At 46.1% G+C, this 144,179-nt stretch overlaps 1 protein-coding gene across 1 annotated transcript; it reads right to left on the bottom strand.

Annotated features, from left to right (window-relative positions):
• Window positions 1-31,000: 31,000 nt before the first annotated feature.
• Window positions 31,001-97,721, bottom strand: MAPK4 (mitogen-activated protein kinase 4). The gene is made up of 5 exons (XM_063077492.1): window positions 97,176-97,721; window positions 47,368-47,512; window positions 39,438-39,599; window positions 34,560-34,770; window positions 31,001-31,700 (listed from the first exon to the last, which is right to left on the bottom strand). The coding sequence occupies exons 1-5, from the start codon at window positions 97,719-97,721 to the stop codon at window positions 31,001-31,003; spliced, it is 1,764 nt and encodes a 587-aa protein (XP_062933562.1).
• Window positions 97,722-144,179: the final 46,458 nt, after the last annotated feature.

The raw sequence follows: 144,179 nt of genomic DNA, 5'->3' as shown, positions 1-144,179 counted from the left end.
CAGGTAGTTTGTCTTGATGAAGGATTCCAGGGAACAGGAGTAAAACAGTAAAACTGGGTGCATAATTGAGTCGGTCATTGCTATGGGTAACCAAGGCTCCATCCTGCTGGGCACCTCTAAAGAACCATGTAGAATACACCTCAGATTTGTCTGCCCAAGGAAGGGTAAAGGAGAATATTTATCCACTGGCTTTTTCTCTCACTGGATTTCCCTATAGGGTAAAGGAGAGTATTTATCCACTGGATTTTTTCTCTCATTGGATTTCCCTACAAGATGTCAAATCCCTTACACTCTGGGTCTGTGTGTGTGAATGCAGAGTGGTTTCAAGGGGCCCTTTGCCATGGTGTCTGAGAAGCAAGACAAGGGGAAAAAGCAAGAGGAACTGAGGAAGAGAGATGCTGTCAGGCCTTACCTGTACAAAGCTGGTTGTTAGGCAGTACCTAGAACAAAGGTGTGCTGAGAGCCTGTGAGGTGGGACACAAGTGCCATATGTAAGTATCTGGGAGGACTGGCTGGTTAAATCACTTAGAGTATGGTGTTGATAACACCAAGGTCAAGGGTTCAGATCCCTGCACCAGCCAGCTGAAAATTAAAAAAAAAAAAAAAAACTATTTGGAGAATTTGGCTAATTAGAGTACTGAGCAATTCATTTAGATTTCCAGCTGGAAACTGCCAGAGAATCTTTGTCTGTAAATAGCATTGACACATTTAAAAGAATCTTGTCATCATATTTATAAACCTAATTTACTAGATTTGTAAGAATCATTTAAATACTTGGAAAAGTTGGTTAGTCAGACAACTAAATTACTTTAAAAGGGAAATCTGTTATGTTGAATTTAAATACAACAGTTAAAAGATTCAAAGGCATTTCAATAAGTTAAAAAAGTTTCCTTAAAATTATTGTGGAAATTTGCAAGATTTATAAATAGAATCTTATTTCTAAATTGAACTTAAAAACTTAGGGAAAACTAGGCCTTTGAATTTGTTTCTGCAATAATTGGAATATTAAGTTTAAATATGAAAGTAGCTCCTGAATATTCTTTTCTTTATAAAAAAGCCACCCCTAAAGAGTAAAAAATTCAGTATATCTTCCAATTGTGTGGAAGTCATCATTCTTTCCTACATGGTTCATCTGAAAAGCAGGTTCTTCAAAAGGAGGATAAATATAAGATAGCCATTTAATTTGCAGCTTAAATTTTGTATTAATTGGGGTTCTTCGGTTGCAAACAACAGAAATCAATTTTGGCCAAGCAAAAGGAGTGTACTGGAAGGATTCTGGGTAGCTCAAATAATCAACGAAAAGGCCAAGGTGCAATCTGCAACATGGACAGGAATCAAGTTGGCTCTAGGGGTCTAAACAGGATGTGTGCGTTCTGCACCAGGCAGGTTCTGTGGCAGGTATCAGAAGCTACTCTGGCTCTTGTCAGCAGAAAAGGATATAATACAGGGGGTTGGGTGCTTAATGAAATCCATGAAAAGTCTGGAAGAGCAGGCTGTAGACCATGACCAGAAGACTGACCCACCAAGGGCATGCCAACTTGGCCACTGCCAGGAAGTCTGAGGGTGAGGAAGCTGCTGTCCTACGAGCAGTCCTTCCTCCTCCGCTACCCTCACCTTTTACGGTACCTGAGCATCTCAGTTTCCCGCCGGTCTCTCCTGGTGCTAGAATGACAAGAACTTGAGCCACTTTCTCCTAACATGCATTGAGAGTCCTCCTTACCAGCTGGGGCCAGCCCAGCATCCTCAGCCTGGGCTTGGACTTTGTTCTGGTTGTTCTATTGCTGCATAACAGCTGCTCCAATGCCCCGTGGTGTAAAGCACTACCATGTTATTATGTCACAGAATCTGTGGGCCAGGAATTTGGACAGGTACAGTGGAAATGCCTTTTTCTGCACTGTGGCGTTGGGAAGACTTGAATAGCTGGGATTCACTAAAAGGCTTCTTTGCTCAGAAAGCTGGTGCCTGTCTGAAGGACGGGCTCAGCTGGGACTGTCACCAGAGCACGTACATGTGATCTCTCCAGGATGGTGGTCTTAGGGTAGTGGAACTTCTCACACAGAGGCTCATTTCTCCAACTGCGTGGGTCCTACTGAACAAAATGGAAACTGCCTGGTCTTTTACAACAGCCTTGGAAGTCACAAGCATCACGTCCCTTCTGCTGTGCTCTGTTGGTCAGAGCATTCACAAGTCTGTGCAGGTTCAAGGGGCGGGGACACAGACCCCATCTCTTCAGTGGAGGAGTATTAAGAATTTGCAGCCGTGGTTTAAAACCACCACCATCTTGTTCTACCAAGATCTTACACTCACTGGTTATGGTGCCCTGGTCCTCCATTTAACTCCACTGCTCCAATAGCTATAAATCAGAAATCAACCTGTAGCCCCGTAACTGGAGGTGCCTAGCCAGGGTGCCACTGCAGATGGCTTACAATGATGCTGATTCTCTCAGCCCTGGGGTTGGTGGGTGTGGGGAGCCTGGGTCAGCCAGAGGATCTGTGCTGGTCCCCTTTAGACAGAGTGACCCCATCATTCACGCTGATATGTGCCACACATTTATCACTTTCTAGGTGTACCATGAGGTGCAAAAAATTGGGCTGCACTGCACTAGACCACAGCTTCTTGCAGGCAGGCGTCTCATTTGCTTTCTTCTTCACTATGTCCCGAGGGGCCTGACACATAGCAGCTGCCCAACAAATAGCTGTTGAATGAATGAATGAATGAATGAATGAACGAATGAATGAATTTGTCCTAACACTCATGAGGTAAAACCAGCCATGTGGTTCCACCTGGCTTCGTCTGCTAAGGGAGGACCATTCATAGAGAATTACCAGGAGTGTCCTGACATGGTAGGGCTACTCTCCCTTGCCCCAAGTCCTTGGTTCCAGGGAGTGGGCTCCCTTTATCCCTTTATCCAAGGGCTCAGCTTTCTCTTCATCTCTTGGCATCCCACTTGCTAACTGGTGCCTCCTCAGGCTCTGACCAGCTGAGAGAGCCACAAAGTAGAATCACAGCAGCAGGAAAGGCACACCCGCCGTGTCCCACCACACCACAGGCCTCACCAGACCGCTTGACCATCTGGGCTGCCAACCTTGTGGTCTGGTCCCATAGCCCTCCCAGCCATGGACCTGCTAAGAGGTCATGGAGGGAGCGCCAAACCTCCCACCCTCAGAGTTCTCATCTGGAACTTTCCTGTCTCCCTCATGGGGCCGTGATGAGGTCCCAGGAGGATGCCTGCTCTGCAAGATCTAAAGTCCTCTTGACAGGGAGGAAGATGCGGTTGCCTTCCTTTGCTCTGGGGCTGTCACATTTATCTGTTTCCCCAGCCACTGGCCCAGTCCCTGGAGTATAGTAGACCCTCACTCCATATCTGTTCACAGAGGAAATGATTGAAGTGATTTTTAATTGTCCTGGGTTTGCGGGTCAGAACACAAAGGCATGGGAATTGTATGGTTCTGAATGATGGAAATTGTTTCAGACTGACACTCGCTGAATTGCCAATTGTCTCTCTGCCTCCAGATGTCCTCATTTCTTACTGTCCGTGTCAGCTGGAGCAACAAGGCCTGAGGATCAAATTCAAACCATGGCCACAACGGAGCGCAGACTTTATAAACTCAGCATCTCTTTCTCCTAAACTCAATCTGTTCCTGCTCATTTAGTTTCTTTCCTGATTCTGATGGAATTTGGCTCCATGTGCCAGCTCTGCAGGTCTTAGAGGTGAGAAGGGACACTTCTGGCCTAAATGTGCAGGGAGGAGCAGAGACCAAGCTGCTGGAGGAAGGGTTGGAGAGAGGGGTGACCGCACACTCTGCCCCGTACAGGCGCCTGTTCCCAAGGGTACGAAGCCTGCCTCTGTACCTTCCCCTTCCCAGAACCTCTACTTTCCCACTCGGTTGGAGCCTTCTGCTTGAGTCTGTCTGTTCTTGGCCAATCTGAAGGGCAGATCATAAATTTGGGAGCCAGTGGGGAGTGTGCTGTTAGAGACATGCATTAGGACAAATAGGTCATGGGGTAAGTATACAAAAAGCAAATTGAGAAACATTCTCATTCATAGGAAAACAAGCCCCTGGGTAGCTCGTGCCAGATGGTAAGGGGAAAGCATGATGTCATCGTTCCAGATGTGAGTCTCCACCTCTGTGGTGCCCCTCACTCCCTCTCCCTTCTCTGCTTTTCCTCTTCCACCACCCCTATTGCCTCCCTCCCGCTCCTCACTGTGCTAATCAGGGTAAGCACCCGTCCTTGCTCCCTCATTGCTATGGTTTGAATGTCCCCCCCAAACTCACATTGAAGCTTAATCCCCCATATGGCTGTGTTAGAGGTAGGGCCTTAAGGAGGTGATTGGATTGTAAGGGCTCTGCCCTCATGAGTGAATTAATCCATTCATGGACTAGTGGATGAATGGGTTGTCACAGGAGTGGAATGGTGGCTTTAGAAGACGGGGAAGGGAGCCTGAGCTAGCACATAAGCACACTCTCACCATCTCTGCATGTGATGTCCTGCACCGCCTCAGGACTCTGCAGAGTCCCTTCCAGGAAGAAGGCCCTCACCAGATGCACCCTCTCAACCTTGGACTTCCCAGTCTCCAAAACTGTAAGAAATGAATTCCTCCTCTTTACTATTTACCTAGTTTCAGGCATTCTGTTATAAGTGATAGAAAATGGATTAAGACACTATCACTCCTGGGCGCATCTTCTCTCCCCCAGGGCCCTTCTGATGGGACCTACGCCATTAGGGTTTCTCCCTTCTTTTAAGATGAACTCAGGTACAAAGGACTGATGAGGCTGAAATCTGTTGGTTCCCAAGGACACTACATTGGGCCCTTAGAAAGGTGACAAGCATCTCAAAGGGGAAAGGGTCTGTAACAGTGGAACCTCCTTCCCCACTCTGTGGGTCAGGAGGGTATTCTTTATGTTTGGGCCCATTTTGGAGTCCTCAAGTCAGATTCGATAGACCCTAAAGGCTGGCCAGTTCAGGATTCAGTGGGTAGAAAGAAGTATTAGGGGAGATGGGAAAGGAAAGGATGAGGTTAACTCAGCCTAGAAGCAAGTCTGGCCTGTGTTTCATGCCTGTGGGGACTGGTCACTTCCCCTTCCCGCCTGGGCCAGGTGGTCAGCCTACACGGGACAGGATGCTGCTCCTGCTGGTTCTTTTGTCTTTGCTTGGCAGAGTCAGATCTCATTATCCTCCCCTGCAGGCCTTTGCAGCTGCTGTAGGCTGCTTTCTCCTCAACTCTTGCCCGCTTCCTGCCTGCCCGTCCCCCACCTACCCTGACCTAATATTCCTCACACTTTCTGGTAACTTCATCACCAGGCATTTGATCTAATTTTGGGTCCACAGCTTCCCAGAAGTGGCAGATGGCAGGCATCAAAGTCCCCGAGTGAAGAACGGGCTTGGAACTTCACCCGTGCCAGACTGGCGATACTTGCAGCATAGGAGTAGCCATGGTGGGTAAGTTTCTGACTCCCCTCACCTGGCAATGAGCTCCTCTAAGGCAGGAGTGGGTCAGTGTTGTCTGCTGCTGCATCCTCAGCTCCAGGCGCTGTTCCTGGCCCACCGTGGACACTTCATCAGCAGCCGTGTTGTGTTAACTCATGCCCGGTCCTACCTGGGGCTCTTCTTGCCATAGAGACTTGCCCAAAGAAAACCTCTTGTGGGTGGCTGGAGCCAGGGGTATGCCAACCCTAGCTCCTCCTTTTTAAGTAACCCCTCACACTATGTGTGTATGTAGGACTTGGGGATATGTTGCACATCTGGACCCATCATCCCATCAGATCATCTCAGTCATGAGAGGCAGACAAGGCAGGGCTCAAACACAACAGGATGTATGTGGGCAGGTGAAGCTCTAAAAGATGAAAGGCCAGGAACTCCTGTCTCCTGGACTGGTAGTCTTCTTGCTGTTACACGCACATGCCCAAAACCTTTGTCTAAGTCCATTCAGGCTCCTACAACAAAATACCATACACTGCATGGCTTATAAACAACAGAAATTTATTTATTATAGCTCTGGAGGCTGGGAAGTCCAACACTGGGGCAGATTTGGTGTCTGGTGAGGGCCGCTTTCTGGCTCATAGGTGGTGACTTCTTGCTGTGTCCTCTCATGGTGGAAGGGGCCAGGGGTCTCTCTCTAGCCTCTTTTATACAGACTAATCCCATTCATGAGGACTCCACGCTCATGGCCTCGTCACCTCCCAAAGGCCTCAACTCCTATCATCGCTATATTGGGGGTTGAGATTTCAATATATGAATTTTGGGGGAAAACATTCAGATCATAGCAACCTTCACCACGTTTCTGCTTCCCCAAAGTCTACCCCATAAGGACAGGATCTATTCTCCTCTGTTCTGCCCCAACCAGTTTCTAACCTGGGTTCTTTATTCTAATCCTGCATCTCACAACCAGAAGACCAAGCCCTTGCTTCCCTTACCATGTCCATTCTGGTTTTCACAGGTGATGGCCGGGGCTCCTTTCAGTCTCTGCCTTGCATGCTGGACAGTCCCAGGGTTTCCATTTCTGCCCTCAGCTCCCTCTCAGCAGAGTAGAGGCCAGATTCTGGCCCCATCTGAGAACTGGCCCTCTCCTCTGCTCTCCCCGACTTCTTCCCTTTGACACTGTTTCAGTGGTGATTTTCCAGCACCCTTTTAGCTCCTTGAGGTATCCAAATATAATACACCTCCTTCCACCTTTTTGAAGTATTATCCCCTTTGCTCAGTGTGTTGGGGTTTGTATTTCAAAGCCCTAATAAAAATTGCCCAACTTTCCTTCACAGTTGACATTCCTTCCTCAACCCCCCATCCCCTCAAAGGCTGGTTAGGAAAAAAACAGCAAAGCTGAAGGGCTCTTGGTTGCTTTAACATCTGTCATTGTTTCTTCTGTTTCCCCTGTTCCCACCCCCTGTGTGAGGGAGCTGTGAGCCATGGGTGGGGGGTTATGAAAAGGTCCAGTGTGCTCCGGGCAAGTGACACACAGTCGGCACAGGGTGGTCTCAGCAGAAATCTACAGTGACTGCTCTCTGGGGCTGCTTCACCCCAGGGTGGGGGTCTTGCTGAACACTTTGGCATCTCTGTTGCATGTCACTATGCGGAGAGTGACAGCAGCAGCCTGATCCCAGTTGTCAGACCTGAGGTCTGCAGAGTGAGTCCTTTCCTGGCCCCCACCTTCCTGCAGGGACGCTCCCTTCACCTTCCCTGGCCTTCTGCAGATGGTTTCAGCTTAAAAGAGCACAATTTTCCTCTGTGCATTATCTCAGCCCCCAAAGTAGGCATGGTTAGCGTTCATCTTAGGTGGTTTACAGAGGTGAATTTATAAATAATGCAAAAACCCTTTCTGCTTTATAACCTTCACACACAGCACTCCATACTCAGTAACATTATTATTAGAGCATCTCTGACCCAGAAGTACAGCTATCAAAACTGAGGCCTCTGGCAAGTGAGGGTTTGTTGCCCAATCCCATTCTAATTGTTTTTAATTTGTCACTTTTTTGGTTCCCACTAAACCTCTAGTGCAGCAAATCATGTAAACAGTTAGAAACAAGCATCAGATTTTCCAGGTAAGGTCAAAGGCTGGTCCTGCATTAGTGGAGCAGGTGGCAGCTTTGCAGAGGGTGACATGATGACAGTAGACCGTCTCTGGCTTCCACTCTTTCTCATCATCCCTCTTGCCTTTGCTTTGAGAGCTGATGTCCAGAGTGAGACCATTTGCAGTGTGGATCAGGGGTCTGGGAGGTAGCACAGCCTGGCCCTTGGCAATGTGATGACCTTACCATGGGATTACCTCAGGGCATTTGAGGGGACAGCTAATCACCTAGTAAACAAATTCCCTGACATGGAATCCCTGCAGGGTCCTGTCCCCATGGTAACCCTCCTTGGTCCTTCATCTTGTTAGTAACCTGTTGCTCAGTCCCATGGTGGAAGCCTGGCATTCTTGGAAGAGTCACCAGCGTCTGGGCACTGGTCAGGATTTTCGGGTGGGCTGAGACCCGTTTGACAGACCCGCAACCCCCAAAGAGTCAATCGCTGGGGTCCCAGGCCATGAATACCTATGGTGGATCTGTCATCCTGCCAGTTTGTGCAAATGAAATATCCCCCTGGCTGGACTGATGTAGGTAAGAGAACAAGCGAGAGGAAGACACGGAGGTGATTGATTTCGGCCAGGGGCCTCCACAGAGAAAAGAGAAGGGGAAATAAAAATTATACAAAGAAACTTGGAGGTTTTCCCGGCAAGCAGCCAGAGGTGTTAACAGTCAGCTTCTCAGTGTGTGTGTGTGCATGTGCGTGTGTGCGTGCAGAGAGGGCCTGAGAACAGCTGGTGGGCTGTGGGATAATTACCCTCACAGCTAGGTCTGGTTAATAAAACTTTAACAGCAGCTTCACAGAGCCTAATCCTATAATCCTAGCAGGCTTCCCTGCCCCCCTTCCTCTTCTAAGTCAATAGACTTTCTTTCTATAAGAGAAAAGCCAATGAGTGACCTGTCTTTCACTTGCATGACGGGGCTCTTGTGTGAGCCCCAGGAGAGGGAGGCAGGTCTGGGCTTGCTTAGTGACCTGCTGGGGAGAGCCCTGCCAGGAATCTACTTGCCTGAGGGGACGGAGCCCCTCACTCCCCCTTTGTCTAAGAGAAGAGAGCCTTGAAGCTGCTGGAAGGGGCAGGAAAAGGTAAAATGGCTGTATTTACATAATTTATGAGGCTTTCTGGCAACCACAGAAAGGGGCTCTGTGGAGGGTTTCACCATTGCTTCCCTGCAGTTACTGCAGCTATGGAAGCTGCCATGTGGACATCAGACCCCAGTGGCCTTGACAGCAAACACAGCCTTTCAGCGCCTGAGGTGAAGAGGGAGGATACAGGATGACCAAGATGCACAGGTGAGGTGCCCCTTGGTGACTCTGGAATTACTGGAGAAGGAATATCAGGTGCTAAAAGATAAACTTTAGACAAAATAAACTGAGCAGAGACTATTTGAGCAAAGGATGATTCATGAACCAGGCAGCACTCAGAACCAAAAGAGGTTCAGAGAACTCCTCTTTAGCAGCTTGGGCTTTTATAGGCGGAAATGCAGAAGCAATGTAAAGCAGTTATTTGACTGGCTACAGCTAGGCGTTTGCCTTATTTGGATATGATCCAGTGGAAAGTTTCTAGTTAGAGGTTAGCAGGTAGTTTCAGATTGTTTAAGCTGAAGTTTCATTTTACTGTTTACACTGGGCTTTTGTTTGCTTATGTAGGAACCCAAGGCACTGAAGCTACCTCGGCCTAATGCACTCCTATTTAATTTTTTTTTTTTTTTTGACACAGGCTAGAGAAGAGCCACAGACAAGCTATCCATATGGCTCTTGACACTATAAGACTAGCTTAGCTCTCAGGCTACTAGGCCTGGGAAATGTGGCAATATAATTTTTAAAAGGAGAAATTATCAACTCAGGCTTCATCACCAAGGAAAGATCCTCTAAAGGGCTTCAGGTTAGTAAGGAGGCCAGCCCAGGGAGGGAATATCTGAACAAGTCAATGTTTGCAGTGTGGAAGAACTCACAGGCAAGCTAAGGGGCACGGTCATGGGCAGACTTCTCCTCCCACATCTGCACCTACCCCTTGTTGTCAGCCTCCTGCCAGGTTCTGCTTCAGGGTGGGGCTAGCTCCTGGCCTCAACTGGCTCTCAAGAAAGGGATTTCAGATTCTCTGTTCAGGGGAAAAAAATCTTTTTACAGAAGGCCTTTCCCCACCTCTCCCTGAGGAAATTGCCCCTTTATTCTCAGTCTAGTTCAACCTCTAGCTCCTGCACCAAGTGGTCAGCGATCCTTCTACCTGGTTTCCATCTCTCTTTCTTTGAAAAAAAGATTCTGCTGTGAAAAAAAGTGAGCCGAGACGCCGGGTACCATTCAAGCTTTATTAAAGGAAAAGAATCTGCTGGGCTGTGCCCAAAGTCTGGGCAGCCCAAGGCTGCCCTCAAAATGGAAGGCAGCACCAGGTGTGGGGGTGGTAGAGCTTATATAGGGCTCCAAGGGTTGGCTGATACCATCAAGGAGGGGCACTATGCTAATATGGAAACTCTGCGACCAGGGTGGAGAATTGCGCCCTTGTGAAGCAAAAGGGTTTCTGTTTAAGTCAGGAGGCTTCTCCTAAAGGGAAGGAGGGAGGGGTTTGGTGCTGGAGTGGAAGACGAGACCTGTGGCTATTTTGTGCTTATTGTGTGCACAATGGCCCCGGTCACGTCCAAGATCCATCAGGCTGCAGGCTAATGCTTTTCCTGCCCATCTCATCAAAACTGGCCTGATCTCTCTGTCCCTTTCTTTCCAGCCCTGCTCTGAATCTGGCTCATGCTAGTGAAACGTGTTGTTCCTTCTAGGTAACGTGGTTGCATGTGATCTCAAAGGAATGACCATGATAGGAAGACATTGACACCTGAAGTGTGGGTGAGGATTCTTCTCTGTGAAGCTTTGATCACTCCATTTGGGAGGGACATCTGCCATTCTCATGAGAGGTGTAGCCACCTCTCTGACCAAGTCCCATTAAATCTTTAAGGGATAAAATTTTATTTTCACAATCCTTCATATATGCAGATCTTTATAATTATAAGTTATCATAAAGGTGTCCCATCCCTTTTGACCTAATTTTTCATACCAAGAGATGAGCTCTCTGAGAGTGAAAAGCACCCACTCCCCACACACATTAAATCAGTGGATATCCTTGGCAGCAGGTCCTTCCACTTTCAGCATCAGACTGAAATTTCCTCTGCGTGCAGAAGGCAAACTGATCTCACTGTCAAGTCAAATAAATAAATCACAGCCTAGAGGGGACTCAAATGTAAAACGCAACGTCTGACACCACTGGAGATAAAACGAATTACCTGTGATCTGGTAAACAGGCCATCCTGAGCCTCCACACTGTTCTGGTGACTTCAGTGATTGATTTTGCTAAACTCAGATGAAGCAGAAGGATGTTCAGGTTAAGGCTTTGAGTGTAATGAAAGTGGTTGGACCAAGAGATGAGATGATAAAACCCTTTGCATGGGGAAGTGGAGAGAAGAGCCTTGATTCTTGGCTTCCCAGGGGCTTAAGTGTAGTTTTTCATATGGCCTATTCTGCTTCTTACCCTTCAGTTTGGAGACACTGTTGTATCTGTCTAATAAGCACCACTTTTTTTTTGTTTAGAGCACTTTAAGTGAGTTTGCAAACCATCTCTAAGACAAGAGGCCAAAATTTTTTGATTGATTTGGAAGAGATCTGCCCTACAAAAGCTACATGGGGCTTGGAGTTCAACTGTGAGAGCCACTCCTTTAGTATCCAGAAGACGAAGACTCTGCTGAAATGAAATATTATTGTGAAAGGATTAAGGCTGTAGTCAGCTGATAGCATTATACCATTGCACTGCCCGATAGCAGTAAAATAGCAGCAGGCCACATGGACAATTAAAAATTTTTGTATTAGCCCGCCACAGGAAGAAGAGACAGATGAAGCTAGTTTTAATATATGTTATTTAATACAAGATATCAAATATATTACCATTTCAACATGTAATCAATGTAAAAAATTATGAATGAGATATTTTACATTTGTGGGGGGTACTGTCTTTGAAATCTGGTATTATTTTACACTTATGGCTGGAGGGGATCAGAATATGCCACCTCAAAATATTCCACTTCAGCATAAGGATTATTTTGAGCTGAAGACAATTGAGAAACAGCAGATGCTAGGGGGACCCCACCCCCATTTGACTAAAAGCAGGCAGAGATAACTCTAGACTCTTATTAGCTCAGAGACAGTACCAAGAGTAATCTACTGAACAAGCCTTAATAAAATAACCCTTATCATCCATTAGTTTCCCCCCACGTATTTACTTTCCCACAGTTTGCCACCGCTAAACTTAAACTCCTTTTTCCTTTGTCTTGTCACTTCTCTAGAATTTTACTGTTCTTTGTCAAGATGCTGTATAAGCCCCATGTTCTAACTACCCCTTCTTTAAATTGCACATCTCATTTGGAATTAGCCACATTTCAAGTGCTCAGAAGCCACATGTGGCCAGTGGCTACTGGATTGGACAGTGCAGATCAGGAGCTTTCACCAACCAGGATTTCAAAAAGGTAGGGCAAGTAGATTTTGATGAGAAGAGAAGCAAGTACAGAAATGCCTCAGGCTCTTCATCTTGTATAGTTCTTAGTTCTAAGCCCTGGCTGCCCTAAATGGGGTTAGCTTAAGATGGGAACAGAGAGTGTGATTCTGTGGGCCTCTGGGCTGGGCTTGTGATACATCCTCATGTTCTCCTCTTTCACCAAAGCTGCTCAGACCCCCTCACCTTGAGGGACAAATAATATTAGAAATCATGAGAATGGGACTTGCAGATAGGAGTTTCTCTGGATACATGTCTAATGTCTCCTAGCAAATGCAAAGGTGAAAGACACTAGCAGATATGAAAGCCAAGGAGGAGGACTTGAGAAAGGAGGGATGAGATTGTTCTTGAGAGGGGCAAAGAGTCCAGTAAACATCTCAAAAAAAAAAAAAAAAAAAAAAATGGCTGGAGAGATGGATGGCTAGAGAACTCTAGGTTAAAGACAGTAAATAATGCAAGAAGGTTTCCCTGGGCGGCAAGAGGAGATGAGAGAGAGGCAACATATGGCTGTATAAGAGTCTACAAGAGCACAAACACTCACTGTGGTTTGAAACTTTTGCTCATGTGTTCCAGGAAAAGCCAGGTTCTTTGCAATAAATGGCATAACATTGGGCAGAAATATGCCCCTAGGGGCAGCCACATGGTCACAGGCATGTAACAAAGTTCACCAACTATAGGTGTTAGAAAACAGGACAGCAAGACTGCACCAAGGGGCTATCAAGCTGCACGGAACCTAGACTGCACAGGTGTCAGGAATGAAGCAGAACAAGACAGTGGAGGAATCATGGACCTTCAAATAAGCCTTATATTCACTGGGCTGCCTTCAGCTGCAAGTGAAAAAAAACTTGTAGCTGAAGACTGACCAGCTTAATCATGAGGATATTTATTGATTTCTTAACAAAAGTCTGAAAGTGAAGGGCCAGCCCATGGCTCACTTGGGAGAGTGTGGTTCTGATAACACCAAGGCCAAGGGTTCAGATCCCTATATAGGGATGGCTGGTTCGCTCACTTGGGGGAGCATGGTGCTGACAACACCAAGTCAAGTGTTAAGATCCCCTTACTGGTCATCTTTAAAAAAAATAAAAGTCAGAAAGTGGGCAGTTCCAGGGCTGCTCAGCAGCTTAATTATGTCACCCTGAACTTGGGCTCTTTCTGTCTCTCTCTTTTTCACTCCCTCAGTCTGTTTGGCTTTTTCATCTTTTGGCTTGTTGCCTCATGAGCTCAAGATGGCTGCTGCAGTTCCAGCATTGCATCCACATCTAAAAGCAGGGAGCAGAGGGTGAAAGGTTTTCTTCTCATGAAGCCTCTTTAATTTGAGTATTGAGAAGCGTTTCAGGAAGGATTTTTAAAAATATATCATTTCACTGGGTCTCATGGCTCCAGGAAGCTTGGGAAAGCAATTTTTTCAGGCTCTAGGGGGGAAGAGAAACAAGAGAAAAAGGTATTGGGATTGGCTTTTGGATAGCCACCACAGTGAGTACCTTAAGCCTCAAGATAAGGTATTATGTGGTAGAAGGAAGAGCACTGGATTATGAGCCAGAAGCCACCTGCTTGCTGTGTGACCCCGTACCTGTCACCTAGCCTCTCTGAGCCTGCAACATTACCTCTAGGATAAGGGGTTGGATTCACAAGAAGGTCTTTTTCTGCTCTAACACCCCTGATTTTATTACAACTCTGAGGCTGTCAATAGTGGTAGCGTAATTAATTTAATGAGATCCAGTTGGTAAAAACAGCTGTGACTCTTCTCCTTCCCATGGTCAGGGGACATTTGCTGGCTGGACAAACTCTCCTGTTCACAGATTCTGATGGAAACTTAATTACAGCCTTTCATCTTTGGTCTCTGGAATGTCTTTTCCCAGTGAGAGCATCAGGCCCAAGAAAGGTGTTAAAAAGTCCTTACACATGTGCTAAGCTGAAGGGACTTCTTTTGTCATTGACTGATCTCTGCTCTGGCCAGGTCGGATCAGCCCTAAGCACAACTATGATGAGATGACCTTGGCCCCCTGAGCCCCCAGTATATCTTCCCCTCCCACCTGGCATCATTACTCTCATTACATGGTTGGGTTCACCCAACTCTGATCTGGAAGGAGGTTTTTTCTAAATACTTCCTAGAGCCCTTGTTCTTGGTTCAAGCAAAAGCAAAGACTGACAAGCCTCTCTGTATCTTAAATCTAAATTCCCAGGAGAGAGAATATGATTGGCCCAGCAGGGTCAGCTATGCACGCTGGTCCAATTACTATGGTGAGGGTGGGGGTGGTGGTGAGGAAGGTCACCATAGTCCAAACCTAGATGCATGGGCCTCCCCTGTGGGACTGGGGAGGGGAGTGTAGTACACTTCTCGGGGAAGGGAGGGTGTGAACTGGGCAAATACTCCAAAGGGTGATGTTTTGTCATTGATTTTCTTTTTTACGGGGGAGCGAATTTTCCATATTGTTTGATGTAGAGTGTATTAATCAGTTTCTGTTGCTTATAACAGAATACTCGAAACTGGGTAATTTATAAAGAAATGAAATTTGTTTCTTACAGTTTTGGAGGCTGGAAAGCCCAAAGTCCATGGAACACATCTGGTGAGGGCCTTCTTGCGGGTGGTGACTCTATACAGCAAAGGATCCCATGGCCAGGGAATCCCATGGCCAGGGAATGGCATGAGCAAAAGTGAGAGAGCTACTTTCTCACTCACTCTCATTAAAAAGCCATCAGAACCACACCCACTTATGCATGAATGGATCAATGCATTCACAAGGGCACAGTCCTCATGATCCAATCACTTCTCAAAGGCTCCATCTTTCAAATACCATTTTTAGGTTTCCCACCCTCTTAACACCGTTACAATGGAGATCAAGTTTCCAATACATGAAATTTTGGGGGACACAATTGACCTATAGCATAGAATAATATAAAAACCTAAGAGAGCACATAACATTAAAAGTGTTATTCAGTTTGAATTCTGTATCCACCATTTATGATAAGTATAATATTGCTTATTTTAATCATTTATCAAACACTTATATAGCATTTTTCTACATACAAAACACTGTATTGGCCCAAGTGCTTTACCTATTTTAACTTATTCAATCCTCATAATGATGCTATGAGATAGATACATTCCCCATTTTGCAGATGAGGAAACTGAGGCATAGAAAGGTGAATTAACTTGCGTAAGGCCACACAGCTAGTAAGTGGTAGAGCTGGAATTCCAGCCCAGGCTGTCTGGGTCCCCTGTTCTAGCTCCAAACCCGTATGTTTTCTGACCTTGGGTAAGTTATTTAACTTCTCTGTGCCTCAGTTTCCTCATTTGTAAAGTGGGTATAATAGTACATATCTCCCCAGTTGTTGTGGGGATTAAAATGGGATTGCATAGGTAAAGCCCTGCTCCTCTGTATTAGTCAGCGTTCTCCAGAGAAACAGAATCAGTATGATGTGTGTATATATACATAAAGAGAAATTCATTTTAAGAAATTATGGAGGCTGGCAAGTCTGAAATCTGCAGTGGCTAGAGATCCAGGGAAGAGTCAATGTTGCAGTTTAAGTCAGAAAGCCTTCTGCAGGCAGGATTCCTTCTTGCTTGGGGGAGGTTGTTCTTTTGTTCCATTCAGGTCTTCAACTGATTAGAAGGAGCCCACCCACATGTTAGAGGGCAATCTGCTTTACTCATAGTCCACTGATTTAAATATTAATTTCATCCAAAAACACCCTTACAAAAAAAACATCCAGAATAACTTTTGACTAAATATCTGGGCACTGTGGTCCAGCCAAGGCAACACATAAAATCAACCATCACATCCTCTAGTCCTACCTATTGGGAGCCTATACGTGAGGAGTCTGACCTTTTCCTTCCTTTCTACCTCCCGAACCCCCAGAGAACCTGGCTCTGCATATCTTGTGACATCTGCCAAGGGTTGAAGCTGGGATGTGGGTCAGTCTGGCTGTTGACATCCTCATTTCTTAAACTTGCCTCTTCTTCATGGGCCATCCTTCAGGCAGCTGCACAGCCTGAGAACTCCGAGGTCCTCAGTTCTGTTTCAGTGCAGCTCTGGTGATTGCTTCCAAAGCCATCCATCATGTGTGTGGCACAAATGCCCCAGTGGTAATAACCACAAAATGAGCAGGGAGCTAGCTTGCAAATCTGTTGACAGGCTCAGCTTTCATAAGCAGACCATGATTTAATAAAAAAAGGAATCCCAAGTGTCAGATCTGCTCTGCCTCAGCATGCATGTTTTTACAATCATTATGTTTTAATAATGCTGCTTTTTCTTGAAAGTATGTAGGCAGATTGTGCCAAAGAGAATCTCTGTTATAAATAGCTGTGTTGCCTCAGCTTTGCTGTAATGTTCACCTAAGACAAACTCCCACGCAAATTCAGAATTGCAGGAAAAACAAATATATTCAATGTCATTGTGCAGTATAGGGTTAACTCAGTAGGCCCTGGTGGCTCAAGCCCTGCACAGAAATCAGTTTTATCTTTAGTGGTCTGGGGACCAAGTAGAAAAGGTCAGTTACATGGGCACTGCATGGCCACATGACTGAATTCCTGCCATAAAATTCCTGGGCTCCAAGGCTCAGTTGAGATTCCTTGGTTGTCAATACTTCACATGTGTTGTCCCACATTGTTGCTGGGAGAGCTAAGCACATCATCATTGTAGGGAAAATACAGGAAAATGGTCAGGGCCCCTCAGGTGTTCAGAATCTTGCTGAGCATTTGCTGTAAATATCCATGTGTACCCAGGTGTTTCTTGGTTACTGTCTAATGTAATTGCCTGTGGGCACCCAGGTGTCCTGGGTTATGGACTTAAGTGTAAGGGACTAACGACTGATACACAACACTTCTCTGGATGCTCCAGGAGGCCACTAGGACAGCTGCTTTTAGCTCTGAATAAAGCCTGTTAATTTTTTACCTATGGCTCCCAGGATCTTTTCCTATTACCTAGCTCATGGGCCTCCATGTGAAGGGTTTGTGACCCAGTCTGTAAACCAGGCCTAAGGTGTCTGTGAGCCCCAGCCCCAGCAATACAATTGGCATAGTTGGCAGCAGGATTCTGAGCACGTATGGGAGCAATAGCCCTTGGGAGAGGGAGGAAATGTGGCTATCCTTGAGTATGTGGTGCCTGGTGGTCACTTTCCTGCTGACCAGAGTCTGGTTACTGCTCACTACACTGCAAGCTGATCGAAATTTGCAGCAGAGAGCAGAGTTGTTGGAAGCACGGATTCTTGTCCTGGAGGATAAAGTGCAGCAACAGATCATCCCTGCTTCTCACACCATGGAGGATGACAAACTCAGTGGTGAGTTGGGGGAGACCACGTGTCTCCAGGCACAACATATTGTGCATCAGAAAATGAAGCATGAGCAGCCTATGGGACCAGGCAGACAACTGATGGACAATCCACAGGTGACCCAATTCACTACCTATGTGCCACATACCCAGGTCGAATTAGTTGACTTGGGGAGACAGTTCTGGCAGAAACAGGGGGAGCCCCTGGCTGCTTGGCTGTTGTGGTAATGGGACCTAGGGGTAGATAGTGTGATGTGCTCTGGTGAGGAGATGGAGAAGTTGGCCTCCATTACCACGCACCCATCCCTCAGGCAGAGGCTACAGAATAGCCCCACGCACCCATCCCTCAGGCAGAGGCTACAGAATAGCCACAGATATGCACAAGGGCCGGGTGATGACTTCTTAATGGACTGGGTGAATGCAGCTGCCTGAACCGTGTGTGCAAGCACCAGGGAACTGCCCAAAATAGTGAGTAAATGGCAAACATATGCCGAATTGGTTCAAATAATTCAGGAGCTGGGGTTGCGGCAGTCCATGTTTAATATGAACATCCATGGCCCAGATAATGAATATTTTACAGGCAGTATGAGAGACATAGTGCTACAAATGCCCCATCAACATCCTTTGGGTCACTCATGGCCATACTAGCCCCATACGTTGGTCATCCTGTATATGAAGTAATGACCACGATAGCCAGTCTGGGCAAAGTAGAGGACAGGAGACAAGCAAAAAGGGTCTGAAATGTGCCTAAGACCAAACCCCCAAATCCTTGGGATTTTATCTCAAGGAAACCAAGCAAGACTAGTTGTAAGCAGATGTGGCTTGACTTGCTTGCAGCAGGGGTTGATAGCAAGAAAATGGACCAGCAACCAAATGCGGTCCTGTTTACCTTGTGGCAGCAATTACACCCCGAACAGCATTTCACTAAATCTCCAGAAACAGGTGGTGAGGTACGCCCAGTGGCTTTAAAGGATTTTTTGGTTGCTCCTGTGGAGGCAGATGAACTGTTCCATTTTGATTAGGGAGCAGGTCAAGGTGCTTGTCTTTTGGGGGTGGGTGAGGACCAGAGGCCTCACATTGAACTGGTAATACATTGGTCAAGGACAAATGTGCACTGTGTATTGGCACTGGTGGATACAGTGTTGTGAGGCACCCTCCCACAAGAAATGCACTTACACACCACTTGTGCAGCAAAGGGCAGTTTATTCACTCCAGCTGGCCAGTGTCCATCTCCCAAGGAGCAACCAAGGAAAAGCAGCCTTGGGCCTTGGTCTTGTGGGGTTTTTAAAGGCAAAAACTACATCCCGTTGGCACACGGGTTTGTCCAGGTGCACAAAGCAAGCTGGGCAGCTAGGTCACAGAAGCCAAGAATGAGCTGTTAGAGCAATCAAGCATACAAGTTTTCATTGTGTATGTTCCCATGTGTATGGTTCCTGTTCCCATGTAATAGTTTACTGTATATGGTTCCTGTTTCTATGCAATGGCTTTTGTTTCTTTTTTTCTTTTTTTTTTTTAAAAATTTTATTTTGTCGATATACATTGTGGCTGATTATTGCTCCCCATCACCAAAACCTCCCTCCCTCCTCCCTCCCCCCTCCCCCCCAACAATGTCCTTTCTGTTTGCTTGTCGTATCAACTTTGGAATTTTGATGGGGATTGCATTGAATTTGTATATCACTTTGGGTAGTATGGACATTTTCACTATGTTGGTTCTTCCAATCCAAGAGCATGGGATATCTTTCCATCTTCTTGTATCCTCTCTAATTTCTCTCAGCAGTGGTTTGTAGTTCTCATTATAGAGATTTTTCACCTCCTTGGTTAACTCAATTCCTAAGTATTTTATTTTTTTGGTGGCTATTGTAAATGGGTAGGCTTTCTTGATTTCTCTTTCTGCATGTTCACTATTGGAGACAAGAAATGCTACTGATTTTTGTGTGTTGATTTTGTATCCTGCTACTGTGCTGAAATCATTTATCAACTCCAAGAGTTTTTTTGTAGAGGCTTTAGGCTGTTCGATATATAGGATCATGTCATCTGCAAACAGGGACAGTTTGACTTCATCTTTTCCAATCTGGATGCCCTTTATTTCCTTCTCTTCTCTGATTGCTCTGGCTAGTACTTCCAACACTATGTTGAATAGGAGTGGTGAGAGTGGGCATCCTTGTCTAGTTCCTGTTCTTAAACGAAAAGCTTTCAGCTTTTCCCCATTCAGGATGATATTGGCAGTGGGTTTGTCATATATGGCTTTAATTATGTTGAGATACTTTCCCTCTATACCTAACTTATAGAGGGTCTTTGTTATGAATGAGTGCTGAACTTTATCAAATGCTTTTTCAGCATCTATAGAGATGATCATATGGTCCTTGTGTTTGAGTTTATTAATATGGTGTATCACATTTATTGATTTGCATATGTTGAACCAACCTTGCATCCCTGGGATGAATCCCACTTGATCGTGGTGAATAATTTTACGTATGTGTTGCTGTATTCTGTTTGCTAGTATTTTAGTGAGGATATTTGCATCTATATTCATCAAGGATATCGGCCTGTAGTTTTCTTTTTTGGTTATATCTTTACCTGGTTTTGGTATCTGGATGATGTTTTCTTCATAGAATGAGTTTGGGAGATTTGCGTCTGTTTCAATCTTTTGGAATAGTTTGTAAAGAATCGGTGTCAATTCCTCTTTGAATGCTTGGTAAAATTCTGCTGTGAATCCATCTGTTATTAATTTGTAGTTTTAATCCATTGTGGTCTGAGAAGATACATGGGATAATTTCAATTTTTTTGAATTTATTGAGACTTGATTTGTGACCTAATATGTGATCGATCCTGGAGAATGATCCATGTGCTGATGAGAAGAATGAATATTCTGAGGTTGTTGAGTGGAATGTTCTGTAGATATCTGCCAATTCCAATTGGTCTAGAGTCTTGTTTAGATCTTATGTTTCTCTACTGATTCTTTGCCTAGATGATCTGTCTAATATTGACAGTGGGGTGTTCAGGTCCCCTGCTATTATGGTATTAGTGTCTATTTCCTTCTTAAGGTCTAATAGAGTTTGTTTTATAAATCTGGCTGCTCCAACATTGGGTGCATACATATTTATGATTGTTATGTCTTCTTGATGGATCAGTCCTTTTATCATTAAGTAGTGTCCCTCGTTGTCTCTTTTTATGGTTTTTAGTTTAAAGTCTATTTTGTCAGATATAAGAATAGCTACTCCAGCTCGTTTTTCTTTTCTGTTTGCATGGTAAATCTTTTTCCATCCTTTCACCCTTAGTCTGTGTGAATCTTTATGGGTGAGGTGGGTCTCTTGTAGGCAGCATATAGTTGGGTCCTTCTTTTTGATCCAGTCAGCCAGTCTGTGTCTTTTGATTGAGGAATTTAAGCCTTTTACGTTAAGAGTTGTTATTGAACGGTGTTGATTTATTCCTAGCATTTTATTGGTTGTTTGGTTGTCTTAGGTGTCTTTTGTTCCTTGCTTTCTGATTTACTGTTTGGTTTCTGTGTTTGTTGGTTCTTTAGGTTGTAGATAGTGTTTTTCTTTGCTTGTTTTCTCTTCATGAATGCCATTTTTATTATACTAGCGGGTTTAGATTTTTCTTGGGTTTTTATGGCAGTGGTAGTTATTTTTCAGGAACCAAACCCAGTACTCCCTTGAGGATTTCTTGTAAGGGTGGTCATGTGGTAGTGAACTCCCGCAGTTTTTGTTTGTCTGAGAAATATACTATTTGCCCTTCCTTTCGGAAGGATAGCCTTGCAGGGTAGAGTATTCTTGGCTGGCAATCTTTGTCTTTTAGTATTTTGAAAATATCATCCCATTCCTTTCTAGCTTTTAGGGTTTGTGATGAAAAGTCTGATGTTAGCCTGATTGGGGCTCCCTTATAGGGGATTTGACGCTTCTCTCTTGCAGCTTTTAAGATTCTATCTTTGTCTCTGAGTTTTGCCAATTTGACTATGACATGTCTTGGAGAAGGCATTTTTGGGTTGAATACGTTTGGAGATCGTTGAGCTTCCTGGATCTGAAGATCTGTGATTTTTCCTATACCTGGGAAGTTTTCTGCCACTATTTTGTTGAATATGTTTTCAATGGAATCTCCATTTTCCTCCCCTTCTGGAATACCCATGACTCGGATATTTGAGCGCTTAAGGTTGTCTGATATCTCTCTCAGATTTTCTTCAATGTCTTTGATTCTTTTTTCTTTTTTTTTGTCTGCTTGTGTTATTTCAAACAGCCCATCTTCAAGTTCAGAGGTTCTCTCTTCAACTTCGACAAGCCTGCTGGTTAAACTCTCCGTTGTGTTTTTTATTTCGCTGAATAACTTCTTCAGTTCAGCAAGTTCTGCTACATTTTTTTTCAGGACATTGATTTCCTTGTACATTTCCTCTTTCAGATCCTGTATACTTTTCCTCATTTCATCATGATGTCTAGCTGAGTTTTCTTTTATCTCATTCAGTTTCCTTAGAATTATCACTCGAAATTCCTTGTCAGTCATTTCAAGGGCTTCTTGTTCTATAGGATCTAGAGTTTGAGATTTATTAACTTTTGGTGGTGTACTTTCTTGATTTTTCTTATTTCTGGTATTTTTTTTTTGATGTTTATTCATTGTGGCAGGGGTTTTCACAGTCCACTGGTTTGAGACTATTAACTAACTAAGATGTTGCTGTGGTTGGCAATGGCTTTTGTTTCTATGAGAAGGTCAATGGTTTCTCATGCAGAAGGTGGGGCTAGTCTGCAGGTCAGACAGGGGGTAAAATGGAGTTACTTAGGTTAAGCAATTCTACAGAACCAGATAGCATACTTTATGAAGGTGTAGGGAGCTCTATTTCAACAGGTGCAGAATATAGCTTGATGTATGGCAATCCAGATGAGTTTCCAGGGGTCACTGTTCATGTAGATGACTATGAAAGACATATTATTGAAGTCAAAGCTATGTCATTGCCATTGAGCAGAGGACAATTGCCCCCTCATGTATATACTGTAGATATATCCCCAGTAGCTGAATACATCTTGGGTATGGATGTACTTTATGGTTTGCACCTGCAAATAACAGTTGGAGAGTTTCAGCTGTGAATACAAACAGCAAATCCTGTTATGTGTTATGGGGATATGCTAAACATGACCCGCAGGTGTTACCCAAGCCAAAACATGTAGTTAATGTGAAGCAGTATCACCTACCAGGAGGACGTGCAGAGATAGGTGCCACTATATTGGAGTTAGAGAAAGTTGTCATTATTCATCTGGCCCACAGTCTATTTAATGCTCCAGTATGGCCAGTGATAGCTCCCGATGGTACCTGGAGAATGACTGTGGATTACCTAGAATTAAACAAAGTAGTGCCTCCTTTGCATGCAGTTGTGCCTTCAGTTTATGACTTGATGGATCAGCTGACAGCTCAGCTGGGAACTTATCATTATGTTTTGGATCTTGCAAATGCTTTTTTCTCTATTCCAATCTCAGTTGATAGCCAAGATCAGTTTACCCTCACCTGGGAAGGGAGGGAGTGGACCTTTCAAGTATTGCCCCAAGGCTATCTGCTTAGCTCAACCATCTGTCATGGTTTAGAGGCTGGGGACCTAGCCAAGTGGACTAGGCCCAGTACAGTTGCAATGTTTTGTTTTATTGATGATGTGTGTGGAGTAAGCATAAAGCAAATGTACTTCATAGGGCCTGGTTTTCCAAAGCCTTGCAGTTTCAAATACTGACCTTGCAAAGAACAGGAAATTTTCCCCAGGCTATAGTCTCTGTTGTAAGATAAAGAATTGTAACACAGCAAGGTTGCTGGCTGAAAGACAGGTTACTGATTGACATGTAAAGATGCTGGGAAATTGCTGTAAGAAGAGAACGTTTGCTAAAATCAAACATTTGTTGCAAATTGCATTATGGAATATCACCTTGCCTGTCTTACTGAATGTTATCAGCTTCTATTATTAAACTTGTTTAACTATACTTAGCAAAAAGCCCACCTATGTTCTCTTCCTGTAACTTCCTGGTCTGGAGAATAAATGCAGGAAGAGAACCCCAATTCATGGTTAATTTCCCAAATAGAAGGAATGCCTCTATCTTGAGGGTTCTGGGAGATTAACCCCTTTTTGGGACTTCTCACTGCTCAGAAGAGATGGGCTTTGAGTAATCTTTGGCAGCTCCATCACCCAGGGGAAAAGGGGTGACAAATCCGTGGGAGGCAAAACAACAATGTGTTACTAACCTCTGATTCTCTTGCAGATTTAACCCAGGCAGCTCCAACATTGCTAAGTCATTTGGAACAATGTGGGTTGGCCATGAACACAGCCAAAGTGCAAGGACCTGGGCTGTCAGTCAAATTCTTGGGATTGGTCTGGTCAGGTAAGATGAGAGTCATCCCAGAAGCTATTATAGACAAGATACAGGCATACCCTCAATCCACAGCAGTAGCTCAGCTACAGACATATTTGGGACTTCTGGGGTATTAGAGAACTTTTTTACCCCATATGGCCCAAATGGCATGCCCACTGTTTGCACTAACAAAGGAGCTCCCTGGGATTGGACTGAGGAAGTAGAATGGGCTTACCAGGCTACAAAAAGGGAAATACAGCAAGTGCAGGCTTTACAAGTGGCTGATCCCACTAAGCCTTTTGAATTAGACATAAGTATCACCCAAGAGGGGTTAGGATGGGGTTTGTGGCAGAGACAAGACCGATTCCAAACATCTGTAGGATTCTGGTCTCAGCTCTGGAAGGGAGCTGAAGTATGCTATTCTCTAATAGAAAAACAGCTAGCAGCTGTGTATTCTGCCCTGATGGCCACTGAAGCTATCACAGGAACTTCCAAAGTCCTAGTGAGGACAACATACCCCATAGTAGGCTGGCTGCTCACGTGGGTAACCAACCCTATAACAGGCGTAGCTCAGATTCCCACTCTGTCTAAATAGGAAGCATATATAGAACAAAAAGCACTGTGTCAACAAGTCCTCTGTCCAAAGAGTTGCAAACTGTGCTAGGCCCAGTAGAGGTTGTGGAGGAAACTTTGACACAACCCTTACCCATGGAGGTGGAGGCTACACCTTTCCACGAGGGACAGGGACCTATCACAGAGCAAGCTTGGTATACAGATGGCTCTAGCATGGGACCTTCAGCATCATGGACAGCTGTTGCTGTCTAGCCCTTAACAGATACTATGTGGTATGAAAATGGCACAGGGCAAAGCAGTCAATGGGCTGAATTGAGAGCTGTTTGGATGGTGAGCCTGAGCCATTAACCATCCATACTGACAGCTGGGCTGTGTACAAAGGTTTAACCCTTTGGATCTCTACTTGGAAATATTAGTGGTGGATGGTAAGCCACCAACCCCTAGGGGGACAAGCCATGTGGCAAGAGTTATGGGAATTGGGGCATGAGAAAGAAGTAACCCTTTTCCATGTCACAAGACACTTTCCCTTAGCCAGTCCAGGGAAATGATGAAGCCAATGCCTTGGCTAAGGTAAGATGGCTGGAGAGAGCCCCAGCTGCTGATATAGCCCAGTGGTTACACCGATGAATGCAGCATGCTGGCAGCAAAGCCATGTGGATGGCAACTCATAGATGGGCACTGCCTGTAAAATGGGAAGATGTAGTGAACACCTGTCACATTTGTCCAGTATGTGCTCAAGAGAGTCCACACCCCCAGTGGGTGCTGCATACAGATGGGCAAATAACTTGAGGGAGGGTGCCCTTGACTTGATGGCAAGTGGGCTTTGTCAGACCACTGCCAAGGTCAGAGAATTCCAGACACATCTTCACAGCTGTTGATATGGCTACTGTTCTTCTGTTTGTATGGCCTTGTAAGACCCCAGACCAGATAAACACTGTGAAGGCACTGAATAGCCTTACAGCCATGTATGACCAGCCCGAAGTCACAGGGTGTGATAATGGAACCCACTTTACTGGACATGAGGTACAGAAGTGGGCTTCCCAGTTTTCTATTCAGTGGAAGTTACATATGCCATATCATCCCCAGGCAGTGGGAATGATTGAATGATACAATGGTCTTTTAAAAAAGGGACTAAGGGCCAGCCCATGGCTCACTTGGGAAAGTGTGGTTCTGATAACACCAAGGCCAAGGGTTCAGATCCCTATATAGGGATGGCTGGTTAGCTCACTTGGGAGAGTGTGGTGCTGACAACACCAAGTCAAGGGTTAAGATCCCCTTACTGGTCATGTTTAAAAAAAAGAAAACGGCAGGGGGCCTAAGGCTTTAAGGGACTAAGGATGCCCAACCCCCATCCCTGAAGGGGTGGACACGGCAGTTATGGCTGACAGTCAGGATTCTAAATGAGAGACCCTGCAAGGGTGGGCCATCTCCAGTGGAAGCTCTGTTGCATAGGGCCGCAGCACATATACAACTATCTGCAAGTCATTACTAACGATAAGATTTTGAAGCCAGGATATGGCGAGAATGGAAATATTCTTTTACCAGTCCCAAACCTGTTTGCAACAGGGACAGACAGTACAATGGGAATGGCCTTGGAGAATAGAAGCCCCCCATATATGCTGGATAGGCCTAATAGGGCCTTGGGGGAAAGGATTAGAAGAAGACTTGCAAGTTTCACCTTGGGTGACAAGTACCTGGTCTCTCTGAGTAAAGGTAACATGGCCTGGAACAGATAAGTGCTCTATTCCAAAGGGCACATTTGTATTATCATTATGGCCAATTATGAGTTCCTGTATACCGTTACATGTAGAACCTACAGATCCAACAGTACTAGCAGATAATGTATGGTATCATAAACCAGCTAAGATACCTATTCCTGCAACCATCCTCTCTCAGGATGGCAAACTGGCATGTATCCTATCAGGGGGGTGAGAACTCCCCATATTGATACCAATAATCCTTCTGTATTTTTGCCCATAGTATTGCAGCTGTGGGTACCACCATACATTCGTGTGGCCAATGTGTTGGCTTGCTGAATATGCACTGAACTTTCCGTCAGTATGGCTACAGAATTCCCATGGAAAATCACCCCGATGATGACTACTAACTGGACGTGTGCGGCTAATAGTTAAAAGGATAGAACCACAGGACAAGCCTTAAAGCATATTGAATAGACAGTAGGTTATATGAATATAAGGATCATTTATCCTTACTAAGGGAACATTGTGGAAGATTCTGAATGTGTAGATTGTACGGTGAGGGACCCTGAAGGGGTGGATTGTAGGAAAAATATAGGAAAATGGTCAGGGCCCCTCAGATGTTCACAATCTTGCTGTGCATTTGCTGCAAATATCCACGTGCACCTAGATGTTCCTTCATTGCTATCTTATGTAATTGAGTATAGGCACCCAGGTGTTCTGGGTTATGGACCTAAGTATAAAGGACTAACGGCTCTGATACATGGTGCTTCTCAGGACACTCCAGGAGGCCACTAGGGTGGCTGCTCCTATCTCTGAACAAAGCCCATTAATTTTTTACCCACAGCTCCCAGTATCTTTTCCTATTACCTAGCTCATGGACCTGCATGTGAAGGGTTTGTGACGCAGTCTGTACACTGAGTTGAGGGGTCTGTGAGCCCTAGCCCTAGCAATAGAGTCATGCAACTCCACGGGGAGGAGACATCTGAAGCTTGCACCTGGTTTCTTCGTGATGTTGTTCATGTACCTTTTCCTTTTGCTAATGGTGGTCTGTATCCTTTCATTGTAATAAACCATAACTGTGAGTACACCAGCTTTTCTGAGTCCTGTGAGTCCTTCTAGCAAATCATCACGCCTATGGGTGATCTTGGGGACCCCCAACACAGTCACTCAACTGAGGCTTCTGCAGTGGGGAGCAATGGTGGAGAGATAATTTTGGGGAATTCAACAGCAAGAAATCAATAACGAAAGATCTAGAACTGGTCCTTCGTGGGGTCTCACCAGGCGGGAAACTTTGAAGGTCTCTAGCTTGCACTTCAGAAATTTTATGTATTTGCCCTATTTCCCCACCCAAACTGTAAAATCCTCCAGAGCAGGTCTTTCTTCTACTTATCTCCCATAGTGCCTGGTGCAGTCTCCTGCAATGCGGATGGTATCCTGCTCAGATCCTCCTCAGCAGGTGAGCATACTCCTCACCCAGCTGCTGTGAGTTTTGGCTAAATGGCACACAGCTCCCCTAGAATTGCCCTTGGCTGAATGTGTTCTGCTCTCCCACCCCACTCCCACAGCCAGCAGCCAATGACTGACTGCAATGGAGGCACAAAAGTCCTTCCTCTGTTCCTTAAGGTGGCCCAACTGCAAGGTGCAATGCATGCTCCACAGCTCTCTGTGGTCTCATGGCCCAGACTGCGTTGCTGAGCATTCCTCTCCAGCCCTATCTGCTTCCTGAATCCCCTTCTTCTAGAGCATTCCCTCAATAAATCACTTTCCCAAGAATCCCCATCTCAGGGACTGATTTGAGGGAACCAACCCAAGATAATAATGGCCACACTCTTGGCCACTGGAACCCCCACCACCATATTTTGGTACAATATCAATGCAGTGAAAAAACTCACAGCATGGCTCACAGCCTTCTTGTTTCTGAATTTCTGTCATTTAAAGCTCTCCTTCTTGAGCCCATGAATTAAAGTAGAGAAGTTTTAAATCTTTTTTGCCTACTTGTTAGCAGTTCTGGGAGACAGGATGATACAGTTGTTGAAGATGAGGTTTTGCTCTTAACCACAAACTGTTTCATTCCTCTGCTCCCTCTTTCCTACAACAGTGCTTGCGTGCTCCACATCTGTCAATTAAGCCTGCGCCCTGCTGGTGGGGGAGATGGCTGAAGGGCCAGTCGGATCCCACAGCAAGGACCCTGAGACTCGTGTCATTGAGAGGGCTCTTTCTGTTCCCAAAGCAGCAACAGAGCTGATCGCTGCTAGTAAAGTGGGATGAGGCCCAGAGTTTAGCGGAGCTGCCTAAGGCACTGTCCCAAGGAGACATATGCCACAAGGTCAGCCCCTGGGGGGTTGTGTTTGGGTCCCTGACCACGGATGGTACTCAGAGCCCTGCCACATTGTCATTTTCATGTGTGCCAATGGGCACTAAAGGGACTCAAGGCATAGGAGTGCCACATATTGGTCAGTGAGAATGTACACAGCAAGAGAAAGATGTCAGTGGAGACAAAGTCACTTCAATTCTGAGATCTCGAGTGTCAAAATCTGGAAGGGTTTTCAGTGGTCTTAGTGATGTTCTTAATATAATTTAACAAAGCAAAGTCACATCTCAAGGATCAAAATGGCACTGAAGTCAGGCAAGAACACAGTTCTTTCATTTAAGCCACAGACCCTCTAGCATGCTCTGACAAAAAGACCCCATTGATTTAACTCCAGCACTACTCAACAGTGGCTGAGATCAGTGAACCCAGAGTTTGGATTAGTGGGACTACTGGAAGGACAGTGATAGTGGACTTAAGATGGTTAGATTTGAAAAGAAAAGCCCTGGGTCACTTCGAGGAGCATCTCCATCTACTTTCACCTCTACTTACTGAAGCTGTACCTGCAGCTTCCTGGTCAGAAGGTTTGGAGTTGGCTCTAAAATATGGTTTGAAATCCACAATACGGACACCAGGCCTCCCTAGATGATTCTGGAGTTACTTCCCGATTAACAATCTGTATAGGTTCTCCCCTCCCCAGTCTCCCCCAACTTCAATCCCTCAAGACACTGGCCTTCACAGATGTAGGGAGAGGCCAGGTAGGCTCCACTTCAAAGGATCAGATGATACGTAAATGAATGAGATCATACATAAGTGAACCTATGTTCCAATACAACTTTATTTGGCCCATTTCGATCAACTTTAATAATATTTAATAGATTTTTTTTTTAAACATGAGTAGTTATAACAATTCTTCTGTAATAACAATTATATATGAACTCCTGGTCAAGGTCAGCAGCTTGTAACTTTACTAAAAAAGTAAAGCCACCCTCTGAGGACAAAATGGCACATGAGGAGTGGTGTATGTTTCCATTAAAAAAAAAAAGAAAGAAAAATAAAGAAAACCCAAACACTTCATATTTACATGTTTTCCATCTAAAAATTGGTCAGTGTGATTAATCCTGTTTTTAAATATAAGTTTCTAACATGTTGCAGGTTTCGGTGTACAAATCATAGTTTGCTGATTAGATTTAAGGTGCTGTGATGTGAGGATGAACATAGCCTGAGACCAACACTGGGGGGTCCTCTACCTACAGATTGGCTAGGCTTCCTGTGGGTATCTTTGGGGTGTTGGGGAGGGGGCAGGAGCTGAACATGAGGGGCAGAAATGGCAGAGCATTCCAGGAGACTGGGTTGGGGGCTGTCAGCATCCCCACCCCATGCTTCTGCAGAGGGCCTGTGTGTCCACAGGCCACTATCCCATGCTCTGTGTGTGAGCATACCTCTGGGTTTGTGTGCTACAAACTCATCTTGGCCTAAACTATGAAGGGCATGGTTACTTTGAGTCCCTTCCTTTGTCATGGGAACTGGTGGCACTCCTCCTTTCTCGCCTTGCTACCTGTTGGACTCCTTACCCTCAAAGTAGCTTGCTCTCCAACGCATTCCTGCTCTTTGCCAAGGATACATGGATGATCAAAATCAAGGGCAGTATTAATGAAGAATGATGGGTCCCATGTGAAACCTTCTCTCCTAACACATTTGCTCTCTGGCAGGCACCCAACTGCTTTCCCCCAGATGAGCAATTCATGCTGGGAACATTAGATCCTGAGGTAGCCTTGGGGAGGAGCTGTGTCTATGTGGGTGGTGGTGGGGGGTGGGGAGGGTATGGGGGGACTGAGGGTTGGTTGCAGGGATTCTTGGAATTGCTGTCTTCAAGCTCACCCGTGTACAACATCCACTGGGGAAAAAGGGCTGTGTCTTTGATGCGTCAGGAAAGTGCATAGGGAGTGCTGGAGGAGGTGGATGCACAGGCCCAGGAGGACTGACTTTACCCACAGACCCCAAACTGTTCTGGGCTGAAACAAAGATTTCAGACCACGCAGGGGTGAGGCATACTCAGGCGTGTGGCTGATAAGAATATTTAAGTACTTGGGGAGCCAGAAAAATATGCTTGGTGACTATGAAAAAGAAACTGGTTGTTTCCAATTTCAGAATACAAGAAACATTGCTTTGCATAAAAGAACATGGAATGGGTCAGATGGTAATGGACAGGGAAGAAACATTTCAGACCAAGTTTTCTGACCGAAAAGCCAGAGGGACTCCAGCAGAGGAAGACATTATATAGTGGACAGACACTGGGCTGGGGACAGAAGGCTGGGATTCAAGGCTGGCCTGATACTGAGGAGGCCTGTGCTCTCAACCGAGTCACTTTGCTTCTCTGGGCCTCACTGTTCTTCCTCAGCTGTCAATTGAGGCTGGTTGGGACTGATGGTTTTAAAACTATCTGCAAGATTCCCCGCACCTGCCACACTGTCTAAGGGCGTCTCTCGCCTGCACACCGCCCCTTTGCTGGGAAAGTGATTAGCCCCCAAGCCAGGCTCCCAGAGGTTAAAGGCTAGTTATTAAGGCAGTTTAAGAAATGGACATTCCTCTCGCTCCTCGGATCCTTCATGTGTTCCGCTAACCCCAAGGTAGCAGAGAAGGGCGGAAGGTGGTGGGGGTGCCAGGTTGGCGGCTTCCTCCAGCCAGGCCTGGCTTTCTCGGTGGCCTCCCACTCGCTCGCTCGGGGGTCTGGAGCGCCACCTCTGCCCTCACCACCTTTCTTTGGAGAAGGCCTCCGTCTGCACGAGGTCGCCAGGGTGATCGGAGATGCACGCGCCGTTGAGGTCGCCCAGCTTATTGTCCGGCAGGTCCTCGGGCTTGGTGCAGAGCTTCAGGGCGCGGGAGATGAACACGTCCAGGTCGAACTGGGGACTGGCGCCCCCGTCGACGGGGGCCGGGCGGCCAGGGGCGGAGGCCGACAGGGGTCGCTCGGGGCCGTCGGGGGGCGGGCTGGCGCGCTCGGGGCCACCTTGCGTGCTCTTGACCCACTGCGCGATCTCCAGGAAGAGGCTGGCCGGCTCGTCCTCGCGCGCCACCGCGGCCGCCGCCACCGCAGCCGTGGGGGGCGCGCCGGCCGCCTGCTTCCAGTGCGACAGGTCCAGGATGAGCTTGGGCTCCGAGTAGTGGTGCGGCTTGTTGTCGCGCCACAGCAGCTTGTCCAGGTAGGACGGCGACCCCACCTTGTAGTCGCAGGAGCGCCCGTAGTCAGCCTCGAAGGCGCGCTCCATGGACGAGTGCGACTGCTCCAGGAAGCGCTCGGAGCTGCTCTGCGAGTCCTTGCGCGGGTCCACCTGCACGTCCTCGGCCAGCGGCGCCGAGCCCGCGCGCGGGTCGCGCTGCACCTCGCTCGCGTCCTGGCACCGGTCGGGCCGCCACTCCAGGTCCGATGACAGGCTCACAGGGTACCTGCAAGGGTACACACAGCGCGGTGATTGGACCCCAGGAGGGGTGCCTTCGGGTGGGAGCCGAGTCGCCAATTCCTGTCTGCCACTCACAGGCCTGCTTTCCATTCCTTCCCAGTTCCCCCTGCCTCAGCCCCCTGACCCCGGGTGGGAGGGTGATGGGACAGGAAATTGTGAGCCTTGAGGGTTCAGCTGGAGGGACTGATTGTTCGGCTAACCTTTGTATTCTTTTGTCTTCCTTCCAAACCCTACAAATATTTCACTATGTGCCAGGGACTAACTGTTCTAGGCATTGCTGGATACAGCAGTGAACAAAACAAAAAAGTCCCTTCCATTATGGAACTTTCTAGTGGAGCCACCTATGTAATGCTCCTCAAACTTTTGATGTACACACAGATCACGAGGGTTCTTGTTAAAAAGCAGATTTGGATTCAGTAGATCCGAGGTGGGGCCTGATATTCTGCATTTCTAACAGGCCCCAAGCTAATGCTGCTACTAGTGGTCCTTGGACCTCACTTTGAATAGCAAGGCCCCAGTGACTGCTTCTCCACCTTGGCTCCGATTGGAATCGCATGGGGGAATTAAAAATAAAATACCATGCCTGCCTCCCTGTCCCCCACCCCATTTTGATTCAGTAGGTCTAGGATGGGGCCTTGTATCAGCATGTTTAAAACTCACCCAGGTGATTCTAAGGTATAGCCAGGACTGAGAACCCCTGCCCTAGTTGGTCTGCTTGAGTGCCCTGCAGTGCCCTGCATTGACGCAGAGCAGGTGAGGCCTTCGGAAAGATTACAGACATCCTCAGGAGAGGCCAAAGATCCTTGGAATTCTGCCCTGTGTTGACTGCCCCACAGCCATGGAGAGTGAAGTCAGCTAGCCAAGAGCGAGTGAAGGGCAGATGGACAGGCAGGCAGGCCATCCGCCCTGGGTGAGCCCTCCCCTCCTTGTGCCAGGTGCTCTATGCAGACCCATGGTGGGGGGAGGCAGGGAGCACAGAGGAGTCAGCAGCCAGCTGCTCCCTGGGCAGGAGGCCTGGAGCTCACACAGGATGGACAAAACAAGGACAGGCAGGCTTGGCTGTGTGAAGGGGCAGACCAGGCAGCTGCAGTCCCTGGAATGTGGTTTGAGAGGCCTCAGTACTGCCACCTCCGGGTGATGCCATTAGGGCAGGAATCACCCCCAGAGCTGAACCCTGACTGCTCTCTTGAGTGGTCTTGAAACCTCAGCGATTTCTAGGAGATTGAGCTTGTGAAGACCGTAACCCTTGGCCGCCTAGTGCCAAGTGCCAAACACACGAGGGGTCTTCAAAAAGTTCATGGAAAGATTCATATTATCTTTCAATTCAATTTTTCGACTTTTTGAATCACCCTCGTACATTTTGTGTACATATCTGTAGTGTCCATGGCATCCCTGCAGACTTAGTGATATCACTCCTTTATAGATGAGGAAATTCACATTCCAAAAGGTTAAGTAGCTTGTCCACAGCAGCAGGGCCTGTAAGAAAGGCCTTGGCATGGCCTCTGTCATCCCCTCCCTCATGCAGGTGAGACGGGGAAGATCAGGAGCAGAGGTGCCCCAGGTTTAGGGGTGGTCAGAGTTGACAGGCAGCGACCTAAGAAACCCTGCCACAGTTTTTCCTGGCACCAATCCCATGCCACAGGCACAATAAGTGTAGGATGAACCTCGCTGAGCCAACGCCCTGTGCCCCCAAATTCCAGGGAGTGGAGGGGGAGGAGCTGTAGGGAGTGCAGTCAGGGCAGGCCTAGCATTGGGGTGGCAGAAGAGAGAGTCTTCATTAATCTCTATTTGCTGGCAACACTTGAAAACAACAATTGACAACAACAATAAACCAGCAAACCTGTCCAAAAATAGCAACATGGCCTTAGCCCTCCCCCGGAGCCTTCTTAATCTGAAATCCATCATATGTCAAATGGCTGAAAAGGAGAAACTGCTCATCTGTCACTTACATAACTAGCTGTCACATTCCCATGGCAGCGGGGCTCCCAGTTAGGCCCACTTAGAGTTCTAGCTGCCAAGCCCTTCGACTGCTATTTCTAAACTGAGCAGCTACCAGCACTTCCTCCCAGAATGAGCAGATGGTGATGCCCAAATGTTTAGCTGCCCGATCTAAGAACGTCAGAACAGCATGGGATCTAAGAGATCATTACGTGCCTAGGCAGAGATTGTTTAAAAATATATCTTCTACCCGGCAAGGATTCATTGACAGTGGCTTCTGGGTACACGCTGAGGATTCTGAGGCCAAGTGCAGTTTAGCAGGAAAGAGTCCTGTGATTGCTTAGCAGTGTCTCACCTGGATGCAGATTGGGGAGAGCCCCACCCAGGCCAGGTATAAACGTGTGTGACACGATGCCAATCTCTTAACCTCTCTGAGCTATAGCTTCCTTATGTGTCAATGGGCAGTAATAACAATGGAGCCTCCCCTAAGGACCCTCGATGTGAAACATGAGAAAGAGTTTTGCAGTGGTGAATTCTGCATCATTCTCATGCCTTGCTTTGCTGCATTGTACTTTTCCAGGGCAAATTCCCAGCCTGCTGGAAGTGAGCTCCTATGATGGGTACTCACTAAATGCTTGCTGTGCATTGAACCTTGTATTCAGTAGACTTAGAGGAGTGGGGAAAGCTGGGGGTGGCTGTGTTGCCGGAAGGAAGGCCCCTGACCTGCATGTGCAGCACATGGCTGGTCATTTACTGGGAACGTCTGGGAGAAAAGCAGGAAGCTAGCTGGGGAAAGTGCCCAGCAGGCTGTATATTTGGGAGACAGAGGGAAAGGTCATGGAGGATCAGAGGCAAATAGGAAAGGGAAAACAGGGGATATGGGCTCCAGACACCAGGGCCAGATGCCCCTGAGCCGCACCTGTCCCAGTTGGAGAGCTGGCTCTGGCTGGCAGCCATCAGCACGATGTCGTCAATCTCATCCTCGATGCGGAAGGGGTGTTGCGAGGTGGGCTCGTCCTCAGGGCATGAGTACGGGCTCATGTAGGGGTGCTGCAGCCCCATCTCGGCTGTTAGGCGATCCATGGGGTTGAAAGTCAGGATCTTCTCTAGAAAGTCGATGGCTGTGGGGAGCAAAGGAGGACATGAAGGCCATTTGTTGCCCCTGCCAAGCTGAGGAGAGACTCCTCCAGGTGATGACATTCCCTGGAGTTTCTGTTTTTCTATTTGTAAAAAGGGTTTTAGCCGTTTTCTTTCTCATGATTCTCTGCACAATGCAGTGGCAAAGGCAGAGCAGATGCTGCCTTCTTGATTTTGCAAACGAATCCCAGAGGGATAAAGTGACTTGCTCAAGGTCCCCCCACTGGGTAGAGGATCTAGGGCTAGAGCCTTGTCTTAGACTGCGTTTCTCCAGAGACAGATCCCCAGACAAGGATTGGGCTGTAGGTAGTTTATGTGGGGGGATCTCAGGAAGCGCATGGAGGGGAGTGGTAGGAAGCCATTACAAGGTGTACTGATGAGCAGGTTACTCCTGTGGGAACCTGGGGCTCAGTTCTGATGGGATCCTCCAGGAGACAGTGTGGGACACACTTCAGAGGTGACCACACGTGAGGAGTGGGGAAGTTGGAATGTTCATATACCCTCTCTTGGTCAGGGGTTGAGGGCTACTGGGAGCGGGGTGTGGAGGAGTCTGCTCTGCAAGAAGCCCTTGGGCAGGGTGTCCCATGGGCCAGCAGTAAAGAGCCTTTGTGAGAAAGGTGAATGTGAGGATGAGGAGGTGGAACAGGCCCCCACACCCCAGAGCTCCTTGGTCTGTGTCCAGAGCTCTCTCTACCATACATTGCCCCTGGAAGTTTGGCAAACAAAGGCAGGCAGGCTTGATATTCAAAATATTGAACAGCCAGGCTGAAGCCCCCTGTTATGCCAGGCAGTAACACTTTGGTGGCTAGACCAAGGGGAGTTCTGAGCAGGGAAACCACAGGAAGGGAAGCGACACTCAGAAGTCTTGTGGCATGGTTATTTGCCAACCAGCATGGAAGTGTATCAGGATTTCAGCAGCCAATGACATGTTATGGGTGTGTACTACCTGAACATCAGCTCTGCACACAGGTACTGGTATCCTCTCCCCTGAGCAGGGGTAGGGACCCATCTGCCCTGAGAGCTCTGCCCTGGGTTATCTCAGGGCAAGGTCTACCCTGGAGGCTTGTATTTCTTCTCAGCATTGAAGTCTTTGGAGGCTCCACCTATATCATGATTTGGTCACTCATGTTACAGCCCACATGGAGAGGGAGAGATGGAGCTGAGCTCAAGGCCCAGGCTATTGACCCCCAAGGGGCTCTCAGGTGGGCCTCAGCCTGCACCATTAACCTGCCCCTCACACCAGCCCTGGATCTCTTTGCAGGAAAATTCATCAATGATTCAGGAAATCAATAGATTCTGAAGGTCACTGGCCTCCCGGGGAGATGCAGTGCTGTGGCATAACCCTAGACCAAAAGATCAGTGAAGCAACAATAACTCTGATCACTCCAGGCACCAATGCTCAGAGGGTGTCGCTGGGTCTGGGGTTGCCTCATAAATTCCCAGGACTGAAAGAATGGGCCCTCCAGGGCAGGGCCCAACTCCAGCTTCTCCCTCGGCCCCACCCATTCTACTGAACTTTATGACAAGGAAAGAGAGAGTTAAAGCTCTAAACACTGGTGCCAGCATCACCATGATTGCATTGTTGAAAAAGACCAGTGACTCCTGAAGTTGGAAAGCACCAACCCCAATGCCTGCTCCACTGACACCATCAAGGAGACCCTCCTCTTCCCTCTGCCTGACAGCTTAACCTTCAGCAGGTGCACAGACACTTCTGGGGACACAAAACATTAGAAAATTCCTCCTTCTACTAAACTGAAATCTGTCGCCTTCAACTTCCACCCCTGGGCCTGGCTCTGCCCTCTGCGGTCCCCTCAAACTGGCCTCTTCTCACTGCCCATGATCCACACCAGCCACTCTTCTCCGGCACACCACCGGCCCCCTTTCTCAGATTCTCCTGCAGGGAGCTATGGCTGTGTAACTGGGGCCAGTGGAACGTGGTTGGAAGTGGTGTGTGTGCACCCTACTTCCAGACCTGACCCAGAGAAACCTCCTGCAAGTCTCCGCTCTCTCTTCCCCTGGCTTCAGCTGGAAGTGAATGCACAGGGTGACTTCAAAAGCCATGTGTTGAAGGTGACAGACAGATGGCCTGGGTCCCAGGCACAGCCATTCCTCTGCACCCCCCCCCCCACTCCCTGCTGCATGCTTCTCAACTCTGTCTGGACATGAGGTGAGCAATAAATAAACTGCTAGTGGGTTAAGCCACGGAGATTCCAGGCTGGTCTGCTACAGCACCAGCTTTACCTTAACTCATAAGCCACCATACCCCTCCCAAACTCCTTTTCTCTAGGCTCAAACTCCCCTTAGTGTTTTTAAGGCATTTCTTATATAGTGAGGCTTCCGTGTAATCTTGTCAACTTGCTCTGGCCTAGTGGATTCTAAACTGGGCTTCTCAGAGCCCCCAGGTTCTGGAAGGATTCTCAGGAGCATCTCTGGAGATTGAGAGGCAGGTGGGTAGACCCCTGAGCCCCTGCTTTACCTGGAGCACTTTTTAAAATCTGTTTTGTATATTAGGTTTCTTCATCAGATTTGTCACTTTTGGTATATTTACTTCTTGGAATAAATGGAGCTCAGAACTGAATGCCTGCAGTGTGGTCTCAGGACCTCCCTTGTCCTGCACCTGTCACTTGATGGCCATTTCAGCTGCTGAGGGCTGCTGTCCCCTAGACTGAATACCTTGAATCTCTGAGGGCTACAGCCAGACAGACCACAGGCTCTTCCCAGGCCTGTGGGGCCTGGCATGTACAACAGAGGTAGTGAATCTTGATGCTTTCTCCCACCAATATCAGTACTTTGTTTCAATGATGCCTCTTTACCCCAGAGGCCAGTTGGGGTCACTTTTCAAGGCCAGAGACAGACAAGAAAATGCTGGTTGAAGTCGGCACATTGGGAGTGTGAAGCAAGCCCGGTCTTAGCAAACATCTGTTCAGCTGCAGGATCAAGTTGAAACTCATTAGCTGAGCATTCGAAGGTCTCCAGCCTCTCAGCCCTCTCACCTCTCCACCTTCACCTCCTACAGTAAGGTTTGTGACCCGTCTCACTGATCGGGGCCCTCACCACCTCCTCTGGGCCCTCCTCTCTGTCCCTCTCAGTGCTCGGTGGCTCTCTCCCCCTCCCCAAATACCTGCAGCCCTCGATGGCCCCTTAGGATGTGTTCCTTAATGTCCGCACTCATCTTCCAGCTAGGCCTTCTCATGTCCCTTGGAATTTCTATCCCTGGCACAGTTCTCCAGCCACATGGGCTAATCACATGTAAATGTTGGCTGATGCCAGTGACAACAGTGAGGACCTTTATCTTCTATCAGGCACCAGTTCTGATTTCTCTGAGACAATGCCCACCACGCTCAGAGCCAGTTGCCAAGGGGCTGCTGTAGTGTGTGGCTGCTTGGGGGGTTGGGGTGATGGGCATGGGTGCCACATCCCTGATCCAGAGTCCCTGAGAAGTGAACACAGCTCTTGGCACATGTTGGTATTTCTACAGAGGCCTAGGAAGCAAAGTAAATATGGATGAGCTGAGTCTTAATTTGTGGTCAAATACCACTGCCTCTCCCTTAGTGATGGGAAAACTGAGCAATTTATTGATTGAATGGGGGTCATGGCCAAAGACAGTGTTTGTCCAAGTTCTTGATCTCTTGATGGGGCAAGAGTATGGCAGAGACTGCTAGTTTGTACCCAATGTCTGTTCTCCTCTCTCATAATGATGGACATGAAATGACATGGAATAAATATCCATCTCACAGCCTCCTATGCAGTTAGGTGGGGCCATGTGACTAAGTTCTGGCAATAGGATGTGAGTGGAAGCGAGGTGGACAAATCCTGGCTGACAACCTTCAGGGCGAGGGACCTGCCCTCCTTCCCCTACTTTCTCCAGGGGGACAAGGACGACACCCTAAGTCGGCAGTACAACAAGACAGAAGGGTCTTGGGCCCCTGGATGACCTTGTCCAGCAAGTCTACCATATGCGCCCTGGACTATCTGCCTTTGGATTATTATTGAGAGAGAAATAAACTTCTTAACTTCTGTTTTCTTAAGTAAGAAATAAATTGTAGTTCAGCCATTGAGAATTTGGATCACTCTTACAATTGGCTGAACCTATATCCTACCAAATATCCAGGTTTCCTAAGGAAGCCTCTGGCAGGTATGAAGCCCAGTGATAATAGTAACATCTAAGATTTATGGAACAATTATCCTACGCCAAGGACTAAACAAATTCTGTTTGACTTAATTGTCACAACCACCCTGTGTGTTACATACCCATTTTATAATAAAGGAAATTGAGATTCAGGGAGGTTAAGTCGCCTGCCCAAGGCCACACAGCTAGTCACTGGTAGAACTGGGAATTGAACCTGGGTCTGGCCTGCAAGCTGAGAAAGCTTCTGTTCTCTGCACTGCACCGTGCCTTCCATCAGGAAAAATGTAAGAGGAGGATGAAGGAGGAGAGGAAGGCAGGCAAGCGAGAAAGATGAGGAAAAGGAAGCAGAGACAGGGACAGCGTAAGGAGGACAACCACAATGCCTGCCTCCAGGCTGCCTAGCTAACAGCTGAACTCCAGAGGCCAGGAATCCTCAGTTTGGAAGTAGCTAGGGCAATGCGCACTGCCAGGGGAGCCTGACTTCTATGTCCAAGACCGTGCCTGGTGCTCAGGCTCAGGTACCTTCACTGTTCACTTCGGGGAGCAGCTTGCGCAGTGGCCTCTTCACCTCCCAGGTGCTGCTGACGAAGGAAGGCATCACCCTGAGCAGCTCGTCCTTGTCTTCCTCCCGAATCACGGGGATGGTCTCCAGGATGAGCTGCATCTGCTCCAGCTCGTGAGCCCCTGGGGGAGGAAAACGCCAGGTGGTTAGTGCACTACCCGAGGGGCTGGGGTGTGCAGAAGCCCCAAAGCGGCTCCAGGTGGCCCTGGAGGGGCACCAGAGGACAGTGGGGCAACACTGGGCTGGGAGGCAGGGACCTGGGTTCTGTTTTCACTCTGCCACTGCCTTGCTGTGTGACTGTGGGGAGGTTGCTTGCCATCTCTGGGGCTTGGCTTTGTCAAATGTAGAGAGAAGGGGTTGAAGCTGGTAGTCTCTGAGGCCCATCCATTTCCCTAACATTCTGTGCCTCTGGACCGGACCAGTCTGATATAGACCGAGTCAGCCAGTGCTAATGTGATGAACAGCCTCGCCCAAAGCCTTCTAAGTGCTCCTTCCTCTATGCCTCTCTGTTTGCTCTTTAGCAGCCTGGGGAAGGAAACAGTTTCAAGGCTACGAATGATGCTTGCCCTTTAGTTTCCAATTAGGAGGCTGCCAACTGGAAAACTCTCAAGAGAAAAAAAAAAAAAATCAGGAGTAACAAATTGGGTTTGGGATGCATCCTGAGAACAGTGCCTCTGTGTTCCTTGGGAGAGAAAAGACAGGCTAAGCCAGGTTTGTGGGAGAAGTGTGGTGAGAAAGGATGGAGTCAAGCCATCATTCATTCATTCATTCAGTACATAATTATTTACTGAGCACCTTCCGCCTGCCAAGCATCATGCTCGACGCTGGGAAGGTATAAGACATAGTTCTCATCTATAAGGAGCTTCAGTCTTTATGTGTCTCAGAAACTCAGCCCATCTTCCACACGCAGGCAGCCGCTGACTGCTGTATTGGAGCTTTGGCATTGCTAGCGTTGGTCAGATCCGTCTTCCTGCTGTCCTCCTCTGACCTCCAGGCCATTCTTACTTCCATTCTCTCTTTTTTGCTTGAGTAGCCCTTCCACTTACGTCTACTGGGTTAAATCCCCAGCCACACCTCTCCTTCCTCAAGAAGCCTCCCTGACCCATCCAGTTGCACAGATGGCCCTTGCCTTACCACGGATTCCCATGGGATTCCAGTCTACCAGAGGCTAGTGGCCTGGACTCTTAGTTTTCTGTCACTTATAACAGAATACCTACAAATGGATAATTTCTAGAGAAAAGAAATTCATTTCTTACAGTTCTGGAGGCTAGGAAGTCCGAGGTTGAGGGGGTGCATCTGGGGAGGGCCTTCTTTCTGGTGGGTACTCTGCAGAGTCCTGAGACATCACATGACCAGGACATCACATCACAAGAGGGCTGAGGGTGCTAGCATGCTTCTTCCTCTCCTTATAAAGCCATTAGTCTGCTCCCATTAATCCATTAACCCATCAATCCATGAATGGATTAACCCATTTGAAGGCAGAGCCTTCATGATACAATCACCTCTTAAAGGCCTCACCTTTCAAAAACCATAGTTGGATTTCCCACCCTCTTAATACCATCACAATGGGGATTAAGTTTCAACATGAGCTTTGGAGGGGACATTCAAACCACAGCATCTCAGGCAGGGGCTCTCCCATGTCCCCCCATGATGCCCTGTGTGGTACTAAGCATATGCAAATGCCGACCTAGCAAGTTTCTACAGCCTAAGGGTCTACACTGAAGGGGGTGCTCTGGCCTCACCCTGCAATGGGCTCCTTCATGGAGGGTCAGCTCAGGGACTCTGGGAGCCCCTCATGAGGTTTTCTCTCCAAATGAGTACTCCAGACCATTCACCAAGGGACCATGAGGTCAGTGGGCAATCAAGCTGCAGAGGTGGTGGGACCTTGCTAACAAGACCCTGACCCCTCTCCTCTGTGACACACAGACTGGTGATGCACAGCCTTGTGCTTGTGGTAGCTTCTTCAGCCACAGGGGACGATTGGCAGGGAATGAGCCTGCCTCACTTGTCTGCTCCTGCCAGGGCTCAATGTTGTCATGTCAGAGGCAGCCAGTGGGGTCCGGCAATCCATGTTGTGGGGCAGAAGCAGGAGCTTTGGTGGCAGACAGCCCTGGAGGCAGACTCAGCTCCCCCGTGTCCTCTCTATCCATCCCTTGTGTACTGAAGATAATTATTCACACGTGGAATGACTATTAGAAGGAACCAAGTCTGATGGCATATGAAGGCTCCTGGGCCAATAGCTGGCTCATAGTAGATGTTTAATAAATCTTGGCTTCTCTTGCTCTCTAGGACTGGGAATGGTGGCTTTCTGAGAGAAGCTGATGAAATAAATTCACATCGGGGATTTATGTGCTAATCGTCCCTGAGTGATTTGGTGACAGATGTCATTTGGGGGAGGCATGTTAACACTTTGAGTCTAGCAAGTCACCACTGAAAAACGGGAGGTGTTGAAGGTGGAGGACACCACTGTTGAGATCCCTTCCACTTCTTCTCTACCGGAAGAGTGTCCTTTCCATGTGAGAGACTAACGCCACCAGCCATGTGACTCGATAAAACAGGACAGAAGTCTGCTGGAAGGACTTCTGGGGAAGAAGTCCCCCCAGCCCCTGCCCCGGTAAGAGAGAAACATGAGGAGAGCTGTCTTGCTGCCCTGGCCACCTCCTCCTCACCTTTCTTCACCGGACACTTTTGTGTGAGGACCTGAAAGCTAGGTCCATGGCAACCATCTCCTGATCGTAAGACAGCAAGTCTGAAGATGAGAAGTCAGTACACTGTGCATCATACAGTCTGGGTTCTTAGTAAATCGCCCTCCCACTCTGGCACGGGGAAGCCAGCTCCCCTCCACCTGCCCTGAAGGTCATCAGTCCCGGGGGACGGCAGGATTGGGCCAGCAGCCAGAGCAGAACCATGAGCTGAGGGTTTAATGCTGGGAGAATGGAGGCAGAGGCAGGCACCTTTGACCCAGACCCTGGTGGCAAGGCCAGGGACGTTGAGCAACCCATGGTTTAGTGGTGGCGATTGGAGTGAGAAGTCTTGAGCCAGTATCCAGAGCTAGACCTCCCTCCCACTTATTCTCCCTCTCTCCCCCTGCCTTGAATTGGCCAGAAAACATGGAGTTGGTGGGGGGGAGGGGGGAGAAGGAATATCTGGCAATTTCAGCTGGAAAAAAAGACAACAGGATGGTTCACCTTGGGCACAGATAGGTTCACTGTGTGTTGTTAGTGTTTAAACTCCTTGTGTCCCCATCTGGATTATCAGACCTCTGAGAACAGGGACTATGTCTTTCTCAGTCTTGTGTCCCAGGCATCTGGTCAAGGATGCGCCCAAAGCACAAAATCCACCAGAAGGAAACATTAGGGGCTTCCCAGAGTCCAGTGGGGCAAATGAAGACATTTGCACTTGGGGCCTAGATTTTGGGCAAGAGCCCTGACTTCAGTTTCATCTTACTTTCCTGTCATTGTTTTCCCATATCTATGTATGTATACAAGTATATGTATATGTGTATGTGTATGTATATGTATATTGTATATGTATTAAATACTTACTGGAAAAAGCTGGCACCCTGAATGAAAGAAGGAACGTAGCACAGCATTGCATAACACCCACACTTCTATGATTGGACGTGAAGCTTTCTCTCATCACTGCTCATTGGGTAAATTTGCCCCTCTAGTTCTTAACATTTAACTGTACTCAATATAAGCACTTTCTTGGCTCTTTAGACATCGCTTTGCCTTAAAGTCCTGCCAATGTTCCCTTAGAAAGGCCACTTGTAGCCATTTCTTCCTCTCTGAGGTCACTTCCCCACCCTGCCTTATTTGAGGTCCTAAGTTCCCCGGAGGAGAGGGTCTCGTCTGACTTTCTCCCTTGCCTCCTAACTGCCCCTTCCCCGTGCTCACTGTCCCCATCCTCGACACTACGTTCTGTGCACACAGGAGAGGAGCAGTTGCCAGAGCCTGGGGCCCCGACGGTGGGTAGGCAGCTCCTCTTCACCTGTGGGCTCAAGCAGTCTGCAGCACCCACTGAGCTAATTACTACACCAATGGCACAGTAAGTGGTCACTCTACATCGAGAAAGAATAACCAGGCCAGCAGAAGAGAATAGCCAGCTGCCTGTGGGACTGCATGGGGATCCCTAGCAGCCCTGACACTTGCAGGCTCGGGATGGCAGACAGAGGGAAAGTTGGGATTTCAGACGAGAGGGAGCACAAATTGATATTAAGGACACAACTTTGTTCTCAAAGGATACCAGAACGGCCACTGCTATCTTATATTTTGTAAGGCTCAGAGGCTTTGATGGGGAAATCTTATTAGGTCCTAGAGTTCTGAATGGGAGTGGGGGGTTACTCCATCCTCCTCCCTCCTCTCCCCCTCCCAAGAGCCCAGGACTACCAATCAAGGCTGTGAGTTCTGGCCAGGCCTCCAATGAGCTGATTGACAGAGAGCAAGAGATACTCTCCCTGGGCTCTGCTGCAGTCATCAGTCAAATGAGGGGTCTGGGTGGGATGACTTCTCAGTCCTTCCAGCTTTGATGTCCTTCTCTATTCCCTGGACACTCAGCTCCATAGCATTTGCAACCCTGATGCTGTCTTTAGGTCTCTCTCCTCCAGGACTTATAGTTGGTATTCAAGATGTCAAAGGCAGAGCAGCTCTAGGTGATTAAGTAAATTCTAGGGTGTGGACATGGGAATGACAGGCTTACCAAGAGGGTGGTGAAGGTCCCTGGAATTGAGGAGGTGGGGACTCCAAGGCCAGGATATTGAATGAGTTAGCCACTTCAGCCACATAGCCCAGAATGGTGGTGGGACTAAGTGTGGGGAGGGCAGCTGTGACATAGATGCCAACATCCTCAGTGTAGGGAGTGACGGGATGAGCAGGTGTTGGTGCAGGAGGATAGGTGGGAGGAAGAGAGGCCATCTGGCTGGCAGGTGCCACAGAGAAGGGTTTTTTAATATAAATTTTGTATTAATTAATTTTATAAGTTGACAAAAATTGTATATATCATATAAATATTTCAAACATGATGTTTTGAAATATGTACATGTAGAACGGCTAAATTGAGCTAATTAACTTATGCATTACCTTACATACCTATCTTTTTTTGTGATGAGAACACTTAAGATCTACTCTTAGCAATTTCCAAGAATACAATGTTATTAACTATAATCACATTGTTGTTATTAACAATGTGAGAACAGAGACTATGTTGATCTCTTGAACAGTATTCTTGAACATATTCCTCCTGTCTGACTGAAGTTTTCTATCTTTTGACCAAAATTTCCCCAATCCCCACTCAACTCCCAGCCCCTAATAACCAACATTGTACTCTCCGCTTCTATGAGTTAACTTTCTTTTTCTTTTTAATAGAAAAGAAGCAATGGTGAACAAGAAGGGTGCTGAGGCTTTATCCCAGTCCTGTGTGCAGGGAATGGGAGAAAGGACACCCTGAACTGAGAAGCAGGGGGAGCTCATGAGGCCAAGGCCTGAGACAGGTGTCAGGGGCACAGGGCAGGGCTGCAAGGAGGGGAACACCAGGTAGAGAGGTCAGGTGGGAGCACAGAGTATGAGAAGGGCCAGTGAACTAGGGGGTTTGGAATCCAGGCCGAGGACAGTGTTGCTGACCGGTACCCAAGGGGAGACAATGGGGAATTGAAGAAGCTTGCTTATGGGGTCAGGAGGACTACACAGGCTGATGACCTGTGAAGCATCCTAGTTTATTTTAGGTTCCTTTTTATAAGCCAGTAAAAATAACAAATTGTACTGATTAAGCCAGTTATGTCTGGTACAAAGCTATTTATAGAACACTTTCTGTTGCCACGGCACTTGAAGGTTCATGGCTAACTACTTATCAGCAGAATAAGAGTATAAATTCCTCATTTACAAAGTTCTCAGGGTCCTGGGTTCAAACAAAGGTCAGACCTCAAGTGGAGGGAGAAGGGGGAAGCAGGCAAATGGCTGCTTCTTCCCTTAAAACAGCAAGGACTCTGTCAGCTTGCTGTTCAGTATACCACAGGACAGGTGGCAAGGAGGCAGGACCTCGGGTTCTGACTGCCACTCTAGGGCCCGAACGAGATGCCAGGTGGGTGGGCATCACTGTGATCCTCCAGCAGTGATGGTCTGGAGCATGTCTGGGCTTCCAGCCTCTGCTAAGTTAGCCTGAGGTGGAGAGGGTGTGTGAACATTCTGTGAGTGTGTGAGAGCAGTATTTAGGGCTAAGGACAGAAACTTGAGGAGGGCTGAAGGACATGGTACAGAGGAAGTAGAAGCATGGGGTGAGAAGCAATTGAGAAGGACTGGCCAGAGAGGTAGGAGGTGGCTGCCAGCCCGGGGAGCAGAGAGTTTCAAGAAGGAAGGGATGATCATCACTGACCAGTGCCACAGAGTGAGGCTAAAATGAGTTCTGCTGGGTTAAGAACATAGCAGTCTGGATGGGAGCAGCTTCAGGGGGATGAAGGTGGTGTGAACAGAGAGCGAGGAGAGAAAGTGAAACAGCAAGTACTCTGTAGGAATACTGGTCAGAACTCACTCCCTCCTCATGGCCTTTGGGGCTCTGGTTTCAATCTTTCCCCTGGACAGGTTGCTTAGCAACTGAGGAAGGGAAAGGAACAGTATTCTGTGCTTGTGCATGATAAAGGGAATGATGCCAGCAACCCCAAGGACAAGCAAAAGGAGGCTGCGAGGTGCCTGGGAATCTTCCACTTCTGCAGCCTTTCTCTCTTTGGCATAGCTCCACTTCTGTCCCTAAGTCCCTTGTAAGCTTCAGCTCCTTCCCCCCTCCCCCTCTAACCGCCACCCCCCCCAGTTGTGGAGAAAGCAGCTGTCCAGCACTAGGATTGATATTCTGCCCGATCCCTGTAAGTAACTCACCCAATGACAATAAAAAAAATAATAAATTCCTTGTAAATTGTGTGGAGTTGCCTGCTTCATACTTTGGTCTCAGGATACCTTCTCAGTTTGATGGGTATTGTACTGTTAGCTCACACTCAGACATACTATTCCAACCACACAAAGAGCAAGTGAGAAAGAGTATGTGCAATGGGAGCATGGAGAGGGGTGACTCAGCCCTGGAAAGTTAAGGAAGACATCACAGTACAGAACACGAACCAGGTTTTGAAGGTCCAGCAGGAGTTTTCTAAGCAGAGAAGAGGTCTTTGTGTGAAGGTGAACAAAAAGTGATGCTGGATTTCTAAAGCAGTGGGTCACTTGGTGTAGCTGCAGGACAGGGAACACAATGGCAGAGAGAAAGGAGGAAGGGGCTGAAAAGGTAGGGTGGGTGTTTTCAGTGGTCAATCTCAACGTGTTTGAATCTAAGTGTGTTTTAGTTTGTTCGGGCTATTATAACAAAATAGCCGAGACCAGTAGCTTATAAATAACAAACATTTAATTCTCACAGTCTGGTGGCTGGGAAGTCCAAAATATCAGCAGACTCAGTGTCCAGTGAGGGGCCCATTCCTCATAGATGCTTCCTCTTGCTGTGTCCTCACATAATGACAGAGCAAACAAGCTCCCTTGGGTCTCTTTTGTAAGGACACTAATCCCATTCATGAGGACTCTACCCTCATGACCTAATCATTTCCCAAAGGCTCTATCTCTTAATATCATCACATTGGGGGTTAAGATTACAACATATGAATTTCAGGGAGACACAGAAATTCAGATTGTAGCAAAGTGGTTACTTGACTGCAAAAATATTGTGCTCAGAGGGCTATTTTTATCTTCTCCAGTATTTTTGCCTAAAATTATAAGGTGCCTCCAAATAATGCTGTAAGAGCCACAGAAGTAATTTTAGCAAAAGATTTGCATGTTTTGTGATTAGCATGTATTTTGCATTCGGTTTTCCCTTCTCATAGAGCGATGTCAGAAGAGAAGGAAGGTGGCATAGTTAGCAACTCACCAGCAAATAGCATTCTCCCCGTGAGCATCTCGGCCAGGATGCAGCCAGCCGCCCACATGTCAATGGCTTTGGTGTAGTTGTTGGGAGACAGGAGCAGCCGTGGAGAGCGGTACCACTTCGTTACCAACCCTTCTGACAGATAACCCTGAAAGACAAAATCCCCAGTCCCACTGATCAGTCATTTGCAGATACCCTCCCTCTCATGCCTCTGCCAGTTTACCTTCCCATGGAAACAGGGTCCCTCCCAGGTCCCTTTCATTCTTGCTCCTTTCCTATTGATCTTGAAGGTGCATTAGTGAACAGAGGTCTGGTTAGAGGGGCTGGGCCTGGTTTGAGGGGCTCAAAGGTTTCAGTGGGAGAATCTTATGAGGCCTTAGGGTTCTCCTTTGTAGAAAGGGATCCAGGATAATCAATGTTTTAGAAGAATGATTTTCTACCCCAGCTTGATATAACTATGCATAACAAATCTGCCCTCATTTAGTAAGAAGCTGAATAAATAGGAGACATTCTCAAGTTCATTACTGCCATTGACACAGTAACAATGATACACTGGAATTTTATTTATCCAGTGGCTGAATCTCGGAAATAGCCATAAATCTGAAATCAAGCCATTAGCTTTGGTGCTGAAGAGTAGAATTAATGCTGCAACAAAATGAGATACCAGGCCTCTGCTAAGAACAGATAAGGCCAGAAATGGCATGTGGAAGCAACCCTAAATGACAGAGAGGACACCACTTTCTTTTGTTGGCCCAGAGGATTCTGGGAATTCTGCATAGTGTCTTTTTGGGGGATAGATGATGTCACTGATTTTGGCCACTGCTCGATGATTTGTGGTCTGGGATGGAATCCTTCCCTAGGGCATATGGCGATGACATTGGTGCTTTAGCACAGATAGAAAAATACACCCAGGCAATTTAGAAATTGTTTCCTATGTAAATCAGAAAGCTGGCCCAACAATGAAATCTGGAAAATGTCCATTTGGATTCCCTGGAGCTTTCTCTCTAATGTGAGAAGATAGACCCATTTGGGGTTTAAGGTGAGACATTTAAGACCAAAGAGATCCAATGGGAGATTCTAGGGATGATCTTATTATTTGCTATTGTAATTCCTAGTATAGCATCCAAATTTTGCTTTTTACTCATGTAAAAAGTATCACAGACCTAGGTTAAAGCAGAAAAAAATTGGGCCGAGCCCGTGGCGCACTCGGTAGAGTGCGGCGCTGGGAGCGTGACGACGCTCCCGCCGCAGGTTTGGATCCTATATAGGAATGGCCGGTGCACTCACCGGCTGAGTGCCGGCAAAAACGACAAAAAAAAAAAAAAAAAAAAAAAAGGCAGAAAAACATTGGGAAGCCCAAGTACCCAAGAGCTTTTGGTTAATTCATCTGAAATCTCTTCAGTTGTTGAGCAAAGGTTTATTAAGTGTCTAAAACCTTCCGAGAGCCCCAAATTACTACAGCAGTTTTCTCCCCTCCGTGGCACATATTTCTTCAGAGTAAGGCCTCAAACTCATGCAATGAAGGAAGGAAAGATGAAAACACCCCTTAGCTGGAAATGACTAGAGCAAACCCATAACCTGGCCTCAATGTTCTAATCAAAATGAACTCCTTACCATTTTTAGAATGTGCCCCTCTTTTTGTCTCCTTTGGGCATTTGCATGTGTACATTTTACGGATATATGTCCTTGTACCGATTACCCTACCTAGCTAACATGCTCAGAAACTTCCCTGTTTTCTTACCATTTCTTCTCTGCAGCCCCTCCTCCCCACCCACCCCTTTCAAATCCACTAGACTATGTGCCCCTCAGGGGCAGCAGCTGTATCTTGGTCTAGCAGCTGCTTCAGTGCTGCCCAGCCTTGTGCCTCCTAGGAAGTGTGCGATACACACTGTCAAAGCAATGAATGAAAGACAGAAAGAGGAAGGAACATCTCGCATGTTCTAAACTCCCTTTGAAATCAGGTACCTTCTGCAGAAGGAACCACTATCCTCTTCTGTGATATATTTGACTTTATGGAAATCTCCAAATCCCACTTTCAAAGGTGGGTGAGGAGTTCACGAACATTGACAGCTACTTAAGCCTTGTCTAGTTCCAAAAAGGACTGGCCAATGTAATTATGATAGGAGTTTAATTTTTAAAAAAGCCAGGTTTGTTGAGGTATAATTTACATAGAGTAAAATTCACCCTTTTTGGTGTGTGGTTCTATGAGTTTTGACAAAAGCATAGAATCATGTCACCACCATCACAATCAAGATAGATAACAATTCCATCATCTCATGCCCCCTTCTCATAACCCCAGCCAGCTCCTAGCAACCACTGTTTTCTGTCCCTCTAGTTTTACTTGTACAGAATATCACATAAGTGGAATCACAGCATGTAGCCCTTTGAGTCTGAATTCCTTCATTTAGCACAGTGCATCTGAGACTCCTCCGTGTTGTGTGTACAGTTGTTTGTTAAGAGTTTAAGCATGAGTCTAAAAATTAGAGACAAGCCAAACTGTCTATGGAAGTTCACTTCTGGGTAGGTGGGTTATAAATAAAGAGGGGTCTGATTTTATTTTCCATCAGAGGATGAGATGGTCAGGGGAAGACTAAAGCAAAGAGTACCCAGAAGGGAGTGGCTTCAGGGGAGATTTCTCTAATATGTAAGTCAGCAGTTTTATGGAATGAAATGTTCTGGAACTAACTTCTATCTCTCTGTGGAGTCTAGGGCTGGAGAAAAGTGGGGACACAGGGGGGCTTCTGTATTTACCTGTGAGAAGGACATGAACTTTGGGGGCCAGGGACAGAATGCTGTGGATTGATTGAATTGCATCCCCCAAATTTCATCTATTAGAAGCTTAATTCCCACTGTAACTGTTGAAGGTGGGAAATCCTATTATGGTAATTGAAAGGTGGGGCCTTGGAGAGGTGATTAGATTGTAGGACCATGCTGTAGTGAATGGATGAATAACGGTGGCGAGGAGTGTGGTTCTAAGAGCTTGAAAAGAAGAGCACATGAGAGTTTAGTCTTCCTCTGCTCTGCCATTTTCTGCCATGTGAGACCCCTGGGTCACTGTCGCCACCATGAAGACCCTCACCAGACATGTTTCCTGGACTTTGGGCTTCCCGGCCTCCAAAACTGTAAGCAGTAAATTTTGTTTTCTTAAAAATTACCCAGTTCCAAGTATTTTTGTTATAAGCAACAGAAACAGACTAAGACAGCTTCCTTCTGAAACACCTACCCTGAAGGTAGAAGAAAGACGTTCGCATGGGTAGGCTGCTGTGGGGCCAGAATTACGTACCAGGCTATGACAGGAGCTCAGAAAGTTCCTGCCCTGCTCTTCCTTACCTTTGAATGAGGCCAGGAACTGCTGAATTTTGTTAGCCACTAGCTGTTTCCCTTTGGTTACTTGTCCCTTAAGCTCTTTAAAAAACATAAAGGATATTTATTGATGTGTTTCAGAAGCCACAGTGCACAGAAGAGTTTGGGAAGTTGCGTTGTCTTCTGCCAGGCCCAGAGTAAGAGAAGCCCTGGGGAAGGGGAAGTGGGGACAAATGGGGGCTCCATTCTGGGGTTGGGGGCAAACACAAGGGCCAGGGTCTCCTGCCTCAGCTGAGATGAGCCCTGGGTGTCTGAGTGGGAGAGGCTCTGGGGTCCACAACATGACACTGGTGACCTGAATTCAAAGGAGGAGTTTCAGTTGAGTGGATGGGGTGAAAGGCAGAATTTTCTTGGAAAAAAAAAAAAATCTTTAAAGAATACCCAGGAGGGGACACTCAATTTTATCAGAAGAGCTCATAAATCACTAAGTATATTGGTTCAAGAGAAATCCTCCAGTGGCCTTTCTGCCTGAGTCTGCAGAGTGAGGATAAGTTCAGCTTCGTTTGGACGTAGAGGGGGCACATCCTCAGCAATCAGACCTGGCCTTCCCGGGCAGGGCAGGCCCATCTCCAGGCTGAGGGAGGCAGGAGTGGGGGGATAGCAGGCACACGTGTGGCACACACGTGGTCGCTGCCTGACTGTGGGGGACGTGGGCAAGCGGGGGCCAGGCACCCGTGTGAGGCTGCAAGGCACCGCTGCTCTGGGAAGACATGAAGCCCACACACCCTCCATTCTCACTGACAGCCTCTCAGCGTGCAAGGGGCAAAACCAGAGCTGCTCCCTCCTCCTGCCACCCTGTCCCTTGAGATTCCCAGCTGAGAAGAGCTCTGGGGGCACCACTTGGAGGCAGTTGGACACGGTGTCCCTTCTAGACCCTTTCATGGGGCCCTTTTGTCCTTCTTCAGCTGTTGGTCCCACCAGCCCATTTTGCTGTCCCTTGAGTCACCTAGAGCCCATGGAGGCTTTGGCTTTGAAAGTTTTGGAGGTGTTTGGAAAATAATCTAGCAGCAGCTGCCCTGTGAAGAGCATAATTAGGGGCCCCCAACAGATCTAGAGAGAAGGTATAATTAAAGCTCTGAGCATTCTTTTTGCAGAGGGAGCGGGAAAACAGCACTCAGTCCCAGCTGCCTGCCAGGGAATTTAAAACAGCCCAGATAAAGTCACTCCAGAACAGTGGGCCCCACAAGCCAGCACTGGGTGGCACGAGTTCTGTTCTGGAGCCATGTCTCCCATGCTTACCCTCTCCATACCCCCACCTGCCTCGAGCCCCATCTCGTGTCTGGGCGTGGGAAGGACTGTTTCTTACCTCATACTGCTGTTTATTTTATTTTTTCAGCTGGTGGGTATGGGGATCACAAACCCATGACCTTGGGGTTATAAGGCTGTGCTCTAAGCAACTGAGCTAACCAGACAGCTCCTCCCCTCATACTGAATTGATGCTTAGGGCTGCCCTATTTCCAGGCCAGGATGGTGGAAAGCTCTAACAGCCTCACCTTCCTGACCAGAAGTTTCTGGAACATGTCCTGGGAGCCCGACATGTGTCAGTCCCTGTGTGGAGAACAGACCATCTCTGTATTCAGAGAACACATCATGTGGTTAGAGAGATGAAATATTAATATGAAAAGGTGATTGGAAGGACCGGGGAATAATCATGGTCAACATTTAGTGGGACTTATTCTATGCCTGCCACTGTGTTAGCATTTTACATGAATTTGGTGCCAGCTCCTCAAGGAGCAGTAAAAAGACTTGTCCAAGTGTTGGAGTGAGCAGGACTGAAGCCATGTTCCCACCTAAAACCACATGGGCTCTAAAATATTTTAAAAGTACAGTTTTTTTCTTGGCATGCATTTCTCTGAGTTCCCTCTTTTCCCATGGTTATTTGATATTTTGAACCTTGGTTGTGGGGCAAAATGACACCATTTAGATGCATGTAAAATTGTTTTCCAGCCAGCCTGAAGCTGCAGACTTGCACGTACTACCCAGACCCTGAGATAACAGCAAAGACAGGAGCAGAAACCAGATGGAATTTTGGCGAGACTTTGCACCTGGCCCCTTGCACAACCGCCTCCGTCCTGCTCTTAATTTCCCATGATCCACCCCCCGACAGCCCCGCTTTAAAGACCAAGTCTTTAAAGTAAAATCTGAATCTTTGAATCTTTGAGAGACTTGGAGACTTTGAGGTGGCTTTAGCCTGGCCATTCTCCATCAGGTTTACTGGAGAGATGGGTCAACCTAACATCTCTCCTCAGGTCACCGGTATTCCTGAATCAAAGCTGACTTCCATCTTCACCAACATTTGACTTTTGAGTGGTTTATTTTTTAAAAGGGGCAGGCAGCCGGACCTGTGTTCCTGGTAACACAAGGTCCTATAACTGGAAGTGGTGAGTGTGTCTGACTCCATAGCCCGTAACCTGCACACTGCTGGACACCCCCACACCCCAGCATGACACATTAAATAGAGTAAATGGTAAGAAGCAAGGAAAAAGCAGGGAAATTGTGATCTAGGGGTGCAGAGGGGCTTTATCTTGCCCTGAGATGGGTCTGAGAAGGTTTCATGGAGGTGAGGTTTGAGTTGACCTTCACAGATGGGGACATATAGATGTGAGGGGACATCTGAGATGCTGATGCGGAGCCTGTGTGAGTAAAGGGAGGAGCCTAGAATGTGTTCAGGGGACAGAGAGATCTCTGGACACATGGACAAATGGGAAATGGGATGGGCTGAGAAGAATGACCTTTGTTCTGAAAGTCAGTGTTCCCCAAGGACTCCTGCATCAGCATCGAGGGAAGTGCTCATGAATGTGCAGACTGCCCGAAGCTACTGACCTGGAGTCCTACAATCTCCATCTTGAATGAGCTCCCCAGCTAGAACAGAAGGAGTCTAGGGTGGTTGCGAGTAGGGAAGGAGGGATGTAGGTAGGACGGGAGTTTCAGTATAGGCTGCAGAAGGGCCACCTGCCTCTCTGCCTTTCTCTCTAGCCCTAGGCAGTCCACGCCCTATGATGGGGTCCCTGCTATTCTCACTAGTGGGATGGTGTTGGTGGAGCAAGGTGGTCGCAGGCTCTGAACTCCCCCACCACGCCCAGCCTGGAGAGGCTCGCAAGCTGGGCTGGCAGCAAGGACCCTGCTGTCAGGACAGCAGGTGATTAATGGGCTCAGGAGGCCTGGGAAAGCCCCTGGACACCTCACTTCCTTGGAAGGGGGTAAGAATACACATGTACTCCCTGGTCTGATCTAGGAGAAACTAGGTCCAGCCCAAAAGAAACCAGGCCATGGAGAAGTAAAACTTTCAGCTTTGTGGGAAATGGATCCGTTGCAAGGATACCATAATTCTTGCAGGGTCCTGGGTTCCCAGAAGACCTCCTGGTAGATGTGAGTGGAAATCAAAGGCATGTCACCCAAGGGACGGGAGACACTAGGCACTTTCAGCCTGAGAACATGGAGGGACGGGCATGAGAGCTGCCTTTCAATATTTGCAAAGTTATCATCTGGAGCATTAAGCTTGTTCTGAGGCTCTGGGGACAGAGGAGATTTTTGAGAGACAGAAATCTATGCAACATGCTAGTACTGGCTCACATTTATTGAGCTTCTCAAACTGTTTAATCTGCTTTATAGAGATTAACTCATTTCATCCTCACAACAATCCCATGAGGTAGGGACTCTCACTACAGTCATTATACAGGGAGGAAACTGAGGCACAGTAAAGGGAAGCAACCTATCCTCAGTCTGTAAGTGGCACAGTCAGGATTCAACCCCAGGCTGTGTGGACGCAGCTCCTTCCATCTGAACATGGGGTTCTACTGCCTCTCACATAGAGACCTGAAGCTGCCAGGGCAGCTCAATAAGCAGAGGGGTCCAAGCACAGAATGGACAGCCTCGTGGAGAGAGGTGCCAACACCGTGCTCTTGGTGAGTGCCCTAAAGCATGGCTTCCCATACTTTGAAGTGCACTTGAATCACTTAAGGACCTTGACTGGTTAAGTGCAGATTCCATTTCTCAGTCTAACCAGGTGATGCTGATGCTGGGTTTCAGAGGACCACATGTGGACCAGCAAGTCCCTAGATGATCTTTAATCTGCTGACCTGCCCCCAGAGTTTATGACTTGCTTTGCTTACAGGCCAGGCAGGTTTCCCAAACTGAGCAGCAGACTGACCTGTAATAGGGGTTAATTCTTTGCGTTACAGACACTCATCAAAGGATCCTTTAGAAAAACACCACCCTCCCAGAGGCCCAATTTAAGCAGAAATATATGACCTCCTGTTCACAGCCTTCTCCCTTTGAAAGTATAACTCGTATTTGTGCCAAATACATACGAGGCATGTAAGAAACCATTTAAAAGTAGTAACAACACAGCCAAATAGCCTTATTGCTGACTCCAAACTCATTACATTAAACTCACTTCCATGAAAACATGCAGCAGGGAATCTCTCAAACTGAAGGAGGGGACACACTGGCTTGAAAGCCCAGCTCACACCACCATCATTGGTAAATCATCTGGCACATTCCATTTATGCAGCTAAAATAAACAGGGGTGAAGAAGTGTGGTTCAGTCAGCTGCACCGCATTTTCATGAACTTCTAAGACGCCCTACGTACTGGCCTGCTGACCCCTATCTCAGGGCTGCCCCTTCCCTACTCCATGCTCTGGGGGATCCTGTCCAGTGAAGTCTACCATCTCTTCCCAGGTTTCCACGGAAGTCAACCAAAAGCCTAACTAAGTTTCTATAGGCCTGCAGAGGCTTGTTGGGCTCTCCAGACTCACATGGTCACTTCCCTTTACCTAAAAAAAAAAAAAAAAAAAAATTCTTTTTCTTTAAGAAAGTTATTTTTAACTGTGGTAGAATACACATACCATACAATTCACCATCTGAGTGTACAGGTGAGTGGCATTAAGGCCATTCACACTGTTGTGTAGCCATCGCCATCATCCATCTCTAGAACTCTTTCCATCCTGCAAACCTGAAACCCTGTACCCATTTGTCAAGCTAAGGCTAGGGCTCACAAACTCCTCAAGCCTGTTGTGCAGAATGGGTCACAAACCTTCACACACAGGTCCACAAACTAGGTAATAGGAAAAGATCCTTAGAGCCGTGGTTAAAAAATTAGTAGACTTTATTCAGCGCTAGGAGCAGCCGCCCTAGTGACCCCCCAGAATGTCTAAAGGAGCGGCGGCGATGGCCTATATCAGAGCTGTTAGTCCTTTATACTTAAGTCCATAACCCAGGACACGTGGGTGCCAAAACACAATTACATTAAATAATAACCAAGGAACACCTGGGTGTACGTGGATGGTTACATCAAATGCTCAGCAAGATTCTGAACACCTGAGGGGCCCTGACCACTTTCCTATATTTTCCCAACACCATTCAACACCAAATCCCCATTTTTCCCTCCCTGTGCCTGGAAACCACCATTCTACTGTCTATGAGTTTGACTCCTCTGGAACCTCATATAAGTGGAATCATACAGGACTTGTCCTTTTGTGTCTGGCTTATTTCACTTAGCATAATGTACTTCTCTTTTAAACAGCAGGAAAGTGGGAGCAATGGAGTTGGGCTTCTTTTTAAAAGGCACTTTGTTGAAATGTGACTAACTCACCTAGAGCTCACCATAAGATAAAAGCTTTGGACATTATCCTCCCGGGGTACAAATCATGAACTCTGAATCCTGTTACAGTTCAAAGACACAAGGTTTTTTTGTTCAGAGATGTACCAGGATCGGCAGCTCTACTGCCACCACCCTGGCCAGGACCAGTGGCTGGGCTGGTTAGGGAGTGGGTGGAGGGAAGGCTTGGTTCAGCTGCTCAGCCTCAGTTTCCCCATCTGCTTGTGTTGGTGGAGGACCTCCAAATTCTCCTCCGTAGGGTGTTAGCATCTTAGGATGCCACATCACTGTCAACAGCAATCTTTAAGAGAAGAGTCCTGCTGGACCAAAGTGATTAATTTTTAATGGGTCGGCTTATGAGCAAATGGCTCCCCCTAGGAAGAAGCACTAACTGCCAGGCCTTAAATAGACATTTGTCTCCCTAACTTTCAAGGGGAAGTCTGGTGGTACTCTGGAGCAGTGGCTCTCAAACCTGCTGTAGGTTAGAAGCACCTGGGAAAAAGTTCTGATATTCAGGCCATCCACCATACCAATTATATCAGAATCTCTGGGGGTGGGACCCAGGTATTAGTAATTCTTAAAGCTCCCCAGGTGATTCCAGCGTGTAGCCATACTTGAGAAATAGCATCTGAGAGATCTTTAGTTCACCTGCTTTGAAAAGGTAAGCAGTATTTTCACGCTTCTTCAATTACTGCAGGTTTCTATTTCTAGCTTCACTTAAGATGAGAGGAATCCTTAAGTAGCCACAGAGGCCTTCCCAGATGGCTGACCCAAGGGAAGCAAAAATCTACCGGAAAATAACTGATCATCTCAATAGCTACCGTTCATTGAGAACTTATGGTGTGCTTGGTACTGTGCCAAGGTGCTGCTTTATTAGTAGTGCATTTAATGATCAAAATGGCCCTGTGAAAAGGTGTAGGGAGGTGAATAACTTGACCAAGGTCAAATTAGCTAATAATTGGCAATGCTGAGATTTGATCCCAGCAGTAAACAAAATCAAAATCCCTGTAATCAGGGTGTGTACATTTTAGTAGGAAGGACAGTTGTACAAACGAGTGTATAATATGTCCAGTGGAGATAAGTACAAGGCATAAACATAAAGCAGGGTAAGGAGATAGCGTGAGGGGGTAGGCAGTCTGGGAAAGCCAGTGTGACAACAGGACATGTGAGCAGAGCCTGGAGGGAATCAAGTGCATGAGCCACGTGGCCATGTGGGGGAGGAACATCAGAGAAGCTGATCTCTGAGCCCCAAGTCTCCCTTTTCTGTGGCCGCTGCCCCCAGAGGAGGGCAACTCTCTCACCTCTCTCCTCCCACCTAGCAAACCTTCCTCTCAGATCGCTCATGAACATCCAGGTATAAATAACTGAGAACAGCTTAGAGGGGGAAGGAAGTTGTATTTGAGCAACAATTCTGCACAAGGGATTTTGCCAGCAGTAGCTCAGCTCCCTTCATGAGAACCCTGTTTAAGTATTTATTCTTCATTTTACATCTGGAGAAATAATTGTGGGCCCTTGCCTCTGACTGACTTAGCTGGCAAGCCTTGCTGTTCACACAGCATCCTGGACCCCTGCATCTCCAAATTCAGAACTCTGAAGAAGGGGAGGCAGAAAAGAGTCCCTGAAGGCAGGGACCAGCTCTTTTATCTCTATCTGCAGTGCACCCTGTACAGGGTAGGTGCTCACTTAACCTTTGTGGAATGAATGGAATAAAAACCTTAAGCTAAAGGAATGATTGATAAGCCTGTGGAATTTCAGGAATTGACCACCAGTCAAGGGGAAATTCTTTTAAAGTGTAATTGCTGTGTTAAAAGTCACAGAACAAAGGCAGCCTCTATGTTCAAGTCCAGCCTCTGAAATCTAGGGCCTCCCTCAGGTGTGAGGTATGAGTGTGGATTTCTATTTAGCATGATCTCGATGCTACAGTGTGGTAACCGGACCCTTTGGGCTGCTGATCTTGCAGGGGCCAACTCTGAGGTCAGATTCAGTGCTTTATTGCGTCTCCCCCAACAGAGAGAAAATGTTAATCCAAAAACATTTCTGAGTAATGTGTGTAATAATAATGAATATTGCCAGGTGCTGACCATGTGTGAGGTACTATCCTCAGCTCTGCCTTCTTTCATTTGATCATCAGGACAGTCTCACAAGGTGGGCATTGTTACTGTTCCTGCTTTGCAGAGGAGGAAGCTGAGGCAGGGAGGTTAGTGACAGCATCACCAAGTCCCCATCAGACAGTCCAGGCCCCCAAGTCCCTCACCTCCTCCAGCCTTCTGTCTGCTCTGCCCCTCACATCTGCTCTCTACCACCCCTCACCAGAGGACTGGAATGCTCCCCAGTTCAGCTTGCAGAGCACATGCAGAACAAAAGCAGATTCCTAGGACTTCCCCCTCTTCAGACAGCTCTGGGGTATGAACCACCCTTTGCTGAGGATAACTCAGATGGAATCAATAGACTAGGAAAAGTACAGAGAGAGACGTCATCGTCTTGGTTTATTTCATTAAGGCAGGATCAGGTGGAAGTTAGGTGGTTCTGAAAGGTATAAAAGATTTTAGAGTCCCCAGGTGGCTTAATTATACAGATGGCTGTGGGAGGGGACAGGCGTGGGCCCTGGAGAGCTTACCTGATAGTGTTACAAGTCCCTCTCTCACAGGGTCTGCCTGGGAAGGGTGGAGTCTGGGGAAGGAGGAGACTCCTGCTGTAGTGGGGTCTCTGAATGGGGCCTGGCTTACGTGCAGGCTGGCAGTAGCTGCTGCGGAACATGGTAGAAGCATCTGGGAAAGACCTGCTGCCCCGGAACCTGGCTACCTGCCTGTCCTGGTGCAGGAGAGTCTCACCTACAGAGTCACTGCTTTTAGTTAAGACAGCGTTTCTTGAAAAGTGTTCCCATCCCAAAAATGCTAAGAGGTGTTAGGGAAAATAATGGTATGGGCCCAAACACCCTTGAGACAGGCCGGTAGCAACCCACAAGTTTATAAGGTCTCAGGATCTCCTAGATGGGGATTTAGTATTTGTCACTTGTCGGGCCTCTTTGGCCACACATACTTTTTTTTCTAGGTGCATTTTGGGGACTAATCTTTTTCAGCATGGGCTGTGGGAAATGTTGGGTAAGGCCATAATTAACACCTCAATATGATACCTGGAAGAGGAAACATATTGACCTGGTAAGCCCACTGTTTTCTATGAGCAAAGACTAATGTTATGGAGCCTGCTGAATGCAGCTTTGTGTGAATGGAGACTCACATGGCCTACCCCCCATATCCTGAGAGCCCCTGCAAGCAGGGACCCATTGGACTTGGTGTGTCTGGGGCCTGCAGACAGGAGATGCTGTAGGCAGGTGGCTGCATATTACAAACACTCTTTGTAATATGCCAGCTAACCTTATTCAACAGAAGCTCTCACGTCTAGGAAAAGAAGCAGGGAGAAAAAGGAGGCTGGGCAAGGTGGGGAGTGCAGTTTACTAGAGAAAAGGCAGGCCTGCTGGGTGAGTAGTGCTGAGGCCACCTCCCACCCCTCCAGGCAGGAAAGAAGCTCAGGCTGAGGGCCAGCAAGGAGAGGGGTGGGGATGAAGAGGGTGGCAGAATGGCACTGAGACCAACTCCAGTGGGCTCTCCAATGTCACTTCTGTCAAGGTCCAAACCCAACTCTTGTCTCAGTAACCCTGCCTGACCCTGACCTTGAGAGGGGTCTTTTTGCCTTAGTGACCCAAGTTCTCATCCTGGTGACCGAGGTAGGCTGTCTGGGCCATACTATTAATCAGAGGCCACATCCTCTCTGCAGAAGTACTTCTCTTCCTGGAAAACCTGCAGGTCCCTGGCATGTGTTCCACTTCTGAAGTGCCACATGTTGCGAGGCTGCCCAGGTCACTTGCTCCGGGGAATTATGATCTCATTTCAGGTGCTCTGTTGAGAGGCATTTATTAAGTGTGTCCAGTGGCCCTGTCCATGGTGCTCTGAGTTGGGGGACTGACTTCAGGGAGCTTATACCCCAGCCCCGGGCAGTAAGTTTGCTGGTTCAACTGCAAGGACCATTTTGCAGGGGACAGTCAACACTGGATGAGGAAGAGCAGATGGGGCAGTCACTGTATGAAAAAAGAAACTGAAAGCGGGCCAGAGCAGATCCAGGTTTGGGGGAGCCTCTTAACTAATACAAAATTATGAACAAAAATCAGGTATGAATTAGGTATGATTTTTAAAAATTAGGTATGAATTTTTATTTTGAATCAGAAAAGCAACTGCAGCAAATTAAAAATTATAAAAAGCTGCCAAATACCATAAACATCACAAAATTCACAAAAATAACATTTTTACTAATTAGCTGCTTGGCAAACTGCAGGCAGCTAAAGTGAAAGTGCTGCATAATCGTTGATCAACTCTTTCATGGCAATTCTATAATGTAAGTTTTTACAGAGAATTTAAAGCTAACTCAGTCTTGAAAGATAATTGAAATGGTAACAGCCTTTCCTCTAGTACAGAACTAAAATACTTTAGTATTTTAGATGTTTTTCTCACTTTCAAACCTTGTTATTGGTAATAAATAAACTTTCGGGATTATCAAATTTGGGAAAAATCCTATTAAGCATTCTTTTGTATATGAGCTGTAAGATTTGGTGGCTATTTTCACTTTTCCTATGTGGCAACTCAAGTTCTATTCTCTTTGAATTGATGACACTCATTAACCAGGTTGCTGGTGATGCCCTAGTTGTAGTCACATGTTAGGGGGTGTAGGGTGGGCCCTGTTTCTTTGTTTCATTGATCTAGTGGGCCATAGGAGGATTCCTGGAAGTCATTTCTTCACCAAGACTGCTGGCAATAACTGTACATAGAGGTAACTGCAAACCACGTAAATACATCCCACTGATTCTGAACTAAATGTATCCCTAGCTCAACTTCCTCTCATATCCCCCAAATGCGCGGCCAATACCAGCACCCCCCAACATGAGGGAAGTGTGGTGGAGGGAAAGTCAGAGTGGCGCTAGACTACTTTCTAACAAATTACTCTCAAAATAACTTTGCGAATATTACAAAAATACATGACCATGTGAACACATTGTTAGGGCACCTCCCAGGGCCTTGGACAGGGTTGTGTAAGCGAGAGGCCTTAATCATGAGCTGCATGGTAAATCTGGCCCTGACCAGGAGTAAAAAGGGCAGAAGGAAAGGAGAGTGGCCAAGGAGGACACTTATAAACTTGTGGGTATTCCTCAGGAGAGGGAATGTGTGTGGGGGGAATCACTGCAGAGGAAGCTAGTGTGATATTGAAAGGTGTTTCTTACCCTCACACAAGCTGGTGACGTTTTCTGCCACCAGAAAAGGTCTCTCTGATTTCCTGCTCTCACCACCTTGCTCCCTTAAATTCCTTACCAAGGGCCAAAACGCTCGTTTCACTTTTAGAGGAACAGCTAGAAAAGCAAATTCTCTGCCTCCCCCAAGAGAATATATAGGGATTTTATTCAGCAATGCATCTGAAAGGTTTCTGGAGAGATAAGGGAGGTAGGAGAATGCAGGATCCTAAACACTTAGAGGGAGGTGGGGCTCTGAAAAGGGGAAGGGACACAGAAGGTGGGCGTGGGCTCTGAAAATGAAGTCGGCCTTCTTCACAATTTTCTACAACCCTGCTTGGTGGGTCCTGCCCACCCTCAGCAGATGGTTCCAAAGAAGAGTGGTGATCTCTGCTTCATTGTTAATCATACAGCACTACCAGTGAATTTGGTTTTCAAAACTAATACATGCAATAGTTGATGTGTGAACCCATAACTTATCCATTTTCATGGCTATATAGTATTCCAGTATATTTATAGAGAGTTTGTAAAAAGGGATGAGGTATTTGTTGTTATTTTTGTTAGATTACTTCTAGCTGCCTGTTGCATAATAAAAAATTTCGCTGATCTTTATTCCCACTTCTTGGGAGGAAACTTCTAAGGCCTTGGATTTCCCAAGTGATAGGAGTATCTGTTATTCATGGTGGACCATAGGATCACATCTGAGTTGATACTGATGAGGCAACTCATGGCTGGTTCCTAGATAGTTTCAGAATGGGACTGGCCATGCTGGAAAGACCACCCATATAATTAGAAGGTTCAGGCTTTGAGCCACATGATATCAGCTCAGCCTCCAGGGAGCAGAATGCTGCTGAATATTGAGTTCAATCAGGTGGCCAATGATTCAATCAATCATGCCTAGGTAATGAAACTCTCCCAGTAAAAACCCTGGAGACTGAAGCTCAAGTGAGCTTCCATGGTTGGTGATATATATCAATGTGCTGATAGGGTGACATGTCCTGAGAACACAGAAGATTTGAATTTGGGAGCTTCCTAGATCCCATGCTATGGGTTTCTTCTTTTGGCTGGTCCTGATTTATATCCTCTATAATACAACTGTAATCATAAGTATAGGGTTTTCCTGAGTTCTGTGAATCAGTCAATTGAATGGTCATACTTGAGGGGGATGGGAACCTCCAAATTTGTACCTAGTTGGTCAGATGGGCAGCTGGCCTGGGATCCCTGCTGAGCATGTGGCTGGTGACTGAAGTGAGGGCAGTCTTGGGACTGACCTTAACAAGTGAAGTTTGCCCTAACTCTGGGTCAGAATTGCATTGCCAAATTACCAAATATTATTTGGTTGCTATTATAAATGGCATATTATTTAAACTGTTTTCTGCTTTTAGCCCATATGCAAAAATGAAATTGATTTTTGTGTATTGGTCTTATATTCAGCAACATTGCTAAAGTCTTTTTAGTAAGTCATTAGTTTGCCTGTAGGTTGGGGTTTTGTTTAGTTAATCACATCATCTGCAGATAACAATAACCTTTTCTTAGTCTGCTTGCCAGGACCATGAATGCAGTAATCAACAGAATGATGGTGGGCAACCTGAATGTTCCCAGTTTTAAAGGAAAAGCTTTTTAACATTTCATTGTTCATCATAACATTGCTGAAAGTTTTTGGTGGAAACCATTTTTTTCAGGTGAAGAAAGTTCTTTTACTCCTAGTATGAGTTTTAAAAAAATTATCCAGATATTTAGATTTCTAGAATGCTTTTTCTACATCCATTGAGATGATCATGTGGCCTTTTTTTCTCCTTTAATTTGTTTCCAATAAGTCAAAATAATGGATTTTCTTACATTAAACCAACTTTATATCTCCTGGATCAATTCAATTTAGACATGATATGTTTTTTATATATTGCTGAATTGTTTGCCAACATTGTTTTCAAAGCTTTTGCAACAGTGTATATTTATAAGTGAAATAGGCCCACAATTTTCTTCTGATATTATGCTTTTCTGGTTTTGGTACCAAGGTTATAGTGTAGGGGGTATTCTCTTTTTCTCTGTTCTCTATAAGAGTTTGATAAAATCAGAATCATTTGCTACTTAAAAGCTTGGTTGAACTTACTTGTAAAGCTGTTGGGTGTGAGATTTTCTTTCTGAGAAGATTTTAACTACTGATTTAATTTCTTTAATAGTGATCACATTATTCAGGTGTCCATTTCATTTTGAGCCAAATTTGATAAAATTATATTTTTCTAAGAATGTATTCTTTTCATATAATTATTTAACAAGTAAAAAAATATGTATTATGTGTTTAGATATGCTTATTTAATAAATATGTATTTAATGAATGAACATTTGTGAGCATAGGGTTCATAGTATTCTCTCAGTTTTGAATCTCTGTTGCATCTGTAGTTCTGTTCTTTGATAATTTAGGGCTGTCTGAATGGTCTGGTCCTAGAAGCCAGCTGGCCACTGGGTGGAAGGCTGATACTTTGAAGCCTGCCAACTCACTGCCTGATTTGCCTTTATTTCATGTTAATAAAAAAATATACCATAAATAGGAGTGTTTGGGGCAGGGCCAAGAAATGCCATGTAGTTCATGACTACGGTTCTTCATTTATTCCCTCAGGAGAATGAAAGCCCTGATCAATTGTCATTTTGAGTCCCAGGGGTAAAGAGTACTAGTGTCGCTTAAGGAGCTGATTTTTGTAGTCTTACTATAGTGTAGTATGTCTCAGAGTGGCAGGGGAACGTGGGTAATTTCCTCCCATTGAAGTGAGGAAAGAGGCCTTGACAAACCCCCTGCACAAGGCAGCTCTGGAACACTGCAGGCACTGAGGAGCTTCCGTGTGGAGGGTTTAGGACTCAGACTCAGCTGATAGGATTTGACTTGGGCCGATGAAACATCCAAGCCACTCAGGGGACCCTCGAGCATCTCTGGATGGCTAAGTTGCTTTGTACTTGGTGATCCCAAGGCTCGGGGTAACTGATGTCATCTTGAGTCTTTCTCTTTCCCTCTGTGGACCAATTGACAGCGCCTACTCCATTGTCCCTCCCCATTTAGATATTTTGGTGTATGGTTAGGAAACTCAAAGGCTGTGTCTGATTTTCTGTCTCTTTAAAGAGATGTTATAGGTCATTTTGGTCAAGTCTCTCTTTTGCAGAAGAGTTACCGATCATCACCATCGCCATCAATAGCAGTGATATGCCTGCCAAGCACTGTGTTGATACTTTACATAAAGAATATCAACGAATGCTTCCATTAATTTATTAATGTAATAAATATCTATTGAGCTTCTACTCTACTCCAGGCACTTCTCTGGGTGCTAGGACAGAGCAGTAAACAAAGCAGATAAGCTCCTACCCTGTGGCATGTACATGCTACCCCTGTAGGTGGCTTTATTCCTGTTTTACAGATAGGTGAAGTAAAGCTTAGAAAAGATAAAGTGACACAGCTAGTTGCGTGTCAAAGCTGTGAATAGACCCAGGTCTTGTTTTGACCGACTATGCTATGCTTTACATCAGCAATTCTCAAACTTGTGTGTGCACCAGAAACATCTGCAGAGCTTGTTAAAATGCAGATTGCTGGTCCCACCCATGGAGTTTCTGATTCAGTAGGTCTCAGGTGGGGCCAGAGAATTTACAGTCTTACAAGTTCCCAGTTGAGGCTGATGCTGCAAGTCTGGACACCACACTTTGAGAACCACTGCTCTGCACCACAGAATCAAGTCTCTAGGCCTTTCTTCTCTCTCCAGGGACTCAAGTGCCATATCTCTTCTCCATGAATGTGGAAGGGGCTCCACACCAGGCAACACCCTGCATGTCCCCAGGACCTGACCCCTGCTGCCATTGCCATCTGTGTATAATTATCCTAATTCAACAAATCCTCACAATTTATGTAAACAAGTTACACTCCTAAAAAAAAAAAAAGCTGTTTCCTGCACCTGATTCTCAGGCTGTATTATGGGCAACACACACAAATCACACCAGCTGATGCTTTGGCTCTCAGCTGGAAGACGAGCTTCTCTGGAGTCATTCAGGGTAAGTGCTGCCGAGTCACATTCTCTTAGATCTGCAAGGTCCTGCTGGAGTTTTCCTTGCATTTTGCCAAGAAAGCCCATGCTATTTGCTCCCCAAGCAAGACCTATGGTTTGGGCTGCTGAATTCAAGGTCAGGGTAGTTTCATTTCACGGTGTTCTCTTGTCACAGGTGCAAGAACCTCAGCCCACCTCAAGGGCAGGACCTTATCAGCTTATCAGGGCCTTATCATTATTCCCATAATGCTCAGCTTAATGGGTCTACAGGCAGGTGAAGCTCTTTTAGGCACGTAAGATTGATACTGTTACAGTGCTCCTCTCCTGTATGCAATTCAAGTAAAACCAATGAGCTGTAAAATAAGTGTAAGGAAGTCCAGCAAAGGTCTAATTTTCTTCCTACAATGACTATTTAGTTTTTTTTTTAATAGCAAGGATCAAATTCTTTAAAAATCTTCTCAAATGTTCCTGTTCTGCTGGTGCTGACTGACTCTTGGGTGTTCGAGCACAGGATCGGGAAGTATACAGTGCACAGTAAACGTTTTTGTTGTTTTAGCAGGAGAACCTGGCTCTGGTCTCACCCAGTGCAGCCTGCACTCCCCTGCCAGACAGAGATTCCTCAGATGCTGTGTATCTGTGCTGAGAACATGAGCTCTGGACCTGAGTTCAAATCCTAAACCAGCAACTTATTTGCTGGTGACTTAAGCCAACTTTCTAAACCTCTCTGAGCCTCAGGTTCCCCAAATGTATAATGGAGATAATACCTACTTCATAAGGTTGCTGTCAGGATTAAAAAGAAAATTACAAAAAGCACCCATGTCTGAATAGATGCTACTCTGCCCTCCCTCTTTCTATTTATTTATTTTTGTTTTGTTTTGTTTTTATTTTGTTTTATTTTGTTTTTTGTTTTTGTTTTATTTTGTTTTTTTTAAATTTTATTTTGTCGATATACATTGTGGCTGATTATTGCTCCCCATCACCAAAACCTCCCTCCCTTCTCCCTCCCCCCTGCCCCCCAACAACGTCCTTTCTGTTTGCTTGTCGTATCAACTACAAGTAGTTGTGGTTGTTATATCTTCTTCCCCCCCCACCCCGGTTTGTGTGTGTGTGTGTGTGTGTGTGTGTGTGTGTGTGTGTGTGTGAATTTATATATTAATTTTTAGCTCCCACCAATAAGTGAGAACATGTGGTATTTCTCTTTCTGTGCCTGACTTGTTTCACTTAATATAATTCTCTCGAGGTCCATCCATGTTGTTGCAAATGGCAGTATTTCATTCGTTTTTATAGCTGAGTAGTATTCCATTGTGTAGATGTACCACATTTTCCGTATCCACTCATCTGATGTTAGATAGAGACTAACGGTTCTCTGTTGCCTGTTAATATCTTGTCCACACTCCTCAGCCTCATTTCTCAGGTTCTTCCTGATCTGCTCCGTCTCCCACACTATGCAGCATTCTCTTTTCCCCAGGACTCCCTCTCCACTGTATTGAGATGACCACCACCTTTGATCCTGCACTTGCCCTCCTGGGATGCCACCTCCTCCCTCCCTTTATATCTGGATTTTTTTTTTCTTTTTCTTTTTTCAGTCCTTCCTATCTAGATCTTAAAAATCCACAAGGCTCACTTCAAGCCCCATGTCCTCTAGCTCCAAATGACCTCTTAAGGGAAAAATAGGGCTGGAAAGGGAAGAAAAAGTTTTTCATGAAAGACCTTATCCATATCCCTCATTCCACACTGGCTATATATGCCAGCTTGTCTGACTTGCTAAGATTTTAGTCTCTGTTCTGTCTTTCCAGTTCGATCATCAGGCAGGGAGCAACAGTATCAGTAATAAACCCTACAATTTATCAAGCACTTATTGCTTAGGCTTATTTAATTCCAAAGTGGCCACATGAAGAGGCAGTAGTATAATTCCCTCTTACAATACCCAGCACAGACTTTTCACCCTCAGTGTCTGTTGATGACGACAGTGGTGAGATATGTTAGCGACTAACATCTGGATGCCACTTTACTCTTTCATCATCCCTCTGAAGGAGGTGCAGGTGCAGAGTAAAGGAACAGGCAGAGCTGGAGGGCTAGATCTTACCGGATGAATTAGTGGCCACCTGTGTGGTGTCCCCAAAGGCCTTTCTACCCAAATAACCCTTCCTGGGGGCCTGTCATGGGGCACATTAAGAATAAAATATTTGGGGTAACATTCTGGGTACACAAGAGGCCTCTGTTAAGATGCAGAATTCATCAGTATTCATTCAATAAGTATTAATTTTTCACAGAGATATACAGCCATGAGCCCACCTGAAAAGGCTTAACCCAGGGCTCTGTTGGATGGAGAAAGTACAATGTGAAATAAGTGTGCTGCATTAGTGGCATTATCATTTAGGAGTTTGCCAACTGCATCTCAGGACTTTGAGGGAACAGGACATCAGCTGGAGGACTTTTGAGACTGGGGGAGTGTTGGGAAAATAAAGGAAAAATGGTCAGGGTCCCTCAGATGTTCAGAATCTTGCCGAGCATTTGATGTAAATAGGCATATGCGCTCAGGTGTTCCTTGGTTATCTAGTGTAAGTGCGTATGTGCACCCAGGTGTCCTGAATTATGGACTTAAGTATAAGGATGAGTGACTCTGATCCATGCTGCTTCCTAGCCCTGGGATGCCCCCCCCATGGAGGGGCATAGGGAGGCCACTACTGCTGCTGGAGGTTGCCGCCGGAGGTTGCTGCTGCTAGTGCCCCTGGGACCCTCTGCAAGGCCACTGCCAGACATGTAAGCTATGGGATTTGTAAGCTGCTGCTGCTGAGGAAGCTGAAGACTGAGCTCATGTTATCTGTCAACAGCTCCTGGAATCTTTTCCAATTACCTAACATGGACCTACATGCGAGGGCTCTGGGGACCAAGTCTGTACAATGGGTTTGGAGGGTCTGAGCCCTAGCTCTGACAACATAAATGGAAACTTAGTATAACTAAAATAATGAAACATTTTGGCTTTAGTTATGATTTGCCTTACTTTACAGGGAGGGACACATTTGGCCCATGGGACAGGGATTGTAAAGGGCATCCATCACCTGGGTGGCTTGAAAATGGAGGCTGAGAGCTCTCCTGGGTCCTCAGAGAACAACCTAGCAAGACTCTGACATCCTCAGGGGAAGTTGCTCTGGATGGAGAGTTCTCTGGAGAGAAGGTTACTCCAGTGTGCACATAGCCCCACAACTTTCTTTGGATGGAAGTATCCCCAAAATAGGAACGTCACCATTTCAGTAGCTTCAAAGTGTTCTCTAGCTCTCCCATTCTTTGGATTTTCCGCACCCCAAGCCTGTTGCAGATAAATACGAGCACTTCTCGCTGAGTCAGAGGTGGAAGCCACAGCCCTGCTCACGGGCCTCCTCTGCATCCTGCAGCAGCTCCTGCAGCCTCTGGGCAGAACCCGGGGCTGTAGGAACACATTTGGAGAATGTCTGTGGTGGAAAGAGCACTGGACCTCAAGCCACGAGTCCTGGAGTCAAGCCCAGATCTAACACTCACTGGCTTTGGAAGCTTAGGCAAGTCTCCTAGGCACTCAAGGCCTTAGTTTACTCATCTATAAAATGGGAGACAATAGCACGAGGCCTTCCTGTAACAATCAAATGCGTGGAAATTAATATGCACACTTGAAAGTGCTGCCCCACCCAAGGCTCTGTCGTCCCTCACAGTATCCACACAGATACTTACAATACATAGAATGTAATTTCACATCCTCGTACAGGGTCAAGATTTTGAACATCAGTTATGATGAGGGGTCATCACATAATGCCGCTCTCAGAACTCAAAGGAAAGTGGAAACTCCAAAGAGCCTGAGAGCTGTGACTCTCGTTAATTAAGTATGCCTTTAGATTTTTTTCTGTCTCCTTATTTGTCAGAAAATCAGTTGTCACTTCTCTCTGCTGGAAGTGTGATTGTCTAGTCCCTAGTTTGCTGCCTCTAATCCATTGTATTTGACAACCAGATAATGAAGTGTATTACAATTGTGCGTAAAGTGAGGGTACACAGGCTCAGGTAAAACGTACTTGCTTTGTGTATGGACTGTGCACCAGCTGTTTAGATGCTTAGGATATTTTTAATGTCTATCTCCAAAATGGAGGAGGTGTTGTTCTTATTCATCAGTTCAAAACTTGGACTCCACTTGGGAGCCAGCCAGCTATCCCTAACGCAGTGCTCTCCCCACTGGGGAGGCTGTAGGAGGACACTAGGTCAAAGATGGAGCTAATAGAAACAGCAGTCCTTGTCCCAAGTTCTCCAACCCCAGCTTTGTTTTCATTCCTCCCACATGCCTCTGGCTCCATCCCCCCAAGTACTAAGAGCTCCAAAGAGCTCACGTTTGTGTTTGTTCCCTCCCTGCCAGGCACTATGCTAAGCACGTTGCAGTCTTCCTCATTTAGTCCTTCAAACAACCCTATACTGTCTATACACAACTGTACTATTGAGATACTGTGGTTTCCTTTTTATAGGTAAGAAAACTAAGTTTGGAGAGGATAGATAACTTGCGTGAGGTCATAAAATTCTTAAACAGAACCAGGACTTGTACCCTCTCTGCTACTCTCCAGCATTATTTCTCCTGGGCACTAAACAGGGAATCCGAGGCTCTGCTCAATGCTGATGTCACACTTCTCTTCTACCAAGAGTGCAGTGGTCTGTACCAGAGATCTCACATGCATCATTTGGTCCATGGAAAACAAGGGCAGATTCCCTCCAGAGCAGCAGAAGGGGGCACACAGACTGGGTGAGACCCTGCACCAATGCACCAGGTGAGAATGCCCAATGCCTAGGCTTCAAACAGACAATAGTCAGGTGGTGTGATTTCTGGAGCAACAACAGAAAGGCTGCTTGAAAAATATTGCCTCCACCTGCTGGCTGATGCCTGAAGATTCCTTTCCCTTGGATTCAACTTTCCCTTTCACAGTCAAAAGTAAAACTTACAATGTATACATCTCTGGGCTGTGTGACACTGGGTTAAAATTTATACTAAAGTGTAAATGGCTGATACCAACTCCCTTTTAAGATCTGTAGGCATTTTTGAGAGAGGGTGAAGGTGAAGGGGGATGGGAGAAGATAGGGAGAGCAAAGTGTGGATGGGGGCACTAATGTGGGGGAAGGGGTGCAGAGAGGGAGACTGGGAAATTACAAAGAAAGACTTCAACTCTGCAGCTTTGTCTAAAACCAGTCCTGGCTGCAGACGCACTCACTCTATTGACAAACCATTGAAGCTGTTCTCTACACAAAGGTACACTGGGCCAGAGCCTGCTGAAAACCTTTTGGCAAAACCTGAGAACGATAAAAACCTGTTTTGCCATGGGAATTGCCCAGGCTAAATGTCTCTTTTCTTTTCTTTTTATAACGATGACCGGTAAGGGGATCTTAACCCTTGGCTTGGTGTTGTCAGCACCATGCTCAGCCAGTGAGAGAACCGGCCCTCCCTATATAGGGATCTGAACCCGGGGCCTTGGTGTTATCAGCACCACAGTCTCCCGAGTGAGCCACGGGCCGGCCCTCAAATGTCTCTCTTCTATATGCCCTGACTTGAGCATGATTGGTTCTGGAAAACTGCCTCTACTTCAATGCTGCACGGGCATTTAAATGACAGTGTATGAGTAGGAACTTCTGTGTATTCACAGACTAGGCTCCTATACATAATATGCCCCAGGATTTAAGTAGGACGGAGCAGGCTTTCATGATCTTTTTTTTTTTTTTCCCCCCATCAAAAATGTCAAATTTCAACTAACCATGAATCCTTTCTTTATACATCCAGTTAAGTCAAACTCTCACTCCTTCCCCACCTCTCTGGGACCCTGCCCTTCCCATGACCCACTTTGCATTCCTTGCCAGTTCATTTATGGAGGCTTCACTGTCTCACAGGGCAGATTTCTATTTTGGTTTTTTTTTTTTTTTTTTTTTTTTTTTTTTTTTTTTTGGCGGCTAGCTGGTACAGGTACTGAACATGTGGTCTTACAAGGCAGCACTCTAACCAACTGAGCTAACTGGCCAGCTGTATTTTTTATTTGTTGGCCAAACAAGGAAAGCCATTTACTGATGGTGACATCGTTAAATCGTGTTCCAGGCCAGCAGCTGGACAGCTGTATTTTTTAATTGTGAAAGTGGTACAGGTTCATTTTTTAAATTTTAGGGGCTGGCTGGTTAGCTCAGTTCGTTGGAGTGTGGTGCTAATAACACCAAGGTCAATGGTTTGGATCCCCTTACTGGCCAGCTGCTAAAAGCAAAAAAATAAAAAATAAAAAAATCAATCATTAAACAAGTAAACTTCAGAGTGAATGTCATTCCTCAATTCTCAAGATACCCCCAACTCCATTTCGTAAGGGGAATCATAACTGGTTGTAATTCCCATTTTTTCTTCCTTCTTTCCATGGACACATACGTATACTTTCTTTTTCCAAAAATGAAATGATTCTGTTGTACTTTACCTTACCTTAACCTGCTTTCTTCACTTCACCTATTATAGATGTCTTCACATATTATCATAAAAGGAGTTTTTCAAATGGTTGCACAGTGCAGAATCTCTTTGTCATTTAAAATCTCTGTTCAAAGCTTTTCAAGGTTTTGTTCTAAATGTTTTTTTCTCTACATGAGTTTGGGTCCTCTGAAATATTTCGGCCTATTTTAACTCCCTGTGTCAAGCTGTTAGTAGCAAGATGTTCTTCTGAGAAGGAAATGAGTATAGTTTGCCTGTAAATTTTGCCTGTAAATTCACACCTGGATCTGAAGGAGTAGGAGTGAGTGCACTAGAAATAGCAAAGCTCGACCTGAAAGTGTCACTTTTGTAAAGGGGGTACATCTACCCTGTTCCTTTACTACTATTTGTAAAGAAAAGGGCTTGGAGAGAAGCGAGGTCAGTACTGGTGGTCAGGGAGGTCACTTCGTGATCTCACAGAGCCCAGGCAGGTAGAGCGAGCTCTGCCAGCAGGCAGGAGAGCCAGCCCGCGACAGGCGAGCCTCTGGGCCCCGGCTTGGGTGAAGGAGAAAAGGCAGGCCCCTCCACTCTTCCTGCCTGCTCATTGACTGCCTCTCCTGTCTGGTTGGGAATCAGGCCCTTAAGGGTCCATTTGTAAGAATGCTGACCAGATTCTAAGGCCCACGGTATTAATTCCTAAGACACCATTTACAATAAGGAGTTGGACTAGCTCAGTCTTCCTAAAGTGTTATGAATTATTATTAGATGTTACCTAGTGACTAGGTTTCATGTCAAATAAATTTGGAGAACTGAGATAAAGTGAAACAGGCTTACTCATTGCAGGACTTACCAGAGCCTTTATTCAGCTTATGTACTTCAGGTCTCCAAGGAGAGCCCCCCTTTTAACCTAGAGGCCCTTGAGGGAAAACTCAGGAAATCTGTGCAGTCCTGTCAACTTGAACATTCTATGACTTTGTACTCAGTCCCATTCCCTAGAACTTCTACCCTCCCTGGCCCTCTCCTTGAAGGCGGAGCATCAGTGCATAGGAAGTCAGAGTTCTAAGCAGCAGGGTAGCTTTGTGTGACCTGCTTTTCTCTATGCGTCCCAAAAGGGATACACTCCTTCACCAGCAGAATTCATTCACAGATTTCCAGGGAGCCTCTTTATTCTGTTTGCCTTTCTGGAAGAGTCAGAGCGAGTCAGGTACTTTTTCGTGAGGGCTTAACCCATGTCCATGTTCCCAGCATGGGAACCTGCATGTGCCTTTTCTGGCTGCAGGTTTCTGGAGATGGGCTTGCTGCTGCTGGGGCCTTGGGGAAGGGTCCAGAGCCCGGATATTCCTAGTCGGTGGCAGCATCTGAGGCTCACTGTGCCTGGAAAGCTTTCCTCCAGCACACAGTGCCTGCAAGTTCTACTTGCCCTCTGGGCCCTGCTGGCTTCCACTGCACTGACCACCTCAGCATCCCCCAGTCTCTCAATGGAGTTGATGCAGTCTCTGTGTCATTTCTGTAAGTCTTGTCTCCCTGCCGCTTCCCCACCAGGCTGGAGCCTCTCAGGGCAGGGCCTCAGTCATTAAATACCCCAGAGAAGTGCTGGCACCAAGGTGGGAGTGCGGGTGGAGTACTAGTCATTGTCCTTGATCATCTTTCAGCAGAGTCCCTACTGCCTTGACCATAAAGGCAGGGAATGGGTTTAGTCATCTGTCTTCACAGTAACCAGCCTACAGCCTGGCTGAGAGCAGGTGCCTACTCAATACTGACTGGGCTAAATGGGAAACCCAGGCTTACCCTTTTCTTCCTGGCATCCAGGAAGCACCTGGAATTAATCCCTGGCTCTAATCCTTTCATTAAATCCCTCTTTCATGGAGTGGCTGACAGCATTCCACACAGGGCCGTCTGGACCACACGTGGGCATGCACATGGCCCAGAAGGATTTCTCCTGGGCTCCTCTTGTCCTGCGTGAGAGTTTGGCCCAGTAGGCTGCCCTTCTAGGGGGAGCTGGTGCGGCTGCATCATTGCCTGCGGTGCCTGGCTCAGAGTGCATGCTCCAGATCTAGTTGCTGATTAAGTTACAATCAAAGCATCCATTTCCTAAGCAGGTAGCCACTGCAAGTGCATGAAAAAGAGAGCAGGACAGGCCCCTGGGAACTTGCTGGGTGGCAGCAAGAGGTCAGGTTGGGATTTTAATTTGCCAGTGAAAAGTCACAAAGTGGGTGGCTACTTTTGGATAACATAGTGGTTTTCAACTGGGAGTGATTTGGGTGCCCAGGGGGCATTTGGCAATGTCTTGAGGTATTTTTAGTTGCCACAACTGGGAGAATGGAGCTACCGGCTTCTAGCAGGTGGAGGTAGAGGCCTGGGATTCTGCTAAACATCCCACAATGGACAGGACAGCTCCCACAGCAAAGAATTATCAAGCAAATGTCAAGAGGCTAAAAAGCTGAGAAACCCTGAAATAACTGAGGGCTGAATGGAAGAGGAGGAGGAAGGTAGACTTAGTGATCTACAGAACTTGGGCTGGATGAGTGTAAATTGTCTCATGCCACTAACCTTCCTAACACTCTCCAAAGCCTCCCATTGCATTTGGATTAAAATCTAAACTCCATGAGGCCTCTGCCTGTCTCATCTCGGGTCTTTCCCTGCCTTGCTCTGGCCCTGTAGCCACACTGGCCTTCCTGCAGCTCCTCTGACATGCCACACTCTTCCCACCCCAGGGCTTGCTCTCGCACCTGTCCTGTCTGTGACACTCCCCACTTTTTCCCTCTGGCATCCTTCAGGTCCAGGCTTTAATGTCACTTTCTCAGGGGGTCCTTCTCTGGTCTCCCTCAACGTACAGTGAGCTCCAGGAGTGCGGGGCCAGGTCTGCCTGTGCTCCCGACTGGATTCCACACGTACCACAGTATACAAATCTTTCCATGAAATTTTTGAAGACTACTTGTATATGTAAAGTGAATAAAAGAAAAGGACCATTTGTGAGCACTTAGAAGAGAAAGCAGAGACTTTTAAAAGCTGTTTTAAGAATTCAGGAAGAAAAAGTAACATTAATGTCATCTTTTTTTTTCAAACCTCACTCCTTCCTCCAATCAATCGATATTTGTTGCATACCCTGTAGGTGTTTATATTTTATTAACAGGGTTTTTAGAGGAGTAGATTAGGGAAATGCAGGACATTTTAGCAAGGCATTCTACAAAATAGCTCTGTAGATTAAAAGAAAATGGAGATGTCCACTCCTACGCATATACCCAAGGGAAATAAAAACACATATCCACACAAAAACTTGTCCATGAATGCTCATAGCAGCATTATCTGTAATAGCTCAAGAGTGGAAACAATACAAATGTCCATCAGCTAATGAATGGATAAACAAAATGCACTATTTCCATACAAGGAAATATAATTTGACCATAAAACAGCATGAAGCGCTGATACATGCTACAACATAAATGAACCTTAAAATCATTATGCTACGTGAAAGATGCCAGTCCCCAAAGGGCAAATATCATATGATTCCACGTATATGAAATGTCCAGAACAGGCACATCTATAGATAAAGCAGATTAGTGATTGCTTAGGGCTAAGGGTGGGCTAGAGGTAGAGGAAAATGGGGAATGATTGTTAATGGGCATAGTGTTTCTTTTGAAGGTGATGAAATGTTCTAAAATTGATAATGATGGTGCACAATTCAGGGAATATACTAAAAAGCCATTGAGTTGTACAATTTAAATGGGTGAATGGTAATGTGTGTTAACTGTATCTCAATAAAACTGTTTTATATATGTATAGGTTACTTCAAAAAGTTCACAGATTCATATCTTTTTTCTTTTTCTGTTTTTCTTTTTTTTTTGGCGGCTGGCCAGTACGGGGATTCAAACCCTTGACCTTGATGTTATAATACTGTGCTCTAACCATCTGAGGATATTATCTTTTAATTCTATTTTTCCACAAGTTTTGTGTACCCTTGTATGTGTACATGTAGTGTTAATATGGGCTGTCTCATCCGGGCTTTGTAGACTAGTGGCAGAGTCTATGGCAGAAAATTTGCCAAAGATCCCACATCATTTGGTCTTGCTTACTTGGTCTTACAGCTCAAAATATGTGATCTTTGTCCAGACTCTGTGCCCCTCTCCTTCCATCAGCCAAAGTTGAGCTGAGGGATATAGTATACTTTTCTTGAATGGCCCTGAGGACCCATGCAGGTATGTGACATAGATTTCAGGAAGGGTCTCACTTCATATAGCAAATGTGTCAATTGGGCCCATGCTGGATGGAGGAAAACCTCAATCTGCTTAAAATGCACAAGCTTAAAGGGAACTAAAGGAAGTCTATTTGCAAAACGAGTGGTGGATTTGTAACGTGAACAAACATATCTTATTTAGCTATCTAGCAAGTACAAAGTTGGGTAGATTTGCTTTGCTTAAATCAGGAGCTACATCTGAGAAGAAAAGTCAGTGTTCAAGAAAGAAGCAGAGGGCTGGCCCGTGGCTCACTTGGGAGAGTGCGGTGCTGATAACACCAAGGCCGCGGGTTCAGATCCCATATACTGATGGCTGGTTAGCTCACTGGGTGAGTGTGGTGCTGACCTCACCAAGTCAAGGGTTAAGATCCCCTTACCAGTCATCTTTTAAGAAATAAAAAAAGAAGGAACCAGAATGTTGCAGAGAATATGTGGACAAAGTGTCGGTGCTATTTAGGAAGTGGTTTAATGTTCTGGCTACATGAGGGTTAAGCAAAAAAGACTTTTTTCAAATCCTGTTGCTGGAAATATCTCTAAAATGTCCCCATTCAATTTCCTGCCTTGATACATAGTACCCAGGGAACAGAATTTAATTTTTGATGACTGAATGACTTCCTTAGCTTCCAGGTCTTTCTGAATTTTAGTTCATTATGCAAGTCCACAGGTCGAAGTGTGGGAAACTTGAGTTATATTTGGCAGCTTGGTCTGCAGAAGGTTCAGATGAGAAACTAACATGAAGTTAAAAAAGCAAAGAGCAGTGAGAGAAATCAGAGAGGATACAAGAAGATGGAAAGAAATCCCATGCTCTTGGATTGGAAGAATCAACATAGTGAAAATGTCCATACTACCCAAAGTGATATACAAATTTAATGCAATCCCCATCAAAATTCCAATGTCATTTTTCTCAGAAATGGAAAGAACTATCCAGATATTTATATGGAATAACAAAAGACCACACATAGCCAAAGCAACGCTGAGCAAAAAAAAATAAAGCTGGAGGCATAACACTACCTGACTTTAAACTATACTACAAAGCTATAATAACCAAAACAGTATGGTACTGGCATAAAAACAGACACACTGATCAATGGAATAGAATAGAGAACCCAGAAATCAACCCACACACCTACAGCCATCTGATCTTTGACAAAGGCACCAAGCCTGTACACTGGGGAAGAGACTGCTTCTTTAGCAAATGGTGCTGGGAGAACTGGATATCAATATGCAGGAGAATGAAACTAGACCCACACCTTTCACCATACACTAAAGTCAACTCAAAATGGATTAAAGAATTAAATATACACCCTGAAACAATAAAACTTCTTATAGAAAACATAGGAGAGACACTTCCGGAAATAGGACTGGACAAAGACTTTATGAATACGACCCCAAAAGCACGGGCAACCAAAGGAAAAATAAACAAATGGGATTATATCAAACTAAAGAGCTTCTGCACAGCAAAAGAAACAATTAACAGAGTTAAAAGACAACCAACAGAGTGGGAGAAAATATTTGCAAAATATACATCTGACAAAGGATTAATATCCAGAATATACAAGGAACTCAAACAACTTTACAAGAAAAAAACCAGCAACCCAATCAAAAAATGGGCAAAAGAGCTAAGTAGGCATTTCTCTAAGGAAGATATACAAATGGCCAACAGACACATGAAAAAATGCTCAACATCACTCAGCATCCGGGAAATGCAAATCAAAACTACACTGAGATACCATCTAACCCCAGTTAGGATGGCTAAAACCCAAAAGACTCTGAACAATAAATGCTGGCGAGGTTGCGGAGAAAAAGGAACTCTCATACATTGTTGGTGGGACTGCAAAATGGTGCAGCCTCTATGGAAAATGGTATGGAGGTTCCTCAAACAATTGCAGATAGATCTGCCATATGACCCAGCTATCCCACTGCTGGGAATATACCCAGAGGAATGGAAATCATCAAGTCGAAGGTATACCTGTTCCCCAATGTTCATCGCAGCACTCTTTACAATAGCCAAGAGTTGGAACCAGCCCAAATGTCCATCATCGGATGAGTGGATATGGAAAATGTGGTACATCTACACAATGGAATACTACTCAGCTATAAAAACGAATGAAATACTGCCATTTGCAACAACATGGATGGACCTTGAGAGAATTATATTAAGTGAAACAAGTCAGGCACAGAAAGAGAAATACCACATGTTCTCACTTATTGGTGGGAGCTAAAAATAAATAAATTCACACACACACACACACATACACACACACACACATACACACACACACACACACACATACACACTGTGGGGGGTGGGGGAAGAAGACATAACAACTACAATTCCTTGAAGTTGATACGACAAGCAAACAGAAAGGACATTGTTGGGAGGGAGGGGGGAGAGGGAGGAGGGAGGGAGGTTTCGGTAATGGGCCACAATAATCAACCACATTGTATATCGATAAAATAAAATTAAGAAAAAAAAAAAAGAAACTAGGCCTCAGGGACTCTGCACTTGCTGTTCCCTTTGCTTGGGATTCCCTTCCCTTACATCCCTTACTCCATCACTTTGTTCAGGTTTCTGATGAAATGTCACTCATTCCAAGATGTCATTTTTGTCTACCCTATCTGAAAAATACCCCAGTCACTCTGTAACCACTGATCCTGTTTTTTTTGTTGTTGTGTTCTTAGTTGCATTTATTACTACTTGATATTATAGTATATCATATTATATTACTGTTTATTGTCTTCCCTGCCACTAGAATGTGAGCTCCATGAGAGCAGGAACTTTGTGTCATCCATAGCTGCACTTCCAGCACCTAGAACTGTTTGTAGCACACACTAGGTGCTCAATAAATTTTTTTTTCTTTTTTTGTTGGCCGGCCTGTAAAGGGATCTGAACCCTTGACCTTGGTGTTACCAGCACCATGAAAGTGAGCCCCCCCCTTTTTTTCTTTAATTTGTATTATATTTTAATTCTACTTTTCCATGATTTTGGGAGGGGGGCAGCTGGCCAGTATGGGGATCCAAACCCTTAACCTTGATGTTGCAACACTGAGCTTTAACCAACTGAGCTAACTGGCCAGCCCCTTAATACGTACTTGTTGAATAAATTTGTGAGTGAATAGATTAAATAAATTCCTTTAAAGTGTTTGTTGAATGAAAAAAAAAGCAAAGAGCAACAAAATTCCCAACGAGATTTGTATTTGTTTTGCTGTCCTTTGATTTATTCCTCAAGGCCAAATCCAGTCTCCATAGTCACCTCAAGTGAGGTACTTTTTTGGGGGCCTGTCTAGATGGGTAGAAGGGCTGATTTTTAAGTTCTCACCTAGCTCTCACATGCTCTGAGAACTGAGCTGTGCTAGTTCATTGAGAGTCCCTGTTAATTGAGAGTTTGCTGTTTGCTGCATGCCACTGTCTCACAGGGAAGCTCACTGAGTTCTGATCCGTTGCTCCCACAGCAGGACACACTCCTCAGGCAGTGGCCACATGCCCCTGGGACAACAGCACGCTCCAGGAGAGACGGGTGCACCAAGTGTCATTGTACCACTTTCCAGATGGCATGCTTTAAACCTAGCTTCTCTTTCCAAATGCAGTCTGAGGGTGTGGACTAAACAGAACCGACCTCCCTTGGGAAGGCAGAGGACTCAGGGCAAAGGCCAGAAGTTCTGGGACAAACGTTGCTTGGATGTCACATAGCCTGGCACCTGGAACTTGGGGTCCTGGTCTGCAGGTGCACTGCAGGGCAGATGCAGGGACAGATGAGCAGTCTCATGCTAGCTGTATGCGGCCACTGGGCCTCCCACACATGCATGGCACATTCATAACTCTGCGTGTGTTCTTGTTTTTAACTCTGACCTTCTCCGCAGCCACCTGTGGGATGTAGGACGTGTTCTGTTTCCTTTGACAGTGAGTGAGGAAGCTGAGCCTCACAGGGCTCGGCAACTTGCTCAAGGTCACACGGGTACTATTTGGGAGGCAGGGCTGGGACCCAGGCCCCTGACACAAGCCCACTGGTCTTTCTTTCAGTCTTTGAGGACAGCCCATGTTCTAACACCTGTGCCCTTAGAAGAGGGGGAACACCATTGTTCTCATTTCTAGATGGGGGAAGCAAGGCACCAAGCAGTGATATTTGCTCCTAGTCACTTGGTGAGTTGGGAGTGGAATGGAGACTAGAAATCAGATTGTGTGAATCTCAGGCAGGGTTTTGTTCCCAAATGTGCACCTTCTTCAGCACTATGCGTCTCTAGTGGGCTGTGGAATGTGCATGGGAATGCATGAGCAAGGAGGCTAAGGGGCAGGACAGGAAGACAAGCAGGGGAAAGAAGAGAAGAGAAGGAGATGGAGAAAAGGTGGGTGGGCAGAGCTGGGGCCTGCTGCCACCCCTGGATGCCAAGCCTGCAGAAGTGTGGAGACGTCTGCAGGGCACCTCCCACGCCGCTCCTGGGCCTCTGGCCCCAATTCCTGCAGGCCTGCCTGGAACCTACTTTTTCATCCCCGCAGCAGTCCCCGTCCTACTTAGCTTCAGCCCAGTGCCTTCCCACCAGTGGCTTCTCGACAGTCCCATGGGGGTTCCCCCAGGCCTGCCTTCCCCCGCCTCCTCTGATCAGAGCTATCTGACCAGCTGCTCTAGTGAACTGATCCAATCCATGCCAAAGTGCGAAGCTGAGCCTGTGAGGTGTCTCTTTGTCCCCATCTCCTGGAGACGCAGCCCACCCAAGGGAATGAAGGGCATCAAAGCTCTTCTTAGTTGCAATAACAGAAGCCACTCAAAGGGGTTTAAGCAAAGGGGGCTCTACCAGGGGCATTTATTGCAGATTAGGAGTGAGGGTAGAGTCAAGCCTCCCAAAGACTAAAAACATTAACCAGTAAGCTCTCCAGCAATGGGCCCCCCCACCTCTCCAGGGTAGCACCCTCAATCTGCAGAACACAGTGTGGCCCTCTCTGGCCCAGCAGGTCTATGTGGTGCCACCAGGCTTGGCCCACTTCCTGTTGATCAGGGGCGGGAGCGTGGATGACAATTAGATGACCAAAGGGGGATGTCCAGAGGGAAGTGAGAAAATCTAACCTTTGTTATTCTGCGGCTGGGCTCCAGCTCCCTGTGCCCTGAACCCAGCCGTGTTGTCTGCACTCTGGGAAGGAGAAAATTTCTCCATCTGGGGCTGAAAGAGTGTGTGGGTAAACTCTGGGACTGTTTAAAAAAAGAAATCTGGTCTATCTAAGCTTCCCACTTAAACATAAACTCCATGAAGGCAGGGACCTTGTCTAGAGCCTTGTGTTTCAGCCTTGTATCTCCTGCACCTAGACTATAGTTGGCACTCAAATATTTGTTGATTGAATAAATATCTTTATTTTAAAACAGCTTTATTGAGGTATAACTGAAACACAACTGCACATATTCAAACTGTACTATTCAATAAGTTTTGACATATATATGGTATACACATCTGTGAAATCACCACCGATCAATAAACACATCCATCACTCCCCAAAGGTTGCTCATGCCCCCTTGTAAACCCTCCCCAGCCCTAGGACACCACTAATTTGTTTTCTGTCCTTATAGATTAGCTTGCATTTTCTAGAATTTTATATAAATGGGATCTTACAGTGTTCATTTCATTTACTTCTGCCTGTCTTTCGGGCTTCTTTTACTCGGCATAATTATCTTGAGATTCATCCATACTGTTGTGAGTGGTTTATTCCCTTCTACTGATGAGTGGTAATTCCATTGTGTGGATATACCAGTTTGTTCATTTGAATGTTGATGGACATTTGGGTAGCTTCTTGTTTTCGCCTATGAAAAATAAAGCTGCTATGAACATTTGCACACAAGTCTTTGTATGGACATATACTTTCATTTTTCTTGGGTAAATACATAGAAGTGAAATGTCTGAATCATATGATAGATGTAAGTTTAATTTTTAAAAACCTGCCAAACTATTTTCCAAAATGGTTATAACATTGATTTTCAAATATTAAACCAAACTTGCATTCCTAGGATAACACACTTGATCAATATGTATTGTCCTTTTTACATATGGTTGAATTCAATTTGCTAAAATTTTCTGTAGAATTTTTGTATCTATGTTAATGGAAGATATTAATCTGTTGCTTCCTTATACTGGTTTTTGACATGCTTTGGCCATCACAGTAATGCTTAGAATGAGTTGGGGGAAGTAGTCTTTTTCTACAATTTTTAAAAAGAGCTGGTAGAATTGGAGTTATTTCTTTTTTAAATATTTGGTAGAATTCACCTGTGAAGGTATTTGCACCTGGAATTTTTTCTTTTCTCCATAGGAAGATTTTTAACTACATATATAATTTCTTTACTAAATATAAGAATATTAAGATGATCTATTTCCTAAAAATTATTTCTTGAGATAATTTATATGTGCCATAAAATTCACCATTTTAAAATGTATCATTTAGTGGTTTTTCGTATATTCACAAGGTTGTGCAACCATCACTACTAATTCTAGAACATTTTTATCACCCTAACAAGAAACCTCATATCCATTAGCAGTCATGCCCCATTTTCTACCTTCTCCAGCCCCGGGTGGCACTAATTATTTTCTGTCTCTATGGATTTGCCTGTTCTGGACATCTCATATAAATGAACTCACAACATGTGGCCGTTTTATGACTGGCTTCTTTCATTTAGCATAATGGTTTCAAGATTCATTCATGTTTTAGCATGTATCAGCACTTCATTCCTTTTTATGGCGTGAATAGCCAAAACAATTTTGAAAAAGAAAAAAGTTAGAGGATTCACACTTCCTGATTTCAAAACTTACTACAAAATTGCAATAAATAAGATAGGGTAGTACTAGAGACTTATAGATCTATGGAATAAAATTGAAAATCTAGAAATAACCCTCAGAATTACAGTTCATTAATATTTGCAAACGTTCCAAGACAATTCAATGGGGAAAAAATCATGTTTTCAACAAATGGTTCTGGCACAATTAGATATCCACATGCAAAAGAATGAAGTTGGACCCCTATCTTGCACCATGTACAAAAATCAACTAAGAATGTATCAAAGATCTATGTAAGACTTAAAACTAAAACTTTAAGAAATCATAGGTGTAAGTCTTCAAGGTGAAACCATTGGATTAAACGATGGTTTCTTAGATATAACACCACAAACAAAAGCAACAAAAGAAAATATAGATAAACTAGATATCATCAAAATGAAAAACTTTTGTGCTTCAAAGGACAACATCAGGAAAGTGAAACGATAACCCACAGAACTTGGGTTAAAATTTTTTTGCAAATTATTAATCTGGTAAGGGACTTGTGTTTAGAATATATAAAGAACTTTTATAATTCAATAATAAAAAACCAAATAGCCCTATTAAAAATGGGCAAAGGATCTGAATAGACAGTTCCCTAAAGAAGCTACACAAATGGCCAATAAGCACATGAAAAGATGTTCAACATCATTAGCCATCAGGGAAATGCTAATCAAAACCACAACGAAATACCCTGTCACACCCCCTACGATGGCTAGCATCAGAAAAGCAGAAAATAACAGGTGCTGGTGAGGATGTAGAGAAATTTCACCCTCACACATTGCTAGTGGGAATATAAAATGGTACAGCCTCTTTGGAAAACTGGTATTTCCTCAAATAGTACCACATGACCCAGTAATTCCACTCTTTGGTATATTTCCAAGAGAAATGAAAATACATGTCCATATGAAAACTTATACATGAATGTTCACAGCAGCATTCACATACTAGCCAAAGGGTAGAAACAACCCAAATGTCTATCACCTGATGAATGGATAAACAAAATGTGATATACCCATATGACGGAATATTATTTGGCAATAGAAAGAAATGAAACCCTCACACCTGCTTCTACCACAGGGATTAATCTGGAAAACAGCATGCTGAGTGGAAGAAGTCGGTCACAAAGGACCACATGTGTACAATTCTACTTATATAAATATCCAGAACAGGCAAATCTATAGATACGGAAAATAGATTAGTGGTTGCCTAGGGCTGGGGGAGCAGTGAGGAGGAGAACTTTGGAGGGAGGTGGTGACTAAGGGGAACGGTGTTTCTTTTGTGGGTAATGAAAATGTTCTAAAGTTGATTCCGGTAATGGATGCACAACTCTGAATATACTAGAAGCCAATGAATCGTACACTTTAAATGGGTGAATTATATGGTATGTTAATTATATCCCAATAAAGTTGTTTTAAAAAAAGTTTAAAGGCAAATATAAAGCATTGTCCTAGTGAAAGGAATACTGTAGGTGGTGGCTTTTTCCCAACCAGGTGTGTGCTGGGGCAGCGAGCTCTGGGTCCCTCAGTGGGAATCTACATTCCTAGGAAGCAGCCCTGGGCCGGGGAGGAGAGAGCAGTGGGGGGTGCTGGGGGAGGCGGGAGGCAGTGTGGGGAGCCACAGGGGGAAGGAGGACCCAGGACACACAGACAATACTTTCCTGTCCTGGCTCCATCTCTGCTCACTGTGAGGCCAGGGAAGGTCACAGAACTGCTCTGCTCTCAAGTTTCGTCTTAGGGAAAGCAAAAGCAACCGCCCGCTGTTTCACGACTCTTCCCTCTTCTCATCACACGGGAGAGGACGCAAGCTCTGCAGCCCAGCCGGTTGCATCAGCTGCTGCTCCAGGTCCCTGGAGGTGAGTCTGGTCCCGGCTCTACCTCCCATTAGCAGCAGGGCCTTACATGAGTTCCTGAACCCCGGCAGTATCCTAGTCCTCAACTATCAAGCAAGGACAAGAATTAACTTGATCTGCCTTCCTCAAAGGTCTGGTATGGGAGTCCAGAGTCATCATGGAGGAAGAGAAGGAAGAATTCCCCAGGGTGCATTATGGTGAATTGCAGAAAATATTTCAGGGTGGATATGAGGATATTGATCTCCCAGAAACCATCGGCCACTCACACTCTGTCACTAGCTCTGACCTGCACAGCATTTACAAACTGGTTGGGGTCAGGGTTGGGAGGACAGCTGGTGACCAGGGAACAGAGCTAAGACAAAAGGCCCACCCAGAAAGAGACCACTGCTCAGTCAACCTGGTCTCCTGAGCTCAGCGTGTGGGCTACTGAAAACTGCCTTTCTGCACAGTGATTCCTCAGGCCTGTGAAACAGGCCAGGTGGGTCATCCTGGCTCCCAGGCTTGCCCGCCTTCACAGGGATCTCTGACTCCACTGCCATAATAAAAGGCATCAGGATTAAAAAATGGGAAAAATTCATCCCCAGGAAGACCTCAGGTGAGTCCTGCAGATCACAAGTGCTGATGCAGTGGGCACCTCAGAGCAGAAGGCAGCCAGGGCCAGTGTACACAAACTCCTGGGCCAGGTGCTGGTGTGCTCGATCCTTCTCTCTCAGTAGCCGAATAATTCAAGTTTACCACTCTTTTTTCAATAAACGTGTTCTTGGTAAACTTGCAGCAAACTTTCTTGACCTCCCACCTGAAAATGTTACAGTGATAAAACCATGCATGTTTGTTTTGCACATTATTAGGAATTATAGAAAAATAAAAAGGGGAAAAAAGCCATGTATTGACCAACCACTGTTAACATTTTGGAATTTCCACTTCTAGTCTATTTTTATGTGTAGTTCTTTTCTCCTTGTTTTAAACTGTTATGATCATACCATCTACACACAATTCTGAATCTTGCTTTGTAAACTTACTATTGCATTAAAATTTTCCATGTTACTGTAAACTCTTCAAGAACACCATTGAAAATAGTGGTATAACATAACAGTCTATGTAGTGGAGAAACTGTAGTTTACTTAACCATGTCCTAACCTCCAACACGATTTTGTTAAGTTTAGATGTTCATGTACCAGGTTTTCTCTAAGTAAAGTGGTAATGTTTACCAACATCTGTGCTCTGTGGATCTAGGAATTAAAAGTGTTACGGCTGGTCATGCAGTTTGAATTTGGCTTTTTTACTTTAGGATGAGCTTAGAATTGCATTGAGGGAGAATGAGAGGATTTTATAGACAGTGCTCCTGAATCTCAGTAAGGCATGTCGCTAAATCTCTTAGTACATCTTTGTGGACGATGAAAAAACATGGGTCAGACAATCATATACTTATGTAAATTGATAACTGGTTGGACAACTAAACCCAAAGAATGCTAGCTCACGGGTCAGCATCAACTTGGAGGGAGGTGTCTCGGGGCCATGAGGCTAGGCCTTTGGCTTAATCTCTTTACACATATTTTAATCAGTGATATGGGTGAAGTCCTAGAAGACAGGCTTATAAATTTCAAAGCTGTACAGGATAAGATTATGCAATAGAACAAAAATCCTAAAAGATCTCCTCAGGTTGAAATATTTGCCTGAAGCCCAGAAGACGAAATCTGTCAGGGATAAGGGTAAAGTCCTGTACTTAGGCTAAAAAAAAATCAACTATATAGATGTAAAATAGAGAATACGGAGCTAACGGAAGTTTGTTGGCTACAAGCTCAATATAAGCCAAGAATGGGACACAGCTGCCAAAATCTTCAGCAGCATGAATGGCGTATCACTTACACAGCAGAGATATCACAGTGCCAGAGCTCAGTGCTCGTTAAATCACACAGTATCAGTTCTGGAAGGCACATTTTAAGAAAAGGTCTGACAAGTAGGAGGAGGTGAAGGAAAAGGCAGTCAGGACAGCATGAGCTCTGGAAATGCTGCCACCATCAATAGCCATCAAAGCACTAGAGTGCATGGCTTCTGAACCACGAATCCAACTCTGCCATTTACTAGTGGGGTGACCTTGGGCAAGCTTCTCTCTGTGCCTCAATGGGGACAACAGCACTTATTACTACATTTGGTTGTTATGAGGATTAAGTTGGTTAACACCTGTCATGCACCCAGAACAGTACCTGAATATTAGAGTAGAGACAAAGTGGGTCTAGCCTGCAGAGATTTAGAGGCACCTGACAGATGACTTCAAACATTTGAAAACTGCTCTGAGGAAGAGAAATTATGCTTTCTCCTGAGAGGTTCTTGGGGACCATGCTCGATTTAATAGAAAGGCAGAGGCTTGGCTTGTTCATTAGTCAATAAGCACTTAATGAGCATTATGTTATGGGTCAAATATGTGCTAGGTGCCAGGAATATAGAAATGAATGAGATATACACTCTTTCCTAAGGAACCCACTGGGTCTACCTGGTGTATTAATTCGTTTCTGTTGCTTATAAAAGAATGCCTGAAACTGGTAATTTATAAAGAAATGAAATTTCTTATACTTTTAGAAGCTGAAAAGTCTGAGGTCCAGGGGGTGCTGGTGAGGGTCTTCTGGACTGGAACTCTTTACAGGATCCTGTGGCAATGCAGGGTGTCACATGGTGAGAGAATGGAATGAGCAAGAGCAAGGGAGAACTAACCTTCTCACTTGCTCTCCTTATAAAGCCATCAGAACCATGACCATGACAACCCATTAAACCATCAACCCATTACTCCATGAATGGATCAGTCCTTCACAGGGCATAGTCCTTACAATCTAATCACCTCTTAAAGGCCCTACCTTTCAAATATCCTAATTGGATTTCCCACTGTCTTAGCACTATTACAATGAGGGTTAAGTTTCAGTTAGTTTTGGAGAGACATTCAATCCACAGCAAGGGGGAAGAGGCGTGTAGATTGTCACAATACTGTGGGGATAACTACTTTGGGCAACCAGAGGAAGGCGTGATTAACTCTCCCCTGAAGAGGTGGGCAGAGCTTCGCAGAGGTAGAACATTTGAGCAGGGCCCATAGGGATAAGTAGGAGTTTATGAGAGAGCAGAGGGAAGTGTGTGGAAACACAGCTGTCACCAGATATGGTATTTCCCAGGGAACGGTGGCAAGTCGGGTGTTATAATACAAGAAGAGTGGGGTGGCAGCAAATGAAGCTAGAGATAAGGGCTGGTCTCACCCAGCTCAGAGATGTGTGATACTGATCTAGAAGGTAGCCACAAAAGTCAGGATAATCATAGCAATATGATCCTCCCTCCCTGAGCCTTCTCTTTCTACATTACTGTCTTCTCAACAGGCTGCTACAGCAAAGGCTGAATAAAGAAACCACATTTCAAGAAAAAAAATTGATTCACTTTTCTAATCATCCTTCTCCAGTATAAACAAAGGAATATTTTCCTATAGAATAAGACAGTGTCATGTTTCTGAGACATTTACAACTTGGGAGTACCCAACTGGAGAGACTGGAGCAAAGACTGGAGGTGGGGATCCTGCTCCTCAAGACAGAAGATACTATCTGAAAGGGAGTTTTCTTACAAATCTCAGATGTGAAGGGAAGAAGGAGCACATTGTTCAATACTTATCCCCCAGGCTCTCCCACTTAACTCCATTTAATAATACTTGTTAAGCATGCCACAGGAGATGTAGAGATAAGCCACCAACAAAGTGGCTTCATCCTTCAAGGTGCTTACAATCTAGCATCAGAAGATAATTCGTCACACAGAACATTATGTCATTAAATGTTAGAGCTGGCCATTTCCAGTCATGGTGTAGTAAATGGTTCTGAATTTGTCCTCCTGTTGTAAGCAACTATAAAACTGGAAAAACATACATAGCAGATGTCTTCAGGCATTGGACAATAGGCTGTGCAGGATCCCTGAGAGAAGGGGAAGAAACACAAGTGGAGCTTCATGTTTGCCCTGGCACTCTGCCTAGGTATACTGGAGAGAAAGGAGCTTTGTAGGCTAGGGGTCCAGAAGTTTGTGTGGGGTCCCCATAGATCTTTGGCTGAGGGCTGGGTTGCACATACACAGGGTAAGACTCTGGAGAGGTCTAGCAAAGAGAAGCTACTTTGGAAATAAGAACAGAACAGGGATATATATTAGAGATTGCAAAGTGCTAGGAGACATTGGAGTTCCAGTCCAACCAGAGGCAAAACACCTTGTTAACATTCCAGGCATTGCAGTGAGACAATAGAAAGGCCGTGCCATAGGATTAAGGACCATGCTCTTAAGTAAGCACTACTTTAGGGCTGCCCTATCAAAGCCTAAAGACAAGCCTTGATAGGATCAAGTGGAACCATCAGTAAATTAACTGCCTACCAGAACAAAGTCCAACACTCATTAAAGGAAGACAATATAATTCAGACTCCTTTCAGAATATCAACTGCAATGTCTGCAAACAGCCAAAAAAAATACTAGCAACATGGAAGAGCAGGAAAATGTCAACCAAATTCAAGAAAAATAAGTCATCAATAGAAAACAGACCCTGAGTTGTCCCAGATATGGGAACTAGCAAAGACTTTAAACTATCATAAATATGTCTAAAGGTTTAAAGGAAAATATGGTCTTAATGAACAAAGAGATGGGAAATCTCAGGACACAAGTGAAAACTATAAAAAAGAACCAAATGGAAATTCTAGAGCAGAAAAGTACATTATCTAAAATAAAAAAATTCACTGAATGAGATTAACAGCAAACTAGAGATGGCAGAAGAAAGAGTCAGTGAAGCTGAAGATAGAAACATAGACATTACCCATTCTTAAAAAAAGAAAAAAATTGGACATTTTAGGGGGACAATATCAAGCTAACACATACGTAACCAGAGTCCAGAAGGTGAAGAGAGGAAAAAAGTGGGGCAGGAAAAAAATTGTTGAAGATGTCCCAAATTTGGTGAAAAAAAATCAACTTACAGATCAAGCTCTTCAGTGAGCCCTAAATAGGATATATACAAATAAAACCACGTCTGGCTCAGCACAGTCAAGCTGCTGAAAGTTAAAGATCAAGAGAAAATCCTGAAAGCAGCCAGAGAAAAAAGACACATTACACAGGGGAACATTATCATGAATGAAGACTAACTTCTCTTCAGACTCAACAGGGACAAGAAATAAAGCAATGCCACTTTTTTTAAGTAGTGAAAGAGAAAAAACTCGTAAGTTTTGAATTTATATCCAAGGAAAATAAACTTTAAAAAGGCAGTAAAATAAAGTTACTTTCTAGGTAAACAAAGAACATGTCCCTAGCAAGCCTGCACTACGTGAAAAAAGTTCATGGAGATATTTGTATTATCTTTTAATTCTCCTTTTCCATGAACTTTTTGAAGTACCCTCATACTAGCTCCTCTCCAGCACCTCTAGCAGGCTGCAGACTTCCTGCTTCTTGAATTTTTCTCTAACTTTGGTGATTGCCATAGGAAGTGGCAGCTCTAACTGTGAGGTAGGTACCAGCTGAGTGAGTAGGCTGGTGTGGCAGTAAGAGGTTCTGAGGAGGGAGCTACTGAGCCTTTTAATTTAATCAAAGGCTCACCCTTAGTGGAGACCCAGACCCACCCAGAGGCACATTTGAAAGGCTGAGCTTTGATATGAGGAGGACAGCAACACAGCCTGGCTGGTGTGCACTGGCCAGTTGTTAGAACAATGAAACACCTGCACACTGGTTGGTAAATAACCACTGCTCCATGCCCCTGACTCCCTTGCTGATCACTTGATCGGGCAATAAAGGGCCAATTCCTGGCAAGCAGGGGGCCTCCAGCACACTGCCTAGGACTCTGGCTGGCTTTCTTTCTGATTGGCTAGTGCCTGAGCCATGCCAAAGGTTAAAGATTTATAATATTGCCCCTGGGGCTCAGTGGGATTGCTTCCCAGGAAGGGAGACCTAGGTGTGATGTTCTTCTGAGAGCGGGTAGAAGAGGACCCAGGGAAGCCCAGAGGCAGTGTGAAGAATCTGCTCCTGGGGTCCTCTTCTAAACTAAGAAGGGGGTGGGGGAGGCATTGAAAGCCAACAAAATTAGCTTTTCAAGTCTGCCCAAGTGTTCAGGGACACTTGACTCTCTAAGACAACCTCTGCTCTAATCCCCTAGGTCATATTTTTCCCTTTTAAAAGGGATATTTCATAGTCTTTTAAATAAATCTTTTCAGCTCCACTGATTTGGAATAACACGCTTAGTGGCTTAAGAAGTAAGCAGCTTCCCTGCTAGCTGGGCTCTCAGCAAGGTGTCCTTCCACAAGCCCATTTTCTCATGAAACCCTGGCTTCTGTGGGTGGCTGGGCCCCTCCCAGAGCCAGCGCTATGGAGCCCAGAACTATTCTAGGGTCCTGGGCAAGTCCTTCTGCACTCCCTACACCTTGAGGTTTGCCTTCTGTGATGTGGAGACCACCCAGAATATAAGCACATAGACACCAAAAGGCCACTCTCTTGATCACCAGCAAAGACCCTATTTCAGCTATAGAAATGAACATTCCTCTTCCTAGTTTCAGTTTCAAGGGAATTTGTGCTTTAAAGGAGCTTTCTGGGGCCGAGCCCATGGCACACTCAGGAGAGTGCAGTGCTGGGAGCGCAGCGACGCTCCTGCTGCGGGTTCGGATCCTATATAGGAATGGCCGGTGCACTCACTGGCTGAGTGCCGGTCACGAAAAAGACAACAACAAAAAAAAAAAAAAAAAAAAAGAGCTTTCTGTGTGTCTTCCCAGGCAGACAGAAGAGGTTATCTTGGCCTAAGATGCCATCAAAGGCTGGCAGAATGGCCAGGAGAGAGAGGAGGTGAGGTTGATCAGTGTGATTCAGCCAGCATAAACCCCACGCCCAAAGCTCCCGTGCAAACACCTTTGTAAGCTAGCTGTGTGTGTTCCACGTCATATATCTCTTTGCCTCCTTAGGGGCCTTAAATTGAACCACAAGACTTAGCAAACTACAGTAATTTTCCGAGCCCTTAATCAAATACTCAATCTTACTGAACTGTGAAATCAGTGTTTTTGTTTTTAAATAACATCTAGTGAAGTAATTTACACCAGACTGGAAAGCATATGTTTTCCAAAATCGTTGCTCATATCACCTAGCTAATTGTTAAAATCAAACCTAAGTGGAACCAATACTCCTTCTGGGTTTGGATCTCTCCCTGGTTTGTGTAGTTTTCTGCCAAATATATGATGGTGGAATAGGCATTTTCCAAGGAGATGTGATTAAGGCCCTACAAAGTCATCTTGACTAAAACAATCTTCATGATTCCCTGTCACAGTGCCTGATATCCCCACCATCAGCTACCCATTCGAGTTAAGGTACCTGCTTCAAACACACCTGTATTATCTGGGAGGCGTTGTTAGTCATCTTCGTTGTGCTGAAGTTTGAGAACCACATCTCCCAACATCAGCAAATACATCAGCAAGAGCATCAGCTGTCTGTTGATAGATAAACTGTTCTATTTCTTCAGATCAGTGGTTCTTAAAAGTTCAGGAGCATCAGAATCACCAGGAGACTTGTGAAAACACAGATGGCTAGGCCCCACCCTCAGAGTTTCTGATTCAGCAGTTCTGAGATGGGACCTGAGAATTTGCATCTCTAATGAGTTCCCAGGTGAAGCTTCTGCCGCTGGTCTGGGACCACACTTTGAGAACCACTGTGCTGGCTGATTGTTAAGGAATCCTGATGAGATATGGAGGCCAAGCACGAACGCGTTCTGATCGTGAACGAGATACGAAGACAGGGCTGTTAAGTAGATGTGGGTTAGGGCTTCAAGACAGGCCAGCCTAGCAGAAAACTTAGATCTGCTCGAATGATCCACCAAAACACTAGAGCCTTTGGTTACCCAAATCCAGATGGGCCCCCTCCTTTGCTTTTCTTTCCTCGGTATTTTCTGCCTACCACTCCCCACAAAAGGCAGGTCGGCTGGAGTCCCCCAGCAGTCCCAGTGAGGACCCCATGGCAGGATGAAAGTGGTTCTTTCTCCAGGCCACAGTGGCCCTTCCTGAAGGGAAGCATTCACACAACTAACCAGGCTGTGGATGTGCTGCTTGGGCCCTCTGCACACAGGGCTCAGTGAATCTTACACGATATATTTTTTTTCTTTTGACATCATCTACTTCCTAATAGGATAAATTCAAATGAAAACATGCTCCAATCCTTCAGCTGCCTCTTCTTGGCACAAACAACAGGAAACTAATCAGTGGGCCTGCCAGGGAAGCAGGCAGAAAGGGGTTTATAACAGGACCACAGGCTGGGAAGCCACCTTCAGGTGGGCCTCATGACGCATCCTTTGGCCATTATGTAGGAGTTGGGTCCATACCTCAGTAGAGGGAACACTGACGTCTGGGTGTCTGCCTGGTACTGCCATGGCATCTATTTGGGCAAATAGTTCTGTTAGTGATTTAGCCCTTGTACATCTGAAAGCACTTTGACATCCACACTTCCATTTGACTCTAACAAGAATCCTATGAAATAAGCAAAACAGGAATGACTATCCACGCTTGGTAGATAAGACAATTGAGAAGTGAGGTTCAGAAAAAACAGTGGACACGGACTCAATACACACGCTCAGCCCCCTTCAGTTTTATCATCTGTGAAATGAAGGGGATGGACAAGATGATTGTGAGGTCTTTTTACAGATCTCTTACTCTAGGAACCAGCGAGGTAAGGAAAGGGTTTGCCCAAGGTTGTGCAATTAGTGAGGTGAGTAATCACAAAAGTGTTTCCCAGGCTCCCTCTCTTGAGAGAGAACCATCAGAACATCCCCCATCGCCCCCACTGCCACCTCCCCAACTGAGCTACAGGAGCCTGTAGTTGCCCTCTGGCCCTCACAAAGACCAAGGACTCTAGAGGTGGTGTAGTAGAGGGACATATACCCAGAACGCTCCCTGACTGTGACCTGGAGCCCCAGTGTGGCCAGTTGCTCATTTGAGAAGAGAAGGCCATTTCCTTTGGCATCTCCTCCAGCAAACCCAATGGCATCTGCCCCATGTCAGGCCCTGTTCCAGACGGGGGTATGTGGAAGTGAAAGAGATGTACTGTCCACCCATGAGGACGATGGGGAGCGTGAGGACCAGGCTGCTGCACGTTGCTGTGGGCGTGGTGCTTAGCTGAGAGGCTGAATCCAGCCCCTGGTGGGATCACTAAGCCTGTCACCGGCACTGGGCTATGTCAGCCTGGCAAAAGGAGCAGCACCTTTTTTGTACTACACAAAGGCACTAGCTGCAACTCGGGTGAGCACGGTCTTCTTCAAAGGGAGTCAGGGGGGCCATAAAACTTTAGGAGGGGTAGCAAAGTTTAGAGCCCTTTGCTTGTTGACAGCATCCTCCAAGCACCCTAGACAGAGCAGATGCCCACATCTGCCCCCGACCAATCCACTGTCTGCAAGAATGATATGCGCTTTTTCTGAGCGTCGACCCTTCTAACCACGCGAATCAATGAACCTAATAGCTTCCTATATGCAATGTGCTGGTTGATGACGATTCTTCCATCCATTTGACACAGTCAACACAATCAATGGAGGGCCACGTCTCAGGCACAGTGATCAGACTCCATGGGGAATATGAAGAAGAGACGGCCCTCTAGGAGTTAAGGGACTCAGCCTAGGAGAGACCACGACACAGACATGAGTACCCATAAGAAAAAGTGGAGAACAATCAGTGTTAGAAGCTACAGGTTGTGGGATGGGGAAAAACTGACATGGGAATTCAGAGGAAGGAAAGATGAATTCCAACCCAGAATCCAGAAAGACCTCATGAAGGAGATGGCATGTGGAAAGACCCTCATCAGGACGTGAGAGGTTCCCAGTCCTAGAGCCCTTCTGCCACCATCAGCCATAGAAGCTTGGGAAAGACATTTCTCTCCATTTTAAAAAGGACCATCTGCCCTAAGTGCTTCACAGCATTATGAGGATTAAATGAGAACTGATTTAAATGCACATCAGATAAATAAAAGCACCAAATATAAAGCCTTTTCGTCATCACTGGGGGAAGAGAGGGCAGGAAGCTAAAAGCAGACGGTGTGTGAGGGAGGTAGCGGGGTGGGGGCAGGTGGCGCCTGCCTGCCACGGGCGAGGGATGACGTGGGTACCTACTGAGCTCCTAACTAGCTGCAATTATTTTTTAACCTCCCACTGCTAATTTTCCTGAAGACAGCCCAAAAAAGTAAGTCAGAACATCTAATTCCTCTGTGTCGGGAAAATGAAAGTCATGTCTGGGGAAGTGGCTTCCCAGCCCCAGGTGACAGGACCACGATACTGCACACAGCCCTTATGGATGGGTGGCATGAGCCTCGGCCTCTCCCCGGCCCCAGCCCTGGGCCTGGGCTTGGTGTGTGCTCAGCCAACACCCATTAAATGAATGGATGTAGCCCTTACAGTTTTCCAAGGAATTCCACCTTCATGACTCATTTTGATTCTTAACCATGAGCCAGAGGGGCAGACAGGGCAGATTATTATCCCTGTTAAAGATGGGGAAACTGAGGTTCTCAGACATTGCGTGACATCTACATCCAAGCTAGCACCATCGGAAGGGAGCCCAGACCCCTGACTCCTCCTAGTGTTGCTTCCTCACACCACACTGCCCCAAAGAACCACTACCACAGCCAGTCTTCACTGCAACAAACCATCTTCCCCGACTTTACTGAGGGCCTCCTGCATGCTGTTCTAAGCATTTTCCCTGTAGCAGGTCACTTACTCAGACCCTTTCATCATGATTCCCAAGTGCACTGGTTTATTCCAGTTCACAAGGTGGTTTTTGTGCATCCCAGATACAAGTGTTGTGGATTCTCTGGTTCTTTTACCAAATACGAATTGATTAGTTTGATTGTTTGGAGTCATTGCTCCTTGGCAGAAAGAGAAGGAAGAAACAGCTCAGGACACTAGGAGGACAGAGAAGGGCACGGACATTCCTGCCTATAGAGTTGGCTGTCAGTTTTGACAGATGGCCTGGCAGCAGGAGGCGGGCAGAGGGCAAGCTTGTGGTTAAGGCAGCTAGGTAATTTGTGGCACCAAGGAGCCAGAGCCAGCTAGGCTGATTTGGGGTCTGAAATCTGAGCTGGAGCCCAGCCAGTGATAGTGGGATAGGGAGCCCTGCCTCCTCTGCCCCTCGATAGCCTCCCTCTGCAGGTGCACCAGGCAGACTGGTGCCCTTCTATGCCGGCGGACAAGGGAGAGAGAGGAATGGGACCTCAGGGAGAAAGCCAGAGCGTGATCAAGGTCAGAACCACCTCTCTTCCTTGACCTGCCCCCACTCCTTGGCTGATAACAGTTTATGATGCACCTACTGCCTCGGGGATATTTTGTTCCAATAAAAAATTTCATGGCACAAAGGTTTTGGCAGGAGGCTGCCCCCTCCCCCCACCTCCCCAGCTCTGTTGAAAGGTGCCTGGTGACATGCTCTAGCTGAGGGGCTCAGAGGCACCCTAAAGTAGCAGGAACCAAGGGCAGGGGAAGGAACAGAATGTCAGAGGACTCCCAGCTCCTGAAGAGAGTGGTGGATCAGGTAAGAGGAGGTCTGGGGCCTTGAGAACAAAAATCAGTGTGACCTTTGTCTTCACTAGTGTGGCTGGATCAGCTCTCATCCCTGCCCCTGGCAGAACATTTACCCTACTACGGTGGAGGATCTCAATAATACACTGACACTCATGGCTTTTGTATCACACCAAGAGGCCAGGCATCATGGGACCCCAGAGAGCTGAGTCATCAGCTGGATAATGTACAGAGAGGATTAGTTGATTAGATTAGCCATTCATGCCCACTGTCCACCAACTAAAAGAAAGGGACACAGCATGGGTGAGCTTTGATGGGAGGAGGAGGAGAGATGAACCAGGGTGTAAGGCTCCTAGGGGAAGATTTGGGGGAAGCCTGAGCAGACATTAGGGAGATGGTTAGGTGGACAGCAGACACAAGAGGATGCTTGAGGCAAATTCAACAACCACGCAATTTTAAAGTCACAGAGTTTAGAGCTGAAAGACATTTTAGAGACAGTCCAGTCCAGTTCTCTGTTGCACAGCCTGGAGTCATGGCCATGTGGCAGAGCCTAGAGTAAGAACTAGATCTCCCCAACCCCCTACAACAATGAATTTTCAGGCCAGTCACCTATCTTGCACTCTCAAGCCTCCCCTAAATACTGGCCCCAGTCCCCAGATTACCATGGAGCTGGGAATAACCCCTGAAACTCTGCAGCATTATTGGGGATTCGATAGTAACAGCCATTCCAGCCAGACATACCTTGTGTGAATAGTGCTGGTCGACGATCCTTGCCAAGCCAAAGTCCCCAATCTTGAGCACGAGGTCCTCCGTGCTGATGAAGATGTTGGCAGGCTTCAGGTCCCTGTGCAGCACGTTGGCTGAGTGGATGTACTTGAGCCCGCGGAGCAGCTGGTACATGAACAGCTTGGCGTGCTCCTCTGTCAGCCTGCCCTGCTCCAGCAGGCGTGCCAGGTCGGTCTCCATGTACTCCTGGACGATGTAGGCCACGCTGAACTTGAACAGCTCACCCTGCAGTTCAGCGCCCTTGGGCCCCAGCACCTCATACACCTTCACGATGTTGTCATGGTCCAGGCGCCGGATGATCTTGATCTCCCGGAGTGCGTGCTTCATGCTGCGGGCATCACTCAGGGCGATCTTCTTCACGGCCACCTTCCGGCAGGACTGGCTGTCCACAGCCGACAGCACCAGTCCATTGACACCGAAGCCCAGGGGTTGGAAGTCAACAAAGCGCCCACCGAGGTCATACCCGTAGACGCTGGCGATGCGGTCGCCCTTCTCAGCCATTGTTGGCTCAGTGGTCTGGGGCTACCCGCGTGAGGAAGAGGCAGTCAGGAAGGTCCAAGTCCCAGCGAGAGGCTTCCTCAGCACACCTCATTCTGTCAAGTCCCACAGCTGAGGGATGCTTTTTCTCCTGGTGAGGTCACTGCCACCAGCTCTCTGGAGACAAGAACACCATATGTCCACGCTTGCTGAGTTGCACTAGGTGGAGCCTCAGGCTGTTTTCTGAACCTGCTTCAAGAGGGCTGTCCACTGGCTCCTATGTCTCCTGAGCCCTCCTAGAAGCTTAATGGCTCATGTGTCTTTCAAATCTAGCATCTTGGAAAGAAAAACCAGTATTATTATTTATAGGAGTTGAAAGTTTCTATCATAATGGACCTCAAAATAAAAGATGCAGAAACTCTCCCCTTTGAATCCTTTGTTAGAAGAGGATCTTTCTAGCTGAAATGTGGGAGCTGTTTGCTGAGCTGAGTTCCTTTACGTAAGATGATGATCCAAAGCTCAGTTGTATCACAGCCTCTTTCTGTGTTCCAAGCAGTACAAAGGGATCCTGTGAATGGATTCGGGAGGCTTCTAGAGACTTCTTTCTACTTCTGTCATCTCCCCTTTCTGCTAGTTCCCCTTAAACTCCAAAATGCAAACCAGTCTGGTGAGCATTGGTGAAAAAAGCTGGAGAAAACTAAGCACCTCTCATGAGGTCTACACCAAGTTACACCTGAGGTCTCAAATGCAGAGGGAGCTCAGCTGCCAGGCCGAATCCTCCAGAGCCTTCCAATGTGGGCTGCATCCTCTTTCACCCACTCATCCATGCCACCTCGACAGAGGCTGTCTGTATTCCACTACACCCAGAGAGGCCACAGGAATGAGGCATCTTTCAGACCAAGTCTCCTTCCCTGTTAAAGAAACAATGTTGGGTAAATTTCCACACTCCGGCTTCCAACACCTTCCCACTTGCGTCTTTTGTTAACCAGCCCAAGTGTTATTTGATCTGTCCAGCCAGCTGAAACACTGCTTGCTCAGGGGATTCCAGGCTCTGCACTGCCCAGCCACCCCTCCTGCTGTGTGCAGCACTCTCCTGGAAGAGAAAGAAGACGGATTGATTTGATAAGACCATCAGATGGTGTGCCTTTTATGTCAATGCCTGCTCCCCCAGGGTTAACACGTGCAAATTGTGGGTGGGAGTTATCCCTTCTGACCTTTGCAAAATTAATTTGTTATGCTCTCCAAACACTCACATCAGCATTAGCTAGGAAGGGTGAGAGTAGAAAGTAACTAGTTGCAGACAGAAAATAAAGAATAGATAATCTTGTTTTTCCACTTGGGCTCCTTCATTCTTTTGCAAAAGTCTTTGAATATTTTAAGAGAGAATTTGCCATAAACTGAGATTTAATGACATTTATATCTCTTGCTTTCCACATAGGTGGCAGAAGTACTCATACCAAATTATAAGGAAATCATATTGCCACCCATAAAAAAAAGGAGTCTAACCAGAAACCAGGGCACAGATTTCTCAGGGCTATACCAGGACTGGCATGTCACCCCCTGGTGCCTGTTGACTCAAATTACAAGCATAGGACCTAAATGGGGAGAAAGAAATTGCAAAACTAGCAATGTAAATTCAGACCTCTGACATAAAGGCAATGTCATAGCTTAAGAGACAGCAGGTTTTCTAAGTTCATAAAGTCCATGGGCGTACAGAGAAAGTACACTGGATCCAGCACAAAGGAGTGAATCTGGGCAGATTGCTTCTTAATTATCATCAAAATGCAGAGTCCCCTGTAAGGGTACTTTCCTATCTGAACTCTGCACGACTCTGCAAATGATAAATGAAGCAAAACAACAGTCAACTCAATGCTCTGAAATTAAGGGGGCAAATTAGAGGGCACAGATGATCTGAAATAGTAAACAATCAGATCTCCTTTAAAGACTTCTAAGGAAAGAATTTGTCAAGGGCCTAGAACATAGTTGCTCAACAGATATTACCTGCTATTGCTGTTGTTAAACATTCTCTGACATTTGAATAAGATGTACCTACTATTCTGATAATTTGTCAAATCTTCAGCAATTCTAGTGTGCATATTTTTATTGTGTCCAGTAGCCAAACAATCATAGATGTAGAGTTTCAGACTGAGAAGCAATCTTATCAAACAAGTCTCAGGGTTCTTAATTGGGGACAGTACTAACCCCCCTTGGCTCATTTGACTAGGAAGGAGTCACTCCTGGCCTTTAATGGGCAGGGCCAGATTTTCTAACCAAACTGTTGAACATCCCCATTAGTGAAAAATTGACATCTACCCCTCCACCCGCAAATGCCAAGAGCTCTTCCACTGAAAGACACTGATTCTGGTTCCAGTTACCACTCTGCAGGTGAGGACCGTAACGCTTGAAGAGCACCAGCTCAGTGCTTCCTGCATAGCCAGGGTCAACATGCAGTTGAAGAATGGATAAATGAATACCATTCATTCTGAGGACGCCTAGCCACTTAAGAGACAGTGCTGGGACCACTCACTGAGTCACAGTCTGTGGCCTGTGCCAGTAAAGTCCACCTGGATATCTAACTCCAGGGAACTCAAGAGCCACTGTAGTGCCCCTTTCCATCCCACCTCTGATGCCCAAGTCAGGTAACAGCAACCACATTGGAACATCTTTCACTTTCTACACATATGACTGGTCTAATTCCCAAGGGCACAGCAAAGAGAGGGATGGCATATTTTGCTTTCTGAGGGGAGATGCTGAAGCCTTCTTGTCCTTCAGCTTCTGCTGGGTTGTGAACAGAGACAGGAATGAGCACCTAAGTAGCGAGGGGATGACCTCACAAGCGAGCTACAAGCAGGATTTGTTGGAGACCAGCTGCAAAGCAGATAATCTGTGAATAATTAAGAGCTGCTTTATTTATCTTTAAAACTCTTTGCTTTTCCTCTCAGACGTGGGAGGGGTTGTCTCCGCTGTGTGTGTGTCTCTTTCTCAGTGGTCTTCCCAACATGCTGTCAGCATTAGTGGCCAGGTACCGTGTCACCTTGGGAGGGCTCGATTCTAGCCACTAGGCCTTCCTCACGGGCCTCTGAATACACTCTTTTCATTCCTGCCTCACTTCTTTGCTTGAAATGCTCTCCTGCCTCCTCCCCCATGGCTGAAATCCTGCCCATCATTCAGAGTCCAGGCAAAGTCTTGCTTCTTGTATGAAGTGTCCATCCCAGTCCCCAGTGACATCTCCCTTTTCTAACTCCTGTGGTGTTCGTGTGTATACTGTATTTGACATTTACCATGTTCTAACCTGTGCTGTCATTTAACTTTTTATACATGTCCATCACCAAACTAGATTTTAAGCTTCCCATGTCCAGGGTGCAAAGTTCATAGAAAATAACAGTGGATCGGAAGGACCAAGTACCCTTTATTACATCTACAAAATTCTGATGCCCACATTTCCTAGATGGTCAGCCATCCCTCCTTTGCTTGCTGCTGTAATGCAAGTTGCTCAACGGGGCTCTTCTCACAACAAGCCCCAACCACTCAGACAAGTCATTTCTGAACTTCAGCCCTCACAGTATCATCTTCTGCTTAGAGGCTGCCTCCCTCAGAATTTCAACTCTCTACCCAGGCAGCCGTCGTCTGACCATTTCTCTATTCCCACCTAAGTTCGCTGTTACTCATCTCTTCTAAAACCTCTTCATTTGCTAAGTTTCTTTCTCCAATTCCTCTGTAATTTCTATTGTAAGCCCTTTCCCTTTCTCCATAGGTGGACTGATTACAAAACATCTATTGTCTATGAAGTCTCAGATTAGTGGTTCATTTCTTGCTTGATATACCGAGGGGCGTGGGCCCATCGGCCCTGAAGAGGGGAAGACTGGCGTCTGGGTGTGCCCACCTGGGCAGTGGGGTGGGTATGGCAGCTCTCAGAGTGATGCAGCTTCTCAGGGCAAAGCCTGGCCATTCTCCATTTGGAGTGGGTGGCTCAGAGCTGCTCTGAATCACAGGTGTGGTTTCAAACCCAGGGTGATGGTATTCACTGTGTGAGATGGAAAGGTCACCTATTCAGCTGTGCTTGAATGACATCAAGCAAGAGAAATGCATGAATGTATATAACTCTGGCAAAGGCAGCCCAGGCCCCCATGATTCCATGTCAAGCATTATAATAAAACACAGTAATAGAAATTGCTACCCCCAGGACCCAAACAACGGAGCTTCAGCTCTCGCCTGATTTCTCACTGACTCTCCAGCAACAGCTTATTTGAGGCCAATTAATTATTCTCACACATCCAGCCTTTTAACATGTGGAGACAAACCAGAGATGAGATGGTGTGTGCCAACTGTCCCTTTCTGGGATTCCTGAGGCTCTGGTTTACAAATCAGCTTCGGAAAGTCTAAATTTAGACTCACCTCCCTGCCTGTTCAGATCCTTCAAAACCTCATGCTGTAGACTTTCAGCAGGAACTATCATCCCCAGCGAGGTGCTGACATTTCACAGACGCTGCTTTCTTCCCTAAGCTGAACACCCAGAAACTTGCAGGAAATCCTTGTCAGGCAGGGCTGCTATTTACAGTCACACAGGCTACGCACTGCCCAGTTCTAGGTGACGCCATCATATCCCAGTCGGGTCTGACCGACTCCAATGCTCATGTTCCTAAGCACTGCAGTCTATGTGAATGAAGTTCTCTAAACCAGGCTTCAGCAAACTTTTTCTCTGAGGAGCCAGACCATAAATATTGTAACATTTGCAAGACATACTGCCCTGTTGCAACTACTCAACACAACTCCACAACCCTGCCTTTGTGGCACAAAAGCAGCAGTAGACAATACCTGAGTAAATGGCATGGCTGTGTTTCAATAAAACTTTATTTACAAAAAGAGGTGGTGGGCTGGATTTGGCACGGGGGCTGTAGTTGGTGGATCCCTACTCTACATTCTATGGGAACATCTCTAGCTTGTTCACTAGACTCTTCTCCGGCTCTTCCCACATTGTGCTGTCTCCTTTCTCTTGGATTCAATCTTCCTGTTGTCCCTCATGGTGGCACTATCCCAGATCTGCTCTCCTAGGGAGGTACCCTGGGCTTGGGACCCCAACCCAGGCATAGTTAAACTCACCTCTAGGTTTTATGCCTTCAGGGCCCATCTCCCTGCTTTCCCAAAGCTACCTAATCCAACCTAAAGTTCCCTTCTAGTTCTGCCATTCTGTGGTACCACTGACATGCCTCACCCCCAAACACCCCACTTGCATTTAACAGAGCCCTCCTGGAGAAATTGCAAAGCTGACATGAAGATGGGTTAACTGCATGTGCTGAGGGTTTACCATGTACCAAGGGCTTTATCTGACTATTTCCTATGAGGTTGATATCATTCTCCCAGGAAGCTCCCAGAGGGAAGTGATTTGCCCAAAGCCACATTCCGGCAGGTGAAGAATCTGGGATGTAAATGCAGGTCAGTCTGACTCCAAAGCCCACGCTCTCATCACCTCTACACATTGCTTTATCCCCACTCAGTGACTCCCACCATGAGCCACCTAGGCCCAGTGTGACTTCTCAGGCTTGGTGAAGGGAAGATCAGGGTAGGCATACCTTGGGGTACTTCTCAAATCAAAGCAGGAGGCAGCCACCTTTTCAGCCTGTGTCCAACCCCAGTGTGGAGGCCACAGTTAACAAGCACATTTTATGGAAAGAGAAACTGAGAAACAGAATGTTGAAATGAGATTAAGAGTTGAGGGGGAAGAGAACCCAGCTCAAGTTCAAACAACCCCGGTGCTGCCTTCCATCAGTTCTTGACCTCTTCTCTACCTGTGAACCTCAGACATGCTGGAGCCCGAGGCAGAGGGGACTGGCCATCCTAGAGGTGAGCTGAATGACTCGCAGAGGTCCTGAGTAGTGTCACCTGTAGCTAACATAGTGGCCACTACCCAAGAAACATTCCTGCTTCCTCCTCATGAACAGAAAGCAGGTCTGGTTCAACCTTCAAGCATCTGAGCCCAACCCAGGAATGATTCACAACTGGTCTAAAGCAGGGTTTCTCAAGCTTAGCGCTATTGACATTTTGAGCCACATAATTCTTAGCTGTGGGACTGTCGTGTGCACTGTAGGGTACATAGCAGCTTCCACAGCCTCTACCCCTAGATGCCAGTAGCACCCTACAGTGCTCGCCAAACATTGACAGCTGTCACCGGTGGGGGAGGCACAAAATCATCCCAGTTGAGAACCACCGGTCTAAGTCAGCAGTTTTTAACAGGGACGGTATTGGCATTTGAGCAGAATAGCTGGGTGCCTCTGACTCAGGGTCTCTCGTGTGACATCAGTCAAGCAGTTGGGCAGGGCTGTAGTCATCTCAAAGCTCAACAGGGGGAAAATTTGCTTCCAATCCCACTCACATGGTTACACAATGATTCCTGCCTCAGGATCAATGTTTTTTCCTGGTTTTGTGGGACTATAGTGTGCTCTATTGCCAAAAGTTTAACAACTCTGTTCCCAACCACTAAATGCACTCCTTAGTCCCTGTGACAGGCTCACACATTTCCAAAAGTCCTAGAGGGCAATGGAATCTCCCAAAATCATCCTTCTGAGGACCATGAGTCTAAACCAGTTGTGATAATCCAATTCCCCTTTGGCAGTGATGGGTTCAGGGGTGGTCATATGATTCAGTTCTGGGCAATAAGCCTTAAGGGAAAGTCTGCTGGGGGGTGGGGGGGCTCAGGGAAAAGTTTTTTACCCCAAGCAAGAAGAAACCCCACTTCCTGTCTGTGTATGCAGCTGTAGAGGAAGGAGTGTCAGTGCTGTAGTAGCCATCTGACGACATGCAGAAAAGCCTGGGGACACAAGCCAGCACACTGAAGCTGACAGATGAGGGTGGGATCTTGTAGACATCACCAAGTAGCTCATCCATCCTTGCAACTACCTACCTCCAGCTTTCTTGCCAAAAGAGATTGCCAAGCTCTATTGTTAAGAAATTTTAAATTTGGTCTTTTTTTTATGTTTTTCACTTGAGGCTGAGATTATCTAACTGATAAAAACATACTAGGCATATGGTTGATCTAAGTAGGACATAAAGAGATGCAGAACAATGGCTTCTGACCTCAAGGAGCTTATATTCACATTGGGAGAGAAGAACCACCACAATTACAGAAACAGGGCAAGAATATTCAGGAACTAACTCCATAATTCTCACTGCATATGTGGTAGAAATCAGGCCTCATCAGATCAGTCACAGAAGGCTCCTGGAGGACGTGAAAGTTACCTTCTAAGAAGGTCCCCCAGTGATCCCTGCCTCCCGGTTTTCAGACCCTGTGAAATCCCCTCCCCTTAAGTGTATGCTGGACTTACTGACTCACTTCTCAATAATAGAATATGGCAGAAGTAATGGGATGTCACTTCTGAGATCAATTATAAATGTGGCTTCTATCTTGGATGAACACTCTCTCTTGCTCACTCTTGGGGAAGCTGGCTGCCATATCATGAGACAGCCCTATGGGGAGACCCATGTGAGTTCTTGGAAGTGAATCTTCTGAGGCTTGCCAGGCACCATGCGAGTGGGCTTGGAAGCAGATCTTCCCCAAGTTGAGCCTTGAGATGACTATAGTCCTGCCCAATGCCTTGACTGAAGTCTGATGAGAGACCCTGAGTCAGAGGTACCTGACTAAACTGCACAGATTCCTGACCCACAGAAGCTGTGTGATAATAAATGTTGGGGGTGTCTGTTATACAGAAATAGATAACTAATGGAGAGGAGGGACTTGGAGACCTGCCGTTCCTAACATTTCTAAGACAGAAAAGACTCAAACCTGGCCTGAGACCTTGAAAAGTCCTCGTTGGTCCTGGGGTCCTGGGTCTTACTTGACTTGGATCTTACCTGGCTTGGATCTCATCAGATTCCAGAGCCAGGTAGAGCCTCAGGGAAGAGAGGTACTTTACCTCTCTGTTTCACTGATGTAATGTAGGGTCCAGCTCAGTGTCAGGCATATAGCAGGGACTCAATAAACAAATATCAGGTGACTCAGGAATGGCTACACATTTGCAGTAAGATTTTAGTTATGACCAAGTACAACACAAATGGAAAGATAAATTTAAAAAGTGTCCCTGAGGCTCTCCAAAAAGAAAGCCTTGTAAATTCCTCCAGGGTAAGTGGGGGCTAAAGGTGGGGGCTCAGGGGAGGATGCCACACAGGCCCCCCAAAAGCACAATGACCAGAAGGCATATCCTCACCAGGGAAAGAACTGCTGTGTAATCTCTGCTCTTTCCCAGTGAGATTCAACTGGGTCTTACCCCTGGGGACAGCAGGGGTACTCCCAGGACTTAGAAGAAACAACTCTCTCTGGTCTTCCAGCTTTTGAAATCAAGCACCTTTCCCTCCACACAGAAGGCAAGCAGGCTGTAGCAGTTCACATCAAGTCAACTGCCCCTACCCATGAGGTTCTTTTTCTTTGTGGAAATCCTGGTGCACGGGCAGATGGCTGCTCCCAATGTGGCCACCCAGGATGCCAACCTTGGGCTGCATTTCCTCTTCCCATGCTTCTATCATGCTGATTACTAGCCGATGTCCTGGGATAACCCATCACACAATGGCTGGCAGGACACCAACCAACCCAAGCCAAAAGCATGGCTCAGTCTAAATCAATATGTCCCAAGTAGAGGAGCTGCTGACAGGCTCTGCTGCCCAAGCTGGGCCCCAGGTGAGCATTCCCCCTGGGATGTGTGAGTCTACAGTGACTGCAAACATCTTAATGTGCCTGCAAGGCAGTGGTGCCACCCACCCTGGGCTGCGTTCCCCTTATATGGTTTCCTCATGAACATGCCTGTGGAGATGCCAACAGAGAAAGAAACAGGAGAAACCTCTGTTGTCTTTACCTCCCCGAGTGGGGGCTTCAAGGGCTGGAAGAAAAAAAAACCATCTGAGGGCTGGAAGAAAAGTTTGCAGAAGGAACATCAAACCCTGAGGTGTGGGTGAGGAATTATTTCCTCCCCAAAGAGCGAACTCTGGGAGCTTTCAGGCTTTGCTCGGTTTTTTTCTTTTGAAAATTACATAACTAGCTAGGGAGAACAAAGACTTCCCAGGCTTCCCAACAACACTAAAATAGCACAGAGAGAAATTCTGGCTGCCTCATCAGAGCTCCAGCCCTGCATCAGCAAAGCTGGGGAAGGGGGTGCAGCTGGGTCCCCATGTGTGAAGTATGCTGGTCATCCCAGAACAGCACAGGCTGCACAGAGGCACCTGCTGGGGCTGGAGGCTGGGAGCCCGGCTTCCAGTGTGCGGGGTGGGGGTTGGGGGGGAGGTGCATGTGAGTGTTTAAATCCCCCAATTTTAGATGACTCCTACAATATTCAACCTTTGTAGATTCAAGGGGGTAACTTCTCATTCTCTCTTTTTTAAGGAATAAAGCCTGGGATAGCAGAAGATGGTGGCCTCTTTCAAAAATTAAGTCACTACGATGATGACTTCAGTAGGTAAATAAGGTGAGGCCCCATTTGGGGCTGGCTTGTTTGGGCTGTTCTGAAGGGAAACCATCCCAGCCAGGGTCTAAGCATCTCAAAGGCAGAGCCTGCATCTTTAATGCTTCCATGCTTGCTTTGGCACCTACAGAACAGTGTCCACAGGCCATTGTGGCTTTCCCAAACTTGGAGATTACTCTCTGTGAACCCATATTTAATAAGCCACCATGAGAAAGCAAAAAGGCCCTGCCTTAGAGGAGCTCAGTACTCAGACCTGACTTTTTCTGCCAAAATGTGGCCCATAAATGGAACCACTTACTCCCCACCTGCAGGGCTAGCCCATGGCAGGGCCGCTTCAAGATTCCAGAGGGGGAGCTCAGGCAGAGCCTGTCTGTGTCCATAGCCTTGACTCTGACCTCAGGATCCCATCACCACGAAGGGGCTCTTGCCTTGTTCCTGGGACTAAGCCCCACCTTGTTCCCCAGAGACACAGTCCTACTCAGCTGGCATTTATTGAGGGTCTACTATGTGCCAATTACGGTCACACACATTCAACATGGTTTAAGTGTCACAGTAACACTGTGAGGTAGGGGTGACTATTCCCATTAAATGAATAAACACAGCACAGTGCCTGGTGCCCAGTAGGTGCTGTTTGCCTCCTCTTCCTTCCATTTTGCTGAGCTGAAGTGACTTCGTCAGGGTCATACACTAGTCGAGCCTGGACCTAATCCAGGCTTGGTTCCAACCATGTGCTTGCTCTCTGTCATCTCTCAAGGTGCTTCATGTGAGGGAGTCCCCAATCCCTCTCATACTTGAGTGCTTGCTTTTGCTTTTCTCATTTTCCCAGTTCCTTGGAAAAGAAGGATTTGCCTTGCTTCTTTACATCGTCTGGGGAACTGACATCCTTTCTCAATCTCTCGTCTCCAGCCTCTTATGTTTTCCTGAACTCTACTTACCATCCATACAAGATATCCTTCATCCACTGAAAATGTCATGTTCTCCTTTGCCCCTGGGCCTTCATGCATACTGTTCCTTTTGTTGGGAAAATTTCCCCCTTGTCTTCACTTGGCTGATTCTTTCTCATCCTTTAGTTCTAAGTTTAAATGTCCCTTCCTCCAGGAGGCCTTCCCCGATGTCTCCTTTCTCTCCCCAGACCAGCTTATCTGTTAAAGCTATGTCCCACTATTTCCCTTCTCATGTCACTTTCTCCTTTTCTATTTCAGCTTTATTTGCTTGTTTTATTTATTTACTTATTCATTCATTCATTTATTTATTTTTGGCAGCTGGCTGGTATGGGGGTTTAATTGCTTGTTTTCAGTGTTTGACTGGAAGCTCGGTGAGGGCAGGAACTCCATCATCATGTGCATCACTCTATTCCCAGTGCCTGATTCCTAACCTACTCAATAATAAATAATAATATTTGAGCAGAACAAATGTATTCTGAGAAGCCCCACACTCCAGACCATTGCTTACAAATTCAAATTTGTCATACTCACTTCTTTCTTCCCCACGAGGGATACCAACCAGACAGGAGACTTTCACAAGTCTTATCTGATTTAAATCCTGGATTCAGTCCCTTCAAGTTTCACAGACTTCTCGACACGCGTGGCATTGGAAAGCTGAGCAGGCTCCTCACCCGGTCAGGCTGGTCCATTATCCAGCCAACGGCTGCCTCCTGCTATTCCCAGGAAGGCTAATCATTCACAGGGTTGTGCTCAGAGCAAAAAGAAATCGCTCCTAGAGCAGAAAAACATGTTCCCTCCCCTGGCAATTGCATCTCCCTGTTCACAAGGACAGAAGAAGTGGTATTTTGACATCTCAGATGACAGCAACAATCCTTGAGCCACATGGAGCTGTCACAGCTGAGGAAAGCTATGGGACGGGAGCCAGGAGGCCTGAGTTCCAGTCCGGCCTCTGCCTGTGCACCTCCAGCAAGCAGTCTGAGCTCCGTGAAGTGGGAATAACCACACTGCCCACTTACCGTGGGGAGAAGAACAGAGAGAGGATAGAAGTATGAATACACTTTGAAAAGCAAAGTGCACCATTTGCAGGTAACAGTACAACCACTACTCAATTGTACTACAATTAACAACTTCCACAGTGACGCTTCCCAGGCTCCCTCTCCACACTCCTGCAGTAGCGAGTGGCCTTCACGGGGGAAGGGGCAAGTGTTGGCCCAGCAGTTGTTGCACATGTGTTTTGAGTTCCTTTTTTGCTAGAGTGGGGAAGGGAAGGTGGGGGGCTTCAGGCTAAATTATCCCTACCTTCTCTTCCAGCGCACAGAGACCCACAGCCTAGGGTTGGGCTCCAGGGACAAATCTGCAATGAGTCACCAGCTGGCTGACCAGGCCCATGATGGCAGTGCCATTGCTCTGCTCTGACTCCCTGCTTTCTGCCACCACATGCCCAGCGCCCTGTCCTCTGCTCTCCTTGTGAGAGCCTCCTTCAGGGAAAGGTTACTGAGCCCTGAGAGGCAGAACTACATGCCACGGAGAGCACGTGCAGGGGACGTGACTGGCTGGAGAGGAAGCGTGTGGATGCATGCAGCTTGTTGTTTCATCTGCTCCTGCCTCTAGCAGCAGAGGAGCAGGCAGCACCACAGGTCTCCTGGGAACCACAACCCCCTGCAAGCCTGCAAGCCTTGCCATGCACAAACAGGTTGCTTAGTCCTGATGGCTAGGGCCCCACGGGAGGCCATCGGTCCCCAGCATACATCGGGGGAGGGAGGGAAGTGGTCCGCCTTCAGGTGATGAGCTGCCCAGGGGTGAGGGAGAAGACTTGAAGAGGCAGGCACGGAGGGCCCTGCTGCCTGGCAGGGGAGCGGAGGAAGGACGGAGAAGAAAGCAACAGAGCAAGCGGGACCTGGGAGGTGGGCAGTGGACTGCTGAACCCACCCTGGGTTCTAAGATAAACGAAGCAAAGAACAGAAGCCTCTACAGTAACGCTGGGTTTCCCGCCAGCAGGCATGTGTGTTCTTCACTGATTTTGATTTCAGTTGGAGAAAGGTGATCACCCTGGCTTTCAGGTGTTACATCAGTACCAGGTCAGTTCATCCTATTCACAGCATGAACCAATGCTCCCTCCACTGCCAGAGGGAGAAACTGAGGCCCAGAAAAGGGAAAGGACTTTTCCAAGGTCACTCAGAGAGGCAGGGGCCAGGCTCTCTAGAGTGACCAGGCTACCCTTTTTTTTTTTTTTTTTTGAGCAGGGCCATCTAGGCATTTCTTGGGCCTCAAGATGACCTTATGGACCCCTGGGCTGCCCTCCATCAAGTGAGGAAGGGGATCCTGACCCAGCTGGCACAAAACTATGTGTAGCAAGGACTGGCTAGCTGCAAAGGAGCAGCTCCCCCTCCTCAAATAATTAAGTGATTATTCTGTATCTGGAAAAGAAAAGTCACATACGGACTATGCAGCAGCTGCTACCAGCATTCCGAGTTGAAGTCCTCTCTCTTCACTGAGAGCAGAGCCGGAAGCCAGGCTCACCCCGGGAGTGGAGGAGGGAGGGGATTGAGCCCCGCTGAGGATGTGCGGGGCTGGTGCCTGAGCAGCACTGGGCCTCTGCAGGGGCCCAGCCAGTGTTTGCTGGGTAAGGAAAGAGGAGGAGAGCCAGGTCCCCACACGGCCAGGTGCAAAAGATGCCTCTGTCTGCTCAGGTGTAACCAGCAGTGAATGGATCCCAGGGATGTGGGCAGTCTCATGCTCACACCAGTGAGAAGCCAAACACTCAGAATCCTCATGATACCAGAAGCCAGGGTGTGGGCCCAGGTGAGGGGAGCGGAGGTGAAGAGGAGGAGCTGGGGAGAGAGAGCAAAAGGAAGATCAGGAGGGGGGAATGGGGACGCAGGAGTCACGGGGAGAAAGAGGGCAGAAGAAAGGACCATGGCGGGGGAGGGGGACCTCGCCTCCACACCCAGAGGCAGCTGCCTGCCTTCTTTTTGAGTTCCTTGGCCATCAATAGCACTTGGCACACAGGGACCGTCCTCACTGCCCAGGAGCCTCAGACACACACACTGATAAAGTTCTCAATACAGAAAATGCTGGAAGCTTGACAGCAGCAGCACGACCGACAAATACAGTGCATTAGCTTGACAGATGTAATCCTGCTGGCAGCCAAGAACTCCACAGTTCTCCAGGTACAGGGAGTCCTGGGGCAGGAACTGGATTTTACCTGCACAGTGTAGTTAGTTAGCTGGGAACCTGGATCAGGGCTGGAACTCCAGCCAAGGAAGAGGAATATTTGGCTGCCAATGGGCTGGATGGTGACGCAGTGAAACATTCCTTTGCCTCTCCCTGTCCCTACACACTCCAGATAAATGCACCTCAGGATTTAATGAGTTCTGGAAAACCAGCACAAACCAGGCTCTGGCTTCTTGCTATGACCTGAAGCTCTTATGTGCTGAGAACAAGAGGGAAGTCAATGGATCGGGGCAGAGGGTGGCCTGGGGAAGGTCTCAGCCATCCCCAGACTAATGTGTAGACCCAGCCTCCAAGCCACCCTTTGGGAGGGGGTACATGATAGATATTACCCTCATCTCAATGCCATGGGGCCTGGGCTACTTGGGGCTCACAGGAGTAGGTAAGGCCATCGACTTTCTTTGCATCATGGACAGACCTCCCCTCCGAAACATGAGGGCAGAGATAAAGGCTGGGTATTGAGAAGAGGTGACGGGACCAGATCAGCTCAGGCTGGAGGGAGCTGCCTGTCCCAGTACTGGTCACTTCGCATCTGGAGTAAGCTGAGTGAGATGACTGACCATTGAGCATAGTGGGAGGGGACAGAACCCCCACCATCCAGGGCTAAACCTCCTGGACAGGAAGAAGGTTGCTTTTAGAACGAGGCTTTATATTACCAATGACAAAATAATTTTCTTTTTTCAAGGAGTGATGTAAATCGTTTTTAGTTCTGAATCTGTTTCAAATTGCAAATTAGGATTCCAAGTGTGGGCATAGAGTCTGGGGACAACTTAAGAGGCCTGGCCCCAGAAAGCCTGAAGAAATATCCAATGTGGGTCTCATGCAGGACTGAGCCAAGAGCTGCCAGAATAGTCTGATCTGGCAGAACTGAGGTGGAGGCTCCGGGCCCCAAAGCCTACCTCCATCCCTTTGTTCAGTTTTATAAGAAGAGTATTTCTTTGAAATAAAGCAAAAAATCAAAATAAAACACTGACTTTGACAGTGATCGCTTTTCACCCTCTGGATCACTGTTCTTTGACACAGTGCAGAAAGGGATGGAGTCCCAGCTTCAACCCTACGTTCCCACAGGCTTTGAGGACCTAAGACTCCCTCTGCTTTCTTTTGAGTTATCAGAAAGGTGGTGGGGAGTGAGGCCTGGGAAAATCTCGGTGACCTTCCACTCCCTGTGCCTCGCTTGGGATGTTCTCTCAGCCTGGACTTCTTTCTCTTTCCACCTCCTGACGAGGTCTTGCTGCAAGGCCATCTCCCAGGGCAAGCATGTGAGGGCTGTGACCAGAGTGAGCAGGGTAAGGCAGTAGTAACCCTGTCTTGAAGACATTGCAATCTGTCCCCTCTTCATCCAAACTGCCTTAGGTTGCTGGATATCTTGGAACACCCAGATTCTGCATCGTGCTACCTCTAGCCTTTGTCCCCATTATAGCAGCAGGGTGCAAAAACCATTCACTTCTGGCATTCCTCAATGAAGATGTTTATAAAAAGCCCCCAAATCTCTCTCTGCTGCCTTCCTGCATCCCCTCCAATCCATCCTCCTTTCTACTTTGACAATTACTAAAACACATCTATTCATGTCATTCTCCTGTTTAAAGACACTCAAATAGCTAGTTCTCCACTGCCCAGAGGTTCCACTGCCCAGAGGCTCAAGGCCAAGCTCCTCACACAGCCCCCACATTCAGCCCCCATCTTCCCATCTCATATCCAGCCCCTCCCCATAAACTGCACCCACACCGCAGCCACACAGATCGGGCCAATCTTCCCTGATTAACCATATTCCCAGCACATGCAGGTCCATCTGCTTGTGGCATTGTTTTCTTTGTGCCTGGAGCGACCTGACCTGTGCTATGGCCAAATGTCAGTCAGCCTGATGTCTTAAGAGTTAACTCTTCCTTCTAGCTCAGAGGGCACAATGCACACACCTAAGGCGGTTACTGCACGGGATTCTCCCTCTCTGTGGGTCTTCCTACTCGACTGGGAATCCCTACAGCGAAGGTGTGGCAGCTGGTTCACCCTCATATCCCCAGCCTTGTACAGGAGTATAGTAGATGCTCAATAAAAAGTGGATGAATACATGAAGACACAGGGGTGGGAGTGGGCTGGGAACTTGAGAATGGAAAATGTTTGGAAGAGGTGCTTAGGATAAGTGATTCATAAAGATGCATGAAGTCACCCTGGAGGGTGTGACTCTCTGGGGGAACCACAGTCAGCTCTGTTGGATGAGAGCAGCAGGTTACAAGGAGCATCACGAAGGAGCAGTGATGGTTGAGCACTGAGGTCCAGGCTGGGCTTACAGACTGCCGTGGGACAGCATCCAGGAGCTGTGACAAAAGAGTGGTCGATGGTGAGGTCAGATGGGAGCTGAGCTGAGGTGTGTAAAGGGGAGTGGACACAGTAGGAGTGTGAGGGAGAGGTCAGTAGCGCTGGAAGAAACTGGGATGAGAGAAGGGATCTGGCTGGTGGAACCCGGGTGACTGCGTGCCCTCTCGGGCATCACACAGGCAAGGCATCCAACATGTAGGAAGACGAGCTGAAGGAAAAACCAAACCTAGCCAGCAACTGCATGCCATTCTCTCAGGCGCGCACTTCTTTTTTTCTTCTCTGGGCTTTCAGATCATCACACTGACACACTCAGGATGCTGAATTCAGGCTGTTTACCAAGACTGAGTACAAGCTACCTCCTCAGGCTCACTTCTCTACTTCCCTTCTGCAGGACCAGCCACCCTGCAAGATATCGTGTAGCTTGCAAACCATTCTAAGTTCTTACGAATTGTTTTTCCTGATTCTTCTGGAAACCTCAGCTGCCATAGACAGTTCTTTTATCATTTGGAAGCCCCATGGATAGCAATAAAATTAAGATGAAAACTCTTTTGCAAAGCAACTTTCCACTCTCCAAAGCACTTGCATGTAGATTTAATATTTAATACCTTCATGTACCAGGCAGTGATGAACCAGAAGCAAATAAAAGAGACACAGTCCCTGGCCCCATGGTACTTACAGTCCGGGGTGGACGGGCCCAAGTTTCACAGAAAATGGCACTGAGAGTGGCTGCAGTTTACTATAAGTGCATGATGGAAGAGTACGGGATGCTGAGGACGGGGTAACAAGGAGACACTTGGAGAAAAAACAACCGACTCCCTGAAGAAGTGACACTTAAATTGAGACATAAAGGTGAGTGGTGGCTATGCAGGAGTGGAGAGCACTTTAGGCAGGGGGTCAGTACATGACCTTGAGGAAACTGACATTGGAGGAACTGAGAGAGGCTGGTGGGATGGATCCTGCTGGGCCACAGGAGGCCACAGGTGGGAGAACGCGGAGGGGGAGGAAGGTGAGGCTGGATCAGGGGGATCTATTTTATTTATTCCTCTCCGAGAGAGCTTGAGCAAGAGGCATCACCCTTGTCTATCACGTGAGGAAGGAGAGGCGGACTGGTCTGATGGAGCTGGCCGCCCTGGGGAGAGAGGCCATTGCAGGCCCTGTTGACAGTTCTTGCCCAAACCCACCCCTACTGTTCCAGCTTGTTTATGCTCAGGGTCCCCAGCTTGATGGGGGGTGAGTGCGCACTGGGGTGCCACTCTGCTCCATTTCATGCCCCCAGTGGTACCCCTCACTCTGACCAGCCAGCTCTAGGTGTGCTCCAGGGTACTGGGGACACAGATACAGAGCAGAACAAAGTCACCCCGACGACCAGAAAACAGCCAAGGGTAAGTGACCCTGTAGTGCTTCCATTGATTGTTTTTTTAAAGGAGACCTCACATAATTGTTGGAAAATGATGGGAGGAGGCAGAGTCACCCACGGAGGGAGGCTTCAGGGACTGGCTTGGCCTTGGCTGGGGGAATGGGAATGGGTGATTCTGGGGTGCGGCAGAGTGGAGAAGCTCTGGCTTATGAAAAGAACTCTAGGTTCAAGCCTGACCTCTGCCGCTTTCAGAGCCTCAGTTCCCTCATTTGTTAACTAGAATTAATGCCTTCCCTATTTATCTCACAGGGTTTTTGTGAGAATTAAAAACAACTAGCCATGAAGGAAGTATGAAAAGGAAAAGTATCACACAAAAGATTGCTGAAATAATCACATGGATATCACACACTGTCCTACACTAATAATAACAGCAGGTAGTAACATACTTTATCTCATTAACTTTGCAATGATACTACTAGGAACATACCATTATTGCCTCCATCTTACAAATGGGGAGAGCGAGGCACACATTGGTTAAGAAACTTGCCCAATCCTACCCAGTTGGAAAGTGGTAGAGCTGGGCTTCAAAGCCCAGCAGTCTGCCTCCACACTTAACCATCATGTCCTGCTGCCTCCATGAATGAAATGCCCCCAGGACACTTGCTAAGAGCTCTCCCAGAAATCAGACTGTGGGGCCAGAGTGCTAACACACTAAATTGCCATTAGCTTGCTGTGTACCTCTTGACAAGGGACCACCCTTCACCTGCTCTGTTTCCTCCTGTGAGACGGGGATAGCAATCAGATTAATGGGCTTGTTGTAGGAAAAACCAAGGAAGAGAACTGCGGCTCTTGCTGCTGGTACCAAATGGCTATATAGAGTGTTTAATAATCACACACAATCCTGCATGGATTCTCACATGCCCGTCGCCCCTGCAACCCCCACACAGCAAGACCATATCTGCCAGCTTTGAGAGTTCGTGGTGCTCTGCCAATTTCTAGGGCCATTTTGGATGGCATGCTGGCATCCATCCCTCTTTTTTAATCCCACAGCTTTGCATGTTCAGCAGAAAGCTCGCTTACCTGCCAGCTTTTTGTCTTTTGCCACATCCCACCTTCCTTCATCCCTTCCCACTCTTTCCTGACCACCCCATCCCTTGGTGAGCATCCTTTCCTTGGCCTCCAGGTCTCTCCTTTTCTCCCATCCCTCCATTTTCTCTCTCTGGATGGTTCTCCTCTGTTAATCCTCATCCCATCCCCTTTTCTCCACCGCAACTCAGAACAGTGTCCCCTTGGGAGTTTAGAGAGGAGAATGGAGGTGGGACTGGGTGGGGAGATGAGGGGACAGCCAGTCTTGTGCAAATGATGCCTGGTTCCAAGGTCGCTTTCTGTTCCTTTTCTTCCTCCAAAGTGGCCCCTCTTCCTCCTTTTCAAATACTCTATCTTATCTTTAAGCACCTACTTAAGGATTTGAGTTCCCCGATCTATCCTAAGATGCCAGCTTCCCTCTCCCATGGGATCCGTGTTTTAAGTTTCATCTCTAACTATGGAATGATAATCTATGTCCTCTGTACCTGTGTCCTCGGTACCTTGGAGGACACCTGGAACTGGCTGGTCAGAGTGAGGTGTCCCACTGTGGGCATGGAATGGAGCAGAGTGGCATGGGGAGAGAAAGGAAAAGGGAGGGGCAAGAAGCCCACTGAGCAGAGGGGTAAAGGATAATGTCACTGCTGTTACCTGTTCTCCCTGTTCTAGGCAACTCCTGAGGCTTTTGCTTGCATGACTAAACAGGTTTGGGGCCCTCCAGATACCAATGACAAGTGTGACCTTGTCCCCAGCCACCTAGCCTAATCCTTGCCATTCAGTAGTTCCAATCTGGTGATGCTCTTCCTCCTCCCACCCCTATCCAATCCCCTGCTGGATCAGCTGATAGCAGCTCTCCTGCCTCCCTCAACCTCCCCAGGTGTTATTTACAGAGGGAGGTTGTTACCAAGGCAACTGAACCTGGACATTATTTTACACCATCATGTTCTGCTCTCCCCTCCCCTCTCCCCGCCAAATGAAAAGTTATCTAAGCAAGGTCTCCTCTCCAATGCAGAAATCCTAAGTCTTCCTAGACTCAAGTCCTACTGGAAAGTAGCTGCAGAGAGAGCAGAGGTGACTCAAATGTTGTATTAACACTTGGACCTAGCAGGCATTCATCTCCCCTTGCACTGAGATAGCATTACAATGATAGCAAAGGGGTCTTTAAACCAATAAAACCCCTAACAATGAAGAAAACGGGGAGGGAAATTATCAGAGGACAAGGGATTTCAACATTTCTGAAAGGTGAAGAATTCAGAAGTCTTAGCCCAGAATGCACGGTGAGGTGGGGTACAGTCAGGGGGCAGCTGAGGAGGATGCTGACAGCTCCACTGATACATGGAGAGGCCCCAGGTTGAGTCCACCAAGAGCAAAGGCCAGCAGGTAGAAGAGGCTAAAATTGCAAGATGACTTCAAGTTTGCATATGAAACCAGTGAGTGCCTTTCCCCACCACCCCAACTCTGCATGTAGAAAAGCAGGCAGTTCCCACCTCCCCAACACCATCTGCTTCTTTAAACCCCAAGTGGCAGTTCTGAGGGGACATTGTCCAGAGATGCAGTGGACAAAAAGGGATGGGATAAGAGTTAGCGAGGAAGAAATTTTTTCTAACAAATTTATAATGTAAATGCTACTTACTGGTTTTCAACTTTCAGAATCAACCTGTAGATAAATGTCACAAACAAAATATAAATGTCATCAACTTCAACAATGTAAAAAAAAAAATTCAGTAGAGAAAAGCATGGGGAGGTAGAAAAAAGAAGGAGAGAAGGAGAGGAAATGTAATATTCTTGTATGGAGCTGAGAGTTACTGCTAAAAGTTGATGGAAAGAGAAATGGAAGATAATAATTATAAGTACTTGAAGATAATAAATGTAAGCTCTTTAACAAGTGATTGGTAATCACTATCAAAATCAAAGATGCTGACCACAATGCTTACTTTTTAGTGAGGAAGGTGACTTGGATTGAGTGTTGCTCCAAAACTTGCCCCTCACTGTGACAGTGTTTAAGAGGGTAAGAAATCCTATTATGATAATTGAAAGATGGGGCCTTGAAAAAGTGATTGGATTGTAGGGCTGTGCAGTAGTGAATGGGTTAATAATGGTGGTCAGGGTGTCGTTCTGAGGGCCTTAAAAGGAGAACACATGAGAGGTTAGTCTCTCTCTGCTCTACCATCCACCACGTGATGCCCTGCATTGCTGTAGAGTCACCCCACCAGATGTGCTCCCTGGACTTTGGACTTCCCAGCCTCTGAAACTGTAAGCAATAAATTTCACTTCCTTACAAATTACTCAGTTCCAGGTATTTTGTTATAAGCCATAGAAAGGAACTAATACAGAAGGTAATAAATATAAAATAAATATATAACATAATATCAGATTACAGGTATTTAATGGCAAGGCAAGCAGATTTGATTTCCTTATTTAAATTACTTCTCTCACTGTCTTGTTCTTTTTCTTAAACAACAACAAAAAACAAACAAATTTTAAAAAGGCAGGTAAAGTATAATATTTAGAAATGTGGAAATGATCAACAAAACAGAGAAATGCTTGAAAATTTGGGGTCAGGAATGGGACAGTGGATGGCAGTTTTCCACTAAAAGCTCCTTTTTGAGTTTTTTTTTTAAACAAACAAACAAACAAGCAAATACGGCTGGCATGGATTAACGTTAGAAAGACCTAGGAGTCACCCACTTATGTCAACCTCATGGTCATCAGGGAAAAATGGGAAGGATGCTCCAAAAACAGGGGGCTGTCTCTGGTGGGACAAGATGTTGGGAAGGACCAGCTCAAGCCTTGCTGGAAAGGAGAGAGGGCACCCTGGGACAGCTGCCTGGGGAACCAGTCTTAGAGAGGGCCACAGCAAGAAGACGAAGACAAGCTCCTCTACCAGCTCCTCTCAAAGAGAGCACACAGCTGAGAGAAGCTTATTTTTTCATCATTATAGATAATCAGAGAGTGCCCTGGTAGATGCATCTGTTGTTGTTGTTGTTGTTGTTGTTGTTGGTGGTGGTGGTGGTGGTGGTGGTGGTGGTGGTGGTGGTGGTGGTGGTGGTGGTGGTGGTGGTGGTGGTGTGTGTGTGTGTGTGTGTGTGTGTGTGTGTGTGTGTGTGTGTGTGTGTGTGTGTGTGTGTTAAGGCAAATGGAAGAGATAAAAGCAGCCACCATTCCCGCTCCTTCAGCAAGGTCATCCATATATCACTTTTTTATAAGCAAGAAGAGACAGTCTGGAGTCAGAGGCAAATCAACTTAGGGCCGAAGCCCAAGCTTCCACGCAATTCAGTTGGCATGAAATCAACAAGAAGCATCCAGACACAGCACCTGAATGGCCACCGGCCCATGTGAGCCAGGACCTAGAGCAGTGGGCCTCCAACCTGAGTGAACATCAGAGTCACCTGGAGGCTCCTTCCAACACAAGTGGCTGCTCGCCCCAGACGTCCAGGGTGAGGCCTGAGAACACGCATTTCTAACAAGTTCCCAGGAGACACTGATGCTGCTGGTCCCGGGACCACTGACCAAGGGGGCCTTGGAGGAGGGAGGATGGGTGGCATGATGAGTGCAGACACCCCTCTCCCAAAGCAAAAAGAACATGAGGCAGCCATCAAGAAGATGACAGGCATGACCGCCCCCCTAGTCTCACGCTGAAGGCTCAAGACTGAGGCTGATCCCCAACAGCCCCATAGGGTGTGAACCACAGAGGGACCATCTGGCCTTTGAACCTGATTATAACATTCCCTGCTCAGATGTGCCACGGGTCAGGCCCCACGGCCCAGCATCACTGGACTCCTGAAAAAAATAATCAGATGAGGGCCACCCCTTCTACCCGGGGACACCAGGCTCAAAGGAAGCTGCACTGATGCCTGGGTTCATATTTTAGGGCAAAACAACTTCCTCATATTCCTGACTACTTGAGTTTTGGCAATGTCTTGGAGTTTGTCCTCACTAAATACATTGATATCGTTGTTTTATAAAATAAGATAAAGGAAGGAAAGAAAAATGCCTAAACCAAATTTAGAGTCAGTACTCAGTAATTTAATTTAAAATGATCAATTGAGCAATCACTCAAAACTTATTGTCTAAAATCCCCTGGGGTGGAATGCTTTAGCTCTGGAGCCTAGGCCAGCCCTCAGTCTTCAAGTAAGTTTCCTCCTCCTGAATATACATTAACACGTTTCAGCTGACAACCGAACAGCAGCGAACAGCGGGGGGAAATAATTAGTAAATTCACTAATTAGGATATTGTTTGTACTTCTTTTATAATGGTTATCATTTACTTATTTTAATTACAATCCCCTGCCTTTTACTAAAACTATTAATGGCTATTATGTTTGTAGAGACTCAAACATATTTTGTTTTACATGTAAAAATATAATTTATATAGAATGTCAGGTCTGAAGGGCTCTCAGAAGTAATATTGCAGTGGAACAATTTTTCAAAAAACTTACAGGAAACCAAATATATATAAAGGAGAACTGTTAAAAATTACTGAACATTTATAAAGCAGACACTGGACTATGCTATTTAGGATAAGTTTACTCCATTTTTAGTAAATTTTAACCATTAATTATAAGGACAATCAATGAGAACAATAAGCCTGAGTCTTAGGTAATAATTATCCAGTTTATTTCTAAATTTTGTTTACTGGCATATTATTGAAAAAATCCTGATCCACAGAAACAGGTTATGACAAATGTTGTAACAACTTTTTTTTTTTTAACAGTTCACTTCAACAATCTCAAGTTATTTTTAAGTTAAAAAGAGATGGCAGAATAAACCTGGGGGACAGCTAAAAATCAAATTAGCACACTGAGGGTTTTCACAAAATGAAAGTATGTTGAAATTTGATAAGTAACACATTTGAGTGTGTTATTTTAGTTATTATTTTTTAAAGAGATTAAAAACTATATTTTAAAAAAGTTCAGATCCACCATTTATGGAACATCAAAGTACCTTTCAAATACAAGTTAAAAACTACAAATCTATATGAACCTCTTTACAGATGAGAAAACTGAGGCCTGAGAAAGGTAGGGAGACTTGTCCAAATCTCCTCAGGGATTTAGTGACAAGGTGAGATCAGAACCAACTTCTGACAAAACATCCAGCCCACTTTCCGTAGTCCATGTTTCAGAGAGGGAATGCTTTACAGGATTTCTATATGGAAAGTGGCTCCTTCGGGGTCTTCAGTAAACCAGAGAAAAGACAAAGAGTGTAGCCTGATTTTTTGTGTCACAAACATTTTCAGGAGACAGTTTATATGGTTTTACTGAAATTGACAAATGTTATCTTTGGAAGTAGCAAATTTAAAAGACAACAAGTCTGATTAGTGAACTAGCAAATCTGTGTTTGCTACAGGACATTAGCCTTTTTCTTGTTTTTCTAGAGACATGCATAGAAGGCTACTCCATCAGTCTTTCCGTTGTCGCTTCCTCTTCTTCCCTGGATATTCAGCCACTAAAACATCAGGGTATGTAAGTGTGTGGTGTGCACTTGTGTGCCTGTGTGTGTGTGTGCGTGTGCATGTGTGTGTGCGCATGTGTGTATGTGTGCGTGTGTGTGTGTGTGTGTTAAGGCCAACAGAAGAGTTGAAAGTAGCCATGATTCCTACTCCTTTGCAAGGTCATCCATATAATATTTTTTTGAGCGTGAACAAAAAGAATGTCTGGGAACCAGAGCCAACTGAGATTGGGTATAAGCCCAAGTTTCCTTGGTGTACCCCAGGTGACAAAGCAGAGCCCCTGAACAGCCACACTGAGAATATGGACCCCAAGGGGGTAAAAAGCCCATTTTGTAGTAGATAGCTAATTGTCAATTTCCTTGAAAACACCTCATTGTTGTGGGAACTTTTCTACTCCCAGTGTGGTTATTTCTGCCACTCGCCCTTTTGCTCCTATATATGTGTATACACAAAGATGAATTACCTGTCTCTAATGTTCACTTCCAGAATAAAAGGTTTGTGGCATATTTGACCTGATTCTATTAGGAGGATGAAAGAATGTGAGGAGGCTGTAAATACCAAATATGGACACAACTTCAGACCTCTGGTTAGTTGATATTAGAGATAATTATTAACAGAGTGAATAGTATATAAATAGCATAGATTTCCCAAGATAGACACCTGTCCCACTGTTTCAAGGTTCCTAATGGGATACACTGCCATGTGAGCTAATCAAGAGAACAAACTCTAAATAATCCCAATGTCCAACAAGGAAGAACTAATTAAATTATGGTACATCACATGATGAGGGAGAAAAAATTATGTTTGAAAAAGGACATTTAAAGATATTAGAAAATGTACATGCAGCACTAAGTTCTAAAAGGTTATTAAGTGATGCACGGTATGATCCTTTTTTGTTTTGTTTTGTTTTAAAATTATATAGAAAAAAAGACTGGAAGAGTAGACTTTTAACATTTTGATAATTAACTGTGAGCGGTAGATTACAGAATTTTTCTTCCTTTATAAGTTTCTGCAATTCTGCAATAACCATATATAATTTTACAACCACAAAAAAATTTAATAAAAGTGGTTCAACATTAAGACTATAGATTTTTCTCATTTTCCCCCACCTCCCTTAGTAAAACACCAAACTCAGAGCCCGCTCAGTGAACAACCATGAAAAAGAGTCCTTTAAGGGTGTAAACTACACACAGCATAGTCAGGTGATAGATTCCTGTCTCAGAACTTAACTAATTTGGCTCAAGTTTAAAGATTTCTGCTTTCCCAATTCTCTCCCATTTCCACTCATCAAGCTGAGCACCAGCCTGCAGGCAATTACTTTAGTTTCTTCAAGGCCTCTCACTTCTACCCACAGGCCAAGGATTAGCTGTGTTTTTCTCCCTTCCCTGGATTTCGGAAGCAGCAAGGTCATTTTGGGTCTGGGCACCTGGGCACTCCTTCCTGACTTGGGAGGCAGCTGTACTCCCATGTCTACCTGGTCATCTACAGGACATTCCCAGCTTGTGCCCATGGGAACCCCCAGTGGCCTTCCTCTGCGAGGTCTGCAGATGACACCTGGCTAGGAATCCCTGCTCTCGTGTTTACTAGCGTGGCACCGGGGGCAAGTTGTGTAGCATCGTGGAGCCTCATCTGAAGAAAGGGGATGTTAAACCCCTTTGCAAGGCAGTGTAAAGGCTGGAGATCATGTGCATAAGGACTTCGTTAGTGCCTGGTGTGTAATGCACACTCGGTCAACAGCAGCTGCTGCTGCTCAGTTCTTTCAGCACTTGATCTTTTTCTAAAAAGGCTCCCCCATTTCTTTCCGTGCTCACTTCACCATGCTAGAGCACATCACTAACTCAACATTGCTGACTTGATGTGTTGACTGCACTGCTCCTCTTGAGTGCTCACCTCTGAGCTGCTGTGACTTTGGGCAGGTGGTCTCCCAGGAGACAGCGAAGCTGGCAATAAACATGGCAACCTTTAGGGCATAGCAGCACTTGCAACTTGAAGGTGCCTTTCGTTGTTTGTATTTTAAATGATGATGCAGACAGAAGCGTAAATTTACCTTTGAAAGGAAAGTTAACATCCTCGGATAAAAATATGTCATGCAAAGTTTGCAGAATTGTGCTTTATCATAATATTTTTCTAAGACTTCAAGGCCTCTAATGTTAACTCTAGCACTGTAAACCATGCCATAAGCAATCTAAAATGAGGGAGAGATTTTTCCACTCTAGGAATATCTGCCAAACAGATTCCACCCAATGCTCACTCGCGTGTTGCCAGCAGAGCATCACATCTCTTTACACAGGAACAGAGGGATGGATATGAAGTTAGAACTGGCAGCAAGAGGGGAAGGACCCAAAATTAACTGAGTCAGGCACACAGGATGTCCTTAAAGGCTGTACAAAACCCACTTATTATGGACTGAATTGTGTCCCCCAAATTCATGTTTTGAAAACTTAACCCCCAGTACCTCAGAATATGACTATATGTGGAGATTGGGCCTTTATAGAAGTAGTTAAGATAAAATGAAGTCGATTAAGGTGAGTCCTAATCCAACATGACAGGTGTCCCTGTAAGAAGAGGAGATTAGGACACAGACAACATAGAGACCCAGGGGCAAAACACAGCTGGAAGGAAGCCAAGGAGAGAGGTCTCGGAAGAAACCAGCCCTGCTGACACCTTGATCTTTTCCTTCGAGCCTCCAGAACTGTGTTAAAATAAATGGCTGTTGTTCAAGCAGCCTAGTCTGTGGTATTTTGTTATGGCAGCCCTAGTGAACTAATACACCCTTAATATGGGTATCACTTCCATTTACGTGTGGGGAAACAGGTGCACAGAAGTAGCCTGGCTAGGGTCATATAGCTGATTAGTGGTAAAGTCAGTCCTCAATCCAGATCTGTTTGACTCTAAAGCCCATTCTCTGTCTAGCTGGTTAAGGGTGGGGACTCTAGAGCCAGTGTTCCTGGGTCCAAATCCTTGCTCTGCCACTTCCTGGCTCTGTGACTTCGGGCAAGTTGCTTAACCTCATAGTAACTGAGTTTCAACACCTATAAAATAGGTGTTGAAAAAAAATTCACAGGCCACAAAAATTTCTACTTTGTAGAAGGGATGAAAGAATTTTAAAAATGGACTAATACATGTAAAATACTTAGTGCTTGACCCATGGTATGTGCTCAGCAAATGTTAGCTAATATTATTATCATTATTATTTCTGGGGGATCCTCCATAATCTGGTCCAGTTTTCTTATTTTACAAAACCAGTACAGTGAAGCCAAGAGATGGGAAATGTCTTAGAAGGTCATAAAACTGGATAATTGAGGTCTAGTGCAACGTTCTCTCCATTGTTTGAGGAAGGCTTGCAGAAACAGATGTTTAGACGCAGAGTTGATTTCTAGTGGTTTTATGATTAGGGAGTGCAGTGGAGTAGAAGCCACCAGGAGGCTGTGACAGAAGTTGGGAGACTGGCACCGGGCCTTGTGTTCTCATCCGTGAACAGAGATAATGTCACCTGCTCCACCCACCCACCCCCAGGATTACTGTGAGGCCACCAACACGAACATGTGAAAGTACCTGAGTGATAAAAGACACCAAGACACAGGATTCAAAACGAAAAAGAGCAACTGCTGAAAACCCTTGCGAGCCAGAGTGGCAGGGAAGGTGATACATGTCAAGACCCTAGAAATTCAGCTTTCGGAAAGTCCTAGAGAGATTAAGAAACATCAAAAGATTCCCATAGAATTCCCATAGAAAAGTAATTGATGGACGTCGATATTAACAGATCTTCAGGAGGTTGCTGAAAATAGGGCAAAGCAGACATGCCATGTGGAATGTTTTATGTAATTGGCTGTTAGAAACTACCACATGGATTTCAGTCAGGAGAGGCAGCCTCTGCCAAAGAGAGAGGGGACAGGAGAGGCCACCTGGTCACAGAGCAACAAGATCAAAGAGGTCTGGAGGTGTTCTGCAAAAACATCAGCTCGCTCAGTCGACAAACATTTACTGAGCACTTTCTAGGTGCCCTGCCCTCTGCTCAGCACTGGGGGTAAAATGAGCAAACTCAGAAACAGCCCTTGCCCTCTCAGGGCTTCAGTCAAGTGGAGCAGAGACACGGAGCAACTGATCACACAGATGCAAGGTGAGCTACAAATTGCGGTAAGCACGTAGAGAGAAGTGAGTCTGACTCTACGAGAGGGTGGGACACAGGAATGTTTGGCTGGGGCCTGAGAATGCTTCACTGAGTTATGGGTTCCTAAGCTGATAACTGAAGAATCAGCAACAGTTAACTAGACACAGAGGGAGAGGGAGATGGGGAGAGTGTTCCAGACAGACAAAAAAGGATGTGCAAAGGCTCCATGGCTAGAAGGAAGCTGGAGTTCAAGAAAGTGAAAGAAACCTAGAATGCCTGGAGTGCAAAGAATATGGCAGAGAGAAGTGATTGAGACTGAGAAAGTAGATCAGTCTCTGGGCCCTTGAGGCCTAAACCATGGATGTCTGTAGACTAGACCATGGGGGCCTGTGGACTAGACCATGGGGGCCTTATGGACTAGACTATGGGGACCTAGTGGACCAGACCATGGGGTCTTATGGACTAGACCATGGGGTCTTATGGACGAGACCATGGCAGCCTTGTGGACCAGACCATGGTGTCTTGCAAATCAGATTAAAGAGTTTGGTCTCCTAATGGCAACAGAAAAGTCACTGAAGGGTTTTAATCAGTAGGTGACAAGGTCATATGTGCATGTTGTAGGGATGATCTGACTATAGTGTGAAGAATGGACTGGTTGGACCGGGCCACACGTTTTAAGGTAATTCAGGAGACAGATGGCAGTTTCTTGGATTTGGATGGTACTGGTGGGTATGGAAATAAATGCATAGATATGAGAGAGAGTTAATATGTAAAACCACCAAGCAAAGTGTAGAACTGAAATGCTGCGGGTATAAGGGGATCAAAGATGAATCCTAATTTTCTGGCTGGTACTACTAGATGGATGGGAATAGAAACACTGACACAGGGAACCCTAGGAAAGGGACAGGTTCTTGGTTTGTTTTTAGAATCAACTTTAGTTGAAGTTATTTGACATCCACAAGGAGATGTTGATAGGAAGCATTGACATTTACTGAAAATGCACTCTGTGCCAAGCACTATACAAGGCGAGATAAAATGGTTAATAAAACAGATTCTCTGCCTTCAAATAGCTTATACTTAGTCTTGGCCACACACTGGGATTGCCTGGGGAGTTTGACAAATACCAATGCCTGGATCCGACCCCCCAAAGAGTCTCAGTTAATTGGTCTGGAGAGCTAAATGGGTGTGGGGAAGTTTAAGAGCTCCCCCTGCAATTTTAATGTGCAGTCAAGGCTGAGAGCCACTGCTCTGGAGTGTGCAAGACTGAGTGTGGCCCGAGTCTAATCACACGGAAAAGAGAAGTAGCAAAACATCTCATGATCTCAGGCCTTAAGAATTTAGAACAGAAATACCGAAGCACATGGGTATAATGGGAATAATATTCTTTGGATATTAAACCAATATATTTTCATCCTTAGTAATTCCTGGTTCCTAGTTGTTCCCTATCCCCCTAATTAAGAACTGAGCCTGGCTGTCTCAGTTCATAGAATTTCTTTCACAATATACAGAAACCTCTTATGCCTATGGGGGAATTAAAAGGTGTATGACAGACAATACCCTACTCTGAAAGAGTTGATGCTCTAATAAAAGATAAGGCAAATATAACATAAGGAAGGGTGTGTTCCATGCCAATGATCAAGGAACAAAATAAATGCCAAGCAATTTCAGAGGATCAAGAGATTACTTGTGTTTGGCTACCCTTTCCAAGTCACTACAATGCCACTACAATGGACCACTCAGACTTCTCAATCTTAGACTGACCTCACCACATCCTTGAACCCAGTCTGAGAGCACATGTACCTCAATTTTCCTGGAAAGAAAAAAAAAACCAAAACTGACAGCCATACTGAAAAAAGTTTCACGTGTCAGGCAAACAACACTTAGACTATTTACAGAGCTGGATGCTCACATCCTGCCCACTTCAGGAGCAGAGCCAGTGCTGCTCAGAGCACTCCTGCTCCTCTTTGTGGCAGGCTGATGGGAAGGGAGTAGATGGTTCTCATTAAGCATATTTGGAAAGGAGAGAAATGGTGCACCAGAGAGATCTAAAAAGGCATATCTGTCTGGAAATGGCAGGGACCTGGAAAGAACAAATCCTGAACTTCAACCTCCAACAAAACTACTGTTCCCCTACCCCCTGACCCCCACCCAACATTCAAACTTACTGCGCAATGTTCCTGGAATGCTTCCTAATGCCCCCACCTAATTATCAGTAAAGCAACACACTATGGTGAAATCCTGACTGTGGTGGATTGTGCTTTCTACTTCAGGATGTGAAACTGGCTGCAATTGACAGAAAATTCTACAGTTTCCAATTCTGCAGAAGTGGCCATAGATAAAATCAAACCCTCACATCGCATTTCATCACCAACCATATCAGCCGTCCTGACAAGATTACTAAAGAGTAGCAGATGGAGTCTCTCCCTTCAGGGACTCTAGAGTAAGATTTAAAGAGTTTAGGTTTTATCCTTCGGTCAGTATGAAGCCACATCAGGCTTCTGAGCCATAAGATCAAGGGGTTTTAGTGATATTAATCTAGCAGCAGAGTGCCCAAGTGGCTCGGACTGGGAAGTCACTAAGCCAAGGGAGGCCCCTGACAAGAATCAAGCCCTCAGAGCCTATGGTGTTATCAAATATGCTAGAGAGGCACTAGAACATTCTCTGAGCCATATGTGTTATGATATTTAAGTCAACTGGAATAACTGCTCACAGGATGTAGGACCCCCTCAAACCCTCTGACACAGCAGGCCAGGGCCCAGATTGCTCTGACCGGCCCATCGATGGCTGGATGCAAACAGCTGCCCACTCCCAAGTAGGGCCTTGTTTCCAGGCACCCTTTCCAAAGAGATGGATGTCACTTCTTCCTAAACATTTCCAATGAAAAGTGATCCCCTGGTGCCTTCAAGGAGCTTCTAGACTCTAGAGGGACTCCTTATGTCCTTCTCACCTTCTCCTTCCACAAACCAGCCTCTTTCCTCAGCAGAGTAGAGAAGAGCTGAGCTGATTTATCACACAGAGATGATGCCACACAGAGACATCTGGGACTGGAGTGTGATTTGGGCACACTCATTTCCTTATTGCTCTAGGGACCCAGACGTAGAATCTTAACCTTTGTTAAGACTTTCATTAAATCACTCCATCAGTCCAATAGATAATAACAGTAACAATAATAACAAGAAAGCTACAATGTACTATTGTGCCTAGTACTATGACATCCTGGGCATGTACATGTATACATTAAAAAAATCAAGCCAGATCCAGTCTCTGTCCTTAGGGAATGATTAAAGTCCAGAAACGTTTAATATAATTTACAAGCATCCATAACAAGAGACAGAATATGACAGCACATGAAAGAACACTAGAGAAAGGTGGAGGGAAACTCTGGGCAGAGGGGATGCCGAAATGACTCATTTGGAAAGGAAAAGTTGGGGACAGTGTCTAGACAGAGGTGACATTTGAGTTGGGCCGTGGAATGATAGATTCTGACAAAACAAAATGAAAAACCTTGCAAATCTAATTATTTGGAAATCAAGCAAGAAGAAGAAAATAGGCTTCCCTGGATTGAAGAGAAGAAACATACACAGGAACTCTGCAACCCACATCCAGCCCACTGGCTCCGAGAGCGCCACGGTGACTTGATGGCCGGGCTCCAGCCCTCACCGCTCCCGGCCACGTGAAGGCTGGTGGGAAATATGAGGCCTCTGCCCACAAAAAGATGGCAGCTGCCTGAGGGCCTCTAACCCAGGGCCACCTGAAACCCCACTTTCTCCCTTCAGCAGCATGAAATACTTGGCGAGTCTAGCACTCTGGGATCCCTGCTGGAGGCCTCCAAGCCATGGCAGGGCCCCAGCAGCCCCCCAGGTGATGCTTTTCTCAAGGCCACAGATGCCAAGGGCAATGAACATCTAACACTCCTGTGGCATCTTCCAAGTTCAACTTGTGCTCTTGCAAACATCTCTGATTCTCACAACCACCCTGAGGGGGTAAGCGCTCTGAAGTTTTTCTTGCTGATCAAGGCTCTGCTGTATTATTTCCTGCTGTGTTTAGTGTCTATCCGCAAGCACATTCCATGCAAACAATTTCTCCATGTTCGGCTTCAGCACATCTTTGTTGCTCTCCTCCCCAGGAAGGTCACTGTGAAGGTCAAAGCCTTTATGCCCTGAAAGGACTTATCTGGGGGCTACAGCTGGAGAGTTAAAATAGCAATCCAAGAGGAATTGGAAGATAGAGTTTGAGTGAATATCAAATAAAAGGGACAGGCACTAATGCAAAATAAGGTCACAGGAAAGAGAAAACACAGCTGGCCTTGACCTCATAGGAAGCCACGAAGAACCAGAGGGCTTGAGTGATGACTGACACTTAATAGAAACTCAACCGTTTTTTAAAAAACTTAATTTAGGGCCGGCCCGTGGCTCACTCGGGAGAGTGTGGTGCTGATAACACCAAGGCCCCGGGTTCGGATCCCATATACGGATGGCCGGTTCACTCACTGGCTGAGCGTGGTGCTGACAACACCAAGTCAAGGGTTAAGATCCCCTTACCGGTCATCTTTAAAAAAACAAACAAACAAAAAAAAACTTAATTTATACAGTTGATCCTTGTTATTTGTGGTAGTTATATTCTATCACATCTCCATGAACACTGAATTAGTGAACACTGAGTCATTGCTCCCAGGAGAAATACAGGGTTAGGTTCCTGCCAGCTTCTGGTCACAGCAATGGAGCAGCCTCACATAGGTGTTGGTGAATTTCCTTTTCCTTTTTCTGATGTACCGTATAGTGGATTCATTAACACTGAACTCATGGCCAACAACACTATAGCTCATGCCTGAACAAAGCTTATCTAAACCCTGTATTTTCTCTGTAAGGCACATCACAGCCTTCTTGAGCTTAGAAACACTACAAGGGTATGTCAAAAAGTTTATAGGAAAAATAGAATTGAAAGATAATACAAATCTTTCCATAAACTTTTGGACGTACCCTTGTAGACAGCACTTGAACACTATGCTTAAGGGCCATTTTAAATTGCAAAATCAACAAAAAGCACAAAAATGCCAAAAAAAAAAAAAGTGACATTCCATAGACCATGAAAAGGATACTTGTTCACAGTATGGAGCTGAAACAGGAAGGCAGAATGTCACCTTGCCTGACCTGAGCTGGGAATATGCATGTCGGGCGAATCAAACGTTGTGCCACTCCGTGCATGTCTGTCGTGAGTGACTGTAAAAGATAGTACCATGAGTACTGACTTTGGGGATACAAATAAATTTTAGTTAGTAGGCAAACTGGCAAATACGGAGTCCATGAGTAATGAGGCTCGGTTGCACTTTGTTCCAGAAAAGAGGTAAGGGAAACACTCAGTACCTGTCTGTGGAATCTCATAGAAGTTGCAGAGGCAGGTGAGGCTCCCAGGTGTGGGGAAACGAATGTGCAGACTGATGAGGAGAGAGTGGGAAGTTGGCTCTGTGTGACAGAGTGATGGCGGGGCCATGGCTGGAGAGGCAGATTCAGTCAGATTGGGGAGGGCTCTGAATGTTAAGATGAGGAGCTTTACCCAGAAGACCACTAAGAACTTGGCAGGTGCAGGACCAGAGAAGAGCAGAGTTTCAGGACCTTGAAGGACAGACCAGAAAAGGAGAGCATTGTGGACAGAGGGCCCAGGTCAGGTCAGCACATACATTCTGGGCACCCCTGGGTCCCCAGGATGGCTACCAGAGGCTGGTCTAGAGACAAAGAGAGGAGAGAATGATGTTGGTGTAAGACCCCCAAGTCTCAGTGTCCATCCAGGATGGACTGAGCTAGGATCCAGCTGGGCCAAATGTCCCTGAAGGTTAGGACTCCCCACACCCGTTCTCTGCTGCAGGAGGCTCCAGCTCACTGTCACACGTCACCAGCTGTTTACCTGCTTTGCTAATGTTCATTAAAGCCCTGAACATGTCCAGACACTTGCACATGCCCAATGACGTGCTTAGTCTCACAGTGCTCACAATGCCCACAGAGGTGGGCACCATTACTATGAAGCCCATTAACAGAAAGAAACAGACAAGGTTAGGTTAGAGCTCCTAAAGCTCTGTGGGCTGAGTCTCTGACGCCAAGGCCCTCAGCTTTACCTGCTGACCGCAGCTCTTGCTCACTCTCTGCTGAATCCCTACAGCTTGAAACAGAGTCGGGGCATCCAAGTGAGTCCTTAAGTAGAAGTCAGATGGCTTCATCTCTGACCCTCCAGTGAGCAGCATGGAGTACAAATGGAATCCCTTAGTGCCGGGCTCGTAACCTCCCTTCTCCAGTGGCTTCCAACCAGGGCCAGCTTTGACAGCATATGACCTGTTTGGTCACATAGCATGCCCGCCCCCCATGCTGAGAAGGATCCAGAACCTCATTTGATGCTGTGCTATTGCTGTCTTGAAATTCTTAATAATTTTTGAATAAATTCAAAAATTTCTTCATTTTGCACTGGGCCCCACAATTGGGTAGCTGGTCCAGCCTCTGATTCCCCAATTTCCTCTGCCACAGTGTTTTGCTGTTGGCCAGACGTGAGGGCCAGAGACAAGTCTGTGCAAGTAGCAACTACTTTGTTGAAAACTTTCCATCCCAAATTAACATGTACATTTCTATTCTGGTTACGGTGCCAACTAATGCATGTAACTTAATCACACTGTTGTTTGCTCAATTTGGCTTTAAACCACATAAACTCCATCCTCCCAGGAGCTTCCTTCTACCAGTTGGGAATTAACACACGTCAAGCTCATTAAGTGACCCTCTCAGGGTTCTGCTTCTATTTCTACTCTCAGAATTTCTAACCCTGAGTACACCACCTTTCAGCCCTGGGCAATGCCCTCTGGATCTTCAGTGAATGCGAGACTGACTCTCAAGAAAGTCCCCCCATTGGTCAGAAAGATCAAAGCCCAACAATGAAACTCTAGGCATCTGTTGTTACTACCTTTCTACGCTAAGTGCATGACAAGACTTAAGCTTTGAAGTATCTTTCCATAACATGTTTCCAGAAGTGTAAGGAAAACGGATGCGTTTTTCCTTTCCAGTCTAATCTGGATGTAAAATGAAATGAAAATCAACAAATAACTAAATGTGCCTGGGTCTTAGTTTATTAATCAAATGAATGGGTTGAACAACTTATCTAAATTGAATTCCATGGCCAGACAGAACAGCAGTTGCCTGTTAGCAAGAAAACTGTGACATACACATATCTAGCACTGTGGCAGGTCGACAGGATGAATGTGGCAGGAGAAGAGAAGTTAGAGGGGTTATCAGGAGACCCTGGTTCAAGCCCTAGTTCTGCTACTGATTAGCTCTGGGAGTTGGGTTTATGTAACTTCACTCTTGGGCCTTGGCTTCCTCCTCTGAAAAACACTGACATAAAAAATTTGGTGATAATGAGATTAAATAAGACTATGGATCCAAAAAACACTTTGTGAAACTTACAGCTTAATTCTAAAGTATAAGATGATACTGGGACAAGGTATGCATGTCCTCAGTGGGTCCCCAGAAGGCCCACATTTGATTCTGACAGATTCCATGGAGACTGCCAGGACACCAAAAGGATTTCAAGGGGACCCAGGCCCCCCAGAGAGGTGAGCTCAGAATGAATGGGAAGAATTTCCACTCCCCGTGGCCTGCCAGCCCTCGGCCTCCTAAAGCGGTCGGATGCTGGATTGGAAGCAGCCAACCCGACAGAACTCTTCACACTCCTAATTTCTTCATGATTTGTACACACTTTGGCGGTTGCTTCAAGGCTGTTTTATTAATTCACAGATTTTCACTATTTTTGCTTCTCCTTTTCTTGCCAATTATCTGAGCTAGCTGCAACTCGGCATCTGGAGAGAGCTACAATGGAAACCAGGCCTCCCTCCTCCCCAACTCCCACCTCCCGGGAGCCTCACCTCAGAGCTAGCGTCAGAAGTCACCGCTAGGGACAGATGGGTGGGGGTGGCTGGGGGGGAGCTTAGTCCCTGGTGACTCGATCTCCATTTCCTCTGCTTTGAGAGAACACCCTGGATCACCACCTTCCCTCCTGCCCCCGTCTGTCTAACACTGATACCCACACACTCCCAGGCACCTGGACTGACACAAGAATCTAACTTATCAGGGAGAATGCTGACGTCACCAGACCTGTCTCACTAACTCCATGAATATTCTTCCAACAAGCCCCAAGAAATTGAGAGGGCCCTATGTAGCCAGGTCTCTTGTGTGGCCTGCAAGTACCATCCAAACTCACGGCCAAATGAGACCCTGTGCTTGTGCCATCTCCTGGGTGGGCATGACCAGACAAGGGATCCACTTCACGTCCTGGCACCAACTCTGAATGGACGTGGGATCTCGGGCCTCACCTCACCCTCTACAATGGGATGACCACAGATGCTGTGCCCTTCTTGCCAGGTCACTATGAGAAAGAGTGTTGGATGCTGCAAGTGCTACACGCAGGCAGGGACCAGCACAACCAGACAACTTTGGTTTGAAGATAACCTGGTAGTACCCAGTATTTTGGTTCCGCTTTCAAATCAGAGGATGTCAAGGCTGTGTTTCTGCATGGAGTGGGAAACATGGCTGAACCCTCTCCTTCATCTGGAGCCCAGGCCAACTTGGAAGATTGTGGTGGGGAGCAGAAAAGAATGTTCCAGAAGGGAGTGTCTGTGGCCTCACTGGCCCATTGCTGTCCAGTGTAGCCTTCCCGGATGATTTTTGTCAGCTTCTTGTTTTCGGAATCTCCCCCCCACAGAGGGAGTTCTGGGCAAGATCCAGCTGAAGAAACACAACAGGAGCTGACATGGAGACACTTGGCTGAGATGAGTGAGGGGAAGCAAAAATGCTGAGCCCAGCGGCAGCGCCCCTTCCCTGCTTCAGCTAGGAGGCCTGATGAAAACACACATGCGTCTTGCAGATTGATGGGGGACTGGGGATAGCCTGGAGGCTGAGCACAAAGGGGCTCCCTTGATAAATTACGCCATTAGCAAACAGCCAGTTGGGCACTGGGTCCGGGAATAGCCTCCTTCTGAACACCGCAGGGAGATCTGGGTGCATGGCAGAGGCTGTGGTTCATTCTGAGGATTTGGAATGAAGCTCATTTGCTGGAGTCCCCTCCCCCTTCACCCGCTGTGACTTCCTGTAAGTCACATAGGCCTTGTCTGGCAAAGGGAGTGGAGAGGGGACAAGGAAGAGCAGGTTCCCATGGGGAGACATATGGAGGTAAGTGGGCCACAAGTAATGGTCTCGGTGACCACTAGGTCAACGGCTGCTGATGCCTTTAACCATCCCAGAATCTTCCAGCCTCTGGTGAGGGGATTGGGAGAGGGCCATGGACACAGACTTCCTGTCCATCCTGCAGCATCATATTCAAGGACAGCAGGCGCCACGAAGCCCAGTCCATCTATCAAGGCTCGCTCAAGTTCATCTCTCCCAAGAAGCCTCTCTGACCACTTAGTCCTTAGCACTCCTTCCCTCTGCTGACCTCACATTCGGAGGTGGATTTACCAGGTGTGATGGTTAATTTCATGTGTCAACTTGGTTGGGCCACAGTGCCCATATATTTGGTCAAACATTATCCTGGATATTTCTGCAAGGGTGTTTTTGGATGAGATTTACATTTAAATTGGTGGACTTAGATAAAGCAGATAGCCCTAAGTAATGGGGGTGGGCCCCATCCAATCAGTTGAAGGCCTGAGGAGATTGAAAGAATGAGCCAGAGAGAATCCTGATGGCAGAAGGCCTTCAGACTTCAACTGCAACGTTGGCTCCTCCAGGGCCTCTACTCTGGCAGCCCGCCCTGCAGATTTTGCACTTGACAGCCTCCATAATCATGTGAGCCAATTCCTTAAAATAAATTGCATTATATACTTTACACATACACACACACACATTCTCTCTCTCTCTATTGATTCTATTTCTCTGGAGAATCCTGACAAATACACCAGAACACTAATGAATCTTAAGCCAAGAGCTCCTCACTTGCAAAAGCCCCTTCCAGAGTCCTGGGAAGGGCCCCAACAATTTTGTATCTCCTCTTTTTACAAGGTCCTCCAATATTGTCCAGTATGAGCCTCAGACCTCTGCAGTCCTGGATCCAGGCTGGATTTTAATACAGGCATTTACCGCCTGGTGTCTACTCCGGTGTTCGTGACTCATACTTGCCCTGCCCAAAAGAGCACATCTTCCCTCTCTCATTCAACCAGAAGCTTCATGAAGGAAGGACTGTGTCTTCTCCACCTCGGTCACCTCCAGAGTCTGGGCTGCAGTGCTCGCACATGCTAGGAGCCTGGTACACATTTGTTCACAGCATGTTGGTTCCTGACTCCCATGGGCTTTGTTGGGAGGAGGGTAGAAAGGAGCCCTCAAAGAACAATGTGAGGGCCCAGGAAAGGAGAAAGATGGAATGCAAGTGTGAAGTGGGGAAGGAGGACAATCTTGCCACATCTCACACCCAGCACTTCTGCTGTCCTTTAGCATCCCAGGATCCCTGTCGCCACAGGTTGGTCTCCTGGGGTGACGGGAGCGAGCCGTCCCAGATGCAGACCATGTGTTTTCTGGGGCCAGCCTTGGTTCCTCCTGCCTTGCGCCCTCTTCAGCACCTTCCCCATACTCTGAGTCAGCTCAGGACAGCACAGAGCTGGCTGAGTTTTCAGCAGCCTGGTTTGGCTTCCCCACGCTGCTATGCTGGGCCAAGTGCAAGTCGGCCAGGATGTGAGTTTCACTTCCATATAGTTTTTTTGTCCAGATGCCCCAGAGAGGGAGTCAGGTAAGGAGTTCTAACTTTATCCCAAGTGCATTAGGAAGCCAAAAACTGTTCCAGGCAGGGGAGTGATGTGATCTGCTTTGTAGGTTTACAAGTTCCCTCTGGCTGATTCCTGAAATGTGAAGAATGTGTTGGAGAAAGCAAGAGTGGAAACAGGCAGCCCAGTAAGGAGGCCTAAGGGCTGGTCCATGTGGGCGACAATGGTGGCTTGGACTTCAGTGTCAGGGATGGGGGGGGTATGGGGAGGTGCAGGATGTATTCCAGAAGTAGAACTTCTGAACTAATGGGATTTGCTGATGGATTCACTGTGAAGAGTGAGGACAGGAAGGACTAAAGAAAGATTCCTAATTATTTTCTTGACTAACTGGCTGTTGATGATACCATTTACACAGATGGGAACATCTGGGGACAAGCCAATCGGGGACAAGTCTAAGTGAGTTTGTAGAAAAATCTACCCTGCTGCACAATGTTCATATTCTCTAATAATCCAGCGTCCCCTGGCTCTAAGGGGTTTGGTACTTCAAGCGCTGAAACCTGGCCTGAATTAGCCACTCCCTGCCTGAGACTTCAGGAAATTCATCTCACCTTGTGGGTTTCCCCCACCTCTGACAAAACAGACAGAATAAATAACCCCTTCTGAATTCCTACAGCTCTCTTCAAGGCTGATAAATGATGCCCAAAGAGCTACTTAAGCTCCTGGAAAGGAGGCAGACTGTAAATTATGTTGTTTCCGTACCTGTCTCCTGAATTAACTAACAGTTGTGTACACAGAAGATAGTTACCTTACTCCAAGGGCTCTGTCCCTGAAAAATAAAAATCTTTTGGGGACACTATCTAAAGTGATACCACTGGGCCGAGCCCGTGACGCACTCGGTAGAGTGCTGCGCTGGGAACGCGGCGACACTCCCGCCCGCCGCGGGTTTGGATCCTATATAGGAATGACCGGTGCACTCACTGGCTGAGTGCCGGTCACGAAAAAATGACAAAAAAAAAAAAAAAAAAAAAAAGTGATACCACTTATCTGACTGTACAGGTCACTAATTCCTTCCTAGCAATCACTAATTGGCTTGGGAACACTGGCATTCACTCAGATTACAAAATGATACTTGCAGTCTAAAGTCTGAAACCCATGTACTTAGCAGTTTGTGGAGGCTGCTACTCAGCCTTTCACAAAATGGTCTTTCTCAGCCTGGTAAATCATTATTCTTTAAACAAATGCTGCAGTTCCAAACCTATTCTGCCTGTGTGAGAGTCACAAGTCAAGGACCCAGCACCATAAGAAGGGGAGCTGTTCTCAGCCAATGTCAAGTGTGTACTGAGAGCATTCATGATGGGCCACCCAGGTCCCCCTGATTCAGGGATGAAGGCTGCTCGGGTACCGCTGGCAGACAGCTCTCATCATCAGCCCCCACCAGGACTGCCTCAGCTGAACACAGCTGACTCATCAGGGCTCATGATCCTTCCTGGGGCAGCCCACAGCCAGGGACACATGAGAGTACAAATGCTCTCCAACTTGGGGCAACTCTGAGGGGTCATTTCAGCTGCAGACAAGGCTGTCACTGTGACTGTATCATAGTCCAACTTCCACTCACTCCTGTTTCCCTCTTTCCCCTGTCCCAATCCTTAATTTCAAGAGCACTCCGTCTTAGTCTGTTTTCTGTTGCTTATAACAGAACACCTGAAACTGGATATTTTATAAAGAAGTGGAATTTATTTCTTACAATTTTGGAGTCTGGGAAGTCCAAGGTCAAGGGTGTACATCTGGTAAGGGCCTTATTCCTGGTGGAGATTCTCTGCAGAGTCCTGAGGCAGTACAGGGCATCACATGGAGAGCATGCTAACATGCTAGCTCAGCCTCCCTTCCTTATCTTACAAGGCCACCAGTTCCTCTCCCATGATAACTCAATAATCCATTAGCCCATAAATGGCAGAGCCCTCACAATACAATCACCTCCTAAAGGCCCCACCTCTCAACACTGCCACATTGGGGATTAAGCTTCAACATGAGTTTTGGGAGGAACATTCAAACCATAGCACACTCACTTACAAATGCCCTTCCCACTAACCTTGCTGCAGAGACTGCTTCCTAGGGAATGTCACTGGTGACTACCTCTGACATGGAATGTCCCTGGGCAAGCCCCCAGGGGAGATGTAGTTGGAACTTGCGTCCCTTTTGTCCCTTTCAGAGGCTATGGCCTAGTCAAGCAGACAGACCTGCTTGAAGCACCCTCGCTGTTGCTTCTTGTATAACTCCAGTCCTTCCAGCAAAGCCCCCTTTTGAGGACTGCTTTCTCAAGTCCATCATGCCCCATGCCACACTCAGGCCTTCTGTCCTCTCCCTGCTCTGCCTATCTGGCCCACTTTTGATTTGTCCTCTCAATTGTTGGCCTACATCCTGCTTCACCTTATAATAAAGTCCACGGAGAGCACAGTGAACTATAAGCGCTGTTAATTGGTATCATGGAGGTGTCCTGTCTCCCTACACAGGCTGTAAACATCCAATTGCAGGGACTTACAAGTATCTTCCAGCATAGTGCAGTGCACAAGGTAGTAATGTCATTGGATGACACTGACAGTGACAAGTAGCACATGAAATGATGGCATTTGCTAATGCTAAGTGCCAGATGAACAGTACAGACAGAAAGTATCATGGATACTTTGAGATCAGGGAGACTGAAGAAACTCCAGGGAAATCATAAGAAAAACTTTTTATGTATCTCCAATTCTCTGGTGACGATGTAGATTTCATTCCTGGGAAAAGTTTTGCTCTTGGTAGCACTTATACTCAGTTATTAAGAGCTTGGTTCTCCAGTGTGTCACCTCTCATTCCTACCATATGGGGTCCTGTCTGTGCTGATTAACAGCTCTGGGGAGAAAGAGTCCAATCTCAAGTGTTTAGTGGTTCTGGTAAAGGGTCTGTTTGGGGAGCCAGCCAAAATTGATGGCTGCATGGCAAATTGGGGCTCTCTGTGACTTTTCATTTCACTGAGTCATTCTGCTGTCCTCAAATCTATAATAGCAGCCTCTGCCATTAGGGTAATGTCCCATTTTTCTCTTTTGTTCTCAAGCCTTCCAGCTCACATAGATATTCCCCTACTCTTACTCTCTGTAGCACTGTGTCTGTCTAGCACATGATTTAGTTCCTAATTACACTTGTTAGTTTTGTCTTGTTCTTTTCTGTTTAGGTCTCCTTTCTTAATGGGGATGAGGACCTGAAGGTCAGGCATCTTCTGTCTTTTGTCTGCATGTCTAGAAGGCAATGTGGGAGGAAGAATGCAAGCTTTGGAGTCAGGTTTAAATCTCAGCTTTTATAACTTGGTACAAGCTACTTATCCTTTCCAAGCCTCAGTTTCCTCAATCTGAAAAAATGAGGATAATAGGACCTTCTTCAAAAGGTTGGTGTGATTAGATGAATGAATGTGCATAAAACACTGAGCACATTACTGAGCACAGTATCCAGTAATGTAGCAAATACTTGATAAAATTAAATACAATTTTTCCTTTTTAATAACTTTCAATATTATTAGCAAGTCAAATAATAAAGTCACTACTTGGCTCAAAAGAAGTAAAAGTAAGATAAAATGTTTATTAGGTTGATAGTTACCTAAATACATGGATAACCTCTCCAAAGACAGAAGGGAAAGTAGATAAATGGTTTCAGGGGGAGATGGGCTATGCGTGTATTTTTTTCTTTCTGTAAGGTTATTTTAATGTTGTTATGTTTTTTGTGCTATAATTTTGAAAAACAAGTAAGAGTATATTATGGTCTTTTTAAAATTATATTATTTATACATACTTATGGGGTACAGAGTTGACTATCAGTATTTGTGTATAGTATGTGATGATCAAATCAATATTACTAGCATGTTCATCATTACAAATCATAATTACTTTTTGTATCCCTTACTCAATTACTCCCTGTCTCCCTTCCCCCCTCCCCCACCTCTAGTTGCTATAGGTCTGTTCTCTCCTTCTGAAAGTTCAATGTTTTATTATTGTCTTTTTTTCTTTCTTTGTATCTTCGTTCCCATATTTAACTCTTGGTACCCCTTCCCTCCCTGGGTGAATACAAGCAGAAAGTAAACGTTGACAAGCCAGAGTGGTCTCCTGCACACAGCTGGTATCTCAGATCATGGCCACGTGCAGGTGCACGTTAAACAGTCAGATCCTGCATCAGAATTTCTAATGCAGGGGACCTAAGAATCTGTGCTTTTTATTAAATGCATTCTTTAGGTAATGATGTGCTCCCAAAAGTTTAAGAGATTCTGGCCTTCTGGAATAAACATCAGAGTTAGAGTTAGAAGATCCACATTCTAGTCTTTGCTCTGTTGCTGTCTTAGCAAGACCTGTGCCCTCCTGAGTCCCATTTTGCTTTTCTTCTATAGCACTTCCAACTCAATGATTGTTATGTCCCCTTCTGGAGGGAGAAGGGGTCAGTCACATTCCCCACTGGGAACCCATGCCAAAGGAGAAAAGTTGGCTGGAGAGCCTGGATTCCTGAGGACAGCTAAATAATCTTTGGGACAAAGAAATATTCAGCAAGTGATCAGGCCTCAGCAAAATAAAGAGCATGCCTATTGTTGCCAACCCAAGTAAAGGAGTTGCACAGCCTTCCTTTCCTTGGGAGAGCCAACATCCTATTTCTCTTTCATGACTGGCAGCTCTGCAACACAGTCCAGCGCCCCTACTCACGCCAACCTCCCTGTGGAGCGGCCCAAGGCTGTGCCTCCTCTCTTACAAGCACTACAGAGAAAAAGGACTGTGGAGGGGAAAGGAGAGTAACGCCTGTCCATGTGGCTTAGCTTTGGCCAACGGATGAAATAGTTAAAAATAATGCCTAAAAGGAGGTTCAGTGTTATGAGTGGGTTTCCATGGAGTGTGAGTGTGCTCACTGCATTGAGAAAAGAAGGATTACTGAGAAGACACAGGAAGAAAGGGGCATTCATCAATGTTCACTGAGATTTGCTTGTCTCGTTGGGTGTGGCAAGGATTCTGGATCCAGTTTAAACTGAATTTTGATGTGCTGGGTAAACATCATAATGACTCACAGAAAAATAAATCATGGCTGATCACTTAATTTTTTCTGATGAAGGGTCGACAATTGCAGTCTAGTTAGTATCTAATGTCAGGGCTTCATATACTTTAGGCTAGGAATCTCTGGGTGGGTCATGTTAATCTAGGTTTAGAGAAATTTGAGTCTTCACAAGAGATCCTTCAAATACCTCTTTCTTTTTTCAGAGAGATGGCCTAATTAAAATGATACATTTTTCATTTCTCAGTTTACATTCACCTTCTAGCATCAGTAACATGTAATGACTTTGACCAGCTTGGGTCATGGAAAGACATGCTATAGAAGGGCAGTTACTCAGGCCTGAGTCTAAGAGGGCTTAAGTGACTTTCAGCCTATTCTATAGGGCACAGTCTCTGCATTTTCTCTCTAGGTTTGGAATAAACTGATTTGTCCTGATCTAGCCCTTCAAACACCTGTCCCCCCTGCACCACTTATAATGATGACGTTCTTACCAACAGAGCAAATGCTTTCTCCTTAGGCTTGTAGATGGTGTCTAATTGCTTGTGGTCTCTAACATGTCTAAAGATAGAAATAGATTTAAACATTTGCCTTGATACATTTTAGAGAATATTCAAAAATACAAACATCCTCAAAGCCAAGGGAAATTTAGTAGGGACAAATAAGAGATGTAGCATTTACCCCCAGTTTTATCTAAATGTAGGATTAGTCACTGGAAAAGTCCTAAAGGTCTGTGAAGGTCCAGACTTACATCTAAATTGTTATGGCAAAACTACCTTTTAAAAGCCACCTTGATATAGAAATGTATGAAGAGAAATAGAACTTAAGAGCCTGTATAAATTCTTCCTCTTATTTTTCCCAATATTAATTGAATCGTTATTTGGGGCATCGTGTACAGCTTCAAAAGTGAAATGGGTACAAATGGAAAAACAAGAATGTGATCATGTGCAGGATATGATAAGCAGTTTGGGTAAACTGACTTCAATAAGCAGAGTTTCAAGGCTCACAGCCAGGCCACCATGCCAGCAGTCCAGACCAGAGGAAGGAAGGAAGACCAGAGGTCAATGGCCAGGCAGGTGAGGGTCATCATGACATATCAGAGATGAGAGAACCCATCATATTCGGCCTGGAGGTGAGGTGGGCTAGTTTCAAATATTTGCAAGACAGCCTGTGGAAGAGGGATCAAATATACATACACTTGATCCAGATGGTATAAAAGGCTGTTAAGTATATACATACATATATAATACATATATATCAGAAAAGCAAGTTTTGGAGAAAGGAAGAACATTTTCAAATAAGTTGGAGCTCTCCTCTGAAGGACTGGCTGAATCCTAATAAAGAGGTGAGCTCCCCATTGTGGGACATATTTAAGGAGTAGTGATAATCCATCACAGGCGATACGGAGAAGACTCTGGCATTGGATAAACTTCAGTGCTAAGATTTTAGGATTCTAGAAACAAGAGTAGTCATAGAAACAGAAAACAAGATAGATAGGAGGTGGTTTGAGGTCTTTTGGTTACAAGTCGAAGTAAAGATGTAACGGGAATGTTCTAGAGAGGATTTTAAATCATAAGACGGGTGGAAGGATCAGAAGCCTGTCACATTTCTTCCAGTTGATTCTTGGCATAGCATCTCATTGACCTGTGAAGAGAGCTGTAACCAGTGACCTCCGAGTCTTCTCAGCTCCAGGATCATACAGGTCTCTGCAACAGAAACTATAACGTGACCCTCTCATGTGGAATGACTGAGTTGAACAAACTGGAGTTTGTCAAGGGTTTAACAAACTGGAATGAGCAGGGGTCTGAAATCAAAGTCAGCTTTAATCCTTGGAAAGTCATGTTTGACAAAAAGGGATATCATGGGGTTTTCCTGCTTATCCTTCTCATTAACTGTTTAAAGCGCTTTAAATTCTGCACTTTATTTTCCTGCCATGTGCAGTATTAAAATATGCAGCATTTTCCTCCCTGCCTTAAAAGATCAAAATTGTTCTCTTTGTGAAACAAACAAAAAATGTTATTTCAGTAATGCCTTTGAAATTACAGAACTTTACATCTTACTTAAATTCAAGTTGCTTTACCCACATGGGCTGACTGCAGTGTGCCTCATTTTGTGAAAACCTGCAAAAGTCCAAGAGCAAAGAGAAAAATCCACTGATAATTATTCACTTCATAAAGCGTCCTTCATTTTGCGCAGAAGTTCACAGAAACATAAAGCCTAAAAGCCAAAAGCTGAAACCTCAGAGATGAAGTTGATGGTGGTGAGAATAGTAATAATAATCGCTGCCATTTATCAAACATGTCCTTTATGCCAGACTCTGTGTTCAGCCTTCTTAAATATAGTATCTCATTTAAGCCTTGACACAATCCTGGGAGGGAAATAATGGTGACGATATCTTATGGATGAGGAAACAATATGTCATGGGGCTCAGGAGAGTTGAGTACTTCAGCCCGTGGTGCCACCAAAGGAAGCAGCAGAGCTGGGATTTAAATCCGGGCAAGCTGATTCGATGCCATGTGCCTCCACTAGCTACCACATTGTCCAGGCATTTTTAAACTTTCTTTTTTGCAGTAGAAGACCTCTCCCCCTTTTTTCCCCAAAAGAAGACTTATGCAGAGCCATAAGACACACAGCCAATCAAAATGCTATGGCTAATAACGTAGGGAAGAAGAGTCCAAAACCGGCCCTTAGCACCTAATGTGACACTGAGGAACCCTAAGATTCCTTGGAACCCAGTTTGTAAACCAGTCATCTAGCACAAAGCCTTCATTTTACTGAG

The sequence above is a fragment of the Cynocephalus volans genome, chromosome 13, assembly GCF_027409185.1.
Source record: "Cynocephalus volans isolate mCynVol1 chromosome 13, mCynVol1.pri, whole genome shotgun sequence".
Classification (NCBI taxonomy): Eukaryota; Metazoa; Chordata; class Mammalia; order Dermoptera; family Cynocephalidae; genus Cynocephalus; species Cynocephalus volans.
The sequence above is the reverse complement of the archived record's forward strand: the minus strand, read 5'-3'. Positions and strand labels throughout refer to the sequence as shown.

What these genes read in the sequence shown, in the direction of transcription:
- MAPK4 (XM_063077492.1), bottom strand. Translation starts at nt 97,721, where the DNA reads ATGGCTGAGAAGGGCGACCGCATCGCCAGCGTCTACGGGTATGACCTC. An exon ending in CCCCGAAGTGAACAGTGAAG is followed by an intron (nt 34,771 to 39,437) that starts GTACCTGAGCCT and finishes TGCTCCCCACAG; the next exon opens with CCATCGACTTTCTAGAGAAG. An exon ending in AACTGGGACAGGTGCGGCTC is followed by an intron (nt 31,701 to 34,559) that starts AGGGGCATCTGG and finishes TGTGTACCCTTG; the next exon opens with CAGGTACCCTGTGAGCCTGT.